At 36.1% G+C, this 132032-nt stretch overlaps 6 protein-coding genes, 3 long non-coding RNA genes, 3 other non-coding genes and 1 pseudogene across 14 annotated transcripts; 9 read left to right on the forward strand and 4 right to left on the reverse strand.

Moving 5' to 3' along the window:
- Window positions 1-8945: 8945 nt before the first annotated feature.
- On the forward strand, window positions 8946-10540 carry LOC111830952. The gene is made up of 2 exons (XM_023783840.1): window positions 8946-9196; window positions 9334-10540. Exons 1-2 carry the CDS (start codon window positions 8946-8948, stop codon window positions 10538-10540), a joined length of 1458 nt encoding a protein of 485 aa, XP_023639608.1.
- A 760-nt stretch (window positions 10541-11300) lies between these two features.
- LOC111830953 lies at window positions 11301-14406 on the forward strand (annotated as a pseudogene).
- A 3-nt stretch (window positions 14407-14409) lies between these two features.
- On the reverse strand, window positions 14410-15498 carry LOC111830954. The gene is made up of 3 exons (XM_023783842.1): window positions 15445-15498; window positions 14581-15371; window positions 14410-14482 (listed from the first exon to the last, which is right to left on the reverse strand). Exons 1-3 carry the CDS (start codon window positions 15496-15498, stop codon window positions 14410-14412), a joined length of 918 nt encoding a protein of 305 aa, XP_023639610.1.
- Window positions 15499-28055: 12557 nt separating this feature from the next.
- On the reverse strand, window positions 28056-28161 carry LOC111831285. Its single transcript, XR_002834540.1, has one exon. It is a non-coding gene; the product is annotated as a small nucleolar RNA R71 (small nucleolar RNA).
- A 1809-nt stretch (window positions 28162-29970) lies between these two features.
- Window positions 29971-32612, forward strand: LOC111830955. The gene is made up of 4 exons (XM_023783844.1): window positions 29971-30824; window positions 31206-31392; window positions 31568-32058; window positions 32342-32612. The coding sequence occupies exons 1-4, from the start codon at window positions 29971-29973 to the stop codon at window positions 32610-32612; spliced, it is 1803 nt and encodes a 600-aa protein (XP_023639612.1).
- A 16200-nt stretch (window positions 32613-48812) lies between these two features.
- Window positions 48813-48919, reverse strand: LOC111831266. Its single transcript, XR_002834518.1, has one exon. It is a non-coding gene; the product is annotated as a small nucleolar RNA R71 (small nucleolar RNA).
- A 7722-nt stretch (window positions 48920-56641) lies between these two features.
- On the reverse strand, window positions 56642-57644 carry LOC17888678 (probable E3 ubiquitin-protein ligase RNF144A-B). Its single transcript, XM_006296166.1, has 2 exons — window positions 56806-57644; window positions 56642-56720 (listed from the first exon to the last, which is right to left on the reverse strand). Exons 1-2 carry the CDS (start codon window positions 57642-57644, stop codon window positions 56642-56644), a joined length of 918 nt encoding a protein of 305 aa, XP_006296228.1.
- Window positions 57645-65327: 7683 nt separating this feature from the next.
- Window positions 65328-67550, forward strand: LOC111830908. Its single transcript, XR_002834191.1, has 4 exons — window positions 65328-65579; window positions 65939-66019; window positions 66123-66244; window positions 66447-67550. It is a non-coding gene; the product is annotated as an uncharacterized LOC111830908 (long non-coding RNA).
- A 10771-nt stretch (window positions 67551-78321) lies between these two features.
- Window positions 78322-79185, forward strand: LOC111830956. Its single transcript, XM_023783846.1, has 2 exons — window positions 78322-78914; window positions 78996-79185. Exons 1-2 carry the CDS (start codon window positions 78322-78324, stop codon window positions 79183-79185), a joined length of 783 nt encoding a protein of 260 aa, XP_023639614.1.
- Window positions 79186-88256: 9071 nt separating this feature from the next.
- Window positions 88257-88570, forward strand: LOC111830909. Its single transcript, XR_002834192.1, has 2 exons — window positions 88257-88352; window positions 88459-88570. It is a non-coding gene; the product is annotated as an uncharacterized LOC111830909 (long non-coding RNA).
- Window positions 88571-94047: 5477 nt separating this feature from the next.
- On the forward strand, window positions 94048-95426 carry LOC111830907. 3 transcript variants are annotated; one of them, XR_002834189.1, is made up of 5 exons: window positions 94048-94117; window positions 94214-94474; window positions 94835-94916; window positions 95021-95142; window positions 95340-95426. It is a non-coding gene; the product is annotated as an uncharacterized LOC111830907 (long non-coding RNA). The 3 variants fall into 3 exon arrangements; XR_002834190.1 differs by lacking the exon at window positions 95340-95426 and having other exon boundaries at window positions 94214-94258; window positions 94365-94474; window positions 95021-95216; XR_002834188.1 differs by lacking the exon at window positions 95340-95426 and having other exon boundaries at window positions 95021-95216.
- An 18535-nt stretch (window positions 95427-113961) lies between these two features.
- LOC111831275 lies at window positions 113962-114068 on the forward strand. Its single transcript, XR_002834528.1, has one exon. It is a non-coding gene; the product is annotated as a small nucleolar RNA R71 (small nucleolar RNA).
- A 12687-nt stretch (window positions 114069-126755) lies between these two features.
- LOC17888907 lies at window positions 126756-130113 on the forward strand. The gene is made up of 8 exons (XM_023784249.1): window positions 126756-126960; window positions 127044-127200; window positions 127331-127416; window positions 127691-127803; window positions 128071-128136; window positions 128594-128703; window positions 128779-128844; window positions 129012-130113. The coding sequence occupies exons 1-8, from the start codon at window positions 126866-126868 to the stop codon at window positions 129909-129911; spliced, it is 1593 nt and encodes a 530-aa protein (XP_023640017.1). The 5' UTR covers window positions 126756-126865; the 3' UTR covers window positions 129912-130113.
- The last annotated feature ends 1919 nt before the right edge of the window (window positions 130114-132032 follow it).

Raw genomic sequence — 132032 nt, forward strand, 5'->3', positions numbered from 1 at the left:
CTTGTTCTATATGTTATACCTTGAGTTTTGGTTTACATTGACAATGTTTTACTGAAGCTACATACCAAATTTTGTATGGAATATGTTAAATATATGAATCAATTAAACTTAAACCACGAAACTAGAGATTTTAATTTGGGTTGATGGATTTGATTCATATATTATAAGTTTTTCCATATTTGTTAGTTCACCTCTTTTGTAAGTTGTAAAACAGGCCTGAAGAAGAATCATATAAGGACAGAAGAAAGTGTGAACCAGATAAAATAACACCATCTTAGTTTGATGAGTTTTAGATGAAGGGATTTGAAGCTGGGTTTTACTTGCGTTGTTTTTTTGTTGATATAGTACGTACGAGAGGGAAAAAAGTGTGGATGAACATTTCACACCCGAAGCTGGTTTGTCTTCATTGAACAATTCTAGTTGTGTGCGCTATGCTATGGCTTCAGAATCAAAAGACAATTCTCTGGTGAGTTCACTCGCATATGAACTGCTTTGAGTATCTTGTTTCTGATGTGATTTTTTTTTGTTAGTCTAGATTGGTTTCAGAGTGTTAATACTTTTTGAAACAAAATGGATTAGCTCAATATGATTTTTTTTTTAGTTTTTTACATATGTTAGGCTTACCTATTGTATTTGATTGTATTTATAGTTGTATAGAGTGAAAATTGTACAGGAGAAAACCTTGCTTCTACAAACAATTCTTGTATAGCCATCGGAAAATTAGCATTCCAGGTAACACCAATATGTTGTTTACTCTTGATGTATGCTTGAACTTTTTGGTTAAGTACAAAATCGTTAATGACAAGAGCTAAATATATATTTCATTATCGTTAGAAAGTTTCATCAATTGTGACCAATTTGTCTCTTCCTTCGGCTGGATTATTCAATATGGCGAAGTGACTCTAGCAGCCTAATAAGTCCAATATTTTACTGGCAATGTCTAGACATGCATGCCGAATAAAACATTGCTTCATTTATAAGGCTGCTAGAGTCACTTCTCCATGATGAATAATTAAGCTTAGGGAAGAGACAACATTGGTCTCAATTAATGAGACTTCATGACTAAACTAAAAAGTAAATTAATCTCTTATCATTCACGACATGTTACTTAAACAGAAACTTCAAGCATTCGTCGACAATAAACACAATAATGGTGTAACCTTGTATACTAATTCTCCAATGGCTATACAATGAATGTTTGCAAAAGGAAGAATTTCTCCAGTAAAACTTCCACTAAATACAAATCATAAAAACTATCAAATACAATAGCTAATTATAAATACAATCAACAGTATGTACTTGTTCTATTAGTTTTACCTTAGTTCTGGTTTACGTTGATAGTCATTTATTGAAGCTAGCTATACAAAATTTTGTTTGGAATCTGTTAACTGTAATCTATCAAAATAAAAAATAAGGAAATTAAGAGATGTTGGTTGATGGATTTGTATCATATATTATTGGATTTTCTATTTTTGTTTGTTATGTTTTTTAATGATATTGCAATTGTAATGAAGCGTTACTCCAATAATAGTTTTAAGACAATCCTACATAAAATCAACAGTTTCAACCCAACTCGATAAAAGTGTTTTCGAAATAACATTAACAAAATAAGCAAGATAAAATGAAACTGAAAAAATCTATAGTGCTATAATTAAAGATAAGTCGGAAAAAATGGAGTGGATAATAGAAACGATAATCAACATAGAAAGATATTTCAATATCAACATAGAGGGCCGCAAACAAATTTTGAATTTGATGTTAATATAAGAGATATTTAATTAAATAGATAATCTCAGTTACCTTGTGTATATTATTTTCTGTTCAAGTATCACCTTAATAATTATTACTTTAATATTTCTACTATTTATAACTATATTATGCATTGGAAAACTCACCACAAGGAAAATTCTAAATTAATCTTATCACAAAAGAAAATGTGATCATATACTTATCTACCATCAATGAATGTGCAACTATTTTATAAAACGATTAAGTAAGTTAATCATAGGGGAACCCAACCTCTTTCCATTTGTATGTTATTAACTGGCTTAGCAAAATAAAACAACCTCGGATCAAGCTTTCTCTAGCCTAGAACCACCAAGAACCAGCCTCAAAACGCACTAGAATCCCACCAAAATTCACTAGAGAACACTTATAAGCTTTTCCCTCTATGGGATAGGACAAAAGCGGCGAAACACTCCATAGTCGACTTCTTCTTCTTTAAAAAGTTGAGTCCTAGGGTTAAACCAACCCTCCCAAATCGATTTCTCAAATTAAAACAAACCGGCTGACCGGAAAAATGTTGGTGTCGATCGACACCCATCCTTAGTGTCGATCGACACCACATATTTTTACCCATATCGTTTCTAATTTTCATTTCTTATTTTGGAGAGCAAAAACGCTGTGTATTCCTTAAGAACACATTGAATTCTATAGTAAATTTTGAAAGCACGAAATGATAAACTTTTTGACGCTAAGGATATATCTCTGATAGACACTTACCAACTTGCTATGCCAAAAGCAACTAGCTGGATAATTACCCAAATCGTTGAGGAAGTCGTGGATACAGACCTAGAAGTTACGGTGGGCCCATCTTAACCGGAACCGATGACTAAAGCAACACGCTGTCAAATTGATGCCTCATGGCATAGTGATGATCTTTATTTTGGGTTGGGGTTTGTTCTTGATTTAGGTACGTTTCATTTACTTGGACTAAAAGGTACTATAAGATTTCTATCCCTCTTCCATGCTAAATTAGAATCCCTCCTTTGGCTATGGAGGCAACTTTATCTCTGGGCTATTTGTCGATCCGGGTTGAGACAAGTTGTGCATATCTACGAAAAATGTTGGAAGAAGAGGGAGAGTGGCTAAATTTTACATCTGTATTAGACCTTTTTTAAGATTCTTCAATCATCTTTTAGTGACTTTCCTATAAATTTTAATTCTCGTAGTCATAATGTGTGTGCCGACGCTCTTGCAAAGGGCGCTCGAGTACGTGGTGATACCTTTTCCCATGTAAGCTCTTGGTTTCCGAAGTGGCTGCCTTTTGAGGCCAACCTTTTCGAAAAAGTTTAATAAGATATGATGTTCTTATGTCAAAAAGAAGATAATAACTACTATAGGGAGATTCGATCCAAATAATTTATACGGTTAAAAAAAATATAAACTCCTTTTTACAAGGTTTATTTTTAAAAAAATATATTTTTAAAAGGGTTTAAGAAGTTTTTAAATTGTTTTAAACAATTTTAAAATGGTTTTAATAATGTATTTATACGGTATTTATAAAAGATATAAAAAATTTTAAACATTTATAAAGCTAATTTTTGTGTATATTTATAAGCTTACACAAATATTTGGACTAATTTAAACATTTTATCGGTTTTTTTGATAAATTTTTAAAACGGAATATTTTTTTTAAGTAATATTTTAACAGCGGTTTTTTAAAAATTTTTCCTTACTTGAAATCCCCATAAGAGAAAGATATTTATCAAGTTATATTTTAGCTATTTATTAACAATTTGTTATACTATCGATTTAAATAGTATGCAAAACTATATTTCTTAAAGAGGTATACCCAAATTAGTGATCTCTACATTTATATTTCATGAGTAAAAAAAAATTTGATCGACAATATAAATAGAACTATAATTAAAATATACACAAATATAATTTCGAATGATAAACACTTTCTGAAAACATACGTCAGGCCTTTGATCTTCCATCAGTGTGCAACCATTACATGTAAAACAATAGAGTCTAAGAAGAAGGATGGTGATCGTGAACATTGAAATCAAGAATTGAAGGGGTTAAAAAAACGCAAAATATATCCAAGCTGAGATCTTAACTAGTTTCAATAAATTAAAGTTTTTATTTCATTCTTATCTCCTTAAGGGAGAAGATATAAATATATCTCTTACTCCGTTTCTTCTTTTATTAAATATTTCAACACGATTGTGCGCCATATGAATCTCTTAAATAATATTTTTTTTGTATAACCTGGAATAACGTCACTAGATCAAGCGAACAACAAGCCATACACAACATGAAATGGTACTTGCATACGTTTTATAGAATATTCAATCTATTTTGTATTGTATCATAAAGAATGGTACATTTGATTTGGATGTTCTTTTGTTGTCTTCATTATATTGTAGTGGTACCATAGAATTAGGGTGAGGTAATAATGTATTATCAAATTAAATACATACTTTAATTCACCATCTGATGCGAATGCATATTGTTTGAGTTAGCAATCAATTTGTTTTTTGGAGCAATGGACGGCACGTGAAGATCCTAACAGTAATAATACAAATCACCTAAGAATTTGGTACACATCAATGTGCAAAACTGGTTTGAAATAGTATTTGATCTTTGATCTTTTATTTGACTAGTTTGAAGTATTAATTTTTTGGACAAAATTACCCTTAATAATCTATTAATTTAACCACACGCCCCCTTCCCCAGAAAAAGCAAACAAGAAAGGAAACAAATATTTTCAATTTTATTCTTAATTAATTTAATTTGTTGATTATCAAAAATAAATAAATAAATTATTTGTTGACTAAATAAAATTATTTAAATCTGAAGTCAAAGCGCCACGTTTCAAATTACCATAAATTAAATACTCATTAAGTGGTAAGAAAAGATTTAGCTTATCTTTACATGTAGGGTTTTTGCCCCTTTATTTGTTTTTGGTTTGGGTTTAAATATCATTTAGAAAACAAAAAAAATTATTTCCGTCTTCCATCTCTTCTCTTCAACCAGATTATTCACAAAACATTTCTTTCTCCAAAGGCAAAAGATAATGTTTTCATGTCAATGCCTGTGAGATACGACAAATACCTAAGCGAGCAACAATCAGACAAGTAAACAAGCTAAAAACTTTTGTTTAATTATTTTTTTTCGAAGAGTTTAGCACTGAAGTATCTGAGGCTGGTTTTAACTCTTGTGTGGTTTTATTTTGACATAGTACGTACAAGAGTGAAGAAAGGGATGATGAACAATTCACAACCCGAGTCTGGTTCGTCTTCATTGACCAACTCTTGTTATGTGTGCTTTGGTATGGCTTCACAATTAGGTGATGATTCTTTGGTGAGTTTATTCGCATTTGAAAATCTTTGTGCATCTCGTTTCATATTTGATTGTTGTTTTGTTAGTCCAGTTTTGGTATAAGAGAATTAGTACATGTCAAAATTAAATGGATAGCTCAATATGATTTTGCTTAGGCTTATGTACTTGTTCTATATGTTATACCTTGAGTTTTGGTTTACATTGACAATATTTTACTGAAGCTACCTACCAAATTTTGTATGGAATATGTTAAATATATGAATCAATTAAACTTAAACCACGAAACTAGAGATTTTAATTTGGGTTGATGGATTTGATTCATATATTATGAGTTTTTCCATATTTGTTAGTCATGGTTTTTTTTTTTAATTATCAAGTAAAAATCCAACAAAGAGTTACCTCTTTTGTAAGTTGTAAAATAGGCTTGAAGAAGAAGCATATAAGGACAGAAGAAAGTGTTGAATCAGATAAAATAAAACCATCTTAGTTTGATGAGTTTTAGATGAAGGGATCTGAAAATTAGCATTCCAGGTAACACCAATATGTTGTTAACTCTTGATGTATGCTTGAACTTTTTGGTTAAGTACAAACTCGTTAATGACAAGAGCTAAATATATATTTCATTATCGTTAGGAAGTTTCATCAATTGTGACCAATATGTCTCTTCCTTGGGCTGGATTATTCAATATGGCGAAGTGACTCTAGCAGCCTTATATATCCAATATTTTACTGGCAATGTCTAGACATGCATGCCGAATAAAACATTTCTTCATTTATAAGGCTGCTAGAGTCACTTCTCCATGATGAATAATTAAGCTTAAGGACGAGACAACATTGGTCTCAATTAATGAGACTTCGTGACTAAACTAAAATGTAAATTAATCTCTTATCATTCACGACTTGTTACTTAAGCAGAAACATCAAGCATTCGGCGACAATAAACACAATAATGGGGTAACCTTGTATACTAATTCTCCCATTGCTATACAATCATTGTTTGCAAAAGGAAGAATTTCTCCAGTAAAATTTCTACTCAATACAAATCATAAAAACTATCAAATACAATAGCTAATTATAAATACAATCAAAAGTATGTACTTGTTCTATTAGTTTTACCTTAGTTCTGGTTTACGTGGATAGTCATTTATTGAAGCTAGCTATACAAATTTTTTTTTGGAATCTGTTAATTGTAATCTATCAAAATAAAAAATAAGGAAATTAAGAGATGTTGGTTGGTGGATTTGTATCATATATTATTGGATTTTCTATTTTTGTTTGTTATGTTTTTTAATGAAATTGCAATTGTAATGAAGCGTTACTCCAATAATAGTTTTAAGACAATCCTACGTAAAATCAACAGTTTCAAACCAACTCGATAAAAGTATTTGCGAAATAACATTACCAAAATCACTAGAGAACACTTATAAGCTTTTCCCTCTCTGGGATAAGACAAAAGCGGCGAAACACTCCATAGTCGACTTCTTCTTCTTTAAAAAGTTGAGTCCTAGGGTTAAACTGTAACGCCCGTGTTCTGTAAAATAATATGAGACTTGATTGTGTATAATAATTAGGGTGGAGTCGGTTTAATTCAGGTTGATTTCCTAAACTGGTCGATTTGTTTAATTGAATCAAAGGAGGTTTAATTAATATCGATTTAGGTAAATCCTGATTTAATCATAATTAAACCTAAAACCCTAGTTTTATAACGAACGCTTCTTCTTTCTTTTGTTTTGTTGCTGTTGTTTCTGAGAGTTGAGTTGAGAAAAGGAGAAGGAGAAGTTCACTTGTGAGAAGTAGAGGGTTAGCTTTTCTTTGATGTTTAGAGCAAGAGAAACAGATTCGTCACGTCTTGATAGAATAGAGTTCCGACGTATCAAATCTTATCGAAAGGTAACGAAATTTGGTAGGTTTGTGCTTAAGGCGTGTACGTTGATTCTCCTTTTACAGAAGTGAATTCGGATTAATATTCAGTGAGTTATATGCAGTTTGGTGAGACGCGTTTTCTCTGCTGCGAACTGGGATCAACGTAGTTTGTAAGTGCGATCATGGTTTCATCGTTTCTCTGATCGGCACCAAAGTTTGTGGGGATCTTCGTGACGTCGGGGTCTTGCTTTCCACCGAAAGGATTAAGGAATTAACGGGCGTTGTTTGGCAGTTGCAGTTGCGAGGAGAGTCTTTCCTGGTTGTATTTGTTATTCAAATCACCTTGTTAAGGTGAGTGCGTGACCATGAGCTTATCTAAGCGATTGGGATTGAGTGACTTGTTTGTGATGATTTGTAGGTGAACTGAAAGTGTTATTGGGTGTTTATCTTGCTGGATGGTTTGTTTATGTTATATATGTGGGTGTTATCTCATTGCTTGTGTGTATAGCTCCTAGATGGGAGGATCGCCTCACTGAGTATTTGTGATAATACTCACGCATCTCATTGTGTTTGTGGTGCAAGTATAGTGTGATCCGTGGAATCATGGCGAGAAGAGTAGGATGATCTAGGCGCTCATTGGTGTTTTAGATTATTGTTGGATTTGTTAGGGTGTTAGAATGAAATTTAGAAACATGTTAGGATGATCATGTTTTGGAATAATGTTTGGTTGAACTTGCTGGTTTAATGGAATTGTTTGGTTTAATTGATTTAAATTGATTAGGACCGGTTTAGCTGGTTTGAATTAATTGGGTTAATCCGGTTTGCATGTTAAAAGAAAAACAAAACGGGATGGGTTCTTTCAATTTGGTATCAGAGCCCTTACGATTCTAGGGCGGGAGTAAACTGGTGATTTTTTTTAATGTGATGTGTGAATTTTGTTGATGAGAAATGATGATGTGGATTGCATGCTGATTGATTTGTGTGTTTAATCAATTGTGTGAGCATGGAGACCTAGATCATCCTCTCGAGCCTTCAATGAGATTCCACGGTAAGTTGTGATGTTTTATCTTTTCTCTAGTCGTTTGTTTTCCTAGTTTCTGCTCGTGGCAGTGTGGGAGAATAGGGGTTGCGAGCGTGGTGCTCGTAGTATTTGTGTGGTCATGGTGGGTGTAGTCCGGAATGCGGGTCTTCGGTGTTGTTTTGTTGGAAATGGATTTCCGAGAAGTTAAGTTGGAGACTATTATGTAATACCCTGAGTGACGGGATGGTGTGGGAGTTGACTTGAAGAATGGTCATGGTGGAGATGATATTCCATGTGGGAATATTGTTTGGTAGGTATGACATTGTCATATCGTACTTCGTCTATGTGAGTATTTCTTAGATTTGACTTGGTTGTGTCATGTGAAAGAGAAATATGTGTGAGTTTCTAAAAATAGAAAGCGTCGGGTTTGACGGTTCTATTTTTGGAAAGTTTCAGGATTGTGGTTAGTATAGCGTTGCGATGCTATAGGAGAACCACGGGAGGTATATGTGGGTACCGGAATTGGCACTCCGGGCTGGCACCCCATTCCGTTTAGGCCCGTTGGCGAAGGCCCATTGTTGGAACTGCCCAGCCCGTCAGGCGAAGTCCAGTAGGAGCCGGGGGTACGAAAGGAGGATCGAAATGGGCTATCAGCGGGTCAAGCGGCGTCTTAATGAGAATGGCGCGATTCGCAGAGCAGAGTTCGATGTGCGTTTAATGCTTGCCAGAGTAGTATAAATAGGAGGAAAAACAAAGTGTAAAGGGGTCGGATTTTTTGGGCAAAGTATTCTAAATAAAAACTAAGCATTTTTCTCTCAAACATTTCGCAATCCTATTTACGAGTTCGGACAGGGAATTAGGAACCCACTCGAGTTCACTCCGTTTCCAGTTCGTAGATTTCAGCTCCCACATTTTGGCGCCGTTTGTGGGGACCCTTATTCCCTAACCCACCGATTCCTCGTTTCCGACCTTCCGTCCTCAGCCTAGCAAAATGTCGAGCGATGATAGTCAGGTAACCCTCGGTTCTATTCAGAAGTTATTGCAGGATTTATTCGGGAAGACAGAGCAGCAGTTAGCTACAGCTGCGCTCTCGGAGAAGCTCGGAGGATTCGAGAAGCGGTCCACCGCTCAGGTGGCCGCCTTGTCTGAAACCGTCTCCGAGCTGTCTAACGCTCACAACGCTTACGCAGCCCAAGTGGACGCGCTTGTGGAAGGGACATATGTCAGTACCGCGCTCCGCAGGTTCGCATGCTCGATTTTGGTGGAGGGTTACCAGCGACGTCCCCGGGGAGCGGGCGACCAGTCCCCCCAGTCGCTGCGAACTCGGCAGAGAACCAGCCAAGAGAGGCTGGTCTGTCTGTCGGATCTCCCGCGAGTAGGAACTCCACACCTGGCCACATCCGCACTCCGACCCAGCACAGGGCGGTGGCCGTGCCCAATCCGGAGATTTCATTCCTCCAGAATGAGATGCGAGCCATGCAGTCAAAGGTCCACTATGCGACTAGCTCCGCCCCTAATATCGATCGAGTCATCGAGGAGTCGAAGCGGACTCCATTCTCGCGTAGAATCTCTACAATGCGTATCAAAGATACGCGAAAGGTTAAATTTCTCAGCTACGAAGGAAAGGGCGACCCTAAAGTTCACCTCCACACTTTCCTCCTTACGGTAGGAAGGGTTGACTTCGATCCTTATGAGGAGGATGCGGGGTATTGCAAGCTCTTCGCCGAAACATTTGTCGGACCAGCCCTCCTGTGGTTTGCCTCGCTTCAAGAAGGGACGATCGACAGCTTCACTCAACTCTCCACTACATTCGTGAAGCAGTATTCGAGTTTCATAGGAGTGGGTGTGACCGACGCTCAGTTGTGGAATTTGAGCCAGGGTCCAAACGATTCACTTCGGTCTTACATCACTAAGTTTAAAGAAATAATGGTCCAGATCCCCAGACTCCCCGACTCGGCGGCATTGTCCGCCCTTAAAAATGGTTTATGGCACGAATCTCGACTCAGGGAAGAGTTGACGGTTAACCGCCCTTCCAGTATCCAGGACGCCCTCCACTGGGCATCAAACTGGATCATAGCGGAGGAGGAGAAAGCCGCACTCGCCAAGAAGTATAAAGTAACTCCCAAACCGAGCTTCGATCAGGGAGCCAGACAGTACGTGCAGGGGCAAAGGCCGGGACCAGCCTCCTTCGCGGTGGACCACCAGAAGGGGGGACCTAAGGGCGCCCCATCGAAACAAAGGTTCGGATCGCGAGGTAGAAACGGAGCCTTACCGAGCAATAAGTGGACTCGGGAGAAGCAGGAGAACAATTCTTTTTGCGAACTCCACAAGGTGGCTGGGCACGCCACCCCGAACTGCAAAAAACTCATGCTCTTACGCGCCGAAAGGTTCATGAACGGGGTGATGCCGGACATAACAATCGATGAGCTCAATCAGGCGCAAAACGCAGTTCAGCTCGTATCTGAGGCAGTTGCCGAAGAGGAGGAGCTCCCCCCGGCCAAAAAACCGAAGGCACTTATCGAAGAGATCCCTCAAGAAACAAAGAAGCGCATCGACGTGATTATGGGCGGGTCCAGGATATTTTGAAATTCTATCAGAGCCATTAAGGACCATCAGAGGAAATTAAACAAATCGGCCCCAAAGAGGCAAAAGACGCGCGAAGTCTACCCCGAGATAACTTTCTCGGAAGAAGAGACAGAGAGCCTCGACTCCCCTCACGATGACGCGGTGGTCATCACCTTGGATGTAGCGAACCACGAAGTGTGTAGGATGAGGGTCGATACGGGGAATTCAGTGGATCTAATTTTTCTGAACACTCTCACAAGGATGGGCATAGACAGGAGTCACATCGTCGGGCCTCCGGCTCCCTTAGTTTCGTTCACCAGCGAAACGTCGATGTCCCTGGGAACAATAACCCTCCCGGTCGCTGCGCGGGGAGTATCCAAGATGGTGGAGTTCACCGTTTTCGACCGACCCGCGGCATATAACACTATTCTAGGGACTCCGTGGTTGTATCAGATGAAGGCGGTCCCGTCTACCTACCACCAGTGCGTCAAATTTACAACGCCTAACGGAGTCCGTGAGATACTGGGTAGCCAGCGTACGGCCAGGAGCTGATATCTGGCTGTGCATAAGCTCTTGATCCAATAGCAACCACATCTCGAGGTCGCCAAGAACCCGATGAAGAGTAGGATGAACGGCGAACTTTACGAAGAAATCCAGCTTAATGAGCTGTTCCCCGAGCAGAAGGTAAAAATTGGGGGTGGGCTTTTCCCCAGAGGTCAAGGAAGAGTTAATAAGCTTTCTGCGAAGGAATAAGTCAACTTTCGCATGGGAGGTGAAGGAAATGGTAAGCATCAGCACGGATGTGATATCTCACGAACTCAATGTCCACCCTACTTTCAAGCCTGTTCGGCAGAAGCGTAGAAAGTTGGGAAAAGAACGGGCCGAAGTGGTAAATGCCGAAGTGGACCGCCTGCTCGAGGCCGGACTTATCCGGGAAGTCCAGTACCTGGAATGGCTGGCGAACACAATGATAGTCAAGAAGAAGAATGGCAAGTCGCGGGTCTGTGTCGATTTCACCGACCTAAACAAAGCTTGCCCGAAGGATAGTTTCCCCCTCCCGCACATCGACCGGTTGGTGGAGTCCACTTCGGGGCACGAGCTGTTAACGTTTATGGACGCATTTTCGGGGTACAACCAAATCATGATGCATCCCGACGACCAAGAAAAGACATCTTTCATCACGGATCGAGAGATCTTTTGCTACAAAGTGATGCCATTCGGATTAAAAAATGCTGGCACTACATACCAACGATTGGTGAACAGGATGTTCGCCGAACTATTGGGAAAAACGATGGAGGTATACATTGACGACATGCTGGTAAAGTCGATGGAATCCAGCCAGCACGTCGGGCATCTCGAGGATTGTTTTGCGATCCTCAACAAATTTGGCATGAAATTGAACCCAACCAAATGCACATTTGCGGTCCCCTCGGGAGAGTTTCTAGGTTATATTGTGACCGAAAGGGGGATCGAGGCAAACCCTAGGCAGATAAAAGACTTTCTGTCGATGACTTCACCGCGGAATCTCCGCGAGCTTCAGCGCATGAATGGGAGGATTGTAGCTCTAAACAGATTCATCTCGAGGTCCACAGATATATGCTTACATTTTTTCGAGCTCCTCCGGAAGGGCAACAAAAATTTTCGTTGGGCGAGCAGTGTGAAGAAGCGTTCGGACAACTCAAACAATATCTGTCTAACCCTCCTGTCCTAGCCAAGCCCAAGCTCGGGGAACCCCAGTTTTTGTACGTAGCAGTGTCTGAACACGCCGTGAGCGGGGTACTAGTAAAGGAAGAGAGGGGAGAGCAGAGACCGGTGTTTTACATAAGCAAGACTATCACAGGAGCTGAAGTTCGCTACCCTATGATCGAGAAGTTGGCTCTGGCCGTGGTCACCTCGGCCAGGAAGCTTCGGCCGTACTTTCAGTCTCACACGATTGTGATTCTAACCTCGCAGCCATTGCGAACTATACTTCACAGCCCAAGCCAGTCAGGGCGGATGGCAAAATGGGCAATCGAGCTTAGCGAGTATGATATGGAATTCCGAGCTCGAACTGCTGCCAAATCGCAGGTGCTCGCCGACTTCTTAATCGAACTGCCAATTGCCAGTACAAAAGGCGAAGAGGAAGGTCCGTGGACATTGCACGTCGACGGGGCCTCTACCAAACACGGTAGCGGTGTCGGAGTCAGGCTTCGCGCACCCACTGATGAGGTAATCGAGTAGTAATTTAGATTAGCATTCGACGCCTCGAATAACGAGGCCGAGTACGAAGCACTGCTAGCCGGACTCCGGTTGGAAGTGGGAATTGGAGTCCATCGTCTTCGCGCTTTCTGCGACTCACAACTCGTGGCAATCCAGTTTTCGGGGGAGTACGAGGCAAAGGACGGGCGCATGGAAGCTTATTTACCCATGGCAAAGGAACTAGCCGAGCGATTCGAGCACTTTGAATTGATAAAAATCCCTAGGGCGGAGAACTCGGCTGCTGACTCACTAGCGTCCCTTGCCTCGATCTCGGATCCTGCCTTAACAAGGATTATCCCGGTGGAAATCTTGGAGCGCCCTAGCGTTTGCCTGAGCGGGGTGAACATACTTACAAGGTCGATGCAGCGTCGGCTCGATAGGGGGGAAATAATCCATGAGCTACCCGTCGCCCCCGCCAAAGCCGTCAGATCTCGACGGAACGCTTAAGGAGATCCCCCTGCTCCCATTGGCGGGGAAAACTCCGAAGCGCCGGCTGGGACTCTAGCAGCCCGATTCCCCTATGGTGAGGAGCCTGGAAGGGAAGGGCCAGAGGACACCTCATGGCTCCCGGAGAAGGACCAAGAAGTGTACTGGAGAACCCCCATCCTATCCTACCTAAGGGAAGGTGAGCTGCCCCAGGATAAATGGCAGGCTCGGAAGATTAGAACCGTGTTGGCCCGATTCTGCCTGCACAACGAGGGCCTGCTCCGTCGCAGTGTCGGAGGTCCTTATTTAACCTGCATCGCTGGGAAGTCGCCGGGGATAGTGATGCGGTCAGTCCATGATGGACCCAATGGGGATAACGCAGGGGCCCGAACACTGGTAATCAAAATCAAATGATACGGTTTCTTTAGGCTAACGATGAAAGCGGACAGTGAATAATTTGTCAGAAATTGCGAGAAGTGCCAAAGGCACGCCCCTACTATTCACCAACCCTCGGAACTCATGTCGTCAATCTCGGCCACCTACCCGTTCATGAGGTGGTCGATGGATATAATAGGGCCTTTGCATAGCTCGACGAGGGGGTGAGGTTCCTGCTAGTCCTCACCGATTACTTTTCCAAATGGGTAGAGGCGGCCGCGTACTCTGCCATAACGAGTTCTCAGGTCCAGCAGTTCGTATGCAGAGATGTCATTTGCCGTCACGGACTCCCGTACAAGATAGTAACTTATAATGGGTCGCAGTTCGTGTCGAGGCAGTTTGAAGCATTTTGTGCTCATTGGAAGATTCGGTTGAGCAAGTCCACACCCCGCTACTCGCAGGGGAACGGCCAGGCTGAAGCTATGAATAAAGTAATTTTGGCTAACCTAAAGAAGAGGCTGGACTCATATAAGGGTCGGTGGGACAAAGAACTACAAGGCGTATTATGGGCAATCCGAACCACGCCTCGGCGGGTAACGCATGAAACCCCTTTTTCGCTGGTGTATGGGACGGAGGCGGTAGTCCCGGCGGAGCTCGCTGTGTCAGGAGTCCGGGTAATCACGAACCCTACAATGCCCGAAGAGAACGAAGAATGTCTTCGGGATGCCCTCGACTTCATCAAAGAGAAACGCGATCGAGCTTTAGTTCGTTTGCAGCATTACCAGAGCACGATCGTGAAGTACTATAACTCAAGCGTGACCTCCGTGGTCAAAAACACTCGTGCATGAATCTTAAGAAATTCGTGAAACAAGCAAAAAGCAACCAAAAGCAAAAGTAATAATAGCGATAAACAAAAGGGGGGGTCTAAGCCCAATACAACCCCGAACAGGATGTTAAGCAAGCCCGGAGCCCGCGGCAGGGTCTTCAGGGCGGGCCAAAGGAGGGCTAGTCGCCTCACCAACAGGAGCCTCATCACTCCCGGGGCCCGGCTGGTTGCTTCCAGTTCCTGGTTCGGTACAACAGGGGGGTCTGAAGTTGGTTCCTCGATCATAAGGGGGGTAGGAGCGGGATCAGGCCCGAGTTCAGGGGGAGTATCTGCCAGTAAAGCAGTGTATGATACAGTATCAAACAGTAAGTCCTTTACCTTTTCAGCCTCAAGGCGAGTAGCCTTCTCGTCAGCTTTTAAGGTTTCGAGCTCCTCCTTCAAGTCGGCAATCTCGCCCTTCTCGATCTCTTCCACCAACATCCGGTTGGCAGTGATTTCAGCACCTCGGATTGCATGGGGGAGTAAGCGGTCATGCTCCTCGAGGTGCGACCCGATCTTGTCGATCGTGTCCCAGAACTCGGCTAGCGTTTTCCTCCGCTCTTCTCTTCGCACCCTTTCCATCTCGGAGCTGTTCCCTACTTCCAGGAGCTGATTTCTTAGTTTGGTCTCCTGGAGTTCTTTCTTTGCCTCCGTCTCGGCGGTGGTCGCCTGCAGGTACAGCTCCCCAGCCAGCTTTAGCTTGTCTTGACAAGTCTCCAGGGAGGATTCGGCGATCTGCAGGTCAAGCTCGACGGTTCTGAGTTTCTTGTTGAACTTGGCGGCCTTTTCCACTTCAGCTTGGTTGGAGACCTCCAGCGACTTATACTTCTTCACCTCCTTCTCTAAGTCAGAGATTCGAGCTTGCAAAACCCCTATTTCGGTGGCTGAAGGGCTGGCGAAAAGTTGCTCTTCGTAGTGGGCCACCGAGCTGTTAAACTCAAAGAGCATCTGCCAAAGATAGGAAAAGTATTTATGAGGGTGAAGGTGCAACCACTTGCGAAGCGAAAGGGAGTGGGCTTACCTCGCCAACCTTCTCGGCGAAACGGAAGTAGTCCTCCCGATTGTTCACGGACATGTCCTTGAAGGCAGGAACCCGAGCTCCGCATCATGTCAGCCAGGGATTTCAGAGCAGCTAAAAATGAGGTTTTTGCATTAGCTCGGGGTTGCTCATGTATTAGAAGTGAGCTATTAGTAAGTAGTTTACCCGGGAGTTCGCGCCTTGGGGTCGCCTTCGGATCAGCGGAACTCGGAGCTTCGGGCAAGGAGCCCTTCGGGGCAGGGGTCTCAGCGGGCTTCTCCTCAGTTCGTGGTTTGGAGCTCGCACGCACCGGACAAGCTGGTTCCGCAGCTTTCCGATTCTTTGACCCGCTGGATTGGCCATCTTCAGGAGCTGGGCGAGCGGCAGGAGATTCAGCGATGAGGTCGCTGTCGGGTAGAGTGATCACCTTGCGGCCCGTCCTTTCGAGGAAACTTTGGCCCTGGTGTCAGTCAGTGCGGCAACCATTTTCCTCTTTAGTTCCTTCTCTTTTAGCTCCATCTTTTTCTTGTGAGCCCTCTCTTCGCGGTAGTTCATCTTGGGAGGGGCGGACTGAGGAGAAGAGATGGTAAGAAACCTAGTGCGAATGCGAGCACCGGCCTCACGGATTCGGGGACAGGTGAAAGAGTCCCACGCAGTTTCAGCACCGCAGAAGGTAACGAAGTAGTCAGCGAAGGTTTGAGATAATAGCCCACGGTCAAGGGAAGCTGAAAAAAAAAGATAAGAGAGAACGAGTTAGTACCCCGGACAAGCAACTCCTGCAAGTCACCGAAAGTATCCCGGTTAATCGGGAAGAAGAAATAGCCACTTCGGTACTGTTCGTCTTTTTCGGGGAAGTCGTCGAAGACTCGGAACCCAGCCAGCGGGCTGAGATAGAAGGTCCCTCTAGTCCGGCCACTCTTTATCGTGTTGAGGTGGAGGATGTCCTGGAAGGTGATGACGTAGCCGTGCTCTTCGGCTAAGGTCTGCAAGCAAAGAATAGTCCGGACGAAGTTCGGACACAGCTGGGGAAGAGTGATGCCGAGGGCGAACATCGCCTTTACCAGAAGTTCCGGCAACGGAAAGTATAGGCCACATTTCGAGAAAAATATCTCTTAGGCACAGTAGTACCCAGGAGGAGGATCCTCCGGCGACAGGTCATCCCCCGGGGAGATAAGCTCCGTCTCCGACGTGAGACCGCAAAGGAACTTTACGTGTATTAAATCTTCCTCGGCTATCGTCGATCTGGGATGCGGGCCAAATTGACCAGAGAGGGAAGCGTCTCCGGCTTTGAGAGTTTGCTTTGGTGGCGACATGCTTAAGCTTAGAGTCGAGTATGGGAACGGAGTAGCAGAAGATACGGCGAGGAGAAGCGTCGACAAACAGAGAGAAATAGAAGAAGCGAGAGAAAATCTAAAAAGAAAAGCGAAGGAGAGAGGCTCTATCTTTGTTGCGTCTTTGCGGCTGCAACCCAATGATTACCTAGGAAAGCTAGAAGGTCGCGTCCTTTATAGCCGGCAGCCTAGGGATTCCGAAGCGGCAAAACCGGGGGGCGGTAATCCAAAAAGGCAACTTCGAATAAAAACAAATCAATCATATCAGATTCGGGAATCGAAGTTTCTTTATTTACGAAGCATTAAAGTCTCCCGAACTGAGCCACTTCGGAAGACTTGGGGGGGCTTACTGTGGGTACCGGAATTGGCACTCCGGGCTGGCACCCCATTCCGTTTAGGCCCGTTGGCGAAGGCCCATTGTTGGAACTGCCCAGCCCGTCAGGTGAAGTCCAGTAGGAGCTGGGGGTTCGAAAGGAGGATCGAAATGGGCTATCAGCGGGTCAAGCGGCGTCTTAATGAGAATGGCGCGATTCGCAGAGCAGAGTTCGCTGTGCGTTTAATGCTTGCCAGAGTAGTATAAGTAGGAGGAAAAACAAAGTGTAAAGGGGTCGGATTTTTTGGGCAAAGTATTCTAAATAAAAACTAAGCATTTTTCTCTCAAACATTTCGCAATCCTATTTACTAGTTCGGACAGGGAATTAGGAACCCACTCGAGTTCACTCCGTTTCCAGTTCGTGTATTTCAGCTCCCACAGTATATCTGATCTAGAGATATGCTCGGGGGCGTTTAGACTTATTTGCTCGGATGTTATGTGATAGTCTCAGATGACGATTCGAGACCTTGCTTAAGGGTGACGACCCAAGAGCGAGTGTGATACTTCTCGGATACCGTAGCTTGAAGGCTGGAGGCCTAATAGTGAGCCGGTATGACTTGAAGGTTGCAACCTGAAAGCGGGGGGAGTGGTGAGACTTCCCGGATACCGTAGCTTGAAGGCTGGAGGCCTAATAGTGAGCCAGTATGACTTGAAGGTTTTAACCTGAGAGTGGGGGAAGTGGTGAGACTTCCTGGATACCGTAGTCTAAGGCAGAGGCCTGAAGACGAGCCGAGATAATTCATGGGTGAGTATGAGCAAATAGGGTATGGAACTTGAGTATATGGATTAGATAGGAGCATCAGAGGAGTCAGTTGTGGGAGTGCGGATCGTTTGGGACGGTTGCACGGAGTCTGACTTATGGACGATGTTGAAGGATTCGAGTACGAATCCATGTTAGTGGGGGAAAATTGAAACGCCCGTGTTCTGAAAAATAATATGAGACTTGATTGTGTATAAGAATTAGGGTGTAGTCGGTTTAATTCCGGTTGATTTTCTAAATTGGTCGATTTGTTTAATTGAATCAAATGAGGTTTAATTAATATCGGTTTAGGTAAATCCTGATTTAATCATAATTAAACCAAAAACCCTATTTTTGTAAAGAACGCTTCTTCTCCCTTTTGTTTTGTCGTTGTTGTTTCTGAGAGTTGAGTTGAGAAAAGGAGAAGGAGAAGTTCACTTGTGAGAAGGAGAGGGTTAGCTTTGCTTTGGTGTTTAAGGAAAGAGAAGCAGATTCGTCACGTCTTGATAGAATAGAGTTCCGACGTATCAAATCTTAAGGCGTGTACGTTGATTCTCCTTTTTACAGAAGTGAATTCGGATTAATATTGAGTGAGTTATATGCAGTTTGGTGAGAAGCGTTTTCTCTGTTGCAAACTGGGATCAGCGGAGTTTGTAAGTGCGATCATGGTTTCATCGTTTCTCTAATCAGCACCAAAGTTTGTGGGGATCTTCGTGACGTCTGAGTCTTGCTTTCCACCGAAGTGATTAAGGAATTAACGGGCGTTGTTTGGCAGTTGCAGTTGCGAGGAGAGTCTTTGGTTGAAATTGCTGGTTTAATGGAATTGTTTGGTTTAATTTATTTAAATTGATTAGAACTGGTTTATCTGGTTTGAATTAATTGGGTTAATCCGGTTTGCATGTTAAAAGAAAAAAAAACGGGATGGGTTCTTTCATAAACCAACCCTCCCAAATCGATTTCTCAAATTAAAACAAACCGGCTGACCGGACAAATGTTGGTGTCGATCGACACCCATCCTGATTGTCGATCGACACCATATATTTTTACCCATATCATTTCTAATTTTCATTTCTTATTTTGGAGAGCAAAAACGCTGTGTATTCCAGAAGAACACATTAAATTCTATAGTAAAGTTTGAAAGCACGAAATGATAAGCTTTTTGACGCTAAAGATATATATCCGATAGACACTTACCAACTTGTTATGGCAAAAGCAACTAGCTGGAGAATGACCCAAATCGTTGAGGAAGTCGTGGATACAGACCTAGAAGTTATGGTGGGCCCATCTTAACCGGAACCGATGACTAAAGCAGCACGCTGTCAAATTGATGCCTCATGGCATAGTGATGATCTTTATTCGGGGTTGGGGTTTGTTCTTGATGTAGGTACGTTTGATCTACTTGGATTAAAAGGTACTATAAGATTTCTATCCCTCTTCCATACTAAATTAGAATCCCTCCTTTGGTTATGGAGGCAACTTTATCTTTGGGCTATTTGTCGATCCCGGTTGAGACAGATTGTGCACATGTACGAAAAATGTTGGAAGAAGAGGGAGAGTGGCTAATTTTTACATCTGTATTAGACCTTTTTAAGATTCTTCAATCATCTTTTAGTGACTTTTCTATAAATTTAATTTCCCGTAGTCATAATATGTGTGCCGACGCCCTTGGAAGGTTTAATTTCTATAAACTCCTTTTTACAAGGTTTAATTTTTTGAAAAGATATTTTTAAAAGGGTTTAAGAAGTTCTTAAACGGTTTTAAACAATTTTTAAATTGTTTTAATAATGTATTTATACGGTATTTATAAAAGATATATAAAATTTTAAACATTTATAAAGCTAATTTTTGTGTATATTTATAAGCTTACACAAATATTTGGACTATTTAAACATTTTTATTGGCTTTTTTGATAAATTTTGAAACGGGGTTGTTTTTTAAAGTAATTTAACAGCGGTTTTTTAAAAAGTTTCCCTTACTTGAAATCCCCATAAGAGAAAGATATTTATCAAGTTATATTTTAGCTATTTATTAACAATTGGTTATACTATCGATTTAAATAGTATGCAAAACTATATTTCTTAAAGCGGTATACCCAAATTAGTGATCTCGACATTTATATTTCATGTGTTAAAAAAATATTTGATCGACAATATAAATAGAACTATAATTAAAATATACGCAAATATAATTTCGAATGATAAACACTTTCTGAAAACATACGTTAGGCCTTTGATCTTCCATCAGTCTGCAAGCATTACATGTAAAACAATAGAGTCTAAGAAGAAGGATGGTGATCGTGAACATTGAAATCAAGAATTGTAGGGGTTAAGAAAACACAAAATATATCCAAGCTGAGATCTTAACTAGTTTTCATAAATTAAAGTTTTTATTTCATTCTTATCTCCTTAAGGGAGAAGATAAAAATATATCTCTTACTCCGTTTCTTCTTCTATTAAATATTTCAACACGACTGTGTGCCATATGAATCTCTTAAATAAAAGTTTTTTTGTATAACCAGGAATAACGTCACTAGATCAAGCGAACAACAAGCCATACACAACATGAAATGGTACTTGCATACGTTTTATAGAATATTCAATCTATTTTGTATTGTATCATAAAGAATAGTACATTTGATTTGGAAGTTCTTTTGTTTTCTTCATTATATTGTAGTGGTACCATAAAACTAGGGTGAGGTAATAATGTATTATCAAATTAAATACATACTTTAATTCACCATCTGATGCAAATGCCTATTGTTTGAGTTAGCAATCAATTAGTTTTTTGGAGCAATGTACGGCACGTGAAGATCCTAGCAGCAATACTACAAATCACCTAAGAATTTGGTCCACATCAAGGTGCAAGACTGGTTTGAAACAGTATTGGATCTTTGATCTTTTATTTGACTAGTTTTAAGTATTAATTTTTTGGACAAAATTACCCTTAATAATCCATCAATTTAACCACACGCCCACTTCCCCAGAAAAAAGCAAACAAGAAAGGAAACAAATATTTTCAATTTTATTCTTAATTAATTTAATTTTTTGATTATCATTAAATATAGAAATAAATTCTTTGTTGACTAAATAAACTTATTTAAATCTGAAGTCATAGCGCCACGTTTCAAATTACCATAAATTAAACACTCATTAAGTGGTAATAAAAAATTTAGCTTATCTTAACATGTAGGGTTTTCTTTTTTCCCTTTATTTCTTTTTGGTTTGGGTTTAAAAATCATTTAGAAAACAAAAATAAATTATTTCCGTCTTCCATCTCTTCTCTTCCACCAGATTATTCATAAAACATTTCTTTCTCCAAAGGCAAATGATAATGTTTTAATGTCAATGCCTGTGAGATACGACAAATACCTAAGCGAGCAACAATCAGACAAGTAAACGAGTTAAAAACTTTTGATACGACAAATACCTCAGCTAGTCATTTACTGAAGCTAGCTTTACCAAAAAAAATTTGGACTTTTTTAATTGGAATCTATCAAAATAAAAAATAAGGATATTAAGAGATTTTGGTTGTTAGATTTGACTTATATATTATGAGATTATCCATTTTTGTTAGTTATGGGTTTGTAAATGACATTGCAAATGTAATGAAGCATTACTCGAGTAATCTTTTCAACACAATCCTACATTAAATCAACAGTTTTCAACCCAACTTGATAAAAGCATTTGTAGAATAAAATTATCAAAATAAGCAAGATAAAATGGAACAAAAAAAAAAGCTATAGTGCTTTAATTAGAGATAAAGTGGAAACAATGGAGTTATTAATGGAAACGATAATCAACATAAAGCTATTTCAATATCAACATAGAGAGTCCCAAACAAATATTGAATTTGATATTAATATAAGCAATATTTAATTAAATAATAACCTCAGTTAACATCTGTATATTGTTTTCTGTTCAAGTATCACCTTCATAATTACCTTAATTTCTCTATTATTTATAACTATATTATGGATTGGAAAACTCACCACAAGGAAGATTTTAAATTAATTTTATCACAAATGAAAATGTGATCATATACTTATCTACCATTAATGTACTACAACAATTTGATAAAACGATTAAGTAACTTAATCATAGGGGAACCTACACTACAAAAACGAGGCTTGTAGCATCACTAATAATATGTCGATAAATGACTTCAATTTAATCAATTAATAAAAAATGATGTTAAATATGAAGTTTAGTGTCATTTAAAATAAGTATTGACTAATTTAACGTCAGTTACATACAAATCAACCCAAATATATAATTTTACATCAATTAAATAATTGATATATCTATTAAACTTATTAACATCAATAGAAAAACAATGTGAACATCGTTTCAGTTTTATAAACTGATATATATTTTGATGCCACTAATTAATCTGAATGTCAATCGTGTCTGTTAAATATAGTCGGTTGATGCAATTAACAAAAATTGGTTAATCATAGACATGTAATATAATATATTTAAATATTCATATAGAATTGGTTCATCACAAGTAGGGATATATTATGGTGACGACTATGTTAATTTTTCGCATAGTGGCGAATATGTTATATAAAGTTTAATTGGCTCAATTGGTAGATATCATATACCCAAAACCAATGTAATAGACATGAGTTCCATATTCTTTGACAATTATTAACTTTAATTACCTTTTTCTCTAATAAAGTAATTAGGGACAAAACTGTCATTTCCTCATCACCAGTCTCATTAACCTGCAAGTCTGCAATTCTTCTTCTCCTAAAAAAACTATCCTCTAATCCAATTTATATCTATTATTTTTCAAGCTCTTTTTTTGCTAATTTATGATAAATTTTAGAGTTGTAGTGTCATGGACATATAATAGCTGCCCAGATGAGTATGTTGGTAGTCTGTTTTCGAGCTCATAATCCCCACTGATGCGGCCATGTTTGGAATATGGGTTCATCATATTTCTCTGTTTTTCAACTTATATCAATTAATTGTATTTATTCATTTACGTTAGATATTTTCAATTGTGTATGTGGTTAGCTTCGTTTGATTTATTCAAACAAACATATATATATATCATATAAATGATGAAATCTCTTTTAAATTTGTTGATAAATATTAATCTTTTTATATTCCCGCTATGAATTTTATTTGGGTCTTCTACAACGGGAACATACCACGATCTGAGGACTTATTAGTTGGTCATGATTTTTTCACAAACTTATTTTCACTAAGGTTTCTACAGCTAATTGGGATATTTAAATTGGGAGATTATGTTGCTAATTGGGAGATTTAAATTGTGTTTCTAAGGTTTCTACAGCTAATTGGGAGATTTAAATCGTGTCTCTAAAAAAATCTGATTTCATAGTTGTATGGCTTTGAAATATGAGAACTTAATTGTGAATTGTTGATTAGTTAAGGATTCATTGCCACTAAAAAAAAAATAATTGTTTGACTGTTGTTTATCTTGATAAACGTTACTCCTCAATAATTATTCACTTTAATTTTTATTTTCTCTGGTGGTGTTTGCTTTGGTGGAGTAAAATAATCTAGTTTAGCTTCTCATGATCTTTTTTTTTTTGCAATAGAAATTAAGTTTCATGATCAAAAGAGTACATGATTTTTTTTAGGTTTTTATGGAAAAATTATGGATAAAAAAACATCATTTATCTCAAGATTATATATTAGGAGTGAAGAGTTTTTTGGATTTTGCCATTGGTAAATCAAAGGCAGGAATAATGGAATGTCCGTGTAATCGCTGCTGTGTAGCTAAAGCCAAGTCAAAGCAAGAGACTGAAGCAGATTTGATGTGTTATGGTTTTATAAGTTCTTACACGAATTGGGTATTACATGGAGAGGAGATTGAGATCACAAAGACTACCACAGAAATGCCTTCTCCAATAAACAATGCTACAGTTGAGTTTACTTCTACTTCAAACTTATTGGAGGATATCTTCCCTGATGTCAATATGAATGCATGTGATGGATCTGGTTCGTCTGACCAAGCGAGGAACATAGGTGGACCAGAATCTTCAAGGGAACACTTTGAAAGGGGAGAAGAACTTGAAGAGTTGATGGATGATTTTAATCAAGAGCTATATGAAGGATGTAATAACTTCACTAAGTTATCATTTCTGCTAAAGCTGTATCATATCAAAGTCATGAGTGGAATCGATGATAAAGGGATATCCATGATTCTTGATTCGCTTAAGGAAGCATTTGCACATGCAAAATTACCTGATTCATTCAATGATATGAAAAAAGTTATTCGCAAGTTAGGTTTGACATCCACGTCAATTTATGCTTGCCCAAATGACTGCATGTTGTATTGGGAAGAGAATGCAGAAAGACAAACTTGCATAGTTTGTGAAACATCAAGATGGAAGACAAATACTTCTCCAAGTAATGAGCAAGCTGGAACTGAAAAGAAAAAGAAGAAACTACCTGCAAAGATTTTGCGTTATTTCCCTATGAAACCACGTCTTCAGCGCTTGTTTATGTCGTCAAAAACTGCTACTGAAATGAGATGGCATGCAACTGATAGTAACAATGATGGTAAGCTTAGACATCCCAGAGATGGAGAGGCTTGGAAAGCATTTGATCTACTATATCCTGAATTTGCATGTGGCCCAAGAAATGTCCGACTTGGCTTGGCTTCTGATGGTTTATTTCATTTGGTACAATGAGTACGAGTTATAGTATTTGGCCAGTGATCTTATTTCCATATAACTTTCCCCCGTGGAAATCAAACATCAATGATCCTTTCTATGATTATTCCTGTAGAGAAAATGCATGGCAATGATATTGAAGTCTATATGCAGCCACTTGTCAAAGAGTTGAAAGAATTGTGGTTTGATGGGATCAAGACTCTAGATGCTTCCTCAAATCAGATGTTTGACATGCGAGCAGCCATTGTGTGGACGATTAGCGACTTCCCGAGACTTGGAAATTTGTCTGGTTGGAACACATACACAACATTAGCATATCCAAGTTGTAACTATGATGCCAGCGGTCGGCGGTTACGCCATGGGAAAAAGCATTGTTTATGGGTCATCGTCGTTTTCTTCCTTTAGATCATAGCTATCGGCAAAATATTTCTGATTTTGATGGAACATTAGATACTCGATCTCCGCCAGTTACGCCATCAGGTTCTACAATACTCCATCAACTTGAAAACGTGAACGTTACTTTTGCCAAGAGAGCTAGTCAAGTTGGGAGAAAGAAGATCGTAGCGACATCCAAAGACGTGATGATCAACAATGGAGGAAATGGATGATACTTTTTGAGTTGCCTTATTGGAGATATGTTATGATACGACACAATTTGGACATCATGCACATAGAGAAGAATGTGTCGGATAATCTGAGTGCTAGAAAAGATCTTCGGTAGCTTCGTATACGTCTTGATATGTGGTCTGACAAAAATAAGAAGTATCAACCAGCGTCTTTTACTCTGAATAATCATAAAAAGACATTTTTTTAAATGTTTTGAAAAATGTGAAATTCCCTGATGGTTATACTTCCAATATTTCAACGTGTGTTGATCCTAATAACAGAAAATTATCTGGCTTAAAAATTCACGACTATCACGTGATAATGAGACATCTGCTGCCAATTGCTATTCAGAGCTTACTGCCACAAGAAGTGACTTCTGCCATTATTGGGATATGTCACTTTTCCGTGATATATCTACAAAAGTCCTCGATAAGGATGATCTGGATAAATTACAAGAGTGTATTGTGCTGACTCTATGTCAAATGGAAATATTATTCCCTCCATCATTTTTATAGTGATGGTACATTTAAAAGTACATCTCACTGAGGAGGCTAAGCAAGGTGGACCTGTCTCATTTCGTTGGATGCATCCAATTGAGAGGTGACATTTATTTCAGCTGGATATAAGTTGATATATAAATATGCTTGGTCATTTAGTCATTTTACTAGAAATTGATTCATTCATCTGTAGGTGGCTTGGACATTTCAAATCATATGTTCGTAATCGTGCTTAACCAGAGGGTTCTATATGTGAGCAATATTTAGCTGATGAGTGTTTGACATTTTTCTCAATGTATCTTGATGATATTGAGAAACGATTTAATCGAAGAAACCGGGTTGATGATCGTCCTACAATTCATAACAATATTAGACCAAATTCTGAACTTGGAGTTATTTTTACGAATTCCGGTAGATTTGTTGGAGCAAGCAATGTTCATACTTGATATATCATGGTTTTTACGGGTTTTTGGCCATGATATAAGTCTTATTTATAGAGCTTTTATAGTGTTTTCAAGTCTTTTTGAGTCATTTCAGGTGTAGGAGCTATTTCACATGGATTGGATCAAAATGGAGTGATTTGGAGCTTATTGGAGCAAAGCTGAGTAATCTGACTTGGAGATGATCTGTGAAAGAGTGTCGATCGACACCACCTATCAGTGTCGATCGACACCGTGTACCTGACGAGAGATTTCGAGTTTTCCCAAGTTTTGAAGATTTACAAAAGATGCCCAAAGTTTTCCCAAGTTGCAACATTGGTCCCTGACGTGTTTTAGACATATTTAAATACTTTTTAGGTTTTATAAACACTTACGCTTTATTCTATTGCAAAACTTTGAGAGCTTTTAATGAGAGAGAGAGATCAGAACTCCTTGTAGAGAGAAGATTTCAATCCTCCCTTGTTTCTCTATTCAGTTTTCTAATCTATATTATTCAGTTCATGATGTTTGCTTCTTACATGATGTCTGAGTAGTTTTCTTTGTTAGGGTTGGGGATTCTCATTAGGGATTTCATGACTTGTTAGGTAGATTTGTTAGATTAGGGTTCACATCTTAATTGTTCTTCACCATAGGTTGTTCGTAATGCTAGTTTTGGATTAATCGGCTAAAGTCTAGATCTTAGGATAATTAATTTGACATGAGAGTGTGATTAATTACCTGAAAGAACCTAGGGTGAGCAAAATACTTATTCGCAAAGAGATTTGGTTTAGGGATTTTGTGAACACATCAAACTTGTATGTTAATGCTTGTTTAAAACTTTAGAATTTAGCAAAGAAATTTGGAGTTCTAGTTTTAAATTTAGATAATCATCGCAACGAAAGCTGAAAGATTTTACATTAGTGATTTGAGTTCAAGAACGACGCTTAATCTGAATCCTAAATTATTAATTTATTTAAATTGATTGATTTCCTGAGAATCCCCGAGCTTAGCGTTTTCTCATATTGTTTTAAAAACCAATCTTTATTTCAATTTGCTGTTTTAAATATGAAAACTTTGTGTGCTTAGCTTAATTTTAATACCGAATATTTTGAGTCTCTGTGGATTCGATCCCTAAGTACTACAGTGATCTCTTAATTGAGAGAGTAGCTCAGGGCAAATTTGAGCCGATCAAATTTTGGCGCCGCTGCCGGGGACTCAATTTTAATTACCATTAGATTTAGGTTAACAGTTTAGTCTAAGTTTTTTATTTATTTTTATTTTGTTACTTACGCTTTTCTTTTCTCTTTTATTTTTGGTGTTTCAGGTTTATGCCTAATACTAGAAGCCAGCAGATCAAAGAGTTAGTTGATCTCAACAATTCAGAATTAGCGGGTTTAGAAAGAGGAATTCGAAAAGCTAAGAAAAATGCAGCAATGGCACCACTAGTGATTCTGATTCAAGATGCTGGGGGTACTCTCAGAGATGGAGATGGTCATGTGAGAAATGCACAAGGGCAGAAGCTGAATGCTAACAGGACTGTAATTCTTGAACTAGTCGCCGTTGGTGTCGATCGACACCAAGCCGCAGCAGACAACAACCAGTTGGCGTTGAATGCTGAAGCAGAGGATGAGAACCGTACACTTGGAGAATACAACAAGTCTGCTCTGTTCTATTCTAACCGCTATGCTATAAGTCCTCCTGCATTTCAGAGGAACAACTTTGAGTTGAAGCCTGGGTACTACAGTCTTGTAGGACAACACTCGTTCCATGGCCATACTCATGAGCATCTGATGGACCATATTGAGAAGTTTGAAAACTTGGTATCTAGCATCAAGGCTGATGGTGTATCTTCAGATTTTCTGCTCTGTAAGCTTTTCCAACACTCTTTAGCTGGAGAAGCACTATCGTGGCTCAAGGAGTTGAAGCCTGCATCTCTTACGTGCTGGAAGGATGTGAAAGTTGCGTTCTTGAATAAATTTTATGATGATGCAAGGTCAGAGGATCTGAGGAACAAGATTTCTACTTTCTCTCAAGGAATCTCAGAGACATTCAAGGCTGCTTGGTGCGTTTTAAGGGGTATTAGAGAGATTGTCCACACCATGGGTACGAGAAATTTCAGCTTTTGGGCATTTTCTACAGAGGATTGGATTGGAGGTACCAGATGGCTTTAGATGTTGCTAGCAACGGTAATTACAACACATGGTCTCTAGCTCAAGCCACCAAGCTGATCGAGAACTTCGCTTCCAGCAATAGTACCAAAGGTGCTGATTTTGAGAGAAAAAAGCTAGCTGAAAACATGGAGGGACTTCCACTTGCTAAAGTTAAGGCGAAGCTTGATTTTATGCATCATCTTCTTGTTAATAAGAAGAATGTTAAGTTTGCTGCTGAGGTTGAGGCTTTTGAACCAGAAGAGGATGAAGAAGAAGACGTGAACTACGTCAATGGTGTTGGGTATCAGGGTCAGAAGTTTGGTAACGCACAGGGAAACTGGTTCAACAGCGGGTATGGTCAGAAGAGCACTTACATAGGAAATCAGAATTCTTTTGGTTACACTCCACGACCTGATTATCAGAAGAGTAGTGGCTTCACGAGGAGCTATGGGAACTCATCTTACCAACCAACTTCACCGGAATCTTCAGAAACTGAGATGAAGTCTATGCTAGAACAGATTCTAGAGGGTCAGCAGAAGATGACAGTGGACTTTAATGGGAGAATGGATGCGTTATACCCTGATTTGAATGGTAAGATAGAAGCTTTGAACAATTATACCAAGAAGTTAGACTATTAGTTTACTCAGGCAAACCAGAACAGACAACCAGGCTTTCTACCTGGAAAGACCGATGCAAATCCTAAGCATCCTTGCAATGCAGTGACCTTGAGGAGTGGAAAACAGCTCAAATCAGTGTTGAAACCAGGTTTGACAGTTGAAGATGTCATAGAGCTTGATGAGATTGAAGATGAAGATCTTGTTGATCCGCAGTTGGTGTCGCTCGACACCACCACTAGTGGCGATCGACACCTGTCTCGAACAGAACCAGTTTCTGCTTCACCGCCTTCCACGACCAAGACCAGAGTTTACAAACCTACAGTCCCTTTTTCTAAGAAGTCTAAGAAGTCAAAACAGGAGCAAGAGGAGGAGAGATACAAGAAGATATTAGAGTCACTCACGATTGAGATGCCTTTTCCTGACTGCTTATAGACTTCGCCTATGTTTAAGCGGGTTGTAAAGAAGATGGTGACTAAGGCTTTGTCTAGAGAGATAGGGGTTATGATGGTCTGTGTACTAGTCAGCAATGTTTTTCAGAATAAGATTCTAGGAGATACACTTTCCAGACCCTCTAGAGAGAGCTTTAGTAGCTTCAGCAAATGACAGTAAGTCTTTAGATGATGAGGCTTCTAGGTATGTTCAGTTGATGGATGGTAGTGCGCAAGTGATGAAGATGGTTCACCTAAAAGAGGTTGTTGAGCCTTCTAAAAACGCTGATGCGCTAAGTGATTGAAGTGCTGAAAAATCTCCAAAAATCGAACTCAAGCAACTCCCTACGGGGCTGAGGTACGCATTTCTTGGTGCTAATTCTTCTTATCCAGTTATTGTTAATGCTTCTTTAGACAACACAGAGCTCACGTTACTGCTAAGTAAGCTGCGCACTTTTTGCAAGGCTCTTGGCTATTCTCTTGATGATCTTTCAGGTATTTTTCCGGACTTATGCATGTACATGTTTCACCTTGAAGAAGATGAAAAGGCAACAATAGAACACGAGAGAAGGCTGAACCCGAATTTGCAAGAGATTGTCAAGAAAGATATCATGAAATTGCTGGAAGCAGGGATCATCTATCCAATTTCAGTCAAGAGATGAGTATCGACTTAATGTTGCAACAAGGAAGGATCATTTTCCTTTGCCTTTCATTGATCAAATGCTGGAGAGGCTAGCAAATCATCCATATTATTGCTTCCTGGATGGGTACTCTGGTTTCTTTCAGATCCCAATACATCCCGATGACCAAGAGAAGACCACATTCACTTGTCCCTATGGTACTTTTGCATATCGCAGGATGCCATTTGGACTTTGTAATGCTCCTGCGACCTTTCAGAGATGTATGATGTCTATCTTTACAGACATGGTTGAGGATTACATGGAGATTTTCATGGATGATTTCTCGGTTTATGGGTCATCTTTTAATGACTGTCTTGACAACCTGTGCAAGGTGATTGCTAGATGTGAAGAGAAGCACTTGGTACTTAACTGGGAGAAGTGTCATTTCATGGTTAGAGATGGTATTGTGCTCGGGCACCGGGTTTCAGAAGCTGGTATTAAGGTTGATTGCGCGAAGATTGAGGTGATGACAAGTTTGCAACCGCCGGATTCTGTGAAGTCAGTGAGGAGTTTTCTTAGACATGTTGGTTTCAATAGGCGGTTCATCAAAGATTTCAGCAAGATTGCAAGGCCACTAACTGTTTTGCTTTGCAAAGATGTGAAGTTTGAGTTTACTGCTGATTGTGTTTCTGCGTTTGAACATATTAAGAAGGCTTTAGTGAGTGCTCCAATTGTTCAACCGCCAGATTGGGATCTACCTTTTGAGGTGATGTGTGATGCTAGTGATTATGCTGTGGGAGCTGTTCTAGGACAGCGGAAGGATAAGAAACTTCATGCTACTATGCTAGTAGAACACTTCATGAGGCACAGAAGAACTATGCAACAACCGCGAAAGAGCTTTTTGTTGTGGTTTTTGCTTTTGAGAAGTTTTATTCTTATTTGGTGGGAGCGAAGGTGATAGTGCATACAGATCCAACTGCTCTAAAACATTTGATGTAGAAAAAGGATGCTAAGCCACGATTGCTGCGATGGATTCTTCTTCTTCAAGAGTTCGATATTGAAGTTTGGGACAAGAAAGGCGTTGAGAATGAGTTGATGACCATCTCTCAAGAATTAGGATAGAAGATAAGGTTCCTATAGATGATTTCCTGCCATATGAGAATGTTTATTCAGTAGAAATTGGTTCCCAAGAAGATCTTGAGAGAAAACGTCGAATCTGCCTGACTGCAGTGGGGGTGTCGCTCGACACCACCTTGGTGTCGGTCGACACCATGGACGAGACAGACGATTATCGAGCCGACAATGCAATTCTCGACAATTTTATTCGATACTTAGGTGTAGTGTCGATCAACACTTAGGTGTAGTGTCCATCGACACCACTACTGGTGTCGATCGTCACCCTTGGATTTTCGAACCAGAATCCGATTTTGACGAGGAATTGGCTGCTGTTGGGACTTCTAATCATCTGTGGTATGCTGATATTGCGAATTATCTTGCTGCAAGCCTGACAAGTTTAAAGGTGGTGAGCCTGACAAGTTTAAAGGTTCCACTAAGAAGAAGTTCTTGAGAGAAATCCGAGGCTATTTTTGGGATGAGCCTCACTTGTATAAGCATTGTTCAGACGGGGTCTACATAAGATGTGTTTCAGAGTCTGAGATTCCGGATATTTTGTTTCATTGCCATCTTACGGGAATAAGTACATTCTAGTCGCTGTTGACTATGTCTCTAAGTGGGTGGGAGCTATTGCTAGTCCGAAGAATAATTTTTCAGTGGCTCTTAAGCTGTTTAAGACCATTATATTCCCTAGATTTGGAGTGCCTCGGATTGTTATAAGTGATGGTGGATCTCACTTTATTAATAAGGTTTTTGAGAAGGTTCTGCAAAAGCATGGTGTTCAACACCGTGTGGCTACCCCATATCACCCTCAGACAAGCAGACAAGTGGAAGTCTCTAACCGGCAAATCAAGGTGATTCTTGAGAAAACAGTTGGTCCAACAAGAAAGGATTGTTCAGCCAAGTTAGATGACGCGCTATGGGCATACCGGACTGCATATAAGACACCACTTGGGACTACACCTTTCCATCTACTTTACATGAAAGCATGTCATCTACCAGTGGAGCTTGAGTACAAAGCAACATGGGCAGTCAAGAAGCTGAATTTCGACATTAAAGCTGCTGCTGAGAAACGGTTGATATATTCGACTAGAATGTTTAGTGTCGATCAACACCACTTATTGGTGTCGCTCAACAACGTCACTGACGCGTTCCGGATTTTAAAACCCGAGCTTTCTCCAATGTTTTAATTTTTTTTCAGAAACGAAGAACCACGAAGCCAAAATTCAAATTTGCGATTACTCTCTCGTTTCACCACCAAATTCGACGATTTTGGTATTAATCTCTTTGTTTTTGAGAGATCTATCAACCCCCACAAGTCCGTTTCTTCGATCTGTTTGATGGCTGGCTCTAGACAGGCGAAACGAGGTCGCGGCGGAGCAAGGTCTTCTTCACTTCCGCCGGCTCCGGCGTGCTCCGGCGACTTCTGAGCAAACTCCAGCGAGTCCTCCCACCTCTCCTCGGGTCCTATCTCGTCATCCATGGCCAAAGAGAGAAGGTTTGAGAGTCACTCCTCTAAGAGTTTTTGCAGATGATCCAAAGACGGAATTTACGAAGGAAGAGTACATCAACAGACGGATTTCAGTGGATCGGGATGACTATGATGGGAAAACGGCTAATTCCCCATGAACATAGTTGCTTTATCATATTAATACACAGAACTTTCGAGTGTGATTATAACTACATAAACTAATTTATAATTTGAATATACTACATAAACTATAAAAATGTGGCCAAAACATACAAATTTAACGACGCCGTTAATTAAACCGTTAGTGCAGCTGACTGGGATGCCACATAGATGGTCAAAACGACTGTGTTTTATAAATACAAGTCTAAAACACAAAAACTACGTCGTTTCACTAAAGTTAAAATTTTTGGAAATAGACAAACAGAAGATTCGAACTCCCAACCTCAAAGTTTCCTAGGCCGACTTAACACCAGTTAAGCTACAAGGTTTCTCGTTGTAACACCAAACATAATTATTTATATAACGCTTCTTTCTTCTTCTTCTTCCATGGTGCTTTCATCCATAGTTTGATTCAATTTGGGTTTGATTTTTCTGGATCTTAGGATTTTAGGTTTATAAATACTAGAATGAAAAGTGAAATATAATCTAAAAACCAGTTTTTATTTTGTGAGTTTCAACTAATTATCCTTAATTTATATATAAACTTAGATGACAGAACATTATTTAAGTAAATTGAAATTTGCAGTTTTTAATATATAAATTATGAATCTAACTAGACCATGAAGTATAGTTCAATTTTTGGATATATTATTCAATTTGGTTTGAATTGTATTAGATTGGGTTACTTGAATTGAACACTTATATTAAGGAATATTTTTATATTAGATTAAGAAATTAATAAATTTGGGAGATTTGTTCATGATGGAAACAAATCTCCCAAATATATTAATTTCTTAATCTAATATAGAAATATTCCTTAATATAAGTGTTCAATTCAAGTAACCCAATTGTTTCATGCTATCATTTGTTCATGAAGAGGAAGAAGAAGAAAATAAAAAGAAGCGTTATATAAATAATTATGTTTGGTGTTACAACGAGGAACCTTGTAGCTTAACTGGCTTGGAGTCGGCCTATGAAACTTTGATGTTGGGAGTTCGAATCTTCGGATTGTCTATTTACAAAAATTTTAACTTTAGTGAAACGACGTATTTTTTGTGTTTTAGACTTGTCTTTATAAAACACAGTCGTTTTGACCATCTACGTGGCATCCCAGTCAGCTGAACTAACGGTTTAATTAACGGCGTCGTTAAATTTCTAGGTTTTGGCCACATTTTTATAGTTTATGTAGTAAATTCAAATTATAAATTAGTTTATGTAGGTATAAGCACACTCGAAAGTTCTGTGTATTAATACGATAAAGCAACTAAGTTCATGGGGGAATTAGCCGTTTTTGCAGATGATCCAAAGACGGAATTTACGAAGGAGGAGTACATCAACAGACTGATTTCAGTGGATTCAGATGACTATGATAGTCTGCTGTACAATGCATGGTTGGGGTTGATATTAGACCAATCAGATTTGTCGATTCTATTGCATTGCGGAGAATGGGTATAAAAGAGGAAGTGCTGCACATTTTTGAGAAGATTGGTCTAGGCACCATCTATTCCAAGCAGTACGACCTATTTCCATATTTGGTGCGCCAAGTTCTAGCTACCGCACAGGTTTACTATGTAAACGAGAGGCTCCCACGCGCTAACGAATGCACTCTCACATTTTTCATCCGCGGAGTTAGGTATCACATTTAACTACTTGATATTTGTGATATCTTTGGGTTGATAGGGATAACATTTGAGTAACATTGCATGCGCAATACGATGATGCCTCTACTCTCTGGTCTTTCATCGGGAATGGTAGATACAACTCGAAGACTTCTACGCAATCCAATGTCAAGCATCCTGTTATCAGGTATGTTATTCGAGTTCTAGGGAACACACTCTTATGCCAGACTGAGCCAGGAAAGATGAGAGTATCAGAATTAGCTTTGTTGTCTTATGCATTGGGTCCTATGATAGAGGATGATTGCGAGTATGTTGAGTTGACTAGGGTGAATTTTTGTGCGATGTTTGCTCATCATTTGGTTTCTCTTAAGACTTCTAGGCCGTTTGTGGGGACAGGGAAGAAGTTTGATTGTGTTGGGAGTCTGCTTACTCCTATTTTTAAGCATTTGAACGTTAGCACAGGCGAATGTTCAATAGTCACTGCACGTTCATTGATGGATAAAGGATGGTTGGTTATGGTGTTTTACTGATAGCTCAGGCGCGCGTATGATTCAGCTGCCTCAGAGAGAGCTCACAGACATTGGGGATGACAAAGACAAGCTTAGCTTCGAGCCTGATACTACCATAGCGTGTCCCCAACCCTCTTCACGACTTCGCAAAGGTTCTTCTTCTTGAGCTATTCCTACGCCTGCTGCTGATCCTGGAGCTTCTTCTTCTTCCGCACCAGCACAGTTCGAGCTGCCACCACCACCAGATATTCCCATGGAGCAATCTGATTTTCAGAGATACATTGGTTAGAGGGTCCACCAGATATGGAACGCGATCGCTTCTCTCTCTAGATGTGGATGTGTGCGCCCCACGTCGTCGTCCTCGTTCCCGCTCTCCACCTGCTGATGATCACGATGATGAGGCTTAAATCCTTGGCATTTCCGGTTTAAGTTTTCTTTTATCCTTTTGAGTCATTTTTCTTTTTGCTTTGAGTCAGTTTGTTATTTGCTTCCGCATTGAAATTTGTATGAAGTGGGCATTAATATCTCTTTTGTTGCTTTTGACTTGTGTTTTAGTGTTCTTAACAGTGATACATCAGGAATTCGATTGATAGAACTACAAACATTTTGTTCTTTAGCTGCCTGATTTCTAACGCAGAGGGTGTCGATCGACAACACCTGTTGGTGTCGCTCAACACCACAATACAGACGGTGAATTTTTCGAATTTTTCCCTTTTTCCATACAATTTTCATTTGTTTTCTTTTGCTTCGCCAATCTTAGGCTTGGCAACACTGGGGGTAGTGTTGTTTAAGTTTGGGGGAGGTAGTTACTAATATTGTTTAGTCTTTTGGAGTTCTATCGAGTCCGTCCAAAAAAAATTTTGTTTGATTGAGTCAAAAACTTTTGTAGGGAACAATGAACTCAGTTTAATGGTCTCTCTGATTTAGATTAACACTCTTATGATTAAATTTTTATGCTTGATCTCAGAACCGAAGTTTGGTTAACCTTGTTACTATGGAAAATTAGTTGAAGTTATAGTGCAGAACTATTATGAGACTTTTAGGGTTGTATTAATTTAAATGCAAATGAACTGATACTCACAATGAACGAGGATATAAAACAGATCCTTACGGTCAACAAATGGTTAATTTTTTATGCTTGATACACACAAGGGATAATGATGATGATGAGCCACATATATTGGCTTCTCAAGCAAGAATTGTATATGACGTTGAAGGCTCACACGAGAAAGAATGGAAGTTTGTTGTGAATGTTCAGCCTAGAGATTTATATGACATGTGAGATCCAAATAGTTCAGCCTCTGCCGCATCTCTGGAGTACGATTAAAGCATTTTATAAATATGACTTGTTTAACCTTCAAATTATTTTGATTTCATATTATGTTATTCGTTGCTACAATGTTATTTGTCTTTTTAATGGAAGTTTTTTTCCTATGAGTTTCATGTTATTCCTTGTATATAGTTACTGGTGCTTTTCACTGAATCTCAGTATGAACCTTTTCTTTCCACAGTTGCTTATATAAGGACTGCTACTAAATATTGTATGTGTAAAGGGATCTTGTTGTAATTAGTAATATTAGGTACTCTAGGTTTCTCTTCACTCTCTGTATAAATACTTGTAATTTCCTTAATAATAAGATTAACACTTATTCCCTATATGGTATCAGAGCAGAACGCTTCTCTAACCTAAAAAGTTTCTCAGCCGACATCATCATCTACCTTCACTCTTGTCATGTCAACTTCCCAAGAAACCTCCATTAATGGTGCCGACACTATTGTAACAACAACAAACAATCAAACGCTGCTTCACATCAACACCTCCAACATCACTAAGCTTACGACAACCAACTACCTCCTCTGGAAGCTTCAAGTTCACGTTCTCGTTTATGGCTATGGCCTTGTTGGCCATCTTGATGGATCTGGTCCAATCCCTCCCACGACAGTCACAGTGGCTACTGTGGTGTCCCCAAACCCAGATTTCATCCTTTGGAAGCGTCAGGATCGTCTTTTGTATAGTGCAGTCTTTGGTTCGGTCTCGCCGTCGGTTCAATCAGTTCTCTCTCGCACCACGACTGCAACTGAAATTTGGTCTACATTAGCTGAGACGTATGGCAAGGCAAGTCGTGGTCATGCTCGTCAGGTTAAGGATCAGCTGAAGTTTATAAAGAAAGGTGCACGTACCATTGACGAGTATCTACATGATCTCACGACACGATTTGATACTTTGGTAAGCCTTGAGAGTGCACTGGCGCATGATGATCAAATTGAAACGATTCTTGATGGGTTACCCGAAGAGTATCAACCCATTATTGATCAAGTTTCGAATAGGGATACTTCACCTACCATTGCTTATGTGCATGAGTACCTCCATAACCATGAAGCTAAACTCCTCTCTAAAGATGCAGCGTCGTCATTGGTTCTTCCTGCTAGTGCTAACGTCGCTGCTCAACGTCACAACAACAACAAGAACAACAACAATAGTCGCCACAATCAACAATACAACAACAACAAGAAGCAGTACAATGCTGGGAATGGGTACGTTTCTCAGCCTCAATTTGATGGTCGTTCTCAAGACACTTGTGGCTATAAGCCTTACTTGGGAAAATGTGAAATCGGCAACACACAAGGAAATAGTGCACGGCGGTGTCCCCAATTTCAGTCTCGTGTGATGCTGAGCTATCCGACTCAGACTAGTCCGTTCCGTCCATGACAGCCTCGTGCTAATGTCGCCATTGGCTCTTCCTATGATCCCAATCCGTGGCTGCTGGATAGTGGAGCTACTCATCACATGACATCCGACTTGAACAACTTGTATCTCCATGAGCCGTATTCGGGTAGTGATGACGTCGTTGCCGCTAATGGCTCTCCGCTGCCCATTACGCATATTGGTTCAAAATTTCTTCCCTCTCAATCTCGTGCCCTTGTTTTGAACAAAATCTTATGTGTTCCTGATATGTACAGAAATTTTATTTCGGTGTATCGTCTTTGCAACGCTAATCGTGTCTCAGTGGAATTCTTTTCGGCTTCGTTTCAGGTGAAGGATCTTAGTACGGGGGTTCCACTTCTACAAGGAAAAACTAGAGCTGAGCTCTACGAATGGCCGGTCTCACCAAATCAAGTGACCGCTCTATCAACATTTACTAGTCCGAAAGCATCTGTTCCGGTTTGGCACTCTCGGCTCGGTCATCCATCTCTTCTGTTTTAAACACTATGCTTTCTATTTTTCAACTTCCAGTTTCGGGTTCTTCCCACAAACATTTACCTTGTTCTGATTGTCATCTTAATAAGAGTCACAAATTCCCTTTTTCAAACACTACAATTCTTTCTACTCGACCACTTGAATACCTTTATTCCGATGTTTGGATGTCACCGGTTTTATCATTTGATAATTACAAATACTACCTTCTAATTGTTGATCATTTCACCCGTTATACTTGGCTATACCCACTAAAAAGAAAATCGGATGTTAAAGATTTTTTTGTTGCTTCCAAGATGTTGGTGGAGAAGAAGTTTCAACACCAGATCGGCACACTATTTTCAGACAATGGCGGTGAGTTTGTTGTGCTTCGGGGTTTCCTTGCTGCTCATGGTATTGCTCATCTTACATTACCGCCACACACGCCTGAACATAATGGGATGGCGGAACGCAAACATCGTCACATTGTTGAGACAGGACTCACATTACTTTCCAAACCTTCCGTCCTGACACTTATTGGCTGTATGCTTTTACCACGGCCGTCTATCTTATAAACCGAATGTTCACACCAGTTCTAGCTAACCAGTCTCCATACTCCAAGCTGTTCAATGATCGACCAAACTATGACAAGCTGAAAGTTTTTGGATGTCTTTGCTTTCCGTGGCTAAGACCGTACACGGATCACAAACTTCAGCCTCGTTATCAGCCGTGTGTGTTCTGAAGGTATTCTTTGACTCAAAGTGCGTATTATTTCTTACATGTTCCTACTGGTCGCATATATACGTCTCAACATGTTCAGTTTGACGAGAACACGTTTCCGTTCTCTACGCCGCCAGCTCCTATGACTGAACCGTGCTCTGCTTCTGTGTCTCCGTCACCGGTTGCAACTTATGTCCCTCTCTCGTTACAATTGCAACGGCCTTCTAATGAACCTCCGCACTCGGACCTTCACCAACATGACTCCTCCGTCGTGATGCCTTCACCGCTGCAATCTCAGGTATCGTCCCCTATCTCTACTTCTTCTTCTTCTACAACCGAGCCCACTGCTCACCAAACTGGGCCTAATTCCCCGGCCCAGCACAGCCCCACTTCCAATGAGCCCACTGCTCACACACAAAATGAGTAGAGACCCACGACTCAGCCACAACCTTCCCCATCGACCTCCATAAATCAACAAATACGCTCCCCCACCCCGATACCTTCCCCACCAGCTCAGCCACAATAACCAGAAATTCCTATTCCCCCTCATCCACCGCAAAATATCCACAAAATGCAAACTAGAGCCAAAAATAATATTACCATACCAAACAGGAAACTTAATCTTCATGTTGCTGGTCACAGAAAAACCAGAGAACCATCTATACACCTACACATGGTATTTTTCTTCGTATGTATTCGGCCTTCTCGGATGCGGACTGGGCTGGCAATGTTGATGACTATGTGTCTACCAATGCCTTGGTCATCTACTTAGGTCGCAATCCTATCTCATGGCAGTCTAAGCAATAACGTAGTGTTGCTAGGTCTTCCACCGAGGCGGAGTATCGAGCTGTCGCCAATACTGCCTCTGAAATCCGTTGGCTAACGTCGTTATTTCAAGAGATTGGTTTCACTATCTCGTCACCACCGGTAATCTACTGTGATAACATTGGCATTATTTATCTTTGTGGTAATCCGGTGTTCCATTCCCGAATGAAACACATTGCTCTCGACTATCACTTTACAAGGAATCAAACTGAATCCGGTCTCTTACGTGTCTCGCACGTCGCTTCTAAAGATCAATTGGCCGATGCTCTTACAAAACCGTTGTCTCGCCCGCAGTTTCATGATGCTCGTTCCAAGATTGGTGTGACTGAAGTCCCTCCATCTTGAGGGGGTGTATAAGGATTGCTACTAAATATTGTATGTGTAAAGGGATCTTGTTGTAATTAGTTAATATTAGATACTCTAGCTTTCTCTTTACTGTCGGTATAAATACTTGTAATTTCATTAATAATAAGATTATCACTTATTCCCTATAGCTTACATGTTTCTTTATTTTTTCCAGGATGAGTAATTTAGTGCATTTCACTGTATCAAAGACACAAGCACCATAATATTTGCAACACTTAGAGAGGGTTTACAGTTCTCCTCCTCAACTTGCTCAAGAATGCAAAAGTTACAAATGGAAAATTCAGTTGATAGGTAACTCTAAATATAGTACTTTGTTATTCATAACTTTTGTGAAAATGACTCTACTTGTTTACTAAATTACTACGTATATCAAATGTGGATAAGTTTAACGTACGGGTTCTACTTGTTATCAAATTGATGCTGATGACAACATTGAAGACCAAATGCTGACAACCAAAGATGTTTGTAAAATACAATATCGTAAAGTGATTGTTCACTTCGATGATGCTAGCGGTCAACCTGATAAAGATTCTGGAGGCTTACTTGGATCATGGTTAGGGCAGTTGAGTACTGATGTAAACTTGTTACCCATTAACTACAGTGATTGGAGATTGTTCGGCCTTCACAGAAAACAAAAAGCATGGGAAGTAATCTAGGTAATTTTCTTTTGCTTCATAAGGTTTTAGGATTACTATGTGTTATACATTTCAAGTATATCTAACCAAGCACTTCGCGTAATTTTTGTAGAACAAGTTTTGGTTTGATGATCCTGAGACAAGAAAGGATTATGTGATTGGTTTACTAGGAAACAGGTGCAAACATTTAAAATTGCGTCTTTGGAGAGATTATAAACGAAATGATCGAGATGATACATTGGAGAATCGTCCCATTGATATATCTGAAGACCAATTGCTTGACTTTGTTTGCATGAGGTTCACAGACAAGTGGAGGGTATAGTTTTATACATATTATTTATATATTAAACTACTATTGTAGCTTAAAGTAGCATTTTTATCAACATTTAATTCCAGATAATGCGAGATCAAAACAACGAAAGCCGAAGCAACCATACCATGCCTCTTTCCATATGTATATTTCTTAGCAAAAGAAAACAACCATGGATCTAGCATTCTCTAGCCTAGAACCACCAAGAACTAGTCTCAAACCTCACTAGAATCTCACAAAAACTCACTGGAGAACACTTAGAAGCTTTTTACTCTCTGCGATAAGACAAAAGCGACTAAACACTCCATAGTCGACTTCTTATTCTTTACCTAGTCAAGCCCTAAGATTAAACCAACCCTTATAATTGATTTCGCAAATTAAAACAAACCGGCTGAACTGAAAAATGTTGGTGTCGATCGACATCCTTCCTTAGTGTCGATCGACACCCTTCCTTAGTGTCGATCGACACCACCCACCTTTTCCAAACACAGGTGTTACAATTAGTAGTTTTAATTTCTTATTTTGAAGAGCGAAAACGCTAGGTATTCAAGAAGGACAATTTAAGAATTTCCCATGGATTCTATGGTAAAGCACGAAACGATAAGCGTTTTAACGGTAAGGATTTATCTCTGATAGACACTTAGTAACTTGCTACGACAAAAGAAACCAGCTGGAGAATGGCCCAAATCCTACAGGAAGTCATGGATACGGAACTAGAAGCCACGGTGGCCCCATCTTAACCAGAACCGATGAATATCGCAGATCGCTGTCAAATTGATGCCTCATGGCATAGTGATGATCTTTATTCAGGGTTGGGGTTTGTTCTTGATGTAGACACGTTTGATCTACTTGGACTAAAAGGTACTATAAGATTTCTATCTCCCTTCCATGCTGAATTAGAATCCCTCCTTTAGGATATGGAGGCAACACTATCTCTGGGATATATATTTGTCGATCTGGTTTGAGACAGATTGTGCAGCTCTACGGAAAATGTTGCAAGAAGAGGGAGAGTGGCTAATTTTTACATATGAATTAGAGCTTTTTAAGATTCTTCAATCACTTCTAGTGACTTTTCTATAAATTTTATTGGGGAAATGACATATTTCTCCACGAGAACTAAGACATCGTACCAGATAGAGGTGAAGGCACACGAGCTAAGCTTTCCCAAAACTTGTCTTGATCAAAGGTTCCTCGGTGGTGATGCGTTCCACGAACCTTCAGTGATAATGGTTGAAGCTCGGCTTGTCGAAAGGTTGAGCATTGAAGAAGACCATGAGTTGACCTCGTCTTGCTCCTCTTGATGATCCTTGAAGTCGTCTTGAAGTGTTGAGGCTGAATCGTTGTCGTCGGGATGATCTCTTGTTGAAGACTTTGCTTGAACGGTTGATCGATGCGGCCGGCCGGATGGTGCTCTCGGACAGACGGACGGCGGCCTCGATGAATCGATGTCCGGGGACGCATCATTCCCTCCCTCTTATTAAAGTTTTGACCTCAAAACTTAGCTTAGTAAATGGATCAAAAAGGAACCACATCAGCAGCATCAAGAAGGAAGCTACAAAACAATATACCGGGATCGAATGGAAAAATTGAAGTTCTAAGTAAAAAGACTTGAACTTCCCCAGTGAAGCTGGTGGCATTGGTAGCTTCTTTAAAAGCATTGGAGGCTGGTTGAAACTCTCCAGGATGCCACACATAGGATTGGATCGCACCAAAGTTGCAAAAAATTGTGGCGGAGACCCCATTAGCGAATTCGGCCTTGGTGCATCGGGTGGGAAAGGTTGGTACTGCCTCGGCAACTCCCAGCTGGAGCATATACATCACGATGGCTGGTTGAAACAGAATTGAAGTGATAGGACCATCAGTTGTCCTCTCGGGTTGGTGCATACGCCTTACACGCCCATATGTCGAATGAGGAAACACCTCTCGATCAACTCTCAAATGAGATCGATAACCACTAGATCTGCCACGACGCATGTCTCCAGAATGCCTCAGTATCGAGTGAAAACGAGAGCCCTTAGCCAAAAGATCAACGAATTCCAGAATGGTCGACTGCTCCACTCCCGGTACGTCTCCGGGAAGCATATCTCGATCGGCTCCAACAGAAACTGATCCAGTAAGGAAAGTGTTTCGACCCAAATCATCTAAAGACATAGTTTTCGAGTGACTTTCGAATCCCATAGTCAATAGACGAGTAGAACTCAAACTGGTTGGCTTCTCCACTCGTTGCTCGTCTCCGGGTGGCTTGATTCGATCGTATTCAACAGAAGCTGATTCATTGGACATTCGGCTTCGACCAAAATCATTTAAACACATGGTTATCGAGTGAATATCAAATAGCATGGTCAACAGACTGGCAGAACTCATTCTGGTCGGCTGCTCTACTCGTTGCGCATCTCCTGGATGAGTATCTCGACCAACTTCAACAGAAACTGATCCACTCAACATTCTGCTTCGACCAGAATCATTTAAATACATGGTTTTCGAGTTATTTTCGAATCCCATGGCCAAATGATCAGGAGAACTCATTCTGGTCGATGACTCCTCTTGGTGAACGTCGCCGGATGCGCTAGCTTTGACTTCGGCTGGCTGGACTGGGCTGTCTTTGGTTCCTCCTGAACCAATGACTTCTTCCGGACTGATTTGTTGATCCGGTGGTGATCGGGGATGACGACGAGTGAGAGTGGATGCAGCGAAATGAAAGGGGGAATGAGATGTACTTCCAAGAGTGATGAAAGACTCTTCGACCACAAGCTTGGATCCAACTTAGATATTACACACTAAGAATAAAACAAGTTGAAAAGATATTACACACTTTTCGGATCAAACAAGTAAAAGAGAGAGTTTTTGATTAAAATGTTTGATGAGTTGCAAAACAGAGATACAAGGAGTTTATATAGAAGAGGGAGGTTGAAGGAGAAGAGAGAAGAGAAGAAAATCATGTAAGAGCAGGCACAAATATCTTGTAAATTACACTCATGCAAGTCATGCAAAATGTCTTGGAAATTACAAAAAGAACTAGATTCGGACCCGTGCTACAGCGCGGGGGAAATAATTACATATATGTAACTTTTAACGGATTAAAATATGTTACATTTTAATTTTATTGCAGTGCAATTGATTACGGTAATCATATATTTGTATAATAAGTTTAAATAAATTAATAAAGGAAAAAGCGAGTAAATAATCATATATTATGTTTTGATACAACTAAAAACACGGTGAAAATTTAACAGAACGAAATAATATTTGTCGATAAATTATTCATTTTGACCATTTTTGTAGTATAAGTAGGAATATACGTAAAACTTACATATTTACAATATATTTTTTGAAGGACTAACCCGTAACATAATTCATTTTCTAAAAAACATTATTCATAACTCGTTTTAGCATTATAATTTTGATTTTAAAAAACTACCCGTGAACTATCTAAAATTTACATAGTTTGATATATAATATATTTTATCAATAAAAATTATGTCTCCAAAAAAATATTTTCAATATTTTAAATTTTAAATTTTTTTATAAATATTGGAACCTTTTAATTATAATATTTTGAAAGTTTCTAAAATTTTAATTTTAAATATGCTCATGTAACAGTGGTTTTAATATTGGTTATACTTATACTTATAATGATTTTAAACCATCTTCTAAGACATTTAACGGAGTGTGGTAGAGTATTATATGTTTGTTTTGAAAAATTCAAATTGCAACATATGGAAAAAAAGTTAAATTTTTATTAAATATTTATATTATATAGTATAATATCATAAATTAAAAATAAGATCAAATAAAAGTGAAAGAAGAAAAATAAATTTTTAATAGATTATATTAAATTAGTTAGAGAAATATTAGGAAATCATAAAATTAGTTATGGAAATAATACAATCCTTAAATTAGATATGGAAAGTATCCGATGTATGTATCCAAACCCAATTTAATAACCATTTTTGAAGTATCCAATTGTTAAAATCGGATTAATTTTTTTATTTTGACCCGACCTGTATTCTATTTCGTACTTCTCTTTTACTAATATAGGGATAAATGCAAAGTTTAAAGAGAAATGAGAAAATGGGCCAAGGCATTGTGAGTGGGCCTTCGACCATGAATTGGGATGATAAAGGGAGGCTTGAAAGTGTTACTTATGCCTCATTAAAAACCTTGTCAAGAAAACCCATTGGGACAAAGAGTGCATAAGCAACACTTACCCTTTTATCGAACCTCTTGAGCCGTGATCGCTATTAAGGAGGATTGAGCAACATCTACTTGAATCTTGTTTAGCTCCTTGAGTAGACAATTGATGGCTTGGTTGAACTTCTTGATCCGTGATCGCTATTAAGGAGGATTGAGCAACATCTACTTGAATCTTGTTTAGCTCCTTGAGTAGACAATTGATGGCTTAGTTGAACTTCTTGATACGTGATCGCTATTAAAGAGGATTGAGCAACATCTACTTGAATCTTGTTTACCTCCTAGCGTAGAAAATTGATGGCTTGGTTGAACTTCTTGGATCTTGATCATGTTAGAGGACCCGCCAGAACAGTCAATGCTTCCTCCAGTACAAGCTGCTCCTCGGCTACAAGCTGCTCCTTGTCGGCGTGTGGTCTGGTTCGATTAGTCATGATCTCATCATCCTCTCCCACTTGAAAAGGATTTGTCCTCAAATCCGAATTATGTGCAAAATAAGGTTGAAGATCAGAAACGTTGAAGCTACCATTCACATTACACTTACCTTGGAGATCGAGGTTTTAGGCGTTGTTGTTGATCCATTTGAGCACTTTGAATGGTCCATTGATTCTTGGCATTAGATGGGATGAAGCCACACTTAATCGCCTTTCTTGAAGATGACTTCTTTTCGGCCTTTGCTTGCGTACTTCTTGTAAAGCTTTGTCCGGGCTTCAAGATTCTCCTTAGTATTCTTGTGAACCTGCTGCACTAAATAAGCTTTCTTCTTGCCATCAACACTTGATTTTTCACTCAAAGGTAAATGCATTAGATCCAAAGGAGATGTGGGATTAAACCCATAAACGATTTCAAAAGGAGAAAACTTAGTCGCATAATGCTTCGAATGATTATAAGAAAATTAAACATGCGGCAAGCAATCTTCCCAAGTATTAAGGTTATTTTTAATGAGCACACACAATAAAGTAGACAAGGGTCGATTAACAACTACAGTTTGACCATCGGTTTGCGGATGACATGTAGTAGAGAAAAACAATTTAGTTCCTAACTTCAACCACAAAGTTTTCCAAAAATAACTAAAGAACTTAGTATCACGATCAGAAACTATGGTCTTAGGAATGCCATGCAAACGAACAACTTCTCTAAAGAACAAGCTAGCAATATGAGATGCATCATCGGTTTTATGACATGGAATAAAATGCGCCATTTTAGAAAAACGATCAACAACTACAAAAATATAATCCTTACCAGCCCTAGTCCTAGGAAATCCTACCACAAAATCCATAGATATATCATTCCAAGGATGCAAAGGAATAGGTAACATGATATATAAACCGTGGGGTTGAACCTTAGCCTTAGCTTGTTTACAAGTCGCACACCGTTCAAATAGTCGCTCGACATCTCTTTTCATGTGCGGCCAGTGGAAGTGTTCTTGCATCACCTTGTATGTCTTGGCAACTCCAAAATTTCCCATTAAGCCACCTCCATGAGCTTCCCTTAGAAACAATTCTCGCAAAGAAGAGTGAGGCACACAAATTCTATTCTCAAAGAACAAATATCCATCATGCCGATAATATTTTCCAAAGGCAAACTTCTCACAAGTTTGAAATATTTTGCCAAAGTCAGAATCATTAGCATACAAGTCTTTTATTTGCTCAAAACCCAACAATCTTGCATCCAAAGAAGTAAGCAGAACATACCTCTCAGATAATGCGTCGGCTACAATATTATCTTTACCTTTTTTGTACTTAATCACGTATGGAAAGGTTTCTATGAATTCGACCCACCGTGAATGACGTTTGTTGAGCTTTTGTTGACCTTCTATGTGCTTGAGAGACTCATGGTCGGTATGAATGACAAACTCTTTCGGCCATAGATAGTGTTGTCACGTATGTAGTGCTCGGACCAACGCGTATAGCTCCTTGTCGTAAGTCGGTTAGTTGAGTGTCGCTCCTCATAGTTTCTCACTAAAGTATGCTATGAGCTTATGATCCTGCATCAAAACAGCTTTAATACATATACAGGAGGCATCCCACTCAATCTCAAAAGTTTTCATAAAATTAAGAAGAATTAAAACGGGAGAATTAGTGAGCTTCTCTTTCAAGGCTTGGAATGCATTTTCTCGTGCATCTTCCCACTTAAATCCAACATCCTTCTTGATAACTTTCGTAAGCGGGGCGGCAATGGTGCCGAAATATTTAACAAATCATCGGTAAAATCCCGCTTGATAACTTGCATTATAGATTTTGTGCATAAACAGGTGTTTACCCAAGGGAAAAGAAGCAAATGAGGACAAATCGACCAAGTGTAGCTGTTGCATGCGATCGAGCAGGAGGATCCGAGCAATGGAATCCATCGAGTGTTTGAGTGGACTAGAGAAGCAGCTCGACCAACCATCCGATCAAGTCATCCGAACAAACTGATCGAGTGCACGACCGAGCAGACCGATCGAGCACAATTAAACCAACTTTCTATGTTGTTTGCTAGTGTTTTAGGGCTACTTAAACTTGCTATAAAATGACTCTTTGCTTAATGACTGATTATCTCGAGTTGTATTAGGGTTTTTCTTCAATTTGCTTTAGAATTTCCAAAATCTTGTAAACTTCATATCTTTTCATCTATTGAGTATTTTCTGTTGCTTCTTTGTATTATTTCGCTTCTCTCTCTTAGATCTATCTAGTTTTGCATGATTTAGAGATTTTTGGGCTTGATTTCTAGAGCATGATTCTTAAGGTTTTGGGGATGAGCTAGATTTGTAGGTGGAGAACTTTAGATAGCTAGGTTGCCCAAGTGGTGATTAACTTTTAGGCTTCCACGCCAGAGAGTTATTCGATGGAATGCCGGATAATCTAATACCAGAAAACTTCATGTCTAGCCCAAGATATTGGTTGTCTAGAGTGTTATTTGACATTAAGGAGTTGAGTCTTAATGCCTGTTCATTTCATGTTTCATCAACCAGAAGTTTAGATTAGGAATTGATTTGAATTTGATAGCCTTTGTCAAGAGATTGAATTGGTTAGCTTATGAGCTTGTTGTCTAGGAAACAACATTGTTTGTGTTTGATTGATTTAGCAACCTAGTGAACATAAAGATCTCCACTGAAGTCACCATCTCATCCCTAGGACCTCCCTTTAATTGATTGATTTACCTTGCTTCAATTCTGTTCTTGCATTCTAGTTCACTGCATGTTATGATTTCTATAGTTTCATTTCTGTTTTAGGTCAATGTTGTGTCTTGCTCAGTTCCTGCTTGTTTTAAATTCCATAGTTGATAGTTTAAAACCTGATATTATGGATCGATAAACCCTTTATATTCCAATTATACTGAGTGATTGATACCATTAGCAGTAAAAATTTAGTATCAATTTGGCGCCGCAACCATTTGGACGTTTAAGTAATCGACCAAAGCACTCGACTGATCCGATCGATTTCACTGATCGAGCTTCTGTTCGATTCCGTGTTTGCACACAAGGTCTAAAGGTAGTAAGAATCTTCTCGAATATCTCGACAACAATGACAGACTTCCTAAAGCTTTGAGAGAGCAGAGAGATCAGTTAAAAAAGAAAACAACAGTCGTTGACATGGAACCTCATCATAATACGAATCAAAGGCGTACAACACACATAGGTGCAGGAGATGCTCTTAATAGCAATATCCAAAGGTCCGAGATAGTACCACCAGCGGTTCAGAATAATAATTTTGAAATCAAGAAGACGGATTCAAGCTTCAGCTCTTTCCTTTCTCACTTCGAGACAAGGCTCACCAATGGGAAAAGGGTTTGCCTGCTGGTTCTATGACCACTTAGGAGGAGTGTAAATGTGCTTCCCCGTCCATGTTCTTTTCCAACTCCCGCACCGCCCGTCTTAGGAATCAAATCTCATTCTTCGCCCAGAAGAACAGCGAGACGTTGTGTGAAGCATGGGAACGGTTCAAGGGATACCAATCTCAATGCCCACACCATGGGTTCACTAAGGAGTCCCTTCTCAGCACACTATATAGGGGCGTGTTTCCTAAGATCCGCATGTTGTTCGACACCGCAAGTCATAGAAACTTCTTAAACACATATGTGGATGATGGATGGGAGCATGTTGAGAACCTTACCCAATCTGATGGGAATTACAATGAGGAGTATGATAGAACAAATAGGGGAAGCTCAGACCATGAAGAGAAGTATAAGAAGGACTTCAAGTCTTTGAATGATAAGACTGATAGGATACTTATGGCACAACAGAAGACTGTTCACTTCATCTCCAAAGAAGAGTAATTCCAACAAGAAGGGGAAGGTGATGGTACAGAGGAAGTTAGTCACTTGAATCAAGGAGGATTTCAAAAGGATTTCTCAAAGTACAAGGTGAACCCAAAACTATCTTACAGAAGTACAAATGTAGCAAATCCTCAAGACCAAGTCTACAAGCAACAACAACAACAAGCTCAGAACAAGCCTTTTGTTCCCTTCAATCAACAACAAGGATTTGTCTCCAAGCAACAATTCCAGCAAGTTTATTCCGCACCTCCACCGGGTTTTCAACCGTAGCAAATGGCATCACCACAGGATATTGCCTTGAAGAAGCTAGCTGCAATTCAGAGCCAAATGACATTGTATTACAATGACCTTAACCTGAAGTGTGATGCCATAAGAACATGTGTCACATCTTTAGACGGACGAGTAACCTCCACATGTTCTGGTCAGCTACCAGGAAAGTCTATTGTCAACCCCAAAGAGTTTGCTTCTGCCCAAGCCATTACTTTGAAGTTCCCAAAGTACAGTGAAGATCAAGTTAGGGGGGGGGGGGGGAATTTGAAACGAATCAACCAGGCTACTAGACCAAGCAATCGACTAGCCAATCGAGTGCTCAATCGAGTGCTTTCCAACACTCCCCAAACGGTTGCATCTCAGGTTAAGGCCCCAATTTTCTGTGAACCACTTCCATTTCCAGGAAGATTCAATGCGGAGATGAAGGAAGAATACAACAAGATCCTTGACTCTCTAACTGGGCATGAACAGGTAGCTGCTCTAGTTAAAGCCTTTCCTCATGTTCTAACCTCCAAGGCTATTCTAAAAGAGGTTCTACTCGAGAGGATTCATAAGAAGAGTACAGAGAATGAGGGTTCTCAAGAGATCACCACAGTCAACATACTACCCAAGCTTGAAGACCTAGGAGATAAATCTTATCAAACAAGTGCCGAATCCGATCAAACAAGTGTTGAATCCGATCGAGCATGCTGTGTGTTTGAACGGACGTGTGAGTTAGCTTCTGACGAACATTTTTGTCCCATCAGAGATGCTAGTCCAAAACCTTCATCTTGAAGACCATTGCTTTTTGCAGAGGAGCACAAGGCTGAAATCAAAGAAGAATATAACATGATCCTTGACTATATAACTGGGAATGACCAGCTGAAGGCCTTGGTTGATGCTTTTGCTTATATCCCCTCCTATAGGGAAATTCTTAAGGAATTGTTGCTCGAGAGGATGCTGCAGAAGAAGAAATGGGAATCATCCACTCAAGATCTTAGTTTTTCCAGAAAGATAGGAGATCCTGGAGCCTTCACAGTACCTTGTTCGATCAGATCGACAATTTTCAACGAATGCCTAAACGATTCAGGAGCCTCAATCAGCCTTATGCCTCTTTCTACAGCGCAACGAATGGGATATACGATGTTTACGCCTTGTAACCTAACGGTTGTAATGGCGGATAGGAGTTCGAAGCAGCCCATAGGAGTGCTAGAAGACCTTCTAGTAAAAGTTGGGAGAGTCAAAATCCCTACTGATTTCTTAATATTGGAAATAAAGAGAGAGCCGCAATATCATTTAATCCTTGGAAAATCTTTCCTAGTTTCAGCGGGTATGGTAATTGATGTAGCAAAGGGAACCATCAGCCTCGATCTTGGAAGAGAAACGAGGATAAAGATCAACATGGCAAATCCATATCGAACTATGGTGATTGGAACAGAAGAAACTTTGTCCTCCTTTCCCACCTACACAGAACTCCAGGTTATCAAAACTGTTAAGAATGACTTGATGATACTTGCAACCTCTATTCAAGAGATGGATAAGCAAGTTGTGGAGTTGAAAAGGAGTAATCAGTTCCTAACTTCAAGGAAGGCTAAGAGGGTCTCAGTTTGAAAAAAGGAATGTTATGCGCAACAGGTCTCTTGGTCATTGATGTTGGAGAGAATCACTGAGTCTCTCCACGGTTCTATTCCAACTTGAGGAGCATGCAAAGTCAAGCTCAGTGACAGTAAACAAGCTCACCTGGGAGGAAGTACCAGTGTTATCCAAATAGTTCTTCACTTTTAATGTTAATTTTTTTTTTTGTCTATTTGTGTTTCAGGAATTGGTTCAAGTATGAATACTGGTTCAAGAAGGTGGAATTCGATCTAATAAATGATGTAGTCTGATCGAGTGGGTATTTGAGAGTCATTAGGCCCTTAAAAGAACAAATCTGGTCCACCAAAGCCTTGCACTTGATCGACCTGGCCCGACCGTTTCCTGGCCCGTTTTCACTCGAGTTTGCCCCATCTTCGATGGTTGTAGAATCAATTGTATGCTGACATTATTAATTCTTAATCAATAAAGTTTTTCGTTGAAAAAAAAAACGTACAAAATAAACTAAAAGTATATATTTTGCTTCTTTATTATAGGAATATTACCCAAAACTATTAGTAGTTATATGTATGTAATGAATAATTAGTTTTATTTTTTTCCGAGATGCGTGCATGATGTTCCCGAAGCCATCATGGTTAGGTCCATTAGAATGCATCATATCTTCGATAACATGATGACAGTACGACTTCAGTTCAAGTTTAGTTATCTCCGGACATGTAAACAAATATATTTGATTAGGAAAATAATGTTAAGTATACATTGGGTATTTATCCTTCAATTAAGATTTACACAGCAGACAATATAATTTTACTAACCAGGATTTGGACGGTCAATCATTATTTGACACCGTAAATCCCTGCTTCGATAAGTCCAAGTTATGCCCCAAACATGTTGCGCGTCCAAACAGGTAAAATATTTCATGTATGGGACAAATAAATTCCGGAGATCCCGCGGGAGGCAATGACCGGATTTCGAGACGATATTGAAGATATATCATGGTTCTTACGGGTTTTTGACCATGATATAAGTCTTATTTATAAATCTTTTATAGGGTTTTCGAGTTTTTCTGAGTCAGTTCAGGGTTAGAAGCTATTTGGCATGTATTGGAGCTTTTTGGAGCATTTGGGAGCATTTGGAGAAGATGAGCCGAAAGAAGATATTGGGAGAGCATATTTGGAGTCAGTGTCGATCGACACAACACCTGCTGTCGATCGACACCAATATCTGACGGCAATTGAATTTCGAATTTAATTGAAGTTCAGAAGATTTGCATATTCGGCGCAAAAGTTTTCCTTATTTGCAATAAAGCACAGTTCGTGGTGTAGACATATATATTGAGTTTTTAGGGTTTTGTTAAGACTTAAGATTTATTTTGGAGAGAGAGATTTGTAGAGAGCTATGAGAGAAGAATCAAAACCTCTTTCAGAGAAGATTCAAAAGTCCTTTATTTCTTCTATTGAGTTCTTTAATGATATCTATTTTATTCATGATGTTTGTTTCATTCACCATGTCTGAGTAGATTTCTTGTTAGGTTTAGGGTTTTCAAAGGAATTCATGAATTGTTAGATTGTTAGGATGGAATCAATAGAGTTCTTCATCTAGATTTTGGTTAATTTGTTCTACAGTAGTGAAAGCAACCTAAAATTTGATTCTTAGGTTAACTAGTAGACACGAAAGTGTTATTAATTTCCTGAAAATAATCTAGATGAGCAAAATACCTATTCGCAAAGAGATTTGATTTAGGGATTTTGTGAACTTATCAAACCTGAATTTAATGCATGTCTTAAACTTATAATTTGCAAATAGATTTGGAATTTAGGGTTCTAGACGTAGATAGTCTTTGCAACGAAACTTGATTGATTATATTTTTGTGATTTGAGTTCAAGAACGGTGCTTTATAAATCCTAACAATTATTTATTTGCAATTCTGAATTATCTGAGCATATCCCTAGGCCTAGCGTTTCCTCATTATTGTTTTAAAACCAATCTTTATTTTAATTTGCCGTTTGCTTAGCTTAATTTTAATACCGATTATTTATTGTGTAATATTTGAGTCTCTGTATATTCGTTCACTAAGTAATACAGTGATCTTTTAATTGAGAGAGTATCTCAGGGCAAATTTGAGCCGTGGACATAGTCTCAAGGAAATATGATTTTTCTCGACTCAAATGACATGTTGATTTACATACCTTAACACCAGCTGCCACATAACGCTTTTATATACAAGAAAATATAGCAATACCAACTATAAAAAGTAGAAGAAAAGATAGCAATACCAATTATAATCAGTATATTTCAAATTTAATAAAAAAATATTTACAGTCTTACCACATTATTAAAGATTTTTCAACGTAAATTCCGTAGGTCCCTATTTAAAATAACACGAAGTGTTAAGAAATAGAAATCTATAGATATTAAAATATTAAATTCGTACAAATATATACCTTCTCGCTATACAAACCAGATGATAATAAATTCGCCTCATGCAGTCAAAACAAAACTTAATGTTATCACCTACCTTTTATTTATTGTCATATACGTAAAGAGTTGGTAATGACGACAAAATTTAATTAATACCAACCTTTTCATAAAACTCCATCAAATATTCTCCGTGCGAACCTCTCTTATGACCGTCGGGAAGATATTAGATCATTTAAAAGTTAGCGAGTAAGGTACAATTACTAATAGAAGAGAATTTAGTAAGGATTAATTGTTTACACAATCATATAGAGTCTCCAAATTAAAGCTAGCGTCTTCCGATCCCGATATTATAAAATTTTCCCTATGTTCGTGGATAAAAGGAACCAATAACATACCGTGTTTTATAAATGTTAGTGTAGAGATCATAGTTTTAGAACATAACTCTAGAATTCTTGTCTCTAAATATACATGTTGAAAGGATATAATTTTGTATTCTATATCCCTGCGCGTCCTATGTTTGCGTAGAGGTTTAAATGAATTGATTTGGCCACCTATGTCAACAAAGTCTACTTATCTTTTTGGTAAAAGATCCTTAGAGAACTCTACAGTTAAGCGTGCTTATGCTCGAGTAGTCTCCGGATAGGTGAACTTCCGGGAAGTGGTTGTAGGAACGGTGTGAGTGAGGAAAAAACACCAGGAAAGATCAGGTGCTGGTTTGTAGGGTCGGTAAACAAGTTCTCAAGCCTCCCAGACGTAACAAACCGACCGCCGAATTTGGGTGGGCACATGTGCCCATTAAGAGAGGTGAGCCTATGGGCTAAGAATGAACATAGTTCGCACTAGAGAGGTGACGGTCGGGGCGTTACATATGATCATGAATTTTTCTTGAAAATAGTGAAAGTTACTGAAATTTTAAAACGTATAATTAGTAATATATAAGGATGGATGGAAAGTAAAAGTTAAAAAGTAGAGAACATTACAGTAAGTAAAAAGTATTTTGAAGTTGTATGACACATATTATATGTTACACGTTCTATGAAACATCGCCCTACAACGTACTAAAATATCTATAATCACAATCTCCAGAAATCTAAAAAGTAGAAGACATTAAGACTTACGTAAGCCGAGCAATATTTTGAGTTTGTATGAAAAATATCTCATGTCAAATATCAAATATTTATAAGAAAATATGAGGCAGTTATAATCTAGGGTTTACCTTGACAGCGTTGCAAAATTATGTATGGTTCTAATTAGGGTGCCAATTAGGTAATCTTTTATAAATTTTCAAGCAGAAGGCATATTAAAGTGGACTCTTTTTTTTTTTTTTTTTTGTCATAGAGTTTTTAAGCACTAAATACAATACAGCCATAAGCTAATATTACAAATAGACTAAATTTTGTAACCGAATCATCCGCTTCGGTTAGCTGCTTAGATCGACAAAGAGGACAACTAAGTGGACCTTATTATTAACATATAAATAACTCAATAAACTTTATGGACCCGTTTTATTTGGTTGGAAATAGTCATATCAATCTGAAATAGTAATCCAACGTAATGAATGTTATTGACCCAACTTTAAAGCCCAACAACTTTGACCCGTTTAGTGGATCTGACGACCCGACTGTTGTATTTAGTAGAGGGTATAATGGTCTTTTCTAGGCCAACGATGCCCTCATAGGCCTCCAAACCGGGTAAAGTGCTTGTCAAATAATATATATACTAGGTTTGGACCCGCGTCACAGTGCGCAGAAAATAATTACTTATCTATAATATTTAACGGATTTTTTAAAATAATTTATTTAATCTTTTACCCAAAAAAAAATTTAACGGATTAAATTATATTACATTTTAATTTTATTAGTGCAGTCGATTACAGTAAATCATATATTTGTATAATAAGTTTAAATAAAATAATAAAGAAAAAGCGAGTAAATAATAATATATTGAGTTTTGATACAATTAAAAAAAGGGTGAACATTTAACAGCACGAAAGAATATTTATCGATAAATTGTTCAATTTGACCATTTTTGGAATAGAAGTAGGAATAGACGTTAAAATTACACACTTACAATATATTTTTGGAAGAACCAACCCGTAACAGAATTCATATCGTAAAAAAATATTATTCATAACTCGGTTTACCATTACAATTGTGATTTTAACAAACTACCCGTGGACTATTTAAAATTTACGTAGTTTGATATATAATATTTTATCAATAAAAATCATGTCTCCAAATTTACATCTATGTCTTTAAACAAATATTTTAAATATGCTTATGTAACAATGGTTTTAATATTGGTCATACTTATAATGATTTTAAATCATTGTCCAAAATATTTAACCGAGTGTAATTGAGTATTATATGTCCGTTTTGAAAAATTTAAATTGCAGCATATGCAAAAAAAGTTAAAAATTTTTGAAACATTTTTATTATTTAGTATAATATCAGAAATTAAAAAAAAGATCAAATAAAAGTGAAAGAAGAATAATAATTTTTTTAATATATTATATTAAATTAGTTAGATAAATATTAGGAAATCCTAAAATTAGTTATGGAAATAATATAATACTAAAATTAAATATGGAAAGTATCCGATGTATGTATCCAAACCCATTTTAATATCCAATTTTAAAGTATCCAATTGTTAAAATCGGGTTATTTTTTTAATCTTGACCCGACACGCATTCTATTTTGTACTTCTCTTTTACTAATATAGAGATACAATTTTATAAAAACAACTAATGTAGTTGTAGTTGTGTGCGATTTACAACCGAATAAAAAATATTCAACTTCCAAAAATAACTAAAACTCTATAAATTTACTTCCACAATCAAACATTTTTTTTGTGAGCTCCAAACCAAGTGGTTCAACCGGTTTACCTGGTCACGGGTTAATTGCAAGTTGTTATGAGGTTTTCCGGGTTTTAGATTGTCGATTTTTAGTATTTAACCCAAACTGGAGAAGTTTCAAGTTCATGGGTTAACCGGTCGGACAGACTGGCTCAATCTAGGCATGAAAACATTGGAAAATAGCATGCGCCATAGCGCAGTATTTAAGTAAAGTTAACTATCCAAATGATTTCCTTCTTAGTTGATCTCAAAGACAATGAACTACAGCGGAATCGAAAGAACCTAGCGAGACATGTTGACCATATTATCAACGCCTCCTAGTCCTACGACAAGAATGGGGTTGGTTGAGAGGAGCTCCACACTTGTAGCAAAAAGGCAACCCACATCTGCAAAAAGTGTCTAAAGATATAACTGTTTTGTTTATTTCAAGTTTTTTTTTTTTGTATTGCAAACAAGAACAAAGAAAGATACCTGCATATCACGGTTGAGCAACCCCTAGTCTTTTGAACGTAGAATTTGCAATTAGGACATCTTTTCCACTTCTTACTCTCAGCCATCTTCTTCAACAAAATATCATCTCTTTCTCTTTCGTTCTCGCCTAACTTCTGAAACTCCTCACATGTTATCTCCGCATGCCACTTAGTCCCACACTCTACACATACCATTCTATGGCAGTGAGGGCACTCTGATTCTTTTATCTTCTCATCCATGTAGACCAAAGCAGAACAATCTTTATACGGACAGTAGAATCTAGTCGAACCGGCAGTTATCACCGCTTCGCAGAGAGCGTCGCCCCAACGATCAAAGACCTCTCCCGGCAAGATTAAACGGCATTGGTCAGGCTCGAGCTGCCCGGGGCAACCAGAAACAGGGCATTTGATTGAGAGGATGTTGTCTTGTAACCTAGCAGCTATATACTTTGAGACACAATCATTACAGTAGGAGTGAGAGCATTCATTGATTCGAAAAGATTCAATCTTTGGTTTGCGTTCAACACATATCTCGCAATCAAAGGTTCGTCTAGTGGATGAGGACGACGAGGACTGTCCCTTTCCCATAGAGGTTGGTGTGAAACAGAGGATCTTGAGATCGTCATCTTCATCAAGATCAACGTAGTTTGAGAAGTCTGATTTGACTAGGGTTTGTTGTGAAGAACCAAGCCGGGGATAAAGGTGGCGTTCACGGTCGTAGTCCTCGATGGAGATGGCGTCAAGTTTTGTTGAACCACGAGCAGAGAGAGGTGTGGAGAAGATGGATTTGTTGTCTCTGTCGCCATTGACGGTGGCTGCATTGATCGACTGTGTGGTCATTTGGTTTAACCACGAGCAGAGGTGTGGAGAAGATTAGGGTTTTATGTTTCTCTTGCTTGCGTTGTTAAATTTGAATTTTGGTTTTTTTTTTTTGTCATGTTAAATTTGGTTATAATTATTTAATGGTTACTTTATATATTTTTACTTGCCTTTATAATATGATGGTATATTTAAATAATATTTACTTTACAATATGAAGTATTTGTAATTATATACAGTAGTTCAAATATATAAAGTAAATTATTATTTTTTCTGATTAAACTAACCTACATATAATTAAACTAATTGTAGTCATGAACCTATAAATAATTAAATTATTTTTTTATTTAATTAACGGAAATGAGTAATCTATATTAATATTTTTGCAGCAGTTTTGTAAAAAACCTTGGAGTTGAAACTTATTTACAAGCCATTGCCACTCACATTACTTGAATTTCTCCCTAATTTTAGAAGAAAAAAAAATTAAGTTACACATCAATAAACAATTAATTCAGAAAAATCCCTAAATTCATTCTCCTCAAATCTATCTAATTTAATCTATTAACAAAAACATTTTAAAAAACTTTTAACCCTCAATTTTAAACATATATATATATATATATATATATTAAATATATAGATAATACATAAATATTAGGGGGATTTGCACAACTAACATTTTTATGATACCCTTTTTTACAAGTATCCTCTCTAGGTGTCCATTTTCAAAAATACCATTTTCAATGTACAAAATGACTAAATTACCTTTTTTATTATAGCTCATGATGAAGAAAGGAATATTCTTACCAACAAAAAGAATATTGCTTCCAACAAAAAGAACTGCAGATCAATTGGTGACAACTTGTCAAGTGGGAAGTTTGTTAAAGGGTGAGGACCTGGGTTCGAGAAACGCTAGGCGCACCAATAACCTACCTGGTGGGCCAGCAGGCTGCGAGCAGTGGGCTGTGCAGTTTGGGCCCGCAGGAGAGAGGTTAGGGTCGATGCGCTGCAGCGTTATATCTACCATGTGGTGGGCTGTGCCATGTGGTAGGGGTTCCCACGGGATGGGTTGTTACAGGGAAAAAGGTGGCGATCACGGTCGTAATCCTTGACGGAAATGGCGTCAAGTTTGGTTGAACCACGAGAAGAGAGAGGTATGGAGAAGATATAGATGGTGTCTCCGTCGCCATTGATGGACTGTGTTGTCATTGAAGGATAAGATTAGGGTTTTGTGTTTCTCTTGCTTGCGTTGTTGGGTTGGTTTCTGAAGCGTCTCATTTTTGGTGTTAAAACTTAAACATAGGGTTGTGTCTACAGAATAGTTGTCCAAAAATTAAATAACTACTATAATTTTACAATTTTTTTTTGGTGAAGCACTATAATTTTAAAATTTAATGCCTATGGGTAGTCATATATTCTCTTAAGATTTTTTGATATACTACCAGTCTCCAGTCAGTCTTCCCCTATTTTCTTTCCATTTTCCGTTTTCAATTTTTTTTCAATTTTTTATTATGATATTTTCTGCATAAAGAAATATATATTCTTTATATATTTATTAGATTATAGGGCTGATTAGTTACGGTTGTACATTTAAATAATCGTGCGACTACACTCGCGACTTACTTTCAAAAACCGTGTTCTGTATTTTTTTTTTTTGTTTTTTTTGATACCTTGTAATTATGAATATATTCAGGGGCATAAATGTAAATTAAATCATCTAAACTGAAGAAGAAGATAAAGAGTGAGATCCATAAAGCTTTAACGATGGCATTTCGAAATCGTGCGACTGTTTCTTGTTTGAAATCGTGCCACTTTCTCCAGCGATTTTAAATCCATCAATCTTTAATCGCATCGATTGAAAACTTTAAAATAAAGTAGAGATGAATGAGATTTAAAGACAATTCAGTTACAGAATAATCAGTTGCAGGTAAGAATCTCACGATTCTTAAAAGAACACGGCCTTAAAGACAGATTGTTTTGGATCCGGGTATGATCTATTCGGATCTTGAATAAGATATTAATATCTGGTGTGATGACATGTGAAGTTTAATTTATTAGCTGGTATATTTTCCTGGAAAAAATAAATAAATCAAAAGATAATAGCTAACCACAATTTATGGAAAATTATTTAAATTTGTTACTATAAAATCCAGTCTATTAAATTCAAAATTATATACAATAAACAGATTTTAGATACTTTTAATATATCTTTACCTAGTTTAAACAAATATATTTCAAAAAATTACTATTATACATTCACTTTTATTTAATTTTATTTCTATTATTTTATTATATAATACATATGTTGCAATTAGATCTTTTTGATGGACATATATTACTAAATTGATAAAAAGGTATATTCACTTTTTAAATATCTTGATGATATCTTTTGCAAATGTCAAGCGGTCAACACCATAGACATAAATTCTGGTACACCGGTCAACTGATTCTGGCGTTGACCGGTGTTGACTCCGGCGTTGACCGTTTTTGACCAAAACAATATTCAAATTTTTTTTTTATAATTTTATTTATACTATTAAAAAACTAAAAAACTATAATTTTTTGAACTTTTTTAGTATACAAAACTATAAAAAATTTCAAAATATGATATTATTAAAAAATATAATTTTAGGAAGAAAATGACGACGGTGATTTTGTATTTAATTCAAGATATTAAAATCTAAATTAAAACTAGAAAAATTCATGATACTAAAATCTAAATTAAAACTAGAAAAATTCAAGATACTAAAATCTTAATTAAAACTAAAAAAATTCTGTGAATTAGTAAGGGAAGTACTTATTTTTATATTGTTAATAAAAAAACATTAACTTATTATTTGATTTTATTTAAATACAAAATCAGCATAGAAAATTCCTAAGATTATATATTTTTCTTTATATAAAACCATAAACAAATTAATAAAAAACTGTTGATTTTTTTATATATATATTCAATATATAAACACTAATTTTGTTTATATAGTTAATGTATCCATTCTTATTATAATTAGTTATTTTTAAACTATAGAGCTAATTAATAGTAAAATAATTATAATCTAAACTAAAACTGGAAAAATCTTATGAATTAGTAAGGGAATTGCTTATTTTCACATTGTCAATCAAAACCATTAACTTATTATGTGATTTACTTAAATACAAAAAATCATTGTTACAATTTTCTTCCTAAAATTGTATTTTTTTTGAAGTATACAAAACCTTAAAAATTCATTATAAAATAATTATAGTTTTTAGTTTTTTTAACAGTATAAATAAAATTAGGGGAAGTTTCAAAAATACCCCTTTTCCAATAACACTTTTAAAAAATACCCCTCTTTCTAATTTTATCATAAAGTCACTATAAAATTTGAAATTTATCAAAACAATATGTGTAAACTTATATTTATAGACACAAATTATCTTTATATGTGTGTAAATTTATATATATATTTCATAAATACCGTATAAATACCGTTTTAAAAACATATAAAAACCTTATAAAAACTTTGTAAACCTTTTAAAAACCTTATAAAAACCATATAAATGCCGTTTAGAACTTTTTAAAACCTTCGAAATATTTGGATTTAGTCTCCCAATAGTAATGATGATTTTGATATACCTTATCAACCATATAAGAGTTTATAATTTTTCATATTTGAAAAGGGGTATTTTTGAAAATGTATAGAAAAGAGGGGTATTTTTAAAAAGGGGTACACCAAAAAGGGTATTTCTCAAAAATGCTCATAAAATTATATATTTAAAAAGGGAAAAAAGTTTAAAATACTTTATCTATTTTTTATTTGGACGTTTAATACTTGATCTTTTTTTGTTGGAAAAATAATACCTAAAATAATAAAAAAGTACAATTTAATACTTAAAATATGAAATATTGTCATTTTCATACCTACGATCTCTCAACAAAAAAAATATTACAATTTTACCCTTATTAATTTCTATTTATTATTAGTGCATAAATGACATTAAATTAAGTATAATTTTATTTGAAGAAAAATATTTGTTAGTAATATTTCAATATATCATTAATTTATATATTTAATTCAAAATATAATTTCATATTTCATTTCTATCAAAAATATTTTTTTAAAGATCAGGTATTAAATGTCCAAATAAAAAATTAATGAGGTATTTTTAAGCTTTTTATTTTGAATATTTTGTTTGGTCAAAAACAGTCAACGCCAGAGTCAACACCGGTCAACGCCAGAATCAGTTGACCAGTGTACCAGAATTTTATGTCTATGGTGTTGACTACATGACGTTGTATAGTTGATGCATGTGACCATGCAATACATATAGATCGTGTAGCTGAGTGTACAATATAATACTTAGCATGTGTGACCATGCATTCTTCTATAGTTTGTGTAGCGAACCATATTTTTTCCATATCTTTTTCCAAATCTATACTATATAAAAGTTGAAGTTATATAAGCTCCTAAAGGCGTCCACATATGATTTTAAACGACGAATCACGGTTAGACATCTCAATATTTAACATTTTTAAAATTATGACGAATTTTATGTTAAGATTTATTTTGTAAAAAGGCAAATAATATATATATATATATATATATATATATATATATATATATCTGGAAATAAAAGATATATTTTAAAACATGAAAATATTTCTAAATTTAGTATTTCTTTTTCATAAAAAATAAATGATATAAAACTAATCAAAATATAAAAATTTAATTTTTGTTAAATTAAAAACGAAAAGACTTAAAATTATTTATTAAATATTTAAATTAAAATACTTCATAATTTATTGTGAATATTGTGTTTAAGTAAATTTCTATTTATAAAAAGTAAAATCGAGTTGAGTAATTAAGACAACTAGCCCTAACAATTCAACTATAAATAAAGAGTCTAGACCTTTACATTAGTATCTTGTTCTATTAGTTTCGTAGTTCTGATGTTTTTTTTTTTTGGTGCAGTTTGATTTTTAGATAATATTTTTTTTTTGTATTTGCGTTTTTTGAATTGTTTCAATGATTTCATTTGTTTATCATCCGTTTATGATTTTGTGTTCCATTCAAGGTTATAATTGTGGTTTTATAGTGTTGTATTATTTTGGTGTGTTTTAATTGTTTAGTGCAATTCTAACTTTTTGTTTTCTTACGTTTTGTTTATGTAATCGGAGTATTGACTATATTGGAATCTTTGATTGAAAAAGTCTTTTAATGAAGTAATTGGAGTTGATGTTAGGCAGAGGATGCTAAAGTAAAAAGCACAATCCAATATCTTTATTTGTCTGCTTTTTGTTTGTTTATTATTTATTGATATCTTGGTTATTTAATTTATTTGTTTATGAAATTTAGTATGGGTATTCTGGAAGTATAAAACTAAATTACGGTAGAAAGTAAGAAAGACATCTAATTCGAGTTTAGGAGTTTAGATGAACGATGTTGTTTTGAGTAGTTAATTCATTAATCATCAACGATAAATAATTTTAACCAAAATATCTCAAATATACCCACGCGTAGCGTGGGTTCAAAACATAGTATATTAAAAACTAAGTCTAACAACCATTCTAAAAGTAAACTAATCCTATTTTTAAAGATGTAAGTAACATAATTAAGCATTGTAATTATTCGAACTTTTTTTAAAGAAAATTCATTGTTTTTTGTTTCTTAAGTTAAGAAGCTAGCAAATAAATATGATTTCATCATGTTTAGTTTAATGGTGCATGTTTATGATATTAGAATGGCCATGTTTTGTTTCGGATTAAATTTTATTTAAGAATTTTATTATGACATATTCAACTGTGTACATTTTGGTGTATGTGAAACTAAAACATTGAAATCTCCACAATAGAAAAATATTTACCAAATTGTATTTTAACTATTAAATAACTTTCGTTATACTATCTGCTTAAATAGGATACAAAACTATAATACTGTCTACTTAAATAATATACAAAACTATCATACTGTCTACTTAGGTGGTGAAGAATCTTATAGAGTCTCCGTTATTGATGCACATTTACAAGTAGAGGTTAATGGTGTTTTTGATTAACGGCGGAAAATATGTAGGCAAAATATTGGCTTGAGAGGAGAGAAAGAGAAATAGAAAAAGTAGAAAAATAAGGTTGTGACAAGAGAGAGCACCATTAACCTTAACAAGCATTCACATACAGTACGTTTAAGAAGAAAGCTCCAAAGCTCAAAAGGAGTTGTGGAAGGAGAATTCTGAAACGTTGATCGAAGAAGAGACGTGACGGTGATCAAAGTCAGACACCAAACAATAATGGAGCATAAACCGGTTGAAAATTTAACTGAAGAAAAAGTGGATAAGATACACGCGTAAAACATCATGAAGACGTTATGGTGATCAAAGAAAGACACCAAAAAAAGGATACTTACCTAGGAGAAAAATAGAGCATAATTCGGTTATAGAGATAGCCGAAGCAAAAATGAAAAAGTTTACGCAGAAATTTGGTGATAAAAAAGAAACTAAAAGGAAATAAAAAGAAAGCTACTTAAAAGAAAGTGAGTGGAAGAAGGTTAAAACAAAAGGGACGTGACAATGTTTATAACTTGTGTGATAAGAAATCACCAAGAAGGAGACAAAAGATGTCATTCTACTCCTTTGAAAGCTATGACAAACTAAGAAGGAAGCTTAGTGTAAGACCAAAACTCAATTAAGGGGGAGTGTTGGTCGATAATTGATTTTCAGAGTTAAAATGTTTAGGTCGTGACGTTTCTGTTTGTTTTGTTTCACTGAACAGTCACTAAGTATGAAGAGACACAAGTCAATGTTTTGTTGTCACTAGATCAATCGGACAACAAGCCATACACAACATGAAATGGTACTTACATACGTTCCATAAAATATTCAATCTATATGTATTGTGTCATGAAGAATAGTACATTTGATTTAGACATATTGTTTGAGTTTTTAATACATATCTCGTGGTACCCGAGGCTCCACACCTTGCAATGTATAGATTTTCTCCTTTTATTTGTTATCTTTTATTTTACCTTATCTTTTATTTGACTAGTTTGAACAAAATCTAAGAATCTGATCATAGCTTATCTTATATTCAAACTTATCTTTTATTGACTGGTTTGAAATAGTATTAAATCTATTATTTGACTTGTTTGAACTTTGAACTAGTAGTTTCTTGGATAAAGTTACCCTTAAAAATCCATCAATTTGATTCCCCCTTCCCAAAAAAAAAAAAAACAAACAACCAAAGGAAAAAAATCTTATAAATTTTATTCTTCATTAATTTAATTTGTTGACTATCAAAAATGAAGAAATAATTTTTTTGTCTAAGTAAATCAAATTAAATATGAAGTCAAAGCGCCACGTTTCAAATTACCATAAATGAAATGCTCATTAAGTGGTAAGAAAAAATTTAGCTTATCTTAACATGTAGGATTTCTTTTTCCCCTTATTTATGTTTTTGGTTTGGGTTTAAAAATCATTCAGGAAACAAGAAATATTTTATTCATGTCTTTCATATCTTCTCTCCCACCTGATTTTTCACAAAAAATTGCTTTTTCCACCGGCAAAAGATAATGTATAATGTCAAGCCTGCGAGATACGACAAATACCCAAGCGTAGCAACAATTAGACAAGTAAAGTCTGATTCTTATAAAAAATTTTGGTTTTTTTTATCTATGACATATTCAGATTTATAAGTCTTTTGACAATCGAATTATATGCAAATAGGCTTGAAGAAGAAGCATATAAGGACAGAAGAGGATGATGAACGAAGTAAGAACTATTGTTTAATCCTTTTTATTGGTGAGTTTAGCACTGAAGTATTTGAAGCTTTTTTTAAATCTTATGTGGTTTTATTTTGACACTGTACATACGAGAGGGAAGAGAGTGAGGATGAACAATTAACGATCTGAAGCTGGTTCGTCTTCATTGACCAACTCTCGTTCTCTGCGCTTTGCTATGGCTTTAAAGTCAAATGAAAACTCTCTCGTGAGTGTACTCGCATTAAAACAGCTTTGTGCATTTCGTTTCAGATGTGATTGTTGTTTTGTTAGTCTAGTTTAGTTTAGGAGAATTAATACTTTAAAACAAAATGAATAGTTCAATATGGTTTTGCTTAGGCTTATGTACTTGTTCTATATGTTTTACCTTGAATTTTGGTTTACATTGACAGTCTTTTATTCAAGCTACCAATCAAATTTTGTTTGGATTTTGTTAATTATATCAATCAATTAAAATTAAAAAAGGAGAGTAAAGATTTTAATTTCTTTTGATGGATTTGATTTAAATATTATGAGATTTTCCATATTTGATATTTGTTAGTCAAAGCTTTTTTTTTTAATTATTAGGTAAAAATCCAACGAAGAGTCTCCTCTCTTGTAAGTTGTAAATATAGTGTTGAAGAAGAAGCGTACAAGGGGACAGAGAAGGTGCTGAACCAGATAACACCACTAACATCATCTTAGTTTGATGAGTTTTAAATTAAGATATCTGAAGCGGGTTTTGACTTGTGTGCTTTTTTTGTTGACACAGTATGTACGAGATGGAAAAAATAGAGAATGAACAATTCATAACCCGAAGTTGGTTCGTCTTCACTGAACAACCCTAGTTGTGTGCGCTTTGCTATGTCTTCATAATCAAAGGAAAATTCTCTGGTGAGTTCACTCGCATATGAACCGCTTTGTGTATCTTGTTTCAGATGTGAATGTTGTTTTTTTGGTCTAGTTTAGTCTAGGAGAGTTAATACTTGTCGAAACAAAATCAAAAGTTTATTAATTTATTATGTTTTTGGTTTTAGTTTTTTTTACATACTTTAGGCTTATCTATTGTATTTAATTGTATTTTTGGTTTCCACAGAGTGGAATTTTACAGGAGAAAACATTTCTTCTGCAAACAATGCTTGTATAGCCATCGAAGAAATAACATTCAAGGTAACACCAATATGTTGTTTATTCTTGATGTATACTTGAAGTTTTTGGTCAAGTACAAACTCGTGAATGATCAGAGGTTAATATATATTTAAGTTTGGGCACATTGTCACACCAATTCTGATTGATGTTGTCTCTTCGTTGGATTCAATTATTCAATATGGAGAAGTGATTCAGCAGCCTTATAAATCCAATATTTTATTGGTCATGTCTAACTATGTCTTTATTTTTTGGTGAATATAAGGCACAAGTTTTGAGCAATGCAACTACACTACTTGAACATAATCCAATAAACCTAGATGTTTACAATACAATTACCCATGGAAGACTAGCATCGGTTCGTCTAGACCTCGTTCCACCACTCTTTGAATACTTTATGGAGAGTAAAATGATTCTAAATCCCAAAAAAACAAGAAATTGGAAACGTTAGCAAACCTAATTTTTTGGATTGAGAGTCTTTTTACTCTCCATGAAGTACTTCAAGTGTGGTGGAAAGAGGTCTGTACGAACCCGTGCTAGTATCCCATGGTAATAGCACTGTTAACAGCTAGGTCAATTGGCTTGTTGATTAGATAATGTAATTGCATTCCTAAAAAATTTTGCCTTCTTCACTAAAAAAAGAGAGGCATAGTTAGACATGGCAAAAAAAAATTGGATTTATAAGGCTGCTAGAGTCACCTCTCTATATTGAATAATTGAGCCCAAGGAAGAGACAACATCGGTCACAATTGTTGAGACTTTGTGACCAAACTGAAATATATATTGAGCTTTTATCATTCACGAGTTTGTACTTAGCTAGAAACTTCAAGCATACATCGAGAATAAGCAGCATGTTGTTGTGACCTCGTATGCAAAATCTCCAATGGCTATACAAGCATTGTTTGCAAAAGCAAGTTTTTCGCTATTAAAACTTCCAGTCTATAGAAATCACAAATACGATCAAAATTATGTACATATTGTATTTGTTTTACGTGAGTTTTGGTTAATATTTGTAGTCGTTTACTAAAGCTAGCTAAACCAAATTTTGTTTGGATTCTTTTAGTAGCAAATAATTTTACCTTACAGTGGAAATTTTACGGGAGAACACCTTGCTTAGCAAACAATGGTTGTATAGCCATTAGAGAATTAGCATTCGAGGTAAGACCAATATGCTGTTTACTCTTGATGTATGCTTGAAGTTTTTGGTTAAGTTAAAACTCGTTAATGACAAGTGCTAATTATATCTTTCAGTTTGGTTAGGAAGTCTTACCAATTGTGACTGATATATCTCTTCCTTGGGCTGGACTATTCAATATGGAGAAGTGACTCTAGCAGACTTATAAATTTAATATTTTATTGGCCATGTCTAGACATGCATGGCAATTAATACATTGGTTCATTTATAAGACCACCAAACTGAAATGTAATTGATCTGTTATCATTCACGAGTTTTTACCTAACGAGAAACTTCAAGTATACATCGACAATAAATAGCATAATGGTGTTACCTCGTATGGTAATTCTCCAATGGCTATACAAGCTTTGTTTGCAGAAGCAAGGTTTTCTCCCGTAAAATTTCCACTAAATACAAATCAAAATTACTATTAAATCCAATAGCTAATCATAAATACAATGAAAAGTATATACTTGTTCTATTAGTTTTACTTTAGTTTTGGTTTAAATTGATAGTTATTTACTGAAGCTAGCTATACCAAATTTTGTTTGCATTCTGTTAATTGAATCTACCAAATTTAAAAATAAAGAAATTAAGAGATTTTGGTCGATGGATTTGATTCATATATTATGATATTTTCCATTTTTGTTAGTCATGGTTATTTTAATGATATTGCAAAAGTAATGAAGTGTTATTCCAGTAATCTTCTCAACACAAATCTATATCAAATCAGCAGTTTTCAATATCAACATAGGGAGTCACAAACAAATTTTGAATTTGATGTTAACATAAGAGATATTTCATTATGACGATGTGGTCGGGATTTCGAATATCAAGAGATGGAATAATAGCTACAGGAGTTGGTTGGAAAAATTATGTAAAGTGAATGACATAAACAAAGGAGATTCATCTACTTTAGAGTTCAGAAATCAAGAAGAAGACACAACTCTGTTGTTTAGGATACGTCCTATATCTCGAGTCTAAAAAGATGTATGTAACATAATTAAGCATTGTATTTATTAGAACTTTTATTAAAGAAAATTCATTGTTTTTTTTATTAGGTTAAGAAGCTAGCAAATAAATATGATTTCATCATGTTTAGCTTAATGGTGCATGTTTATGATATTAGAATGGCCATGTTTTGTTTCGGATTAAATTTTATTTAAGAATTTATTCTGACATATTCAACTGTGTACATTTTGGTGTACATGAAACTAAAACATTTAATTTGAAATCTCCACAATAGAAAAATATTTACCAAATTCTATTTTAGCTATTAAATAAATTTCGTTATACTATTTACTTAAATAGGATACAAAACTATCATACTGTCTACTTAAATTAGTTTCCAAAACTAGTAACTAACGTGATCGAGTCAATTTTATCGATTAGATACATTTTCATGTGTAAAACAAAATTATTGATCAACGATATACATAAAAAATCTAGTTAAAAATACGCTATATATAATATTAAATGATAGACCCTTTCTGAAAAGATACGTAAGGGTTTTGATCTCCCATCAGTCCGTAAGCATTAAATGTAAAACAATAGAGTCTTGGGGATAGAAAGAGTTGGTAATCCTGAGCATTCAAATAAAAATTTGCAACACAACACATAATCAAGCAGAATTTGCAAGAACAACAATGATACAACACATATCCAAGCTGAAGTTTTGATGTGTGGTTAAGAGATTCATTGGTTTAGATGGTGAAGAATCTTATAGAGTTTCCGTTATTGATGCACATTTACAAGTAGAGGTTAATGGTGTTTTTGATTAACAGCAGAAAATCTGTAGGCAAAATATTGGCTTGAGAGGAGAGAAAGAGAAATAGAAAAAATAGAAAAATAAGGTGGTGATAAGAGAGAGCACCATTAACCTTCACAAGCATCCACATACAGTACGTTTAAGAAGAAAGCTCCAAAGCTCCAAAGGAGTTGTGGAAGGAGAATTTTGAAACGTTGTTCGAAGAAGAGTCGTGACGGTGATCAAAGTGAGACACCAAACAATATTGGAGCATAAACCGGTTAAAAATTTAACTGAAGAAAAAGTGGATAAGATGCACGCGTAAAACATCATGGAGACGTTATGGTGATCAAAGAAAAACACCAAAAAAAAGGATACTTACCTCGGAGAAAAATAGAGCATAATTCGGTTATAGAGATAGCCGAAGCAAAAATGAAAAAGTTTATGCAGAAATTTGGTTATCAAGAAGAAACTAAAAGGAAATAAGAAGAAAGCTACTTAAAAGAAAGTGAGTGGAAGAAGGATGAAAACAAAGGGACGTGAACGTGACTGAAAATATCACAGAGGGGACGTGACAATGTTTATAACTTGTGTGATAAGAAATCCCCAAGAAGGAGACAAAGATGTCATTCTACTCCTTTGAAAGCTATGACGAACTAAGAAGGAAGCTTAGTGTAAGACCGAAACTCAATTAAGGGGGAGTGTTGGTCGATAATTGATTTTCAGAGTTACAACGTTTAGGTCGTGATGTTTCTGTTTGTTTTGTTTCACTGAACAGTCACTAAGTATGAAGAGACACAAGTCAATGTGTTGTTGTCACTAGATCAATCGGACAACAAGCCATACACAACATGAAATGGTACTTACATACGTTTCATAGAATATTCAATCTATTTGTATTGTATCATGAAGAATAGTACATTTGATTTAGACATATTTTTTGAGTTTTTAATACATATCTCGTGAAACCCAAGGCTCCATACCTTGCAATGCATACATTTTCTCTTTTTATTTGTTATTTTTTATTCTACCTTATCTTTTATTTGATTGGTTTGAACAAAATCTAAGAATTTGATCATAGCTTATGTTTTATTCAAACTTATCTTTTATTTGACTGTTTTGAAATAGTATTTAATCTTTTATTTGACTTGTTTGAACTTTATACTAGTAGTTTCTGGGGAAACGGCATATTACCCCATAAACTATGTTACTTTATCGCAATCATATACGAAACTTTGTCGTGTGCCTATAACTACATAAACTTGTATTAAATTTGAATTTCATACACGAACAAAACAAATCCGACATAAACCCACAAATCTCTAAACGTCGTTATTGTTCCGTTAACTGAAAGATGACTAGGATGCCACGTGGATGTTGATAATACAAACGACGTCGTATTTAAAAAACAAAAATCCATACACAACTGAGAATCGAACCCATAACCTCTAATTTAATGTTGCATACTTAGTGCCATATGTGCCAACAAATTTTATTGTACATTGACAATCAAATATTAATTTATATATAACGATTCTCTGTTTCTCTCATAGATTCACTCGTCCTCCATGACTGATTTGAAGACAAACGACCATAAAGGTTTGGTTAGATCGAGTAGAAAGGATGAGAAGACAAACGACCATAAAGCTTTGGTTAGGTTTGATTTTGTTTCTCTCATAGATTCACTCGTCCTCCATGACTCGTCCTTCCGATCACTTTTATAATTTCCGATGAGTTTGCTTTCTCATTCTTATCGTCTACTTAATTTCTTTTTTCTCAGATTTATTTATGAACTTATTATTTGGTTTAGATCTCTGAGATTTGATCTTTATTTGACCATTGTGTTATAGATGTAGGATCTAGGATCCAGTTGAAGTTGAATGAGTGATTGTGGTGGGAATGGAGATAAGATGAAGAAATGGAACAAAGCGAAGAGATAGTTTCTTTTTAGTTTTGTTATTTTCATTTAGTTTATATGTATAAATATATATTCATCTAAGCAACTAACAATATGTTCCTGTGGCTCAGTGGTATTACGGTCCTCTGTCTTAAAGGAACAAGGTTCGAACCTCAGGTAAGTAGTTTTTATCTTAATTTTTCTTTTTCAATCCACTTGGCATCAATGTTAGCATATTGTTAACGGAATATTAACATCGTTTAGAGATTTGTGGTTTTAGATCGAATTTGTTTTGTTCGTGTATGAAATTCAAATTTAATACAAGTTTATGAAGTTATAGGCACGCAACAAAGTTTTGTATATGATTACGATAAAGTAACATAGTTTATGGGGGAATATGCCGTTTTCCCTAGTTTCTTGTATAAAGTTACCCTTAAAAACCCATCAATTTTATTCCCCTTCCCCAAAAAAAAATAAGCAAACAACCAAAGGAAAAAAAATCTTATAAATTTTATTCTTCATTAATTTAATTTGTTGACTATAAAAAATAAAGAAATAATATTTTTTTACTAAGTAAATCAAATTAAATATGAAGTCAAAATGCCACGTTTCAAATTACCATAAAGGAAATGCTCTTTAAGTGGTAAGAAAAGATTTAGCTTATCTTAACATGTAGGATTTCTTTTTCCCCTTATTCGTGTTTATGGTTTGGGTTTAAAAATCATTCAGGAAACAAGAAATATTTTATTTATGTCTTTCATATCTTCTCTCCCACCTGATTTTCACAAAAAAAAATTGCTTTATCCAACGGCAAAAGATAATGTATAATGTCAAGCCTGCGAGATACGACAAATACCAAAGCGTAGCAACAATTAGACAAAAAAAGTCTGGTTCTTATTTTTTGGTTTTTTTTTTATCTATGACATATGCAGATCTATAAGTCTTTTGACAATCGAATTATATGCAAATAGGCTTGAAGAAGAAGCATATAAGGACAGAAGAGGATGATGAACGAAGTAAGAACTTTTGTTTAATCCTTTTTATTGGTGAGTTTAGCACTGAAGTATTTGAAGCTTGTTTTAAATCTTATGTGGTTTATTTTGACACAGTACATATGAGAGGGAAGAGAGTGAGGATGAACAATTAACGATCTGAAGCTGGTTCATCTTCATTGACCAACTCTCGTTCTGTGCGCTTTGCTTTGTCTTCAAAATCAAATGAAAACTCTCTCGTGAGTGTACTCTCACTAAAACAGCTTTGTGCATTTCGTTTCAGATGTGATTGTTGTTTTGTTAGTCCAGTTTAGTTTAGGAGAATTAATACTTTTCAAAACAATATGAATAGTTCAATATGGTTTTGCTTAGGCTTATGTACATGTTTTATATGTTTTACCTTGAATTTTGGTTTACATTGACAGTCTTTTATTCAAGCTACCAATCAAATTTTGTTTGGATTTTGTTAATTATATCAATCAATTAAAGTTAAAAAACGAAACTAAAGATTTTAATTTTTTTTTGATGGATTTGATTTATATATTATGAGTTTTTCCATATTTGATATTTGTTAGTCAAAGCTTTTTTTTTTAATTATCAGGTAAAAATCCAACGAAGAATCTCCTCTCTTGTAAGTTGTAAATATAGGTTTGAAGAAGAAGCATACAAGGGGACAGAAGAAGGTGCTGAACCAGATAACACCACTAACATCATCTTAGTTTGATGAGTTGTAAATTAAGGTATCTGAAGCGGGTTTTGACTTGTGTGCTTTTTAATACTTTATTGGCCATGTCTAGACATGTAGATTTGTGTTGAGAAAATTACTGGAATAACACTTCAGTATATTCGAAATCCCGACCACATCGTCATAATGAAATATCTCTTATGCTAACATTAAATTCAAAATTTGTTTGTGACTCCCTATGTTGATATTGAAAACTGCTGATTTGATGTAGATTTGTGTTGAGAAGATTAGTAAAAGTATTGAACTTTAAATATCCAAACCAGAAAACCTCTCGGGCACACATCCCAAGAATTCAAATCTCTTTGAAGAGTGCGTCTCAGATCTGCGTCTTCACCGGCGCGTCCATCCCACCACTGGAGCGTGGGATCTCCGACGTCTCTCTGGTCCACTGATCTACTGGTTCCCTCGGTGTAATCATGTCCGGACCTGAAAGTACCCCATGGCTGTCATTCCACCATGACTAAACAAGACTTTTGACTTCCCCTCCTCACCATCGAAGGTAGAGAGAAACCTTTCTCAAATTCAAGGCTCGGAAATTCTGCTCTCCCCGTTTACGTCAAGGCTCGTCCTTCACTCAAAGGTGCACAATGACTCACCGCCTCTCTTATGCGGAAAAAGGCAAAGCTATCGCCTCCTCAAGCAACCCTCCAAGAGTACCGAGGATCAAAGCCCCAGATTGTGACAACTCAGCACTCCTTCTCCGCCACAAGCTTACTCTTATTCGCCGAATAACCAATCCAGTAGTCCAAAGGACTTGGTCCATTCTCCCTTTTTTTACCGAGCACTGGAAAACTTTTTCCAGGCCACTCGGGTCAGATCTAGGGCATGGACTGTTTCAATTTCAGTTCGATTCAGAAGCAGATGTGCAGCTCGTCTTGGAAAGCAGACCGTATCACTTTGCGGGTTATATGATCATCCTACAACGTTGGGAACCCACCATTTCTCGAACGTTCCCCTCAGAAATCCCTTTCTGGATCCAAGTTACTCGTATCCCGGTTCATCTCTGGACTGAGGATCTTATCAGAAGCATTGGAGAAGACATTGGCTCTGTGGAACAACTGGATGTTTCTACAAAAATGGCAAGGATGAGGGTTCGTATTAATGGCCTTATTCCGCTTGTTAAAACTGCTATTGTGGAGTTTAAAAATGGAGAAGAGATTGAAGCAGAGTTAGTATATGAAAGGTTGAAGAAACACTGTCATACTTGCCATATGATGGATCATGAGGACAGAGATTGTCCTTCTACAAAGCCTAGGAAGAATCTTCCTCCCCCACCACCTCGCCCTAAAGGTCGTGATGATCGCCCTCGCCGCAGTCCTGAAAGATTAAGAGAAGCGCGAAGGCACTCTCCCACAAGAGCAAAGTCGGTCGCTACTAGAAGCCACAGATCACGAGAAACCTCTCATGGCAGACGGAAAGAGTACTCCCTCTCACCTAGAAAATCTTCCCCTGTAAGAGAGAGCTCTAGACACTCCTCTAGTCGCCTTCACAACAATGATCACTCTTCCCGGCATCCTTCGGAGAGTGTAGGGCATAGCTCCTCTCATCGGGAAAAAGAGCCAGGACCTAGATACTTCTCTAGCAGCTCTCGACATTATTCCAGAAGCTCAAATCCTACCCCTCGGTCGATGAGAGACCTTCATGAAGATACAAGGAGACATGTAACCAATTCACACCGCAGAACCCCCGAGGAAACCTCACAAGCTACATTGCCAAGGGAACAGGTCATTCCTTAAGCAGCCCTTGATGTGGCAATGGGAGAACTCCGTGAGGTTATGGTACAATATGCAAGCTGCCCTGACCCTACAGAGAGTGCTGCAAGGAAGGAAAGAATCAGACAAGCTGAAGCACTAGGAGAGTTTGAAGAAACTGCAGCACAAATGGTATCTAACAGCTTGGTTGTAGCAGCTCCCACTGCGGAGGAAAGATTCTCCCCAGAACTTTCCAGCAGCCATGAACGCATCCCTGTAGCTCAACGATTGGGACCTACTAACTCTCTTATCCCACCCCCAAGACCAAAAAAGAGAGTTGCAGCTAAGAAAAGGTTAGGAAGACCTGTAGGGAGACCCCCAAGGAAAGCTCAGAGCAAAAAACACAGCCCCCGCATTGTTCCCGGAGGAAAATCAAAGAAGAAAAGGAAACTGCTCCTAAACCACACATCTCCAAGAAGACGGCTAAACATGGATCCTCACCTAGCCCCTGGCACTCAAATCTCAGAGGAGGCCGATGATATTACGGGACAGGAAATGATTGCAGGGACCTCAGGGCAGAGGGATTTTCAAGCCGGTCAAGCTCTCCTTCCTTAGATATTCTATGTTGGAACTGTCAGGGTTTGGGGAACCCAATGACAGTTCGTCGCCTAAAGGAGATGAATCGGCAGTTTTCCCCAGAGATTGTCTTCCTTATGGAAACCAAGAATCAACAAAACATTATCCTGCAAGCTAAGGAGGAGCTAAGGTTTGATCACCATCATATTGTCCCTCCTCATGGCCATGGTGGTGGCGGCTTAGCCCTTTTATGGAAAAAGGAAGTTGAAGTGGAGATCATCTCATCCTGTGATAATTTCATTGATACTAAAACCACAAGCCACAGGAAATCCTTCTTTGCTTCCTTCATTTATGGTGACCCTGACCAAAGCAAGAGAGGATCAGTCTGGGATGCTCTTAAATGTATTGCCATGAACAGAGCGGCTCCCTGGTTCTTATCTGGAGACTTTAACGACATCACTGACAACTCAGAAAAGAGAGGAGGTCCTCTTCGCCCTGAAGGCTCCTTTGTTGAGTTTCGTTCATTCATCTCGGAATGTGATCTTTATGATCTGGGGTACTCAGGAAATCCTCTATCCTGGAGAGGCTCTAGACATAATCATGTGGTTTCATGTAGGCTAGATCGAGCTATGGGAAACAGTTAATGGGCAGAAGAATACCCGGATGGAAGATGCAAGTACTTGAGGTTCGAAGGATCTGACCACAGACCTCTTATTTCTCACTTTTCATTAACTCCCAAGAAGAAGAGAGGCCTTTTCAGATATGACCGTCGACTTAAAGAAAACCAGGAAGTCAAGCAATTAGTGGAGGAAACCTGGTTAAAGGAGCAAGATCTGGCTGTCCAGTCCAGAATCACCCGCTGCAGACATGCATTAGTGGCTTGGAATAAGGAGAACCAAAAGAATAGTCAGTTGACTATAACCAAACTTCAGGAAGAGCTTGAAGCGGCAATGGTCAGCAGTAATCCGGTCGAGGCAGTGATTGCAAAAATCAATGAGGCATTGAAGAAAGCTTATAGAGAGGAGGAAGCATTCTGGAAGCAGAGAAGTCGTCAACTTTGGCTTTGCCTTGGAGACCAAAATTCTGGTTTTTTCCATGCTGCCACAAGAGGTAGAAGAGCAATTAACAAATTCTCTGTCATTGAAGATGAGGAAGGATCGGCGGTGTTTGAAGAAGACAAGATAGGGGAAGTGATTTCTTCTTACTTTCAAAAACTTTTTGCTTCTCCTGTATCTGTTTCAAGAGATTTGGATGAGACTATTTGTGAAGCAATTCAACCTTGTATCACTGATGAAGTAAACCAGGCCTTGATTGCCTCCCCTACTTCTAAGGAAATCAAAGATGCAGCTTTTTCTATACACCCAGGAAAGGCTCCCGGGCCCGATGGTTTTTCTGCTTGTTTCTTCCAATTAAACTGGGATGCAGTTGGACCAGCTATTGTTGCGGAGATCCAAGAGTTCTTTTATTCTGGTGTAATGCCACCTAATCTCAATGACACTTTTATAAGATTGATCCCCAAGACTCAATGTGCTAAAAAGGTGGCAGACTTCCGCCCTATTGCTTTATGCAACGTCTACTTCAAAGTCATATCCAAACTCCTCTCAAGACGCCTCCAACCAATCCTTGACCCCCTTATCTCGGATACTCAATCAGCATTCGTTCCAGGAAGGGCGATATCAGACAACGTGCTAATCACCCATGAGGTTCTGCACTTCTTAAAGACCTCAGAGGCTGAAAAACATTGTTCAATGGCTGTGAAGACGGACATGAGCAAAGCATACGACCGGGTGGAATGGAGCTTCATTGAGAAGGTTCTAAAAAAGATTTGGTTTCCATCCCAAATGGACTAACTGGATCATGCAGTGTATTTCCACTGTCACTTACTCATTTCTGGTTAATGATTCCCCGAAGGGTAAAGTTATCCCTCTGAGAGGCATTAGACAAGGGGATCAGCTCTCACCCTATATCTTCATCCTCTGTAGTCAGGTTTTATCAGGATTATGCAATGCTGCTCAAGAATCCGGAAACTTCTCTGGCATTAAAGTAGCAAGAGGTTGTCCACGCATTAATCATCTATTATTTGCTGATGATACGATGTTTTTCTGCAAGGCAAATACCAAAGCTTGTTATGGGCTGAGAAGTATCCTAAAAAGATATGGCGAAGCCTAAGGAAAGGTGATAAATAAATTGAAGTCCTCTATCTCCTTTTCCAGGAAGACTCCAGTCTGGCTAAAACAAAGGATCAAACAGGAACTTGAGATTGGGGTAGAAGGTGGTGTAGGAAAATACTTGGGTCTCCCGGAGCACTTTGGAAGGAAGAAGAAGGATTTATTCTCCTCTATTGTGGACAGAATCAGACAACGAGCTCTTTCCTGGTCTAACAAGTTCCTCTCGGGAGCTGGAAAGTTGACTTTATTGAAGAGTGTGTTAATGGCAATGCCATCATATGCCATGTCTTGCTTCCTCCTCCCTGTTTCCCTGTGTAAGAGCATCCAATCAACACTCACTAGATTCTGGTGGGATGCAAAAGCAGAGAAGAAAGGTATGTGCTGGGTAGCTTGGGACTCGCTTACAAAATTCAAATTGGAAGGAGGTTTGGGACTTAGGGATATACAAGGATTTAATGCTGCGCTGCTTGGAAAACTGGCTTGGAGACTGTTTCAAAATCCTAATTGCTTGCTGGCCAGGATTTTGCTTGGAAAGTATTGCCATTCCACAGATTTCTTGGATTGCATCTGCCCCGGATCAGCTTCTCATGGCTGGAGAAGCATCCTAGCAGGACGAGACCTGCTTAAGAAAAGGTTGGGTTGGGTTCTAGGTGATGGGCAATCCATCAGGGTCTGGGATGATCCATGGCTCTCTTGCTCTAAACTGGTCCAACCAACAGGACCTTCCCCACGAGCACTTAAAGACTTGAAGGTATGCGACCTGTTCATTTAAGGAACCCTGGAGTGGGATGAGGTCAAAGTACAGGAAACCCTCCCCCACTTTGCTGCTTCCATCATGTCCCTCAAGCCAAGTAGACTCGGTGCAAAAGACAAGAAAATATGGGTGGGTAATGCTTTAGGTACTTACTCTACCAAATCTGGCTATTATGTGGCCAGAGAAAATCTAGCAATCTCCAATCCTTTGTTGCCTCAAAGAGATGTGGATTGGAAAAAAGAAGTGTGGGCTGTTCACACTTCCCCTAAGTTGAAAATGTTTCTCTGGAAAACATTACATGGTGCTCTCCCAACTGGTCAGCAACTGGTCCATAGGCACATCCCGGCCAACCTGAGGTGCAGCTTCTGCGGGGAGGATGAATCTATCACTCATCTCATGTTTGCCTGCCCTTTTGCAGTTAGCGTGTGGGAGCTAGTCCCTTTCTCTGCTCCCTTTATCTCCTCGCAGGTGGTAGAAGTGCGTGTTGGTTTAGCTGCAGCTTCAAAGCTCACCTGTCTCCCTCCCGTCGGCCTTACTTCAGGCCCTCTCGCTCCATGGATTTGCTGGAATTTATGGAAGTCAAGGAATCAAAGAGTTTTCAATGATAGGAATTTCTCGGCGGAGGAAACTGTGCTAAAATCCATTCTAGATGCCAAAGAATGGTTCTCGGCACAGTCATCCTTCCCCTCTCCCCCTACCCTGCGACCGGATGCTCATCACAGGAATCGACAAACTCAAGACCAATTTAGCATGAGTTGCAAGTCGGATGGAGCTTGGCGTAAGGACCTGCAGACAGCGGGCCTTGGTTGGACCTTCACAAACAGCAATGGTGATACTTCTCTCCATTCTGCTATTTGTGAGCATGTTTCTTCACCTCTTATGGCAGAAAGTTTAGCCTGTAGAGCAGCTCTCATGGATGCGAAATGGTGTTACCTCGTATGGTAATTCTCCAATGGCTATACAAGCTTTGTTTGCAGAAGCAAGGTTTTCTCTAGTAAAATTTCCACTAAATACAAATCAAAATTACTATTAAATCCAATAGCTAATCATAAATACAATCAAAAGTATGTACTTGTTCTATTAGTTTTACTTTTGTTTTGGTTTAAATTGATAGTTATTTACTGAAGCTAGCTATACCAAATTTTGTTTGCATTCTGTTAATTGAATCTACCAAATTTAAAAATAAAGAAATTAAGAGATTTTGGTTGATGGATTTGATTCATATATTATGATATTTTCCATTTTTGTTAGTCATGGTTGTTTTAATGATATTACAAAAGTAATGAAGTGTTATTCCAGTAATCTTCTCAACACAAATCTACATCAAATCAGCAGTTTTCAATATCAACATAGGGAGTCACAAACAAATTTTGAATTTAATGTTAGCATAAGAGATATTTCATTATGACGATGTGGTCGGGATTTCGAATATCAAGAGATGGAATAATAGCTACAGGAGTTGGTTGGAAAAATTATGTAAGGTGAAAGGCATAAACAAAGGAGATTCATCTACTTTAGAGTTCAGAAATCAAGAAGAAGACACAACTCTGGTGTTTAGGATACGTCCTAAGTCCCGAGTCTAAAAAGATGTATGTAACATAATTAAGCATTGTATTTATTAGAACTTTTATTAAAGAAAATTAATTGTTTTTTTGTTTATTAAGTTAAGAAGCTAGCAAATAAATATGATTTCATCATGTTTAGTTTAATGGTGCATGTTTATGATATTAGAATGGCCATGTTTTGTTTTGGATTAAATTTTATTTAAGAATTTATTCTGACATATTCAATTGTGTACATTTTGGTGTACGTGAAACTAAAACATTTAATTTGAAATCTCCACAATAGAAAAATATTTACCAAATTCTGTTTTAGCTATTAAATAACTTTCGTTATACTTTTTACTTAAATAGGATACGAAACTATCATAATGTCTACTTAAATAGTATACAAAACTATTTTTCTCAAAGTACTATATCTTAATTTGTTATCTTATGAATAAAAATTAGTTTCCAAAACTAGTTACTAACGTGATCGTGTCAATTTTATTGATTAGATATTTTTTCATGTGTAAAACAAAATTATTGATCAACGATTTAAATAAAAAATCTAGTTAAAAAAATGCTATATATAATATTAAATGATAGATCCTTTCTAAAACCATACGTAAGGGTTTTGATCTCCCATCAGTCCGTAAGCATTAAATGTAAAACAATAGAATCTTGGGGATAGAAAGAGTTGGTAATCTTGAGCATTCAATTAAAAAATTCAACACAAAACATAATCAAGCAGAATTTGCAAGAAGAACAATGATACAACACATATCCAAGCTGAAGTTTTGATGTGTGGTTAAGAGATTCGTTGGTTTAGATGGTGAAGAATCTTATAGAGTTTCCGTTATTGATGCACATTTACAAGTAGAGGTTAATGGTGTTTCTGATTAACGGCAGAAAATCTGTACGCAAAATATTGGCTCGAGAGGAGAGAAAGAGAAATAGAAAAAGTAGAAAAATAAGGTGGTGACAAGAGAGAGCACCATTAACCTTCACAAGCATTCACATACAGTACGTTTAAGAAGAAAGCTCCAAAGCTCCAAAGGAGTTTTGGAAGGAGAATTTGAAACGTTGTTGGAAGAAGAGTTGTGACGGTGATCAAAGTGAGACACCAAACAATAATGGAGCATAAACCGGTTGAAAATTAACTGAAGAAAAAGTGGATAAGATGCACGCGTAAAACATCATGGAGGCGTTATGGTGATCAAAGAAAGACACCAAAAAAAAGGATACTTACCTCGGATAAAAATAGAGCATAATTCGGTTATAGAGATAGCCGAAGCAAAAATCAAAAAGTTTAACGCAGAAATTTGGTGATCAAGAAAAACTAAAAAGAAATAAGAAGAAAGCTACTTAAAAGAAAGTGTGTGGAAGAAGGTTGGAAAAACAAGGGACGTGAACGTGACTGAAAATATCACAGAGGGGACGTGACAATGTTTATAACTTGTGTGATACGAAATCACCAAGAGGGATACAAAGATGTCATTCTACTCCTTTGAAAAATTGAAAGCTATGACGAACTAAGAAGGAAGCTTAGTGTAAGACCGAAACTCAATTAAGGGCGAGTGTTGGTCGATAATTGATTTTCAGAGTTACGACGTTTAGTTCGTGGCGTATCTGTTTGTTTTTTTTTTCACTGAACAGTCACTAAGTATGAAGAGACACAAGTAAATGTGTTGTTGTCACTAGATCAATCGGACAACAAACAACAAGCCATACACAACATGAAATGGTACTTACATACGTTTCATAGAATATTCAGTATATTTGTATTGTATTATGAAGAATACTACATTTGATTTAGACATATTTTTTGAGTTTTTAATACATATCTCGTGAAACTCAAGGCTCCACACCTTGCAATGCAAACATTTTCTCTTTTTATTTGTTATTTTTTATTCTACCTTATCTTTTATTTGATTGGTTTGAACAAAATCTAAGAATTTGATCATAGCTTATGTTTTATTCAAACTTATCTTTTATTTGACTGGTTTGAAATAGTATTTAATCTTTTATTTGACTTGTTTGAACTTTATACTAGTAGTTTCTTGATAAAGTTACCCTTAAAAACCCATCAATTTGATTCCCCCTTCCCCAAAAAAAAAAAAACCAAACAAGCAAAGGAAAAAAATCTTATAAATTTTATTCTTCATTAATTTAATTTTTTGACTATAAAAAATAAAGAAATAATTTTTTTGACTAAGTAAATCAAATTAAATATGAAGTCAAAGTGCCACGTTTCAAATAACCATAAAGGAAATGCTCATTAAGTGGTAAGAAAAGATTTAACTTATCTTAACATGTAGGATTTCTTTTTCCCCTTATTTGTGTTTATGGTTTGGGTTTAAAAATCATTCCGGAAACAAGAAATATTTTATTTATGTCTTTCATATCTTCTCTCCCACCTGATTTTCACAAAAAAATTGCTTTATCCACCGGTAAAATATAATGTATAATGTCAAGCCTGCGAGATACGACAAATACCAAAGCGTAGCAACAATTAGACAAGTAAAATCTGGTTCTTATAATTTTTTTTGGTTTTTTTTTATCTATGACATATTCAGATCTATAAGTCTTTTGACAATCGAATTATATGCAAATAGGCTTGAAGAAGAAGCATATAAGGACAGAAGAGGATGATGAACGAAGTAAGAACTTTTGTTTAATCCTTTTTATTCGTGAGTTTAGCACTGAAGTATTTGAAGCTTTTTTTAAATCCTATGTGGATTTATTTTGACACAGTACATACGAGAGGGAAGAGAGTGAGGATGAACAATTAACGATCTAAAGCTGTTTCGTCTTCATTGAACAACTCTCGTTCTGTGCGCTTTGCTATATGGCTTCAAAATCAAATGAAAACTCTCTCGTGAGTGTACTCGCATTAAAACAGCTTTGTGCATTTCGTTTCAGATGTGATTGTTGTTTTGTTAGTCCAGTTTAGTTTAGGAGAATTAATACTTTTCAAAACAAAATGAATAGTTCAATATGGTTTTGCTTAGGCTTGTGTACTTGTTCTATATGTTTTACCTTGAATTTTGGTTTACATTGACAGTCTTTTATTCAAGCTACCAATCAAATTTTGTTTGGATTTTGTTTATTATATCAATCAATTAAAATTAAAAAACGAAACTAAAGATTTTAATTTTTTTTTGATGGATTTGATTTATATATTATGAGTTTTTCCATATTTGATATTTGTTAGTCAAAGCTTTTTTTTTTAATTATCAGGTAAAAATCCAACGAAGAATCTCCTCTCTTGTAAGTTGTAAATATAGGTTTGAAGAAGAAGCATACAAGGGGACAGAAGAAGGTGCTGAACCAGATAACACCACTAACATCATCTTAGTTTGATGAGTTGTAAATTAAGGTATCTGAAGCGGGTTTTGACTTGTGTGCTTTTTTTGTTGACACAGTATGTACGAGATGGAAAAAACAGAGAATGAACAATTCATAACCCGAAGTTGGTTCGTCTTCACTGAACAACCCTAGTTGTGTGCGCTTTGCTATGTCTTCATAATCAAAGGAAAATTCTCTGGTGAGTTCACTCGCATATGAACCGCTTTGTGTATCTTGTTTCAGATGTGAATGTTGTTTTTTTTTTCTTAGTTTAGTCTAGGAGAGTTAATACTTGTAGAAACAAAATCAAAAGTTTATTAATTCATTATGTTTTTGGTTTTAGTTTTTTACATACCTTAGGCTTATCTATTGTATTTAATTGTATTTTTGGTTTCCAAAGAGTGGAATTTTACAGGAGAAAACATTTTTTCTGCAAACAATGTTCGTATAGCCATCGAAGAATTAACATCAAGGTAACACCAATATGTTGTTTATTCTTGATGTATGCTTGAAGTTTTTGGTCAAGTACAAACTCGTGAATGATCAGAGCTTAATATATATTTAAGTTTGGGCACAAAGTCACACCAATTCTGATTGATGTTGTCTCTTCGTTGGATTCAATTATTCAATATGGAGAAGTGATTCCAGCTGCCTTATAAATCCAATATTTCATTGGTCATGTCTAACTATGTCTTTATTTTTTGGTGAATATAAGGCACAAGTTTTGAGCAAGGCAACTACACTACCTGAACATAATCCAATAAACCTAGCTATTTACAATGCAATTACCCTTGGAAGAATAGCATTGGTTCGTCTAGACCTCGTTCCACCACTCTTTGAATACTTTATGGAGAGTAAAATGATTCTAAATCCAAAAAAAACAAGACATTGGAAACGTTAGCAAACCTTGTTTTTTGGATTTAGAGTCTTTTGCTCTCCATGAAGTAGTTCAAGTGTGGTGGAAAGAGGTCTGTACGAACCCGTGCTAGTATCCCAAGGTAATTGCACTGTTAACAGGTAGGTCAATTGGCTTGTTGTTTAGATAATGTAATTGCATTCCTCAAAAATTTTGCCTTATTCACCAAAAAAAAGAGGCATAGTTAGATATGGCGGCAAAAAAAATTGGATTTATAAGGCTGCTAAAGTCACCTCTCTATATTGAATAATTGAGCCCATGGAAGAGACAACATCGGTCACAATTGTTGAGACTTTGTGACCAAACTGAAATATATATTGAGCTCTTAAAATTCACGAGTTTGTACTTAGCTAGAAACTTCAAGCATACATCGAGAATAAGCAGCATGTTGTTGTTACCTCGTATGCTAAATCTCCAATGGCTATACAAGCATTGTTTGCAGAAGCAAGTTTTTCGCTATTAAAACTTCCAGTCTATAGAAATCAAAAATACGATCAAAATTATGTACATATAGTATTTGTTTTACGTCAGTTTTGGTTAATATATGTAGTCGTTTACTAAAGCTTGCTACACAAAATTTTGTTTGGATTCTTTTAGTAGCAAATAATTTTACCTTACAGTGGAAATTTTACGGGAGAACACCTTGCTTCTGCAAACAATGGTTGTATAGCCATTAGAAAATTAGCATTCGAGTCTTAATGTATGCTTGAAGTTTTTGGTTAAGTTAAAACTCGTTACTGACAAGTGCTAATTATATCTTTCAGTTTGGTTAGGAAGTCTTACCAATTGTGACTGATGTGTCTCTTCCTTGGGCTGGACTATTCAATACGGAGAAGTGACTCTAGCAGCCTTATAAATTTAATATTTTATTGTCGATGTTTAGACATGCATGGCCAATGATACATTGCTTCGTTTATTAGACCACTAGAATCACCGCTCCGTATTGAATAATCGAGCCAAAGGAAGAGACAACATTGATCTCATTTGGTGAGACTTAGGGACCAAACTGAAATGTAATTGATCTCTTATCATTCACTTGTTTTTACGAAACGATAAACTTCAAGTATACATCGACAATAAATAGCAAAATGGTGTTACCTCATATGGTAATTTTCCAATGGCTATACAAGCTTTGTTTGCAGAAGCAAGGTTTCTACGGTAAAATTTCCACTCAATACAAATCAGAATTACTATTGAATACAATAGCTAATCATAAATACAATCAAAAGTATGTACTTTTTCCATTAGTTTTACCTTAGTTTTGGTTTAAATTGAAAGTTATTTACTGAAGCTAGCTATACCAAATTTTGTTTGCATTCTGTTAATTGAATCTACCAAATTTAAAAATAAAGAAATTAAGAGATTTTGGTCGATGGATTTGATTCATATAATATGATATTTTCAATGAAGTGTTATTCCAGTAATCTTCTCAACACAAATCTACATCAAATCAGCAGTTTTCATTATCAACATAGGGAGTCACAAACAATTTTTGAATTTCATGTTAACATAAGAGATATTTCATTATGACGATGTGGTCGGGATTTTGAATATCAAGATATGGAATAATAGCTATAAGAGTTGGTTGGAAAATTATGTAAGGTGAATGGCATAAACAAAGGAGATTCATCTACTTTCGAGTACAGAAATCAAGAAGAAAACACAACTCTGGTGTTTAGGATACGTTCTAAGTCCCGAGCCTAAAAAGATGTAAGTAACATAATTAAGCATTGTAATTATTAGAACTTTTATTAAAGAAAATTCATTGTTTTTTGTTTATTAAGTTAAGAAGCTAGCAAATAAATATGATTTCATCATGTTTAGTTTAATGGTGCATGTTTATGATATTAGAATGGCCATGTTTTGTTTCGGATTAAATTTTGTTTAAGAATTTTATTATGACATATTCAACTGTGTACATTTTGGTGTACGTGAAACTAAAACATTTAATCTGAAATCTCTACAATAGAAAAATAATTACCAAATTCTATTTTAGCTATTAAATAAAATTCGTTATACTATTTACTTAAATAAGATACAAAGCTATCATACTGTCTACTTAAATAGTATACAAAACTATCTTTCTCAAAGTACTATATCTTAATTAGTTATCTTATTATAAAAATTAGTTTCCAAAACTAGTAACTAACGTGATCGTGTCAATTTTATCGATTAGATATTTTTTCATGTGTAAAACAAAATTATTGATCAACGATATAAATAAAAAATCTAGTTAAAAAATACGCTATATATAATATTAAATGATAGACCCTTTCTGAAAACATACGTAAGGGTTTTGATCTCCCATCAGTCCGTACGCATTAAATGTAAAACAATAGAATCTTGGGGATAGAAAGAGTTGGAAATCTTGAGCATTCAAATAAAAATTTGCAACACAACACATATCCAAGCAGAAGTTGCAAGAAGAACAATGATACAACACATATCCAAGCTGAAGTTTTGATGTGTGGTTAAGAGATTTGTTGGTTTAGATGGTGAATAATCTTATAGAGTTTCCGTTATTGATGCATATTTACAAGTAGAGGTTAATGGTATTTTTGATTAACGGCAAAAAACCTGCAGGCAAAATATTGGCTCGAGAGGAGAGAAAGAGAAATAGAAAAAATAGAAAATAAGGTAGTGACAAGAGAGAGCACCATTAACCTTCACAAGCATCCACATACAGTACGTTTAAGAAGAAAGCTCCAAAGCTCCAAAGGAGTTGTGGAAGGAGAATTTTGAAACGTTGTTCGAAGAAGAGTCGTGACGGTGATCAAAGTGAGACACCAAACAATAATGGAGCATAAACCGGTTGAAAATTTAACTGAAGAAAAAGTGGATAAGATGCACGCGTAAAACATCATGGAGACGTTATGGTGATCAAAGAAAGACACCAAAAAAGAGGATACTTACCTCGGAGAAAAATAGAGCATAATTCAGTTATAGAGATAGCCAAAGAAAAAATGAAAAAGTTTACGCAGAAATTTGGTGATCAAGAAGAAACTAAAAGGAAATAAGAACAAAACTACTTAAAAGAAAGTGAGTGGAAGAAGGTTGAAAACAAAAGGGACGTGAATGTGACTGAAAATATCACAGAAGGGACGTGACAATGTTTATAACTTGTGTGATAAGAAATCACCAAGAAGGAGACAAAGATGTCATTCTACTCCTTTGAAAGCTATGACGAACGAAGAAGGAAGCTTAGTGTAAGACCAAAACTCAATTAAGGGGGAGTGTTAGTCGATAATTGATTTTCAGAGTTACAACGTTTAGATCGTGACGTTTCTGTTTGTTTTGTTTCACTGAACAGTCACTAAGTATGAAGTGACACAAGTCAATGTGTTGTTGTCACTAGATCAATCGGACAACAAGCCATACACAACATAAAATGGTACTTACATACGTTTCATAGAATATTCAATCTATTTGTATTGTATCATGAAGTATAGTACATTTGATTTAGACATATTTTTTGAGTTTTTAATACATATCTCGTGAAACCCAAGGCTCCACACCTTGCAATGCATACATTTTCTCCTTTTATTTGTTGTTTTTTATTCTATCTTATCTTTTATTTGATTGGTTTGAACAAAATCTAAGAATTTGATGATAGCTTATCTCATATTCAAACTTATCTTTTATTTGACTGGTTTGAAATAGTATTTAATATTTTATTTGACTTGTTTGAACTTTGAACCAGTAGTTTCTTGGATAAACTTACCCTTAAAACCCCATCAATTTGATTCCCCCTTCCCCAAAAAAAAAAGCAAACAACGAAAGGAAAAAATCTTACAAATTTTTTTCTTCATTAATTTAATTTGTTGACTATAAAAAATAAAGAAATAAATTTTTTGACTAAGTAAATCAAATTAAATATGAAGTCAAAGTGCTACATTTCAAATTACCATAAAGGAAATGCTCATTAAGTGGTAAGAAAAGATTTAGCGTATCTTAACATGTAGGAGTTCTTTTTCCCCTTATTAGTGTTTATGGTTTGGGTTTAAAAATCATTAATGAAACAAGAAATATTTTATTTATATCTTTCATATCTTCTCTCCAACCTGATTTTCATAGAAAAAATTGCTTTCTCCACCGGCAAAAGATAATGTATAATGTCAAGCCTGCGAGATACAACAAATACCAAAGCGTAGCAACAATTAGACAAGTAAAGTCTGGTTCTTATAAAAATTTTTGGTTTTTTTTTTTATCTATGACATATTCAGATTTATAATTCTTTTGACAATCGAATTATAAGCAAATAGGCTTTAATAAGAAGCATATAAGGACAGAAGAGGATGATGAACGAAGTAAGAACTTTTGTTTAATCCTTTTTATTGGTGAGTTTAGCACTAAAGTATTTGAAGCTTGTTTTAAATCTTATGTGGTTTTATTTTGACACTGTACATACGAGAGGGAAGAGAGTGAGGATGAACAATTAACGATCTGAAGCTGGTTCGGCTTCATTGACCAACTCTCGTTCTGTGCGCTTTGCTATGGCTTAAAAATCAAATGAAAACTCTCTCGTGAGTGTACTCGCATTAAAACAGCTTTGTGCATTTCGTTTCAGATGTGATTGTTGGTTTGTTAGTCCAGTTTAATTTAGGAAAATTAATACGTTTCAAAACAAAATGAATAGTTCAATATGGTTTTGCTTAGGCTTATGTACTTGTTCTATATGTTTTACCTTGAATTTTGGTTTACATTGACAGTCTTTTATTCAAGCTACCAATCAAATTTTGTTTGGATTTTGTTAACTATATCAATCAGTTAAAATTAAAAAATGAAACTAAAGATTTTAATTTCTTTTGATGGATTTGATTTATATATTATGAGTTTTTCCATATTTGATATTTTTTAGTCAAAGCTTTTTTTTTTTAATTATCAGGTAAAAATCCAACGAAGAGTCTCCTCTCTTGTAAGTTGTAAATATAGGTTGGAAGAAGAAGCATACAAGGGGACAGAAGAAGGTGCTGAACCAGATAACACCACTAACATCATCTTAGTTTGATGAGTTTTAAATTAAGCTATCTGAAGCGGGTTTTGACTTGTGTGCTTTTTTTGTTGACACAGTACGTACGAGATGGAAAAAACAGAGAATGAACAATTTGTAACCCGAAGTTGGTTCGTCTTCACTGAACAACCCTAGTTGTGTGCGCTTTGCTATGTCTTCATAATCAAAGGAAAATTCTCTGGTGAGTTCACTCGCATATAAACCGCTTTGTGTATCTTGTTTCAGATGTGAATGTTGTTTTTTTGTCTAGTTTAGTCTAGGAGAGTTAATACTTGTAGAAACAAAATCAAAAGTTTATTAATTCATTATGTTTTTGGTTTTAGTTTTTTACATACCTTAGACTTATCTATTGTATTTAATTGTATTTTTGGTTTCCAGAGAGTGGAATTTTACAAGAGAAAACATTTCTTCTGCAAACAATGCTTGTATAGCCATCAAAGAATTAACATTCAAGGTAACACAAATATGTTGTTTATTCTTGATGTATGCTTGAAGTTTTTGGTCAAGTACAAACTCGTGAATGATCAGAGCTTAATATATATTTAAGTTTGGGCACACCAATTCTGATTGATGTTGTTTTTTAGTTGGATTCAATTATTCAATATGGAGAAGTGATTCCAGCAGCCTTATAAATCCAATATTTTATTGCTCATGTCTAACTATGTCTTTATATTTTGGTGAATATAAGGCACAAGTTTTGAGCAATGCAACTACACTACCTGAACATAATCCAATAAACCTAGCTGTTTACAATGCAATTACCCATGGAAGACTAGCATCGGTTCGTCTAGACCTCGTTCCACCACTCTTTGAATACTTTATGAAGAGTAAAATGATTCTAAATCCTAATTTTACTCTCCATGAAGTACTTCAAGTGTGGTGGAAAGAGGTCTTTACGAACCCGTGCTAGTATCCCATGGTAATAGCACTGTTAACAGCTAGGTCAATTGGCTTGTTGTTTAGATAATGTAATTGCATTCCTCAAAAATTTTGCCTTCTTCACCAAAAAAAAAGAGGCATAGTTAGACATGGAAAAAAAAATTGGATTTATAAGGCTGCTAGAGTCACCTCTCTATACTGAATAATTGAGCCCAAGGAAGAGACAACATCGGTCACAATTGTTGAGACTTTGTGACCAAACTGAAATATATATTGAGCTCTTATCAATCACGAGTTTGTACTTAGCTAGAAACTTCAAGCATAAATCGAGAATAAGCAGCATGTTGTTGTGACCTCGTATGCTAAATCTCCAATGGCTATACAAGCATTGTTTGTAGAAGCAAGTTTTTCGCTATTAAAACTTCCAGTCTATAGAAATCAAAAATACGATCAAAATTATGTACATATAGTATTTGTTTTACGTCAGTTTTGGTTAATATATGTAGTCGTTTACTAAAGCTTGCTACACAAAATTTTGTTTGGATTCTTTTAGTAGCAAATAATTTTACCTTACAGTGGAAATTTTACGGGAGAACACCTTGCTTCTGCAAACAATGGTTGTATAGCCATTAGAAAATTAGCATTCGAGGTAACACTAATATGCTGTTTACTCTTAATGTATGCTTGAAGTTTTTGGTTAAGTTAAAACTCGTTACTGACAAGTGCTAATTATATCTTTCAGTTTGGTTAGGAAGTCTTACCAATTGTGACTGATATATCTCTTCCTTGGGCTGGACTATTCAATATGGAGAAGTGACTCTAGCAGACTTATAAATTTAATATTTTATTGGCCATGTCTAGACATGCATGGCCAATAATACATTGCTTCATTTATAAGACCACTAGAATCACCTCTCCGTATTGAATAATCGAGCCCAAGGAAGAGACAACATTGATCTCATTTGGTGAGACTTAGGGACCAAACTGAAATGTAATTGATCTGTTATCATTCACGAGTTTTTACCTAACGAGAAACTTCAAGTATACATCGACAATAAATAGCAAAATGGTGTTACCTCGTATGGTAATTCTCCAATGGCTATACAAGCTTTGTTTGCAAAAGCAAGGTTTTCTCCGGTAAAATTTCCACAAAATACAAATCAAAATTACTACTAAATCCAATAGCTAATCATAAATACAATCAAAAGTATGTACTTGTTCTATTAGTTTTACTTTAGTTTTGGTTTAAATTGATAGTTATTTACTGAAGCTAGCTATACCAAATTTTGTTTGCATTCTGTTAATTGAATCTACCAAATTTAAAAATAAAGAAATTAAGAGATTTTGGTCGATGGATTTGATTCATATATTATGATATTTTCCATTTCTGTTAGTCATGGTTATTTTAATGATATTGCAAAAGTAATTAAGTGTTATTCCATTAATCTTCTCAACACAAATCTATATCAAATCAGCAGTTTTTAATATCAACATAGGGAGTCACAAACAAATTTTGAATTTGATGTTAACATAAGAGATATTTCATTATGACGATGTGGTCGGGATTTCGAATATCAAGAGATGGAATAATAGCTACAGGAGTTGGTTGGAAAATTTATGTAAGGTGAATGGCATAAACAAAGGAGATTCATCTACTTTAGAGTTCAGAAATCAAGAAGAAGACACAACTCTGGTGTTTAGGATACGTCCTATGTCCTGAGTCTAAAAAGATGTATGTAACATAATTAAGCATTGTATTTATTAGAACTTTTATTAAAGAAGATTCATTGTTTTTTTGTTTATTAAGTTAAGAAGCTAGCAAATAAATATGATTTCATCATGTTTAGTTTAATGGTGGATGTTTATGATATTAGAATGGCCATGTTTTGTTTCGGATTAAATTTTATTTAAGAATTTATTCTGACATATTCAACTGTGTACATTTTGGTGTATGTGAAACTAAAACATTTAATTTAAAATCTCTACAGTAGAAAAATATTTACCAAATTCTATTTTAGCTATTAAATAACTTTCGTTATAGTATTTACTTAAATAGGATACAAAACTAGCATACTGTCTACTTAAATAGTATACAAAACTATCTTTCTCAAAGTACTATATCTTAATTAGTTATCTTATTAATAAACATTAGTTTCCAAAACTAGTAACTAACGTGATCGTGTCAATTTTATCGATTAGATATTTTTTTATGTGTAAAACAAAATTATTGATCAACGATATAAATAAAAATCTAGTTAAAAAATACGCTATATATAATATTAAATGATAGACCCTTTCTGAAAACATACGTAAGGGTTTTGATCTCCCATCAGTCCGTAAGCACTAAATGTAAAACAATAGAGTCTTGGGGATCGAAAGAGTTGGTAATCTTGAGCATTCAAATAAAAATATGCAACACAACACATATCCAAGCAGAAGTTGCAAGAAGAGAAATGATACAACACATATCCAAGCTGAAGTTTTAATGTGTGGTTAAGAGATTTGTTGGTTTGGATGGTGAAGAATCTTATAGAGTTTCCGTTATTGATGCACATTTACAAGTAGAGGTTAATGGTGTTTTTGATTAACGGCAGAAAATCTGTAGGCAAAATATTGGCTCGAGAGGAGAGGAAGAGAAATAGAAAAAATAGAAAAATAAGGTGGTGACAAGAGAGAGCACCATTAACCTTCACAAGCATTCACATACAATACGTTTAAAAAGAAAGCTCCAAAGGAGTTGTGGAAGGAGAATTTTGAAACGTTGTTCGAAGAAGAGTCGTGACGGTGATCAAAGTGAGACACCAAACAATAATGGAGCATAAACCGGTTGAAAATTTAACTGAAGAAAAAGTGGATAAGATGCGCGCGTAAAACATCATGGAGACGTTATGGTGATCAAAGAAAAACACCAAAAAAAAGGATACTTACCTCGGAGAAAAATAGAGCATAATTCGGTTATAGAGATAGCCGAAGCAAAAATGAAAAAGTTTACGCAGAAATTTGGTGATCAAGAAGAAACTAAAAGGAAATAAGAACAAAACTACTTAAAAGAAAGTGAGTGGAAGAAGGTTGAAAACGAAAGGGACGTGAACGTGACTGAAAATATCACAGAGGGGACGTGACAATATTTATAAGTTGTGTGATAAGAAATCACCAAGAAGGAGACAAAGATGTCATTCTACTCCTTTGAAAGCTATGACGAACGAAGAAGGAAGCTTAGTGTAAGACCAAAACTCAATTAAGGGGGAGTGTTGGTCGATAATTGATTTTCCGAGTTACAATGTTTAGGTCGCGACGTGTCTGTTTGTTTTGTTTCACTGAACAGTCACTAAGTATGAAGAGACACAAGTCAATTTGTTGTTGTCACTAGATCAATCGGACAACAAGCCATACACAACATAAAATGGTAATTACATACGTTTCATAGAATATTCAGTCTATTTGTATTGTATCATGAAGAATAGTACATTTGATGTAGACATATTTTTTGAGTTTTTAATACATATCTCGTGAAACCCAAGGCTCCACACCTTGCAATGCATGCATTTTCTCCTTTTATTTGTTATTTTTTATTCTATCTTATCTTTTATTTGATTGGTTTGAACAAAATCTAAGAATTTGATCATAGCTTATCTTTTATTCAAAATTTATCTTTTATTTGACTAGTTTGAAATATTATTTAATCTTTTATTTGACTTGTTTGAACTTTATACTAGTAGTTTTTGGATAAAGTTACCCTTAAAAATCCATCAATTTGATTGCCCCTTCCCCAAAAAAAAAGCAAACAATCAAAGGAAAAAAATCTTATAAATTTTATTCTTCATTAATCTAATTTGTTAACTATAAAAAATAAAGAAATAAATTTTTTGACTAAGTAAATCAAATTAAATATGAAGTCAAAGTGCCACGTTTGAAATTACCATAAAGGAAATGCTCATTAAGTGGTAAGAAAAGATTTAGCTTATCTTAACATGTAGGATTTTCTTTTTCCCCTTATTTGTGTTTATGGCTTGGGTTTAAAAATCATTCAGGAAAAAAGAAATATTTTATTTATGTCTTTCATATCTTCTCTCCCACCTGATTTTCACAAAAAAAAATTGCTTTCTCCACCGGCAAAAGATAATGTTTAATGTCAAGCCTGCGAGATACGACAAATACCCAAGCGTAGCAACAATTAGATAAGTAAAGTCTGGTTCTTATAAAAATTTTTGGTTTTTTTTTTATCTATGACATATTCAGATTTATAAGTCTTTTGACAATCGAATTACAAGCAAATAGGCTTGAAGAAAAAGCATATAAGGACAGAAGAGGATGATGAACGAAGTAAGAACTTTTGTTTAATCCTTTTTATTGGTGAGTTTAGCACTAAAGTATTTGAAGCTTGTTTTAAATCTTATGTGGTTTTATTTTGACACTGTACATACGAGAGGGAAGAGAGTGAGGATGAACAATTAACGATCTGAAGCTGGTTCGGCTTCATTGACCAACTCTCGTTCTGTGCGCTTTGCTATGGCTTAAAAATCAAATGAAAACTCTCTCGTGAGTGTACTCGCATTAAAACAGCTTTGTGCATTTCGTTTCAGATGTGATTGTTGGTTTGTTAGTCCAATTTAATTTAGGAAAATTAATACTTTTCAAAACAAAATGAATAGTTCAATATGGTTTTGCTTAGGCTTATGTACTTGTTCTATATGTTTTACCTTGAATTTTGGTTTGCATTGACAGTCTTTTATTGCAGCTACCAATCAAATTTTGTTTGGATTTTGTTAATTATATCAATCAATTAAAATTAAAAAACGAAACTAAAGATTTTAATTTGTTTTGATGGATTTGATTTATATATGATGAGTTTTTCCATATTTGACATTTGTTAGTCAAAGCTTTTTTTTTAATTATCAGGTAAAAATCCAACAAAGAGTCTCCTCTCTTGTAAGTTGTAAATATAGGTTTGAAGAAGAAGCATACAAGGGGACAGAAGAAGGTGCTGAACCAGATAACACCACTAACATCATCTTAGTTTGATGATTTTTAAATTAAGGTATCTGAAGCGGGTTTTGACTTGTGTGATTTTTTTTGTTGTCACAGTACGTACGAGATGGAAAAAACAGAGAATGAACAATTCATAACCCGAAGTTGGTTCGTCTTCACTGAACAACCCTAGTTGTGTGCGCTTTGCTATGTCTTCATAATCAAAGGAAAATTCTCTGGTGAGTTCACTCGCATATGAATCACTTTGTGTATCTTGTTTCAGATGTAAATGTTATTTTTTGGTCTAGTTTAGTCTAGGAAAGTTAATACTTGTCGAAACAAAATCAAAAGTTTATTAATTCATCATGTTTTTGGTTTTAGTATTTTACATACCTTAGGCTTATCTATTGTATTTAATTGTATTTTTGGTTTCCAGAGAGTGGAATTTTACAGGAGAAAACATTTCTTCTGCAAACAATGCTTGTATAGCCATCGAAGAATTAACATTCAAGGTAACACTAATATGTTGTTTATTCTTGATGTATGCTTGAAGTTTTTGGTCAAGTACAAACTCGTGAATGACCAGAGCTTAATATATATTTAAGTTTGGGCACAAAGTCACACCAATTCTGATTGATGTTGTCTCTTCGTTGGATTCAATTATTCAATATGGAGAAGTGATTCTAGCAGCCTTATAAATCCAATATTTTATTGGTAATGTCTAACTATGTCTTTATTTTTTGGTTAATATAAGGCACAAGTTTTGAGCAATGCAACTACACTACTTGAACATAATCCAATAAACCTAGCTGTTTACAATGCAATTACCCTTGGAAGACTAGCATGTGTTCGTCAAGACCTCGTTCCACCACTCTTTGAATACTTTATGGAGAGTAAAATGATTCTAAATCCAAAAAAACAAGAAATTGGAAACGTTAGCAAACCTAATTTTTTGGATTGAGAGTCTTTTTACTCTCCATGAAGTACTTCAAGTGTGGTGGAAAGAGGTCTGTACGAGCCCGTGCTAGTATCCCATGGTAATAGCACTGTTAACAGCTAGGTCAATTGGCTTGTTGTTTAGATAATGTAATTGCATTCCTCAAAAATTTTGCCTTCTTCACCAAAACAAAAGAGGCATAGTTAGACATGGCAAAAAAAAAATGGATTTATAAGGCTGTTAGAGTCACCTCTCTATATTGAATAATTGAGCCCAAGGAAGAGACAACATCGGTCACAATTGTTGAGACTTTGTGACCAAACTGAAATATATATTCAGCTCTTATCATTCACGAGTTTGTACTTAGCTAGAAACTTCAAGCATACATCGAGAATAAGCAGCATGTTGTTGTGACCTCGTATGCTTAATCTCCAATGGATATACAAGCATTGTTTGCAGAAGCAAGTTTTTCGCTATTAAAACTTCCAGTCTATAGAAATCAAAAATACGATCAAAATTATGTACATATTGTATTTGTTTTACGTGAGTTTTGGTTAATACTTGTAGTCGTTTACTAAAGCTAGTTAAACCAAATTTTGTTTGGATTCTTTTAGTAGCAAATAATTTTACCTTACAGTGGAAATTTTACGGGAGAACACCTTGCTTCTGCAAACAATGGTTGTATAGCCATTAGAGAGTTAGCATTCTAGGTAACACCAATGCTCTTGATGTATGCTTGAAGTTTTTGGTTAAGTTAAAACTCGTTAATGACAAGTGACAATTATATCTTTCAGTTTGGTTAGGAAGTCTTACCAATTGTGACTGATATATCTCTTCCTTGTGCTGGACTATTCAATATGGAGAAGTGACTCTAGCAGCCTTATAAATTTAATATTTTATTGGCCATGTCTAGACATGCATGGCCAATAATACATTGGTTCATTTATAAGACCACTAGAATCACCTCTCCGTATTGAATAATCGAGCCCAAGGAAGAGACAACATTGATCTCATTTGGTGAGACTTAGGGACCAAACTGAAATGTAATTGATTTGTTATCATTCACGAGTTTTTACCTAACGAGAAACTTCAAGTATACATCGACAATAAATAGCAAAATGGTGTTACCTCGTATGGTAATTCTCCAATGGCTATACAAGCTTTGTTTGTAGAAGCAAGGTTTTCTCCGGTAAAATTTCCACTAAATACAAATCAAAATTACTATTAAATCCAATAGCTAATCATAAATACAATCAAAAATATGTACTTGTTCTATTAGCTTTACTTTAGTTTTGGTTTAAATTGATAGTTATTTACTGAAGCTAGCTATACCAAATTTTGTTTGCATTCTGTTAATTGAATCTACCAAATTTAAAAATAAAGAAATTAAGAGATTTTGGTCGATGGATTTGATTCATATATTATGATATTTTCCATTTCTGTTAGTCATGGTTATTTTAATGATATTGCAAAAGTAATTAAGTGTTATTCCATTAATCTTCTCAACACAAATCTACATCAAATCAGCAGTTTTCAATATCAACATAGGGAGTCACAAACAAACGTTGAATTTGATGTTAACATAAGAGATATTTCATTATGACGATGTGGTCGGGATTTCGAATATCAAGAGATGGAATAATAGCTACAGGAGTTGGTTGGAAAAATTATGTAAGGTAAATGGCATAAAAAAGGAGATTCATCTACTTTAGAGTTCCGAAATCAAGAAGAAGACACAACTCTGGTGTTTAGGATACGTCTTATGTCACGAGTCTAAAAAGATATATGTAACATAATTAAGCATTGTATTTATTAGAACTTTTATTAAAGAAAATTCATTGTTTTTTTTTTGTTTATTAAGTTAAGAAGCTAGCAAATAAATATGATTTAATCATGTTTAGTTTAATGGTGCATGTTTATGATATTAGAATGGCCATGCTTTGTTTCGGATTAATTTTTATTTAAGAATTTATTCTGACATATTCAACTGTGTACATTTTGGTGTACGTGAAAGTAAAACATTTAATTTGAAATCTCTACTATAGAAAAATATTTACCAAATTCTATTTTAGCTATTAAATAACTTTCGTTATACTATATACTTAAATAGGATACAAAACTATCATACTGTCTACTTAAATAGTATACAAAACTATCTTTCTCAAAGTACTATATCTTAATTAGTTATCTTATTAATAAAAATTAGTTTCCAAAACTAATAACTAACGTGATCGTGTCAATTTTATCGATCAGATATTTTTTCATGTGTAAAACAAAATTATTGATCAACGATATAAATAAAAATCTAGTTAAAAAATACGCTATATATAATATTAATGATAGACCCTTTCTGAAAACATACGTAAGGGTTTTGATCTCCCATCAGTCCGTAAGCATTAAATGTAAAACAATAGAGTCTTGGGGATAGAAAGAGTTGGTAATCTTGAGCATTCAAATAAAAATTTGCAACACAACACATATCCAAGCAGAAGTTGCAAGAAGAACAATGATACAACACATATCCAAGCTGAAGTTTTGATGTGAGGTTAAGAGATTTGTTGGTTTAGATGGTGAATAATCTTATAGAGTTTCCGTTATCGATGCACATTTACAAGTAGAGGTTAATGGTGTTTTTGATTAACGGCAAAAAATCTGTAGGCAAAATATTGGCTCGAGAGGAGAGAAAGAGAAATAGAAAAATAGAAAAATAAGGTAGTGACAAGAGAGAATACCATTAACCTTCACAAGCATTCACATACAGTACGTTTAAGAAGAAATCTCCAAAGCTCCAAAGGAGTTGTGGAAGGAGAATTTTGAAAGGTTGTTCGAAGAAGAGTCGTGACGGTGATCAAAGTGAGACACCAAACAATAATAGAGCATAAACCGGTTGAAAATTTAACTGAAGAAAAGTGGATAAGATGCACGCGTAAAACATCATGGAGACGTTATGGTGATCAAAGAAAGACACCTAAAAAAGGATACTTACCTTGGAGAAAAATAGAGCATAATTCGGTTATAGAGATAGCCGAAGCAAAAATGAAAAAGTTTACGCAGAAATTTGGTGATCAAGAAGAAACTAAAAGGAAATAAGAAGAAAGCTACTTAAAAGAAAGTGTGTGGAAGAAGGTTGGAAAAACAAGGGACGTGAACGTGACTGAAAATATCACAGAGGGGACGTGACAATGTTTATAACTTGTGTGATAAGAAATTACCAAGAGGGAGACAAAGATGTCATTCTACTCCTATGAAAAATTGAAAGCTATTTCGAACTTAGAAGGAAGCTCAGTGTAAGACCGAAACTCAATTAAGGGCGAGTATTGGTCTATAATTGATTTTCAGAGTTACAACGTTTAGTTCGTGGCGTTTCTGTTTGTTTTTTGCACTGAACAGTCACTAAGTATGAAGAGACACAAGTAAATGTGTTGTTGTCGCTAGATCAATCGGACAATAAGCCATACACAACATGAAATGGTACTTACATACATTTCATAGAATATTCAATCTATTTGTATTGTATCATGAAGAATAGTACATTTGATTTAGAAATATTGTTTGACTTTTTAATACATATCTCGTGGTAGCCAAGGCTCCACACCTTGCAATGCATATAGTTTCCCCTTTTATTTGTTATCTTTTATTCTACCTTATATTTTATTTGACTAGTTTGAACAAAATCTAAGAATTTGATCGTAACTTATCTTTTATTCAAACTTATCTTTTATTTGACTAGTTTGAAATAGTATTTAATCTTTTATTTGACTTGTTTGAACTTTGAACTAGTAGTTTCTTGGATAAAGTTACCCTTAAAAATCCATCATTTTGATTCCCCTTTCCCCAAAAAAATAAAAAGCAAACAACCAAAGGAAAAAATCTTATAAATTTTATTCTACATTAATTTAATTTGTTGACTATCAATGATTTGTTGAAATCAAAGTGCCACGTTTCAGATTAGCATAAATGAAATGCTCATTAAGTGGTAAGAAAAGATTTAGCTTATCTTAACATGTAGGATTTTCGTTTTCCCCTTATTTATTTTTTTGGTTTGGGTTTAAAAATCATTCAGGAAACAAGAAATATTTTAATTATGTCTTTCATATCTTCTCTCCCACCTTATTTTCACAAAAAATTGTTTTCTCCACCGGAAAAAGATAATTTTTAATGTCAATCATGCGAGGTATGACAAATACCCAAGCGTAGTAACAATTAGACAAGTAAAGTCTGGTTCTTATAATTGTTTTTGGTTTTTTTCATCTATGACATATTCAAATCTATAAGTCTTTTGACAATCGAATTATATGCAAATAGGCTTGAAGAAGAAGCATATAAGGACAGAAGAGGATGATGAACGAGGTAAGAACTTTTGTTTAATCCTTTTTATCGGTGAGTTTAGCACTGAAGTATTTGAAGCTTTTTTAAAATTTTATGTGGTTTTATTTTGACACAGTACATACGAGAGGGAAGAAAGTGAGGATGAACAATTAACGATCCGTGGCTGTTTCGTCTTCATTGACCAACTCTCGTTCTGTGCGCTTTGCTATGGCTTCAAAATCAAATCAAAACTCTCTCGTGAGTTTACTCGCATTAAAACAGCTTTGTGCATCTCGTTTCAGATGTGATTGTTGTTTTGTTAGTCCAGTTTAGTTTAGGAGAAATAATACTTTGCAAAACAAAATGAATAGTTCAATATGGTTTTGCTTAGGCTTATATACTTGTTCTATATGTTTTACCTTGAATTTTAGTTTACATTGACAGTTTTTTATTGAAGCTACCAAACAGATTTTGTTAATTATATCAATCAATTAAAATTAAAAAACAAAACTAGAGATTTTAATTTGTGTTGATGGATTTGATTCATATATTATGAGTTTTTCCATATTTGATATTTGTTAGTCAAGGCTTTTTTTTTAATTATCAGGTAAAAATCCAACGAAGAGTCTCCTCTCTTGTAAATTGTAAATATTGGTTTGAAGACGAAGCATACAAGGGGACAGAAGAAGGTGCTGAACCAGATAACACCACTAACATCATCTTAGTTTGATGAGTTTTAAATTAAGGTATCTGAAACGGGTTTTGACTTGTGTGGTTTTTTTGTTGACACAGCACGTACGAAATGGAAAAAACTTGGAATGAACAATTCATAACCCGAAGTTGGTTCGTCTTCACTGAACAACCCTAGTTGTGTGCGCTTTATTATGACCTAATAATGAAATGAAAATTCTCTGGTGAGTTCACTCGCATATGAACCGCTTTATGTATCTTGTTTCAGATGTGAATGTTGTTTTTTAGTTTAGTTTAATCTAGGAGAGTTAATATTTCTGGAAACAAAATTAAAAGTTTATTAATTCATTATGTTTTTGGTTTTAGTTTTTTACATACCTTAGGCTTATCTATTGTATTTAATTGTATTTATGGTTTCCAGACAGTGGAATTTTACGGGAGAAAACATTTCTTCTGCAAACAATGCTTGTATAGCCATCGATAAATTAACATTCGAGGTAACACAAATATGTTGTTTATTCTTAATGTATGCTTGAATTTTTTGGTCATGTACAAACTCGTGAATGATCAGAGCTCAATATATATTTAAGTTTGGGCACCAAAGTCACACCAATTCTGATCGGTGTTGTCTCTTCGTTGGATTCGATTATTCAATATTGAGAAGTGATTATAGCAGCCTTATAAATCCCATATTTAATTGGTCATGTCTAACAATGTCTTTATTTTTTGGTGAATATAAGGCACAAGTTTTGAGCAATGCAACTACACTACCTGAACATAATCCAATAAATCTAGATGTTTACAATGCAATTACGCTTGGAAGACTAGCATGGGTTCGTCTAGACCTTGTTCCACCACTCTTTGAATACTTTATGGAGAGTAAAATGATTCTAAATCCAAAAAAAACAAGACATTGGAAACGTTAGCAAACCTAATTTTTTGAATTTAGAGTCTTTTTGCTCTCCATGAAGTACTTCAAGTGTGGTGGAAAGAGGTCTGTGAGAACCCGTGCTAGTTTCCCAAGGTTATTGCACTGTTAACAACTAGGTCAATTGGCTTGTATTTAGATAATGTAATTGCATTCCTCAAAAATTTTGCCTTATTCACCAAAAAAAAGAGGCATAGTTAGACATGGCAAAAAAAAAATTGGATTTATAAGGATGCTAGAGTCACGTCTCTATATTGAATAATTGAGCCCTAGGAAGAGACAACATCGGTCACAATTGTTGAGACTTTGTGACTAAACTGAAATATATATTGAGCTCTTATCATTCACGAGTTTGTACTTAGCAAGAAACTTCAAGCATGCATCGAGAATAAGCAGCATGTTGTTGTTACATCGTATGCTAAATCTCTAATGGCTATACAAGCATTGTTTGCAGAAGCAAGTTTTTCGCTATTAAAATTTCCAGTCTATAGAAATCAAAAATACGATCAAAATTATGTACCTATTCTATTTGTTTTACGTGAGTTTTGGTTAGTATTTGTAGTCTTTTACTAAAGCTAGCTAAACCAAAAAATTTTTGGATTCTATTAATAGCAAATAATTTTACCTTACAGTGGAAATTTTACGGGAGAACACCTTGATTCTGCAAACAATGGTTGTATAGCCATTAGAGAATTAGAATTCGAGGTAACACCAATATGCTGTTTACTCTTGATGTATGCTTGAAGTTTTTGGTTAAGTTAAAACTAGTTAATGACAAGAGCTAGATATATCTTTTAGTTTAGTTAGGAAGTCTTACCAATTGTGACTGATGTGTCTCTTCCTTGGGCTGGACTACTCAATATGGAGAAGTGACTCTAGGAGCCTTATAAATTTAATATTTTAGTGGTCATGTCTAGACATGCATTGCCAATAATACATTGCTTCATTTATAAGACGACTAGAATCACCTCTCCGTATTGAATAATCGAGCCCAAGGAAGAGACAACATTGATCTCATTTGGTGAGACTTAGGGACCAAACTGAAATGTAATTGATCTCTTATCATTCACGGGTTTTTACCTAACAAGAAACTTCAAGTATACATCGACAATAAATAGCAAAATGGTGTTACCTCATATGGTAATTCTCCAATGGCTATACAAGCTTTGTTTGCAGAAGAAAGGTTTTCTCCGGTAAAATTTCCACTCAATAAAAATCAAAATTACTATTAAATACAATAGCTAATCATAAATACAATCAAAAGTATGTACTTTTTCTATTAGTTTTACCTTATTTTTGGTTTAAATTGATAGTTATTTACTGAAGCTAGCTATACAAAATTTTGTTTGGATTCTGTTAATTGAATCTACCAAATTTAAAAATAAAGAAATTAAAAGATTTTGGTTGATGGATTTGATTCATATATTATGATATTTTCCATTTTTGTTAGTCATGGTTATTTTAATGATATTGAAAATGTAATGAAGTGTTATTCCAGTAATCTTCTCAAATCAGCAGTTTTCAATATCAACATAGGGAGTCACAAACAAATTATTAGTAACTGTTAAAATAAAGTAAATGTTAGTAACTTGTATTGAATCTTTAAATTATAAACATCAAGATGTCAAACTCAAGAATAATTACCTGGTGATTTCTTAGCTCTATGCCTTATAGCCATATGATGACCAAATAGATTAGTTGCATTTTAAATTCATCTATCTCCGACATTATCTTATCTTGAGTATCAATTTCTGAAACCAACATGTTGATGCAGTTATACAAACCTTTCAACATTTCTTCACAACCTACATCATCAGGATTTTCATACTGGATTTATGGATTGAGAAAGTAGCTAGCTGCATGCAAAGAACAATGAAGTTGACACTCCCACCTTTTGTCAATGATTTTGAATGACGTTTTGTAGAGTTCTTCTCTTATATTGAAAGACCTCGTAATTGTTTACATTGCCCAATCCATGGCTGCATATATGTTTCCCATAGGAGGATTTCTCACTCCATCAACCATTCGGAGAACTTGTACAAGAGGACCTGTCAACTTCAGCGCATACAAAACATTCTTCCAAAAACTGTCTTCGAAAATATATGCTCTTACTTTCTTTCCTCTTGATTGTTTTGGCCACTTGGAATTATTCCATTCTTCATAATGAACTTGTGCTAGCATAATGAAAGTTGTTGCAAATCTTGTAATCGCCGGTCTATGCAAATTCCTTTGATCTGTGAACTTCCTCCTCATGTTTACAAGAGGAATATGACTATAAATATAGTCATTCATGAAGATACACTTTTGTATTGCACTCTTCACATTTGAGATTTTCCTAATATCTTAAAGCATTATATCAATGCAATGTGCTGTACATGGGGTCCAGTACAGATTTGGTCTTTTAGCTTCGAGTAATTTCCATGAATTTTATATTCACCAATAAAAAGTTAGATTTAATCAAGAAATTAAATTCAAGAAAAATTAGATATTAAAAACGGTATGATATCTCACATAATTTGATGCATTGTCTGTGACCACTTGGACAACATTTTTTTCTCCTACTTCCTCGACCATCTTATGAAGCAACTGAAATAACAATGTCACATCTTTCACAACTTCTGATACAGCCATCGATTTTAGGAAAGGAGATCCCGTTGGAGAATTAACAAGGAAGTTAACAAAATCCTTCTGAACAACTGAATCACGCCATCCATCAGACATGTTAGAACACCCTTTAGATGCCCACTCTTTTTGGTGCTGTACTAGCTGTCTATTAGTGTTGTTTACATCTTTCTTAATTAAAGGAACTCTAAGCTCATGCATGGTTTGTGGCTTTAATCCTGGACCGTATTGTCCAACTATATCAAGCATCAACAAAATTCTCTCTAAAGTAGCTGCATTAAATGCAAGACCAGAATCACAGAAAAACCTTGTAATTAACAGTTTTGTCCTCCTCTATTTATCACAAGCTCCAAATATTCCTTTCCTATCCTTTCTAGCATTGATCACATCATTAGGTGGAGAAGTTACAAACCTATTAAGTGGAGCAAAATAGGCTTTTCCATACCTGCAAAATTACACTGTGCTGAATTCATACATTAAACTATTGCATGTGCTATAACATACATGCGTTTTTAAATTATTTAAATTTCAAATCTAAAGTTTAGTTTTTTTGCCTAAAAATACAAAAACGTGATAAATGTTTAATTAATGCTGATGTGGCATCCACGCATGGAGAAGTCATTCTAACATGGAGTCCAGGTGTACAAAGAAATTCAAATTTAATAATCGCTATAAGTTAATTACAATACATGATGATACAATCAGAAATACAATCAAAAGTATGACTTTCTCTATTTGTTTACCTAAGTTTTGGTTTACATTGATAGTCTTTTACTGAAGCTAGCTATACCCAATTTAGTTTGGACTCAACTAGTAGCAGTCTATCAAAATTAGAAGTTATGAAATTAAGAGCTTTCGGGTTGATGGATTCAATTCATATATTATGAGGTTTTCCATTATTTTTAGTCATACTTTGGTTTTAATATATATATATATATATATATATTAATTATCAGGTAAAAATCTAAGGAAAGAAAATCTTGTATATAGATGAAAATATATCGGATACATTTGATTAAATTATTTATTTTCATTTAAAAATATAATTATGTTATAATAAGTAATGCAATAAAAGTCTTAAAAATGGTCAATATTCAAACTTCCTAAATATATTGGAGCTAGAAAAATGTTTAATGAATCACTTGACTATTCATACATTGTTTATGTGATATCAAATCAAAAGAAATATAGTGTATCTAATAGACTTTGCAAGTGAAATTTTGAACTAAAATTATGTGAAAAATTGTTCTAAAAATAATATTTCACTAGTTGACCCAACAAAATAAAATAAGTTTTTACTATTGCAACCTTTAAAATTGTAACGCCACGACCCTCACATCTCTAGTGGGCCCCATATTTACTCTCAGCCCATGGGTCCACCTCTCTTAAGGAGTCTTACGTCCTCTCATTAGCCCAGTAGGCCATCCATATCCGACGGTCGGTTTGCTACGTCCGGGAGGTTAGAGATTTGTTTACTAACCCTACAAATCACACATGATCTTTTCCTGTGTTTTGGTCTAACTTACAAAGTTTCGACAATCACTTCCCAGAAGGTCAGTCATCCTTTGACTACTCCAGCATAAGCACGCTTCACTGTTAAGTTCTCTTATGACCCTGACTGAAAAGATAAGTGCATGATGGTGACATAGGTGGCCAAATCAATTCATTTAAGCCTCTCTGCAAAGTAGGGTCTCACAAACATCAATTTATTAACACTTTAATAACAAGACTTATATCAAATGTCCATGGCCCAAACAAATTTATAGAATTGGCCCCAAAAAAAAACAATATTATTTTACTTAAAACATTTCCCAATTTTTGGTTTATCTATGCCTAAAAATACAAACAACCAAAGGAAAAAAACATATTTTAAATTTAATTCTTAACTAATAATTTTTTAACTGTTAAAAATATATATATATATATATATTTTCGACTAAATAAATTAATTTTAGTCTGAAATCTAAGTGCAACATTTCAAATTACCATATATGAAATGCTCATTAAGTGGTAGGAAAATATTTAGCGTATCTTAACGTTTAGCATTTTTTCCCTTCTTTTGTTTTTTGGCATGGGTTTAAAAATTCAAAAATTCAGACAACGACAACAAAATTTATTTCTGTCTTTTGGCTCTTCCCTTTCTTCACAAAACATTTGTTTCTCCACTGAAAGATAACGTTTAATGTAAGTGCTTGCGACATCCGAAAAATACCCAAGCCAAGCAACAATGAGCATAATCAGACACGTGAAGTTCGGTTCTTATTTTTGTTTTTTTATCTAAGACATAGTGAGATCTATATGTCTTTTCACAATCGATACATATGTAAATAGGCTTGTAGAAGAAGCATACGAGGACAAAAGAAGGTGATGAACCAGATAAGACCGTTAACATCATCATCTTAGTTTGGCGAGTTAGGACTGAAGTATCTAAAGCTTGGTTTAACTTTTTGGTGGTTTTGTTTTTGGAACAGTACATACGAGAGGGATGAAACTGAGGATGAAAAATTTACAACCCAAAGCTGGTTATGTGCGCTTTGCTATGGCTTCATAATCCTACGAAGATTCTCTGGTGAGTTCACTCGCATATGAACTTCTCTGTGCGCGCATCTCATTTTGATGTGATTGTTTTTGAAGTTAAGAGAGAATACTTGTTGTAACAATATCCAAAGTGGATAAGCTCAATATAGTTTTGGTTTAGCCTTTGTACACTCCACGTACCTTAGGCGTATCTACTTGATATATTTATTTTACCTAGAGTTTTGGTTTATATTGATAGCTTTTTACTGAAGCTAGTTAGTTATATCAAATTTTGTTTGGATTCTGTCAATCAAAATTAAAAAATAATGATGTAAATAGATTATGGGGTTGATGGATTTGATTCATATATTATGAGCTTTTACATATTTGTTAGTCATGAATTTTCTTTGTTTCCTATTGTAACGCCCGTTTTCTGGAAAATAATAAAAGACTTGAATTAAGGTGGAGTCGGTTTAATCCCTGTTGATTTACTATGCTGGTAAATTTTTTAATTGAATCAAAGGAGGTTTAATTAATGTCGGTTTAGGTAAATCCTGGTTTAATCAAATTAAACTAAAAACCATATTTTATAAAGGTGATGCCTCCTCTCTCTTTTGCTATTGTCATTTTTTTTGTTTAGGAGAAAAGAGTTAGAAAAAGGAGAAGGAGAGCAAGCTTTGCTTTGGTGTATAGGGAAAAAGAAGTAGATTCATCACGTATTGGGAGACATGGGTTACGACGTACAAAATCTTATCCAAAGGTAATGAAATTTAATATGGTTTTTCTTAAGGTGTGTATGTGGAAAATCGAATTTTACATACCTGCACAATTACACTGTATTGAATTCATACATTAAACTATCACATGTGCAATAATATACCTACACTTTTAAATAATTTGAATTTCGAATATGAAGTTTAGTTTTTGTGCGTAAATATACAAAACGTGGATAAATGTTTAACGATGTTACCTAGTTAAGGTGAGTGCATGACCATGAACTTATCTAAGCGATTTGGATTGAGTGACTTGTTTTGTGATGATTTGTAGGTGTACTGGAAGTGTCATTGGATGTTTGGCTTGTTGGTCGGTTTGTTTATGTTATATATGTGGTTGTTATCTCATCTCTTGTGTTTATAGCTCGTAGATGGGAGGATCACCTCACTAAATATTTCTGGAAATACTTATGCATCTCTTTTAATGGTGTAGGTAAAAGCAAAGTGTGATTGTGGAATCAAGGCGAGGAGAGAAGACTGATCTAGGGGCTCGCTGAGTGTGTTATGGTATTGTTATGCAATTGTTAGGTTGTTAGTTTTGAATCTTAGAAGCATGTTTGATGAATTATGCTATTTGTGGATAATTGATGGTTTAATGATATTGTTTCTTTATTTATTATTCTGCTGGTTCTTGGTTGGTTTAATTGAATTGGCTTAATATGAAATTGTCTGGTTTAATTGGTTTATTTTGGGATTGTTTAGTTAATTTGGTTCAATCTGGTTTAATTTGATTTAACCTGGTTTAATTGAACTTATCTGGTTTAGTTGAGTTAATCTGGTTTAGCTAGGTTAATCTATGTTAATTCGGTATAGTTGTGTATTTAAAAGATAACCGGGTCGGGTCTTTTCACATATCCGAAAAAGGATGAGAACAACATATAGGACATAGTACATCTAGAAAGACTTCATTTTAGCAAATGGCTTGCAAATTGGTGAGTCCTTCATATTGGAGTTGGTTTGGAAAGAGTACATCTGGTATATTTTGTGTATGTGGTTAAAGGCAAGAAAGACATCGTTCACAAGCTTGCGAGAAAGATGAGAACAACATATAGGACAGAGAGGATTCATCTTTAGAAAACCAACATCGAGTCTTGAGATTGACACTTACACATGAAGATGTTAGAGGCTGCAAACTAGTACGTTTATGATCAAACAAACTCTGCTCCAAAGGTGGTTTAGTTTCTATTTTTTAGTCACTAAACTATTGAAATCTTTTGGAGATTTTTCGATGTAAATACTTGAGTATACATCGAGAATAAACAGAATAATGGTGTTACCTTGTATGCTAATTCTCCAATGGCTATATAGAAGCTAGGTTTTCTCCGGTAAAATTTGCACTCAATACAAATCAAAATTACTATTAAATACAATAGCTAATCATAAATACAGTCAAAAGTATGTAATTGTCATATTAGTTTTACCTTAGTTTTGGATTACATTGATAGTCATTTACTGAAGCTATATATACCAATTTTTTTAAGAATTTGTTAATTGCAATCTATCAAAATTAAAAATAGGGAAACTAAGAGATTTTGGTTGATGGATTTGATTCAAAAATTATTAGATTTTCCATCTTTGTTAGTCATGTTTTTTTTTAATGATATAGCAAATGTAATGAAGCGTTATTCCTATAATATTTTCAACACAAATCTACATCAAATCAACATTTTCAAACCAACTCGATAAAAGCATTTGTGAAATAACATTAAAAAATAAGAAAGATAAAATGGAACCAAAAAAAAATCTATAATGCTTTAATCAAAGATAAAGCGAAAAAATCTTTAGTGCTTTAATCCTTGATATGGGCACCTATGTCCTTAACTGACTTCTTCAATGCCTTAAATGTCTTATCTTGAAACTTATTCCACCTCTGAAGAAGTTTGATCTTCTTGTGAGCATCTTTAAGACTAGCTAGTCTTCCCTGAGTCTCTTCGAAGTGAAAACCTTATGAACTATCCTCATCCATAATATCAATACCCACATCAGCCCCTTGACTCTCCTCATGAACAACTTGTGAACTAGCAGAAGCATACAAAAGCTGAGTGGCATGCCAAAAGTCAATGTTCAAACCCGTTCTTATCGTGGTAACGTCTGCATTTGGAAGAATAATCCTAGAAGGTCCAGCGGAGGGATGATTGAACTTGTACAGAAACCTTCCTCCCACATTCTCATGAGTAATGAAGCGGTTTCTCTTCAAGTAATCTATATCAATGAACGTAGGCTTGTGTACTCTTCCCAACAAATCCACATCACACGCCACAAGCATTGGTGTACTAATACCTCCTATGCAGAGTTCTCTCCTCTAGAACTTCTAACATGCATTCTTGCTGCCCAATCTTTATAGTACATAAACTGATCTAGCAACACAAATGTGAGATTGCAATTATCCCTATCACCAGCTAGAACCGTTCCATTCCTAGTACTACTCCACCCAAAGAAATATCTATCATCAGAAGTTTCCCCTCGTTCAAGTTTTCAGTTTCTCTTCTAGCAAACAATGTGTTAGCTAACGATTTATGCAAGTACCTGATCATTGGACTGCGGATTTGAGCACTCTTAGTCTTTGTTGAAGCATAGACTTCATTGTTTCCAATTGTTGCCCATAGAACTCTCAACTTCCCCTTATGAATTCGCTGGTTAATCCCTGAAACAGTCTTGAACCCATAAAGCGTGTTGATTTCCTTGAATGAAAGCCTCTTCTCTCGACCTTTAACTGTGAATGTGATGTAGCCTAAACCATACTCCACAAACCTCTCAGCAAACTCATCATAGAATTGAACCTACAGAGAACTCAAAAACTAGCAAGTTTCCTGCTCGAACGTTTTTGTGTTCATCTTCATAAAGTCAGCCAAACCAATCATCTCAAATAAATACTCTCTAGTAAATCCCAACTTAACCTTTGTCTCCTTATGTGGGAAACGAGTTCTTGAAAGTACATCTCCTTGAAGATTCTGTAAAGTTCCTCAGGATTCAACTCTCTCTTTCCCTGCATTGGTTTCTCTTCTTCTACATCTTCCTCGGTTTCCTCAACCATAGACTCTCTAGCAGGTCTCTTCCCCAATGAGATGAGCCCTCTTGCCCTTGAGAACTTAACATTTGCTCTGGCATCACCCCGTTCATCATCAGAATCATCACCATCAAGCTATTCAAACTCGATTTTTTTCTTTGCAGACCATGATGATGTGCTCGACCGAGCACTCGATCGTGTAGTTTGATTGGCCGGTCGATTGCTCGGTCGTGTAGCCAAACGAGTTGCTGTAAGTTCTTCTCCATCAATCTCCATTGATATGAAACCTTGTTGTTGAGCTTGGGATGAAGAATCAAAATCAATTTTAGCCCTAGAGGATCGAGTGTGAGAGCTCTTCTTAACCTTCTTCTTCTCTTGATTCTTCTTCATTCTTTCACTGAAAATATAAAACTCAAAGCTAAAATTCAATGGGTTAGTAGCAAATCGAGTTCTTTGAAGTTTCTTGAGAGCTTGAACTCGATTTTGGCCTTAAGAAGAGGAAGAAAATGAATTTTAAGCACTTAACCCAGAAACTAGGTGGTGAAGCTTGAAAATCGTCAACAATGGAGGTGAGGTGAGTGATACGGCGAATTTGTTCTTTCGGAGGAGGAGAATCGAGTTTGTAGTTATAAGGGAAGAAGATAGGGCAAAATCGGGTAAGTAAACGGGTAAGGAAACGGTTGGGCCGGGTCGTGTTCTGGATCAACTGTGTGATCAGATGGGCCTCAAATGGTCTTGAAGTGGCACTGGTCATAACTTGCTCGATTTTGGGACTTAAATGGATCCGATCGGATAGGGCTTAATCAATCGAGTGCAAGGATTTTGGTGGGTCGAATTTTTTCTTTTATGGGCCTAATGACTCTCAAATACCCACTCGATCTGACTATATCATTTATTGGATTGAATTCCACCTTCTTGAACCAGAACTCATAGTCGAACAAATTCATGAAACTCAAATAGAAAAGCAAAAGAAATTAACATTAAAAGTAAGGAATTATTTACAAGGATACCACTCGTACTTCCTCCCAAGTGAGCTTGTTTAAAGTTACTGAGCTTAACTTTCCAAGCTCCTCAAGTTTGAATAGGACAGTGGAGAGACTCGGTGATCCTCTCCAACATCAATGACCAATAAACTTTAGACCTGTTTCACATAGCATTACTTTTTTTGAAACTCAGAACCCTCTTAGCCTTCCTTGAAGTTAGGATATGGTTCCTCATTTTATTAGCTCCACAACTTGCTTACCCATATTTTGAATGGTAGTTGCAAGTCTCATCAAGTCCTTCTTAAGAGTTTTGATAACTTGGAGTTCCATGTAGGTGGGAGAGGAGGACAAGGTTTCTTCTGTTCCAATCATCGTAGTTCGATATGGATCTGCCATGTTGATCTTCATCTTTGTTCCTCTTCTAAGATCGAGGCTCATGGTTCCCTTTTCTACGTCAATCACCATACCCGCTGAAGCTAGGAAAGGTCTTCCAAAGATTAACTACTATTGCAACTCTCTTTCCATTTCCAATACCAAGAAATCAGTAGGGATTTTGACTCCCGCAACTTCTATTAGAAGGTATTCTAGTACTCCTATGGGTTGTCTCGAACTCCTATCTGCCATTACAACCGTTAGGCTACAAGGCGTAAACGTCTTATATCATATTTGTTGTGCTATAAAAAGAGGCATAAAGATGATTGAGGCATTCGTTAAAGATTGACGATCTGATCGAACAAGGTAGCGTGAAGGCTATAGGATCTCATATCTTTCTAGAAAAGCTTGGATATTGAGTGGGTGAGTTCCATCACTTCTTCTGTTGCATTCTTTCGAGCAACACTTCCTTAAAAATTTCCCTATAGGAGGGGATATTTACAAAGCATCAACCAAGACCTTCAGCTGCTCATTCCAAGTTAGAGAGTCAAGGATCCTGTTATATTCTTCTTCGATTTCAGCCTTGTGCTCCTCTAGATAAGACAGTGGCTTTCGGGATGAAGGTTCTGGACTAACATCTATGATGGAACGAAAAAGGTTTGTCGGAAGCTAACTCACTCGTCCATTCAAACACACAACATGCTCGATGAGATTCATCACTTCTTTGATTGGAGTCATCTCCTAAGTCTTCAAGCTGGGGTGGTATGTTGACTGTGGTGATCTCTTGAGAACCCTAATTCTCTGTACCGTTCTTATGAATCCTCTCGAGAAGAACCTCTTTTAGAATAACCTTGTAGGTTGGAAAATAAGCAAATGCTTCAACTAGAGTAGCTACCTGTTCATGCCTAGTTCGAGAGTCAAGGATCTTATTGCATTCTTCCTTGATCTTTGCCTTGAATCTTCTTGGAAATGGTAGTGGTTCTCAGAAAATTGGAGTCTTAACCTGAGATGCAACTATTTGGGGAATGTTGGAAGCCACTCGACTAGGCACTCGATTGAGCACACGATTGGCTGGTCGATTGCTTGGTCGATATGCATAAAATCCCCCCCAACTTGATCTTCACTGTCCTCAGTGAACTGTAAAGTAATGACATGGGTAGAAGCAAACTCTTTGGTGTTGATAATAAAGTTTCCTGGTAGCTTACCAAACGAAGTGGAGATGTTACATGGGTGGATATAACATCGCATTTCAGATTGAGGTCATTGTAATTTGATGTCATTTGGTTTTGAATGGCTTTGTACCATTTGTTGAATCATTATCTTCAAGTCAATATCATGTGGTGAGGCCATTTGCTGGGGTTGAAAACCCGGTGAAGGTGCGGAGTAAACTTGCTGGAATTGTTGTTTGGAGAGAAATCCTTGTTGTTGATTGAAGGGAACAAAAGGCTTGTTCTGAGCTTGCTGTTATTGTTGCGGGTAGACTTGGTCTTGAAGATTTGCTACGTTTGTGCTTTTGTAGGAGAGGTTGGAATTTACCTTGTAGTTTATGAAACCCTTTTGAAATCCTCCTTGATTCAAGTAACTAACTTCCTTGGTACCATTATCTTCCCCTTCTTGCTGGAATTGCTCCTCGCCGGAGAAGAAGTGAACATACTTCTGTTGTGCTATGAGTATCATATCAATCTTATCACTCAAAGACTTGAAGTCCTTTTTATACTTCTCTTCATGGTTTGAGCTTCCCCTATTGGTTCTATCATACTTCTCATTGTAATTCTCGTCAGAATGGACAAGGTTCTCAACCAGCTGCCATCCCTCAACCACATCTGTGTTAAAGAAGTTTCCATGACTTGCGGTGTCGAGCAACATGCGGATCTTAGGAAGCACGCCCCTATTTAGTGTGATGAGTAGGGACTCCTTAGTGAACCAATGGTGTGGGCATTGAGATTGGTATCCCTTGATTCGTTGCCATGCTTCACACAACGACTCGATGTTCTTCTGGGCAAAGCTTGAGATTTCATTCCTAAGACGGGCTGTGCGGGAGTTGGAAAAGAATTTGACATGAAACCACGCTTACATTCCTCCCAAGTGGTTATAGAACCAACAAGCAAACCTTTTTCCCATTGATGAGCCTTGTCTCCGAGTGAGAAAGAAAAGAGACAAAGCTTCAATTCGTCTTCACTTACTCTGTTCATCTTGGTTGAACCACAAAGGCGGTCAAACTCATCCAAGTGGTTCAATGGGTTTTTCATTGGTAAACCGTGAAACTTATTGCTCTAGACCGTGGATATGAGGCTATTCTTGATTTCAAAATTATTATTCTGAACAGCTGGCAGTACTATCTTGGACCTCTGGATATGGCTATAATTAGCATCTCCTGCACCTACGCATGTTGCACGCCTCTAATTCCCATTCTGTTGAGGTTCCATCTCAATGTCTATTGTATCCTTGCTTAATTGATCTCTGTGCTGTCTCAACGCTTTCAGAAGTCTATCGATGTTGTCGAGATACCTGAGAAGATTCTGACTGCCTTTAGACCTTGTGTGCATACAAGGAATCGAACAGGTGCTCGATCAAGGCAACCGATTGGACCAGTCGAGTGCTGGTAGATTGCTTGATCGAATGGTACCTAAAAAGCAAGACATACAAGTAAACAAGCAAAACAAATCAGTATTCAAAGTGAAAATGTTATAGAACTTAATCTTGCTAAATTGAAATCTAAACTGGAACAACTTAAACGTCCAAATGGCAGCGGCGCCAAATTGATAACAAGTTTTTACTGCGAATAGTATCAATCACCCAATATAATTGCAGTATAAAGGGCTTTATCGATCCATAAGGACGCGTGCAAGCAGTTTAGATGCAATTAATATTTAACAAGTTAAGCCAAGCATGAAAGGTTTTAAACTATCAACTACTGAATTTAACACAAGCATGAACTAAGCAAGACACAACAATGAATTTAAACAGAAATGAAACTAACAAAATAAGAACATGCAGTGAACTAGAAATGCAAGAACATAAATGAAGCAAGGTAAATCAATCAATTAAAGGGGGATTTTGGGGATGAGATGGTGATTTCAGTGGAGATTTTTAACTTCACTAGGTTGCTAAATCAATCAAACACAAACAATGTTGTTTCCTAGACAACAAGCTCATAAGCTAACAAGTTCATTCTCTTGACAAAGGCTATCAAATTGAAATCACTTCCTAATCTCAACTTCTGGTTGATGAAACATGAAATGAATAAGCATTAAGACTCAACTCATTAATGTCAAATAACACTCTAGACAACCAATCTCTTGGACTAGACATGAAATTCTTTGGTATTAGATTATCCGGCATTCCATCGAACACCTCTCGGGCGTGGAAACCTGAGAACTAATCACCACTTGATCAGAATGGGAGTAGTGTTATATACACTAATCCAGAAGGAAATCTAAACATTTCTACCTATGGGTAACCTAGCTACCTAAAGTTCTCCACCTACACATCTAACTCATCCCAAAACCTAAGGAATCTACTTAGATCTAACAAACATACTTAAGAACTCAAACCCAGAAACCTCTAAATCATGCATAACTAGATAGATCTAAGAAAGAAGCAAAATAATACAAAGAAGCAACAAAAAATACTCAATAGATCAAAAGATATGAAGTTTACAAGATTCTGGAAATTCTAAAGCAAAATGAAGAAAAACCCTAATACAACTCTAGATAATAAGTCATTAGGCAAAGAACCTTTTTATAGCAAGTTTAGATAGCCCTAAAACACTAGCAGACAAAATAGAAAGTCGGTTTAACGGTGCTCGATCGGTCTCGTTGGATGACTTGATTGGATGGTTGTATGAGCTGCTTCTCTGGTCCAGTCAAATACTCGATCCATTCCATGGCTGGGATCCTTCTTCTCGATCGGATGGAACATCTACACTTGGTCGATTTGTCCTGAATTGCTTTATTCCCTTGGGTAAACACATGTTTATGCACAAACATTACAATGCATGCAATGCAAGGCCTAGATTCTACAAGTGAAGCAAAACAAGGCAAATATGCGTACATGATCAAGTAATGAGACCTAGAATGACAAAAACAATACATAAAACTAGTGTTAAAATGAGTAAAATCCAGACACATCAACAAGTCCAAAAACCCTATTTTATAAAGGCGATGCCTCCTCTCTCTCTCTTGCTATGGTCATTGTTTTGTTTATGAGAAAAGAGTTAAAAAAGAGGAGAAGGAGAACTTCACTTGTGAGAAGGAGAGCAAGTTTTGCTTTGGTATATAGGGCAAAAGAAGCAGATTTGTCACGTATTGGGAGACAAGGGTTACGACGTACAAAATCTTATCCAAAAGGTAATGAGATTTAGTATCGTTTTTCTTAAGGTTTGTACGTTAATTTGGGCTAAAACTCTATGAGTTATCTGCAGTTTTGTGAAACACTTCTTCTATGTCGCGAACAAGGATCAGCGAAGATTGTAAGTCCGATCGTGGTTACATCGTATATCTAATTGGCACAAAATAATTTGAAACGCTTTGTGACCTCTAGTTTGTGCTTTCCACCGAAGGGATTCAAAAGTTAACAGTTGGTTTTCGTTTTATAGCTTCGTTTCTATGGCTGTAATTTTTAGTTGTTTATGTCCAATTTGGTTCAAAGGGATTTTTGTTTGTGTGGCTTGTTGTACGGTGTTTATGGGTTGTTGCAGTCGCGAGAGAGTCTTTCCTGTTTGTTTTTGTTGTTCGAGTCACCTAGAAGGTGAGCGCGTGACCATGAACTTATCTAAGTGATTTGGATTGAGTGACTTGTTTTGTGATGATTTATAGGTGTACTGGAAGTGTCATTGGATGTTTGGCTTGTTGGTTGGTTTGTTTATTGGATACATGTGGTTGTTATCTCATTGCTTGTATGTATACCTCGTAGATTTGAGGATCACCTCACTAAGTATTTCTGGAAATACTTATGCATCTCTTTCTGTTATGCATGTAAAAGCAAAGTGTGACTGTGGAATCAAGGTGAGGAGAGAATACTAATCTAGGGGCTCGCTGAGTGTGTTATGGTTTTGTTCTGCAATTTTTAGGGTTGTTAGTTTTAGAATTTAGAAGCATGTTTGGATGAGTTAGGCTATTTGTGGATAACTGATAGTTCAATGATATTGGTTTTTTTTTTGTGCACAAAATTCTTGATTCAACTTAGCGAGAAACAAGAGGAACGAGCAAATTCAGACAGACCTGAATAGCAAAGTTGAAGATTAAAAAAACAAAAACCAAAGGTAGAGACACAAGCTTGAATAAGCTTGATAGGTTCCGAGGAGAAGTATCAAACCTAACAATCACAAGCAATCCCATGAAAGCAATAGCATTCAATACAAAGACCTCGACCGGGAGGAAAATAGTCACCAGACAATGTGACTTTAAAACAAGACCATTTTCAAATGAGACACCCACAAAGGGGGAAGAATGAAGGAAGGGCTCCCTCTCAACAATGAGAAGGTAGCAGCGGTTGACACAGACAGGAGAACGCCAGAGATGTATCCAGTGATCAAAATCTGCTGGCTCTGGGCAACAAGCGAACCAATTCAAGTGGTTCCAGATTGGAGGCTAACTGGATCCGCCTCAAACGACATTAGAGAGTCTCCGGAGAAGTATCCGGTGAGCAATCCTGGCCTTATATGGATAGAAGACGAACCAGAAAAGATGTCTCTAGCCTGCCAACAAGCAAGAAATGCTTAAGATGTAGAGAAGGAGAGACCGGAGAAGTATCCGGTGAAACCAAAGAAGTATTCGGTGAACACTCTCCACTGTGGAGTTTGTGCTTGAACAAGAACGACCACAATGAAGGAACCTATCACAAGAGGAGAAGTCGCCAGAAAAGTAGACAAGCCTGAGAACGACAGAGACAAAACGTCAAGAGCATATGGTGGATCTGGTGGGACTGGTGGATCTGGTGGGACTGGTGGATCCGGAGGAGAAGAAGGATGAATCACCAAGCGTATCGGATCTGGTGGCTTTGGAACAGAAGAGCTCAACGCAACCAGCAAAAGCTTCACCAAAGACATGAACAACGATTAAAAAGATAACAAAGGTTCTTCTCCTACAAAAAACAGGAGGTGAGAGATGAAGTAATCTCGCCAGAAAACAGGGACGGCGGAGGCAGCGGCAAGAAAATGACTTCAAAGGGGAGAGGATGGAGGTTATTTGGAAAGAGTCAACTCCTATACTTAGGTTGTTCAATACATCTAGTATATTTTGTATATGTGATAAAAGGCAAGAAAGGCATCGTTCACAAGCTTGCGAGAAAGATGAGAACAACAAAGAGAACAGAGAGGATTCATCTTTAGAAAACCAACATGGAGTCTTGGGATAGAGGATTCATCTTTAGAAAACCAACATGGAGTCTTGGGATTAACACTCACACGTGAAGATGTTAGAGGCTGCAAACTAGTAAGTTTATGATCAAACAAACTCTTTTCCTAAGGTGGTTTAGTTTCTATCTTCTAATCACTAAACTATTTGGTGTGTATTTATTAAAATCTTTTGTAGATTCTTCGATGTAAATACATGACAGATGATGACATTGACAAGCTTACCAAGATAAATATTGTGGGTAAAGCTAAGACGATGTGGTGGGGATTTCGACCATCAAGAGATGGAACTATAGCTATAGGAATTGATTGAAAAAACTTTTTTAAGGTGAATGACATAAACATAATGACATAAACATAGGAAATTCATTTACTTTAGAGTTCATAAATCAAAAAGAGGACACAACTCCGGTATTTAGATCAAGCGGAACACTAGCCATACACAACATGAAATGGTACTTGCATTTGTTTTATAGAATATATTTTGTATTGTATAATGAAGAATTATACATTTGATTTGGATGTTCTTTAGCTGTTTTCATTATACTGTAATGGTATTTAAATACATACTTCTATTCATTATTTGATGTGAATACATATTGTTTGAGTTTTGGAGTATTTTATTTTTATATTTTATTTGACTAGTTTGAAGTATTAGTTTCTTGGACAATGTTAGCCTTAATAAAATTTGGTTCTTATATAATTTTTTGGTTTTTTGTTATCTATGACATAGTGAGATCTATAAGTCCTTTGATAATCGAAACATATGCAAATATGCTTGAAGAAGAAGAATACAAGGACAAAAGAAGGTAATGGACGAGCTAAACATTTTTGTTTAATTCTTTTTCTTTTGATGATTTTGACACTGAAGTATGTGAAGCTTGTTTTAAATCTTGTGTAGTTTTATTTTGATAGAGTATATACAAGAGGGGAAAAATTGAATATGAACAATTCACAACCCGAAGCTAGTTAGTCTTCATTGACCAACTCTTGTTATGTGTGCTTTGGTATCGCTTCAGAATCAATTAAAGATTCTCTAGTGAGTTCATTCGCATTTGAACTGCTTTGTGCATCAAGTTTCAAATGTGACTGTAGTTTTGTTAGTCCAGTTTGGTCTAGGAGAATTAATACTTGCCAATACAAAATAAATAGCTCAATATGTTTTACCTTGAGTTTTGGTTTACATTGACAATCTTTTACTGAAGTTACCTACCAAATTTTGTTTGGAATTTGTTAATTATATGAATCAATTAAAATTAAACTAGGAAACTTTATAAATGTTCAGAGTATTAAAATGTTAAATTCTACTCGAATAATCTAACCCTTTCAATGTAGTTTTGGTTACTTAGATAAGTATAAATGACTACAGTAATAAAATGTTCAAATCTACTCGAATAAGCTAACCCGTTAGATGTAGTTTCAGTTACTTAGCTAAGTATAAATGACTAGAGTAACAAAAGTTTATACAAAAGTAACCCGACCATTTGAATAAACATATTTGTACTACCTTGAATAAGTCATTATTGGCGGTAATGTTGACAAACAATGTGAACGGTTGACTAATATGATATACTCAGTCTCAGCTAGGAAAGGTAAAATCAATACACATAGATAATTATGGAATAACAATATAAGAGTTGACGAAAGCAAATCCCATGTATTATTCACCTTGCAATTATAATTACTTAACACAGCATATAATAGAGAAAATTTTATTAATTGATTCTGTTATAATGTTAACACTATTCATAAAATAAATAAGGTGGTATTTAAGGTATGTTTTTATATAGGGTATATATGATTGTATCCATATTCATTAATTCACAATCAATAGAATCTCATTGGAAAACTGTATAAATACTGGGACACTACACATTTCTCTAAACACTGTAGATTATTCTAATATTTTTTTCAGTTTTCCAATTGCTATAATGGCTAATGTTCATAAGCAGAAAAATAATACCAACTCTTTCATTCTTGCGTGGTTTGAACTTAACAAAAATTGTGAAGATGCTAGACATCTAACATTTGTGGAAATTCCTCAGTTTTTTCACGGAATCCGACAACTAAATCATTCCGAAGAATACAGAGGACAATCATGAATTGAAGAACATCGTATCTTCCAAGTAGTGTTGATGGTAATGATAGTCTAAAACTGCTGTTCAGGTACTTGAAAGGACCAACGAGTGATGAAGATCAGAGGACTCATAACAGTGTGCTATACGACTCATACGAGGAAGCATGTGTGGCTAATGGTTTGCTGGAAGAATAAAGCCCAACAAAGTTCTGAATTTTGAAAAATTCTCTTCAGCCTTTAGAACTTCATATCTGAATGTTTTTGTTCCTTTTCTCTTGCACTCAAAATCAATGAAACATTGTTTTCGATTAAAAAAAGTGTTTTAAAATGCAAAATCCATACGAGTAACAACACCAGAACAAACACGTATTTTTGGATTGATAACAAGTCGTAGATGGAGTTTGAATGTATAATGAACAAAGAGTTATTTATGGTCATCTATGCTATATTATATTTAGTAAATGTGGTTCTCTTTCTGTTACCTATGTATCAAACTCATCTTCTTTTTATGATAACGAGATGTGAGAATCATGTTGAAACGATTGTTAGAGAAATATATGTAGAATTGTATTTGTATAATTGCAAGAAAAAAGAAAAATAAAAGAAAAGAAGATCCAAGATATGATGACGTTAACAAGATGATCGATGGATATACACACTAACAAGATGATCGATGGATATACCCACCAGCGAAAAGATCTCCTTAGAGAAATAATAGGTTTTGATAAAAATAAATGTTGTCTTCTCGTAAGAGATTACAAGGGGGTTATAAAGAAGAAGGAAGTCTTGGAACACACTCCCAAGACTACCTTGGAAATAACAAAATATTAAAGATAAAGTTTGAATAGAAATGACTCTTCAATTACTTATTTTCGTCACTCCTCTTGGCCAGCAAATTTCCCACTTGGTTTGGGCTCTTCTTGGGCTTGTAATAGGCACAAAACAGGCTAGACTTGATATATATTCCATTGGGCAAATTTCTGAATGTTTGGCCATGGTTTGGATCAACAAATGGATGATTTGAATGTGAATCATTTGCCTCATTAAAAACCTTGCTAAGAAAACACATTGGGAAAAAACATGACAAGGGAAAAAGAGGACAAATGAGACACATGCCCATTTGGTGATCATGTATCAAAACCAATGAGGTTAAGATAACATCTTTTCCATACTCTTTCTCCGCTATAAGCTCATTCTCTGATTCAAATGGCTCCTTAGCTTCGAGCTGCTGCTCTGCTTCAAGCTCCTCCTCGGCTACAAGCTCATTGTGACGTTCCAAGTCCGTTGTGTTAGGCATGATCATATCATCCTCTCCCTCTTGAAAAGGATTTGACCTCAAATCCAATTCATCTACAATGAAAAGAACCAAGTCAAAAATTTTGAAACAGGAACTCACTTTATACTTACCTTGCAGCTCAAGTTCATAAGCTTTGTTGTTGATTTGGCTTGCTATGTTGAATTGACCATCGATCCTTGGGATTAGATTGGACTCCTTTTCCGTTGGAAATCTTTTCTTCCTCCATTGTACCCATACTTGTTCTCCAACCTCAAAAATCATCCTGAAACGAGCATAAGGTTTCTTATCATGCGTGAAAACATCTCCAATTCCCGTCCTCATAAAGAGATTCAGTGAGAGAACTTCTAAATATGGTGGCTCCTGTTTTGTACCTACAATGTTTTCAACACCTTTGACCAAGAACAAGTGTGTTATTACAGTCATGAAGTTATTATAAACATGCAAACAAATCTCAGCTTGGACCAAATCAATATCCTCATATTGTTCCTCTTTTAGTTGCACCTTAAGACAATAATTTGATTCCAAATATTATTTCAATAAGCCTGATTTATTCTCAAAGATTTCCTGATGTAATAAAATTATAATCATATCCCTTAAATCATGAGAAATAAATCGAGTTGAGGAATTACTTACATGGATAGGGTCCTTGACATGTTTGGTGTTTATCATCATTTTTGGATCTGGGGGTTCTTCTTGGATCAATGCGTTGGTGGTGACCAACTCATCCTCTCTAGAGGTTAACTTATATAATGAGAAATCATAATGTTGCAGCATATAATCTTGCACTGTCATGTTCTCCTTTTCATATCTTCCCCCTCTAAATATTTTGTGGCTCAACTTTAGCTTGAATGTTGTATCTGGTGGCGCTTCTTTGATCAGTATGAAACGACTCACGTCTTGGTGTTTATTCTAGTCCAGATTGGCTGGCTTAAACTGATTGTCTCCCTCTCTTGTTTTAGTTCTTCTTAAGCGCTTCAAGATTGCCTTAAAATATGCATTTGGCTCTTTTGACAAAGACAAGCGAATCAAATCTGTGTAATCTTGGATAAAAGTCATGTACTTGAGAGTAAAGATACTTATCTTATCATAGCTTGGTATGTGCACTAGTGTTGCATCAGGTGGTTCATCTTTGAACGATGAAGAAACTTTAACTACCTTTCCATGCTTTTTGTTTGCTTTAAACTGTAAGAACGCAAGATCTCTTGTTTTCCTCAGGGACTTCCAGCTCCAAAATTCCATGATGATAATTCTTTCTTTGGTATTTATCTAGCGGGTTTTCCTTGACTTGAGTAAGCCATTTGAGTTCTTCTCCAAAGTACTTTCCAAAGTACTTATGCTTCTCCATGTCACATGTTCCGTTTTTAGCACTCATGCGATAGAACAAGTGCATTATACTTGAAATAGATAAGTCAAGAACATAACTTTTCACCACTGGTTTATAAAGCTCATCGAAGGGATATGATTCACTCAACACGTTTTGCAAATAATTCATTTCAGAAAAAAGTTTCACCAATATATGCTCAGTTCTAAGCAGCTCAATTGCATTGCTACTCAAAGAAACTCTTAAAGAAGAGTTAAATTCAATAAATAGAAAACCTTTTGACTAAAATAACTTCATTAAATAGAGAACCTCAGATCCTTAAGAACCATCTGTTGTAGATCCAAAGGTGCAGGGCCTTTGGTTGGGTCACAAAACTTTGATTTTGTACACAAATATAATGACCTTGGAGGTTGCGTTCTTCAAATAATCGTTCCATGTTTCTATAGGGCATGTGTGCTCCAAGTTTGTCTCCTAATCTCGTAGTATCCACAACCCTTTAATTCACACGCATGGATCCTCCAGTCACAACGCTGGCCCGAACATTAGAGAACAAACGATCCCTTTTTTGTGGTTGTCTGTGTAAAATGGAACATATTCTTAATAGCATATATAGCAATGCCAATTTGATATTCCTCTTTGCTAGCAAATATCTTCCCTACGTATATGCCTTTACCATCATCATCAAATTCAAGATCTGGTATATCTTCCCTTTCATACTCATTATCACCAAATAAATGAGGTATATCAAACTCCTCGTCGTCAATATCTTCAAGCTTCCGTTCATCAACATTTAGAACTGACGTGCTTCCACCTGCTGCATTGATTCCATTGTATCCATTCTCATCTGTCCACCTGGATACACCTGGTTGTCCAGTGGCGCTTTGAGAATAAACTCTAGGAACATACCCATTTATTACTCCCCCTTCATTCACACCATTGTGGTCTCCACCAACTACTGGCGGCTTATTCTCAGGCTTTACTGGGACTCCACCATTCAATATCACAGTATGGTCAAAACAAGAATGTGTATTACACATTACCTCCACAACATCTACTCGCCCATAGTTATCACCTATGAAATTTCCCCGGAATTCAGTGCCATACTGTCTTGGTGTGACATAAACATCCTTTTCTTCAACATTCTCTTCTTTCTCGCATTTATCATTCTATTGGTTTTCACTCATATATGTTTCATCTTCAATTACCCTCCCCTTTACCTCTGCTTTGTTTTCCCTACCATCTTCTGCTGCTGCTATTTCATCAAGAAAAGCTTCATCCTCCTGCGTAACCTCAATAACAATAGTTTTTGATCCAACAATTGATATCTCCCCACACAACTCTTCTGCACCATCACTCTTACTTAATCCACATGAAGACCCACAATTACGTTTCCTAGAACCATCCCCGGAACGGAGCTTCTCTTCTCCCTCAAACTCGACTTCAGTTTGACCTCTTTTAATGATCTCTTCGAAGATTACAAACAAATTAAGACCTCTATTCCCACGAAGCATCTTCATATAGTACTTAAGACCAAGATTTGTACTGACCATCACTGGCGGCGACCTAACTACTAGTGACAAATGCAAATTGCTTGGCAGACAGTAGCTCAAGTCTGCCTTCTTATTAACCAAGCTGGTATTTTCTACCACCGAATCCTCCAATTCCCACAACTTGATTTCCGCCAAAATTGGAACGATCCTCGACAAAAGCAGTTGGTCGACGTGCCAATCGCAAACGTTTTTGCCGGTACAGCACCACTTCCCTAAAACAACCACACAATAATGAGGGAGTTCATCCTGGGCGACAACAACAAAATTCATCAGCAACAATTATCAACCCACAATTTTTGAAACACAAAGAACTATCCACAAACCCTTACCTGCGCAGCCATGTTTACAGAAGAATGTCCAAAACCCTAAGCTCAGTTTAGCATTTCTTTATCCACAAATAAACGAATTGTTAACTTGAAAATTGCTTTGAATCCACGAAGCCCCGATTCAAACAAAACTTAATCTAAGCCACATGATCTAATCATCTAGTTTCCATCCTACGATCCTTGTTATTTTCGATACAGTTACAATTCAACTCTACTAAAACTAAGACAGAGGGCACAATGGTCATTTATTTTGAGGTCAACACAACTTAAGAAGAACAAAAGTACACTATAACTTCAAAGTGGGTCTGCTCGCAAAGACTTTCCCACAAAGTGGGCTTGCGTGTTATTTTCTCCGAATTTAATTATTCTTGTTGTCATTGTTGCACGCTCAATTAACAAGTCCTCTGTGTATTTTCATTTAATTCACCCAAAATTTTTCCATTTTGTTGTCTTAAACTAAAGATTTGGCGAATTTTTAAGCTTTTTCCATAAATTTTATGCAAAACATAATTAAAACTAGGATTTACCCGGTGGTATACCACAAGTCAATAATTTAATATATTTGTTTGATTGGTCATTTTCTTAGTTGGTTTATATAGTCTAGTTTTATATGTGTTTATTTCATTATAGTTTTATATAATTTTATGAATTTGTATTATAAGTAGATTTATAAATATATGTGGTCAACCCGCGGTACACCGCGGAATAATTTTGTTGTAAGTAAAAAATTATATTTTCACTTAACCGTTAAAAGATTTAAATATAGATAACTCGTAAGAAATCTATTCATATTTATGTAAACTCAAAACCGTTCAATCATATTTATGTACAATATTATTATATTTTCAATATTTTAAAGTTAGAATATTAATAGTACTTTAATTTTTTGTAGAGTTTAAGTATTTTTAATATTTTAAACATCTATAAAGATTAAATTAAATATTATAATATTTAAAGCTTTTAAAAGTTTTAATATTTATAATATTTATATTTACTTGTTATTTAATTACTAAATTTACTTTTAAGTTTTGTTATTCATTCAATTAGTAAGTGTTATGCAAATATTACAAAATAAAAGGTTATAACCCAAAATAGATTTTTAGAACAAAATGTACTTCAAAGGTGTATATAAAAGTACTCTATTTCCACTAGCATGTTGGTTCGGTTAATCGAGAGTTTTTTTGGTTAATCGATTCGGTTCGGATTGGTATAATTGGTTAATTCAGAATTTGAAAATTGTTCGAAAAGAGGTTAATTTGGTTTTTCTTTATTTCTTACGGAACTGAACCGAAATTTTTAGTTTCTTTAAATTTGTGCCGCTGGAAAAAACAGAAGCCTAGTAACATGTCAAACCCATTTTAAATAAATTCGTTAACGTTTTTGTATGAATGAAACTTCAACATAGTCACGAGAGTAATTCTAAAACCAGAAAAAGTTAGACGATGGCTAATGCGAAGAGGAGATCCCATCAAAGAAAAAGAAGAGATGCAAGGAAGATGAATCGAGCGAAGATCCAAAAAAGATTGACAGCGACTAATTACACTGGGATTTTATTTTTCTCGGTTAATCATCTGGTTCGCCTAAACCGAACCAAAAATTCATTGATAACCGATTTCAGTTACAAAGCTTCCGATCGGTTTACCTTTAGTAACCGAACCCAAATCAAAAACCAAAAATTTGGGTTCATTCGGTTCGGTTTGGTTTAATCACGTTTCAGAAGTAAAAAAAAAAAGAAAACACGGACTTCGAGTCATCATCGGTCGGTTAACCATTTTGTACAGAACCACAGTGAAAGACTTATCTTCTCTCCGGCGATCGTTTAACCAAATCCTTCAGTTTCACACTTTCACTCAAGCGGTCATATTAGGGTTTTACATCTTCCGACCAAAACCAGTAAAGATGTGCGGTAGGACTTGCTGTACTTTAAGACCAGATGATGTCCCAAGAGCTTCTCACCGCCACGGCGTTCAAACCCGATTCCTTCACACTGACCGGTCTTTTCTCTTTTCTCAGTTACAAGTTTCAATTTTTAAGCCTCTGAACTCTCTAAAAATCGTTCCTTCTTGTTGTTAATCAGTTATCGTCCATCTTACAATGTTGCCCCTGGTTCGTATATGCCTGTTTTAAGAAGAGACAATGAAGTAGTTGGTGATGGTGTTGTTGTTCATTGTATGAAGTGGGGATTAGTCCCAGGTTTCACTAAGAAAACTGATAAGCCTGACTTTTTCAAAATGGTATCACTTTTACTTCTTTGGTGGGTTTTGTTTTGAGTTGCAAAATTTGATTGTCAAAGAAGTTTATTGCACCTGATTCTTTGATTGGTGACTATATAGTGAAGATGTGTTTGTTTATGTGAATTTGTAGTTTAATGCTCGGTCTGAATCGGTAGCTGAGAAATCGTCTTTTCGTCGATTGCTTCCCAAGAATAGGTGCCTTGTTGCAGTTGATGGGTATCTCTTATCTTCTCTTTTTTAGTATTCTATAGTTTAGGTTCAATCTATATGTGAATTCTAAAACTACATATATAGAAATGTTTTAATTCTGATCAGCAATGTTTGACTTTGTGTAATCAATCTTAAGGCTAATGATTTGTTATTGAGTTCTGTTTTTTGTGAACATTCTTCAAAAGCAATTGTTCTGTCTCTATATTTAGATGTGTATTTTTTTTTTCTTTGTAACACATAATAGTCTTTAAAAGAACTTACAGTTAGATTCAATTTGAAGATTCTATGAGTGGAAAAAGGAAGGTTCAAAAAAGCAACCCTACTATATCCATTTCGAGGACGGGAGGCCACTCGTCTTTGCTGCTCTTTTTGATTCTTGGCCGAACTCAGGAGGTGAAACGTTTTATCTTGTTTTATTCCAAACTCTGTTGCTATTCTTTTTGAAACTGATCCTGAAACATTTCTTAGACTTTCAATGTCTTTTTTTCCACAGATGTTTGAAAAGTTTATCTTTTGAATTGCTAATCATTTTACATTCATTGAAATTTTTTGAGTTATGTGTGTTAGAAAAGCGAAGTAGCACTTTAAAGACCCTTTTTGGTAGCTAAATACATCTCAGATGCTTTGACTCTAAGTTAAAGTTACTTTTTTTTCTTGCAGGTGAGACACTTTACACCTTCACGATTTTGACAGCCGCTTCCTCTTCGGCACTTCATTGGCTCCATGGTTAGTATCTTGGAAGGCTTTTTCTTAAATAAGATATATTTCTTTATTCATATTCACTGAAGATTCTCAGTAGCACATAGCATATGAAGTTGGGAATTGTTTATCTTCCGTGGAGGTGGAGCCTTGAAACTTGTGTTCATATATTAAGAAAGATATGAACTTAAAGTATCATACTAGTATTGAATTGTTTCTGTTTTCTTGTTACTTACAATTTGATAATCTTCTTTAGAAAATATACTTTTGTAATTACGAGTCTTGTTGCAAGAGAATCTTGAACTGCTGCTAAAGGGACTCGTATCAGAAAAAGAACAAGGAAAGACCGTTTATGCGTTTTATTGTTAATAAGGACTGTGGCGTTTCTTATTCAATGTTCTTATTATAAGCTGCTGTTGGTGAAAGTTTTGTTAATTTACGGCAGTCCTGATTTTTGCGCTGACATGTTTGTTTTTCACGTAAGACAGAATGCCGGTTATTCTTGGTGACAAGGATTCTGTCGACACATGGCTAGATGATCCATCGACGACGAAACTGCAGCCATTACTCTCACCATATGAAAAATCAGATTTGGTAAAGTTTACTTTGTTTCTGGTTTCTTTGTTATATTGTTTTTTCCGTTTTCACTTACTCAAGATGAACTTTCAGGTATGGTATCCAGTAACTTCTGCAATTGGTAAACCAACGTTTGATGGACCAGAGTGTATTCAGCAGGTACTGTTAACCAGATTCCCTTTGTCAGTGTACAAGTAAAGGTCTAAAGTTGCATCTCAAGTCATGTTATTATCAGGATCATGTCTTAATTCTCATATAGCAAACTCTGTATATGTCCAGTCTTATGCTTGTCATTATTTATAAAATAAGGACTGTGCCACCTGCAGATACAGCTTAAGGCTTCACAAAATAGCTTGATCTCAAAGTTCTTTTCAACAAAGCAGCCCAAAACAGACAAAGAAACCGAATCGACAGATATCAAAGGTGGTTTGCAAGAGGAACCTACAGTTGACGGTCATGATGGGGCGGTATTTTCCGACACCATTAAGAAAATTGAAGAACTAGGCGAGGAGAAAGATGTCTTGAGCGAAGCCAGAAATCTGGATCCTCAAATAACTGTGAAAGCAGAACCATTTGTTGCATTTCATCCCGGACATGTAAAGGATGAAGTTGAGAAATCCGTAAAGACTGGTCTTACTAAAGGAACAGGTGAGAGTAATGACAACCTACCAGTTGGATCCCACAACCTTGTCCCAATAATCTCAAAGGAGGAACCCGAGAAACAAGGCCATCATCAGTTTACCACAAATGAGGAATTGAATCAGCCACAGGAGGCTGTTGAAGATAATAAACCAGGAAATGAAAACCAGAAAGCAGCTTTAACTGACGAGACCCCAAAGGAAGGTGGCTTAGAGTTTAGCGAGAAGTCTGCAGAAACGACAGGGACAAACACGAAGCTAGGTGGCTTAGAGTTTATCGAGAAGTATGCAGAAAAGACTGGGGCAAACAGGATGCAAGGTGGCTTAGTGTTTAGCAAGAAGTCTACAGAAAAGACTGGGGCAAACACGATGCTAGGTGGCTTAGAGTTTTGCGAGAAGTCTGCGGAAAAGACGGGGACAAAGCGAGACTATGATTTATTCTCAGCGCAAGAAAAGCCACTGAAACATTGTGAGAGGTTGCAAGATGTTAAAAGCAGTGGGAGATGCGGAAGGAAGAAAGGAAAGGGAAAGTCTAACGTTAAGAAACCTAAAGAGTCTACTTTACATTTCTTTTTCGATGAGAAATAGTTAGTTTGTGTCTGCGTAACGTCTATGAGGACTATGTTGGGCTACTTTAGTTGTAGATAACCTTAGATATGTACCGGTTGTTTTGGAAATGTTGCTTGTATATATGTTGTATTCGATCTTTGATCTAAGCTAAATGGACACAAAATTCTCAAACTCATTGTGACAGTGTGAGAAAAAGATCTGAGATTTCATGCTTTTTTCATGTTAGTCGTTCGAAATTTGAAGTCTTATACTTTTCTGTCTTTTTTTCACTGAATAAATTATATTGATAACCAAACTACCAAAGTGTTCGGTAATATTACAAATCACAAGAAAAAAGAGAGAGTGAAATTACAGGTAAAAGTCAAATTTCAACATGAACCATTTTAAAAGTGTATTTATATATCTCAACTTTTATAACGTATAAATTTCAACCTGAATTAAATATTGTTTCGAATAAAACTACACGAACTATCATCTAGGTAATAATTTTCAAGAAATTTTGAACTAGTTGTTTAAGTTAAGTTATAATTAAAGAAAAAAAATTCCAGTTTTGACACATGGCATATGACTCAGCAAAATTTGTACATGTGGCATATGATTCAGCAAAATCTGACTCATCGTAGTTGACCAACATAATCCCGGTCAATATTGATTTTTGCATAAATTTGAAAAAATATTTAGTTTAAGTTGAAATTCACACGTTAGCAAAGTTGAGGTATAAATATACACTTTTCAAATTGTCCATGTTGAAATTTGCCTTTTACCCGTGAAATTACAAAGACAATGATTTTTCCAAACCTACAACTAGAAGAGGAGACGGTTTTCAAATACATTGCTTATACCAAAAACATCTTGTCTCGAGACAGAAATAGCTCTCGAAATACCATAAAGACTTCCTGCAATGGCAGAGGTAGATAAGAAGCATAGGGGTCATTTGACCCTGTTGAATTTTTCAAATTAGATGAATTTTTAGGAAAAATATCAAATTGACCCTTGTAAAATAACACAATTGACCCTTATAAAAAAATTTAATAACACAATTAACCTTTATATAAAAAAATTGATACTCATGAACTGATTTCCTAGCTCCGCCACTCTTTCCGGATATCAAAGGATGATAACGGGCTTCAACGCATGCAATACATTTTTCTCTGCGAATGCTTTCTCTACGAGTTCTTTGTCATTCTTAACTGTTTTTTTTTCTCAAAAGAGATACCATTTTGTATTACCAAGAATTGAAACCAATTAAAAACAGCCTTAGTATACACAGAAGGAAAGGAAAATACAAGTACCCAAAAACATGAGGAGAGAAAAAATAAGTAGCTACTGCTGTTTGAACCATACCATAGATGTAGAAGGAACTCAGTCCAAACCAGCCAACCGCCTTCTTAACTTAATATCGCTCCGTCATTCTTAACTCGATCCGCCAGTCTATGAAAAATGGGATTTTGCTTTAACCAGGTACTGTTAACCAGATTCCCTTTGTTAGTGTACAACTAAAGGTCGATAATTGCATTTCAAGTCATGTTATTGTCAGGATCATATCTTGGAACTCTCTCCATTCTGTATTGTTTCAATCTGTACGCTTATCGTCATTTATAAATACGGATTATGCCACTTGCAGATAACGCTTAAGGCTTCACAAAATAGCTTGATCTCGAAGTTTTTCTCAACAAAGCATCCCAAAACAGACAAAGAAACCGCATCAACAGATATCACAGGTGGTTTGAAAGAGGAACCTACGGTTGAAGGTCATGATGGGGCTGTATTTCCTGACAGCATTAAGAAAATTGAAGAATTAGGCGAGGAGAAAGATGTATCGAATGAAACCAGAAATCTGGATTTTCCAAAGACTGTGAAAGCAGAACCATTTGTTGCATTTCATCCCGGACGTGTAAAGGATGAAGTTGAGGAGGATAGAAATGGAGAAAAGAAATCCATAAAGACTGGTCTTACTAAAGAAACAAGTGCAAGCAATGACAACCTACCAGTTGGATCCCACAACCTTGATCTCCCTATAATCCCGAAAGAGGAACCCGAGACGCAAGGCCATCATCAGTTTACCACAAATGAGGAATTGAATCAGCCACACGAGGCTGTTGAAGATAATAAACCAGGAAATGAAAACCAGAAAGCAGC

The sequence above is a fragment of the Capsella rubella genome, unplaced genomic scaffold (assembly GCF_000375325.1).
Source record: "Capsella rubella cultivar Monte Gargano unplaced genomic scaffold, Caprub1_0 scaffold_4, whole genome shotgun sequence".
Taxonomy (NCBI): domain Eukaryota; kingdom Viridiplantae; phylum Streptophyta; class Magnoliopsida; order Brassicales; family Brassicaceae; genus Capsella; species Capsella rubella.

Excerpts from the sequence above, each read along its gene's own strand:
- LOC17888907 (XM_023784249.1), top strand. The coding sequence starts at position 126,866 with ATGTGCGGTAGGACTTGCTGTACTTTAAGACCAGATGATGTCCCAAGA. Across the intron at positions 126,961-127,043 it reads CGATTCCTTCACACTGACCG|TTATCGTCCATCTTACAATG; the intron begins GTCTTTTCTCTT and ends GTTGTTAATCAG. Across the intron at positions 127,201-127,330 it reads AGCCTGACTTTTTCAAAATG|TTTAATGCTCGGTCTGAATC; the intron begins GTATCACTTTTA and ends GTGAATTTGTAG.
- LOC111830954 (XM_023783842.1), bottom strand. The coding sequence starts at position 15,498 with ATGTCCGTGAACAATCGGGAGGACTACTTCCGTTTCGCCGAGAAGGTT. Across the intron at positions 15,372-15,444 it reads TCGCCGAGAAGGTTGGCGAG|ATGCTCTTTGAGTTTAACAG; the intron begins GTAAGCCCACTC and ends TATCTTTGGCAG. Across the intron at positions 14,483-14,580 it reads CCGGGAGTGATGAGGCTCCT|ACCCCCCCTTTTGTTTATCG; the intron begins GTTGGTGAGGCG and ends TATTGGGCTTAG.
- LOC111830952 (XM_023783840.1), top strand. The coding sequence starts at position 8,946 with ATGTCGAGCGATGATAGTCAGGTAACCCTCGGTTCTATTCAGAAGTTA. Across the intron at positions 9,197-9,333 it reads GTCAGTACCGCGCTCCGCAG|GAACTCCACACCTGGCCACA; the intron begins GTTCGCATGCTC and ends TCCCGCGAGTAG.
- LOC111830955 (XM_023783844.1), top strand. The coding sequence starts at position 29,971 with ATGCTGGAGAGGCTAGCAAATCATCCATATTATTGCTTCCTGGATGGG. Across the intron at positions 30,825-31,205 it reads CTTATTTGGTGGGAGCGAAG|GTGTAGTGTCGATCAACACT; the intron begins GTGATAGTGCAT and ends TTCGATACTTAG. Across the intron at positions 32,059-32,341 it reads AAAGCTGCTGCTGAGAAACG|GCGAAACGAGGTCGCGGCGG; the intron begins GTTGATATATTC and ends GGCTCTAGACAG.
- LOC111830956 (XM_023783846.1), top strand. The coding sequence starts at position 78,322 with ATGTCCCTCAAGCCAAGTAGACTCGGTGCAAAAGACAAGAAAATATGG. Across the intron at positions 78,915-78,995 it reads AAAGAATGGTTCTCGGCACA|TTGCAAGTCGGATGGAGCTT; the intron begins GTCATCCTTCCC and ends ATTTAGCATGAG.
- LOC17888678 (XM_006296166.1), bottom strand. The coding sequence starts at position 57,644 with ATGACCACACAGTCGATCAATGCAGCCACCGTCAATGGCGACAGAGAC. Across the intron at positions 56,721-56,805 it reads TGCTCAACCGTGATATGCAG|ATGTGGGTTGCCTTTTTGCT; the intron begins GTATCTTTCTTT and ends CACTTTTTGCAG.